Consider the following 139973-nt stretch of genomic DNA (forward strand, 5'->3'; position numbering starts at 1 on the left):
GGGTTGATGAGCCTGGTAGCCTGCGTGGGGCAGGATGTTCCTCTCCAGCATGTGCACAGTGGGTTTCACAGAGACACAGTGTGCGTGTGAGTGTGTGTCCTTGCGTTGCTGCATGAACCGTACGTCCAGTGTGCCTCTCTCCACACTGCAGAAAGCCACCACGAGGCTTAGCTCAACAGTTCTGTCGCCAGATGGACATGAACATTTAACCAGTTACTTGTTTGAATTAAATTGGGATAGAAAAAGTAATTTGATTGCAAGTTAAAGCCCAAAATATCGTCAGAAAAATGTATCAGTTCAGTAAAGTAAAAGAACCAAAAAGTAAAATGAGTCATCAAAGAGGTTTACATATTGCTGTGTACTTCAATCAATAACTATTTAATGCATCTCATAAGCAAAAAAGTATATCCCTTTGAATTATAGTAAAATTAAGAACCACTCAAGTAAAGTATAAGTTTCTTAAACTCATCGGATTTCTGGATCTTAATAAGTTTGAATTGTGAAAGACAACGTGAGAGTCAACACATGACTTGAGTGTTATTGGGGTGAAGAAAACAGGCCAAGTTTATTTTATTTGTTCTGAAACTAAAATTAAAAGATTTATTTTTCCCAGTAATTTAAGAACAACAACAACAACAAATGCATCAGCATTGTCCCACTGATCATTTTAACCATTCTTATAGGGTGTACATTATTTGATCAACTCATGGTGACACAGTCACAGTAACTCAGTTCAATACGAATGCACTTGCTAGCACGTGACTCTAGTGACTTTAAAGCTGCCAATTTAAAATGCATCTGCATTATGTGATTTTACACATGAACCAAATACAGCTTCTCTTCATTCTCAGCAGGTTTCAAAGTGTAACATTAATCCCAAAGGGCATGTTTGTCTTCCTCAAGATCTACCACTTTGTGGACTCAGTGTCATGGGCAACATCAAAAATAAACTTTCTAACCATCCCTCTGCTACTGATCTCTGTGTGCATGGCCGTGTGTGCGTTTGTCTGCGTTTGCACATGCTTATGTGTGCGTTTGTTTGCGTCTGTGTGCCTGTGTGTGCTCTGCAGCAGTGACCTGCTTTCATTTGTCAGCCCACACATTTCAGTACCTCGGTGGGTTTTGCTGACCTAGAACAGGGGGACGGAGGGGGGGGGGGGGGGGCGCTCAGGAAATTCACTAATGCGTTTGAGCGTGTGCATGTGTCGTGTGCGTGTGTGTGTGTGTGTGTGTGTGTTTCCTCGTAACTGTAAATGCAGGCATATGTGCATAAGCTTTTTACAGTCCTTTGAAAGCTGGTAACATAATAGCACACTCCATTTTTCTCCAAAATGTCTTTCTCACTTTCTCTGTCAGCCCTCCCTCGCTCTGCCCCTCTTTCATTTGTCTCTCCCTTTGACAAATAGGGGCGACGTCCATTAGGATGCTTTATGAGGTGATGCTGACACAGGGCACTCCTGACGGCCCCTAACACTGTCTCAACACACACACACACACACACACACACACACACACACACACACACACACACACACACACACACACACACACAACTCTCTCACTGTTCATCCTCGGTGTTCCCCTATAATATCGCAGGTCAATGCTCTTTGTCATCCATTGCAATGCATGCCTGCGCTGTGTCCTTGTGTGTGTGCGTCCGTGCGTGCGTTTTTGTGTGTGTGTGTGTGTGTGTGTGTGTAGCTGAACCCCTCGGCTCTCACTAGTCGAGAACCAGACTCTGCAGACGCTACATGTGTCTGATCTATGATCCAGGGCTGGCTTTTATTCTGAGGGAGACATACAGTGTTTCCTTTGTGGGAGGGGAGTGTGTGCGTATGTGTGTGTGTGTGTGTGTGTGTGCGAGGGGGGTGCCGCTCCTAATGAAGGCCACTCAGGGCGGCCTCTCCCCCGGCCTCTAATGCATCCCAGGCCCCCCGGACTTGCTGGCGGTCTGGATGACTGGTGGGGCTCAGGGGTGCACACCAGCACCGTAGGTGCACTGCACACTGCTGCTCCACTCGGCCCCTCACGCTGGCACCCGTGCACCCGTGCACCCGTGCACCTCAGCCCCCCCCGTGGCGTCAAAGAGCAGCTTGAGGCGGCTCACCGCTGCTGTTTCATACGGAAGCGGCTCCGCAGGGCGAACGCGTTGACAACGGGTCTGGGTCCAATTTACGCTCGAAACGTCACGTTAATAATGAAATGCAGTGCTTGTTCATGGGGGGCATAGTGTACGGATTTATTCCGCTCTGGGTCCAATTCCTCCCTGAAACATTTAGAAATGTTTGGCGTACAGAATAATTGTCATTTGTAAAACACCAGGCATTGTGTGTTACTGTGTTTGTGACCTTCAGAGTGAAGATGTGTGGTCACACCCTCCTGCTAATATCAATATAATATTGTATTGTAAGCAAATACTAACAGTTCATACAATAAAATGAATGCAGTTTTTACTCCCACTTGAGTAACTTTTACTAAAACTGTTTCAAGATTTGCATCTTTGCAAAAGAAGCTCTAAGAATGTTCTCATCTGTGAATATGACCCCATATATTTAATGTTGAAGCTTTGGCTTTAGACTAAATGCAACTTTGTAAGCGACATATATTACAGGAATTTATGTAATACTTCTGCTTCTCTTCTGCAAGTACCACCACACACACACACGCATAGTCACTAAATTAGACCAAATAAATCCTATTTCAATATTTATTTGAATATATAAACATCTGCTCATTCTCTTCTGTATTTAAAATGTATGCATTTCTGTTCATATGCATCTGTATTAAATGAGGAGGTCCAGTCAGGCCCTTCATTTGACTTACTGACTGCAGTGGATTGTTAAATCTGCTCAGGTTTTGCTTGACTGGTGCAGATGAACATGAAAGTAAAAAGGTGGTGAATATCCTCGCCGTTGGTGTGGTTTTAACACCTCGGGTAAAACGCTCACTGCGATAACAAGATTTACAGTGATGCTTTGCTTAAATGGGCAGCGGAATGAATAGTTCCAATCTCAGAGCTTAGTCTTTATTTAGACGGGGGTTTAATAGTCATGATTGACTGTTATTGATCAACTGTGCTGAATAAATAGGAAGCTATAGGTCTACTTTGAAACTTCCGTGCCAGAGGAAGTTCTTAGGAAACGCCCTAATTCTAAAGTATTTTTTTCTTTTTTGCAATTTCATCTTTAGGAGGAACTCTTTGTACTTCCTATCTTTATAAATACCTTAATCTGAAATCCATTTTTTCTGTATCTTGCCATCTCTACCCGCTAGACACTGTGTCTGTGTTTGCCTTCTTCTGCAGACTTCTACGCATACGTTTGTCCTAATAACGGCCTGTCCGTATCTAGGTGTGTGGCACCTTTTGTGAGCTACACACATATACAAATATATATATATATATATGAGTATTGTATTCAATTTGCACTGTGTTTATGTTTACATGTTACATGGAACACATGGGAGCACTCTAGTGCAATCTTTTACTTTTGAAGACAGCACTCGATGTTGTTTCCCACGCTCTAAGCTAGAAATAGGTCTGCAGCGTTACTCTCTAGCACACACACACACATACGCACGCACGCACATACACACACACACACACACAGAGGCACACATGAGACTCCTGTGATCCATGCATGGCTCCACCTATACACATGGTATGGCGAGGCTTTGAAGGAAGCAGGTGCTGTTGGCGTCGCCTTCCTCGTAGGACAACGGGTGCATCTTTTTGGTACTCGAGTGCAGATCCCCTGCATGTGTGTCTGTTGTCTGTCTGAGAGCGTCTGTGCAACCAGGTGCTTGCTGACATACTGGGGCTTTGTGGTTGTGGTTGGTGGCTTGCTTGCTGCGCAGACACAACCGAGAAAAAACGGCCTCTTTTTTTTTTTTTTTTTTTTCCATGTTTCTATCTGCGTGTGTGTGAGAATAAAACGTATATATTAAACTCTCGAACGCTCGCAGACTGACAAGCATTTTGGGACAAGACGATGGGGACTTGGCTTCCGCTCTTGGTGCTATATGGGTGCACATGAGTGTCTACGCGTCGTGCAGACAGGTGCCTGCCTGCCTGTCTGTCTGCCTGCCTGTCTGTCTGTCTGTCTGTCTGTCTGTCTTTTTTTTTTCTTCACACGTGAACCTGAAATCGTCATCTTCTTTTCGAGCCGCGAATGTGTCCCGGCGCCGGACGTCTTCGTCCGTCTTCGTCCGTCATTCTCAAATGGCACCCGTGCTGTAAAAAAAACGAGCGGCGGTGAGACACCAGAGGCTGTAGCGGCGTTGGCTTCATCAAAGGGCCCCCGTTTCAAGCCACATGAGGAGCCTGTCGCTCACTACAAAAGGCAAACACTGGTCGGGGAGTGGGAGTGCACAGCGCTGTGCCATTCCCACAGCCTCGACCCCGGGACCCAGAGGGGGGGGGCGGCTCGGCGTGTCACATGACGCCCCGAGGTGAATATAATTGCGGCCTAAAAGGCTTGAGAGCGGCGTCGCGGGTCTGTGGGCACGTGAGGTGGGCGCGCTACGATAGGGCTCGGCTAACCAGCACTAAATATCTGCTTTAATCATGTGGTAAAATAGTGGAATACTCCTGTTGTGACGTTATGAGTGATTCTGAATGATTTAGAGTCACGCGTGTCCAACGAGTGTTTGAGTGAATTTTCTGGTGTTTCTAGGCTTTCTACCAACGAGAGCTACCCTACCCCCCCCCCCCCCCACCCCCCAGTTACACCCCGTTGTTTTTAATTCAATACAAAGCAGACAAAGACATTGGCCTGGTACGCTCCACGAAGCAGCCACTTGACACATTTGGTTGCACCTTGTATACAGAGAAAGGGACCAGAAAGGAGGCTGACGCTGCCGCAGAACAGGACACATGTTGCCACATTCTCACGGTGTCGGTTAGCCAAACCTCTTTACCCAGAACTCTTGGCTAGGTTCTGCTAAGTTGAGTCATCTCTCTTAAAGGCTCCTTCAGCTTCACACAAACCGCTGCGCACCATCTGAGTCAACGCAGACGAGGCGCCCCATCAACCCGCGCGCAAACGCACAATGGACGCGCACTTGGCCGCGTTGTGATTTGCAGTTGTTGCTTGGTCGCGAAGAAAAAATGTCATTTTTCCTTTTCGGGTTCAGCGGGCGACCCGAGTGAGAGGCAGATATTAGTGTGTAGCGGCGACCCACTCGCGCTGCTCGGTCGTGCCTCACAATTTAGCAAGTGGCTGAAGGCGGTTTCTACACACCCACGCACACTTTTCCACTGCTGCAGCATCGACGCATCTCACAGCGCCCCGATGCTCCGGGGTGAGCTGTCGCTGTTGTGATTCACGCGCCTATAGGAATGACTTGTCCTCCCCCTCCCCCCCCTGTTGCATCACACGTCGTGTGGGAGCTGCGGCCGCAGCAGACACTTAGAGTTAGATGCAATCGTAGCGTATTAAAAAAAAAACCCATTAGCCAATACACATTTTTCATTAATCGCGTTTTTTGCAATGGCCCGTGAGCGCTGAGCTACAGCTCGTTGTTCTTTTGTGTCCTTGTCGGAGGATGCTGCCCCACCAGTGACGTGGTTTAAAAAGTGAGAAAGAATGAAAAATGCAGTGCAGAGATATTCATCACGTGGAACCCGAGCCCTCTGTCAAAATAAGCCATAACATTAAAGTATTCATGATGGAATGCCGCCGACCTTTCATCATTTGGAACTTTTGCTTATAAAGTAATAATATATCGGAGGGTAGGGTTTCCTTGCCGAAATGAATGTGTTTCTGGTTTGTTTGTTACGTGCTCAGTGCAGAGACCTGCTGAGTGAAATCAGAGGCAGGTTGGCATGTGGAAGACTCGCGTTGGCAAGGCTCAGGCCGCAGACGGGTTCCGGTTTTAGCTTGCATCTCTGTGGCTTGACGACTGCTTTGAGAGAGACTTAACCATGTGACAGACACGCTCTGCACTTTCCCACAGCCACTGAGCAGCCAAAGAGCGCGCTTATGGTTGCCTAACATTTACACTTTGCTACTTACTTGGCACCTTAATATTACAGCATGGCTTCCTTTTTTTTCTCCTTCCTCTTATGAGAAGACCACACTTCATGTGCATGTTTATTTGTGATTGTTAATCCTGCAGAAGGCTTTTCACATTAAAAGTTTGAGTCGTTTCCCTCCCTCCATTGAGAGCCTGTGGCCTTTTGATTAGTAAACTAAAATGAAAGACTTTCAGTCATCATTTTGAACAGTTTGGTTTCCTTCAGTGACTCAACGTTTACACGCATGCGAGTTTGTTGAAGCCAGCCATCAACAAACCTGGAGGGATGGAAATGAATCGGCGCATCCATCACCTGCCGCTGTTACATCGTCCCACTCGCCATTTGGATGTTTCCATAATGCTAATTCAAAAAGAAGCCACGCTTTGAAAACCCAAGCCAAGACTCAGCGACGAGCTGCCACGTTCTCAGAGTATATTAGGGTATATTTTTGCACTCCTGTTTTTATTTTTGTCTATTATTGTATTTTTGTCTTGTTGTTGTTGTTGTTGTTTTTTTACCATTTATCTCGTGTGCACTGTCCACTTTGCTGCCCTGTGAATTCCCCCGTTGTGGGACTAACAGCAACACGCATATCTTATCTTATCCTACCCGCCAAAGTCAAAGCATTAGTGTAGTTATCATATTTTTACAATGCATATTCCCTTTCTAAGCTATTCCTGTGACTAAAGGCCTACCACAACATTTTTCCCACATGATCGTTGTATCAGAACTGCAGAGCAAAATGAATCAACGGAAATTACACATCTCACCGGCTGTAACATTTTTTTGAATTTATTTATTTTTCGTTTGCAGATGGTTGAAACATCCAAACATCACGGTGCTGCTGTGTCTGTGCGTCGCTTCAGCCTTCCCCAAATCAAGAAGGCAGAAGTGAGAAACGGTTGTGAAGTACGACAAGCGTCTTCCTGTTACGTGAGTGTTAAACCCCAGACGGCTGTCTAAGTCGCTCGCACGCAAACGCCGGCCCGGGAACCATGGCAACGGCAGGTCTCCACAGGCAGAAGGCGGAAGTGAGCCGGCGCGCTGAGGAAGTTATCGGCTGTTTGATGGCCAGCGGCGTGGTTTCATGAGAAAGACAGTGACACGTCGCCTTGTGCGGAGCGGACGGTCAGCCATCCGGCCCGGCGTGGGAAAGTGTAGTCCTCGCCACGACGATGACAGTTGTGACACCTTGACGGTGTGACCGGACGCCACGGCGTGAACTGTGACAGGAAATGGCAATCACAAATGATCGGTATCGGTTTAAAAAAAAAAAAATACATTTGAAAAATGGTCCTACTCTCCCTGATGCGAGGGGGAGCTGGAATGAAAGCTCTTGCCGTCACTGTGTCCGTCTGCTGTCATGGAAACGATGGCGTGGGTCTCACCTGGCTGCAGATAACCGCAGCGACCTCAACCTGTCTTTACAGTCGAGTCGAGCTGTGACGTCTCTCTCTCTCTCTCTCTCTCTCTGTGTAATTGTGTGTGGGCTGAGGCTGGAAGCGTGAGGCTGATTTACAAGTTATCAACCACATGCATTCAGTAGAATACTGTTTTTTGATAAATTCACAGGAAACAGGCTCATATCGAGGTTTAATACCACCTCTCTGAGTGGTTTGTGTGAGTCATGCAGAAAAGATCGGTTGCGTCCTGACATTTTGTTACTAAGACACTCGGTGAGGTTTTAATGGTAATTTTGTTCCCAAGGTTGCCTGATGACAAATGATCACTATCAGATATTAGGTGAATAAGCTCAAAGTGCGAACTCATTCCTCCGAGTCCTTTTTGGTGTCAAAAAGATATCTCACATGATATGTCATCTTCCTCTCTGCATTTGGCCTAATCTAGATATTAAAGATACCGTGCGTTCCTGTTCAGTTCATATCGATTTATGCAGGGTGTGATTGAAGTGGGTCATAAATCCAACACATTTCATATCAACACTACGTCTTACGTGCTGTTCAGCTGCCTTTTTTATCCCCTATACTTTCAAAAACTCTGCAGCGTTATTGTGAAATAAGCCATATCCAGCCCCATTTCCTTCCTCTTTTTCCGATATGCGCGACAGTGCCTTTGAATTAGTCATCGGGGTTAAACTAATGCGTGTTATAATTTTCTAGTGTGTGGAATACACTATGTTTTTTAATTTAATGTGAGAGATTAATCTGTGCGCCTGCATGCAACAATGAGTCATCTGTAGAGAACAACGTCCCAGCATGCGCTGTTCTTTCTCAAGCACTCATTCACGACTGATCTTTCAACCATGTCAACCGTGCGCAGGACGCATTGCATCTTGCAGCGGCAGCGTGCGGCTCTGCGTGTGGCTCTTTCCTCCCATATCCCATAGCCACACCTGCCACAGCCTGGCTTCTGCCTGGCCTCAAGCCTCCTGTGATCCGCACATGGGTCGACCAAGCATGCCACCAAGCACCCTTTTTGGGGTGGAGGGGGGGGGGGGGGGGGTAGAGCTCCCCTCAGCCAGAACCCCCACAGGCCTCAGCTCTCCGGCAACGAGAGCGAGAGTCACTTTGAGGCGACTGGGGGGAGAAACCACCCTCACCTCGAGCTCTGCTCAGGCGTCGTAGGCTGAAGGCAGAACTGGAAACCGATAGCATGGAAACGAGCACAGGGGGGGGGTTAATGGGCTGCTAAAGGCCAGACTCCCCACAGGTGGGAGCTCCTCTGTCGACCCCATAAAAAAAAGAACCAAAATGGAGCGTCTCTCCAACGGCTCTGTGACTTTACGTCCAACAATGCTGCAGACGGAAGCACAAGTCAGCGATGACCACACATTGGCACTGCTGTAAATGCCATGAGGTTTTATGGTTAGAGGAATAGAGGCTGCTAGGGTCTTCTGGGAAGTTCCCCCCCACCACCACCACCACCACCACCGAGCTTACTGACCTTCACAAGGCGTGCATATATAAATTGAAAATCCCCCTCAAAACTGTCTCTTAGGACAGAAAGTGCAGCATGGATTCAGTGCAGCTTGTGTGCTCATACTGTCACATCTAGAGAGCCAAAAACCGATTACAGTTCTTTCCATTTTCGTCCCGCATTTTACAGATCCTCCATCCACAATGTGGCGGAATCTTTTCGACGATTTTGTGGCGAGGGGGGGGGGCGCGGGTCTCATCGAAGGTCCATTACACTGTCCAGTAAAAGGCCACTCCTGTGCGCCCTGGTTTAAGGGCCCTGGTTAAAAAAAAAAACGCAAAACCAAGCCAGGCTTTTAGCGTCGGTGCAGAGGAAAACCACCACTCCGCGACAATGAATATTTTACCTTGCTACCGGCAGTCCAGCAGCATTTAGTGACCACAGGCGGTGTTAAGTGTTCCTGACCAGAGGCGAAGGGGGCACTTAACAAATGATAATGCCCACTATCTGGCTGCGCTCTGGGCTGCCACTGCTGCCTGAGAGCTCGGTGGTAGCTGCAGCCAGACCACTCTGGGCCCACCGCTGACCCGCCGGCTAACCACACACTCTCCACAGCCTCCAGCACACACACACCTCTACTTCCTGGTGGGAAGAGGGGGCATCGGTCATCACGCCAATGACAACTGCCACTCTGGAGGCTGGCTGACCCTCTGACCCCCCCCCACCGCCCCGGTCATCAGTGGAAAAAAAAAAAAAACACACCGTCGTGACCTCCTTAAGAGGCTTTTTACAACAACAACATCAACAACTGACTGAACCACAATTGCATTCAAGGAAATGGAGAAGGAGACGATTCTGCAAAAATCCCCCGGGTTCCAGTAACATAATAAGAATGAGTAAACACAACCTGCCGCTCACCCCCCAACACCCTTTAATAACTGCTGTGAATTCACCTTGTGTGCACTTCCTATCAATAGAAGTCCGCTTTGCATACAAACAGGATCAGATCCGAGCTCAAATCCAATGTGCTGCACTTCTGTGTTTCAAAGTCATTTGAGGGAACCTCGAATGTGAGGTGGTTATCGACTGGCAGGTCGAGGACGGGGTACGCATTGGTGGGTCTCTGTAAGCTAAAGGTCTAGCGTGTATTTGGGATTTCTTCATAATAAGTTACATATAGCAGCAACAAACATTGTCTGAGTCCGAGGCATGGAACGAATTAAATACAAAAGAAAAGAAGAGAAGGAGAGAAGACACCAAGCCAAAATCTCACTGGCCTCCAACCTTGGCCCATAAGAGCTGCCAAAGAAACAGGAGCGCATGCAAAGGAGGAAGGAGTAGCCCTCTGTGTGGTCCTCCTCGAGAGCGCGTTCTGTTTAACTATCGCCAAAGTGTTTTAAAGTGTTACAAGTGCATTAGTGCCGCGGGTCGTGCCGTTGCTTGGCTAACCTCTGACCCCCGGGCCCTCCTAGCCACCCCGGGGCGGGGAGAGTGAGCTCATGTTGAGGGCTTAGGCCCCACTGTTTGGAGAGGGAGTCGCCCCCAGGGAGGTGAAGGGAGTTAGAGGAGGGGGGAGGGGGGGGGGGGGGGGGGGGGGTCAGCGGCCCGTAATGATCTCCTCATGGATCTTTAATGGCTCCCCTCAGTTAGTGTCAGTGTTTGCACTGGGGGGACACTGAATTATTCATCAGGCTAAAACTGTGATCACACACAGGCACGGTCACAGATATGCAGCCTTACACACACACACACGCACACACACACACACGCACGCACAGAGAGGAGATACAAACAATTAAGCACACTCACGCAGAAACAGACACAGTACATACGTCTCTCACACTGTGAACCATTATCTTTCTTATTTATCACTTCCTCTTGGTGATTACTCGCAGCACCGAAATATCATCTGTGCAGTTCTTTCCGAGAACCGCTGTCACCGTGAGTTTGCTGAATGCGCACGTTACAATCGCACTACTACAGCGATTGAAGACACAACATCCTCCGATGGCTGCACCGTGTTGCTTGTGCAGATACGCCGGGGTGCGTTATCTCCCTGTTGTTGTTCTAATATCTCATTGATCAGCATTCTGTCTTCCCAGAATGCTCTGTAACAGCAGCTTCTGTCTAGATGTTTCTGTACCTCTTGTTATGTTCCAGCTGCTATCACTTCATCAACCCGATATGCATCAAAACCTCTTACTCATCAGGCTGTGACGTTGAACTGCAACTCGCACATAAAACACCTGCGGTTTGTGTCTCTTAGTGGTTTGTGTCTTTTGTGTCTCTAAAGTGACCACTCCATCTAGTGGTACTTCAGCCACAGGTCTTTGTCAGCACGGCGTGTGCTTACACTCGCCCCGTCACAACAAAGCCGCATTCGCTGGAGACGGAGGTAGAAAGGGGCTCTGAGCGGCCCGAGAGGCCCGAGAGGCCCGCCGCTGTGACGAGACTTCTGGTTCTCCTCTTGATCCTCAAGACCGAAGCCTTTTCGACACATGAGAGAAGACCGCCAGGACCCGCAGACCGTAACCACCCTTGTAAAACACGTGTATTCTACGACGCCGCCCCCCCCCCCCCCCCGTCGTTAGGAGCAGTGCAGTGTGAGTCTCGGGGCCCGCCTCGGGCTAATTGGGCGGAGCAGGTTAAGCGCTCTGTCCTGCGCCGGAGGGCCTGACCTTCATTAGTCGCGCTGCAGCGGGTCCTCGGATCCGAATTCTGCCGGCGTCGTAAATTATTGTTATTTTTCTTCAAATATCTCTTTTTTTTGGGCTGCGTGAAATGATCCCGCTGCTCCTCACGACGCTAACCCCCCCACCCCTCCCTCCCCCCTCCCCGCCGTGCCGTCCGGGTAAAAGCGGCGCTCGCTGTCGGCAGCAGCGAGGAAAGTGTGTGTGTGTGTGTGTGTGTTTTTTTCTTTTCTTTGTACAACCCTGTAAGCCCTGATTGAACATGTCACTGATGGCTGATGGGGGGGTCCCTCGGCAATAAATGACCCATCGCCTGCCCCTGGGCGGGCTTCAGCTGTGTCTCTTCCTCTCTCTCTCTCCTGCTTTCCCTTCTGCCCCTTAAGAGGCTCGCTCGCTTGCTTGTAGGATTTTTTTCGCTGTGCACCCAGGGGTCAGATGGAAAACGTACACTCATAAACAGCATCTATTATTCATGCCGCAGAGCTCCACGATCCACTCACAGCACGCGGCGGCTACAGCAGCCGTCCGGCCCTCTCCGGTGTGGTGACAGACGGACGGGACCCCCCTCCCCCCCCCGGACAGTAACGTGCGCCTCCCGTGGGCGTGACCATGGCCGGGCCTCAACCTGCCGCAGCAAATCGCTGTCACTCAGCGGGATAAACACATCTGTGTGGCATCTGCGATCGGAATAAGCGCGTTTTCACAAAGCCGATGACGATCGCTTGTCGGAAATACTCTTGTTTGTGTTTTTTCCTAATCAACTGACTCAAAACATTGGGCACCAAAAAAAGAAGAAAAAAAAAGAGCCATTTGAGTATCATGGAGTCCTCTGCTGATGTCTAACAGGGGCAATTAGGACGTTTCCAGCGCAGTGGTTGTGTCATTTGACGTGTGTGTGTGTGTGTGTGTGTGGGCCCAGCCTGTCTCAGAGCTGACAGCGTGTTAGTGTACTAATCCATTAGGGTCCCTGAAGGCCCCGTGATCACACACACGCTGCTCATTCACACATCGCCGCTTTTCCCTCCACAGACTTTTTCCCGATGGTTTTCGACGGCGGCTCGGGTGGTTTTCTGTGTGTTGGAGGTGGGAGGGGGGTGGGGGGTGGGGGGGGGGGGGGGGGGGGCGGATGGGTACTTGTGCCTGTAGGTGCATTCGGGTCTGGCGCAGGGTAATGCTTTTGTTTAGGTCAGAGGGGAGAGTGATACCCCGTCTCCCCCTCGGGCCGCCCTACAGGCAGGCCCATAAACCCCACCCCCCATCCCTCCATATCCCCCCCCTTTTTCCTCTGGACTCCACCCAAACTACGCTCAACGGTAAAGTGACTCTCGCTAACGACCTCTGATGATTTTAATCGCCCGCAATCAGGTGCAGGAGTCATGAATCTCTGGACGAGAGACAGACAGACAAGACAGAGGGGGGAAGGGGTGGTGGGCGAGGGGGGGGGGGGGCAACAGAAGGGCTGCTCGTATGGAGTGGAGGAGCGTGGCACAATTACCTCCAGAGCTCCACGTGGAACATGACCCCCCCCCCCCCGCCCCGAAATGGGAGCGCCGCTGTGGCTTAAGCGGGGGCTTGATTTGTTGGCCGCCGCGCTGTGAGATCTGTAACCGGAGAGTCCGGGGGAATCCGGAGTCCTCGACGTGTAATTTGAAAGTCGGTTTCCAACTCATCACTGTAAACCGGCGGATGATTTCGGGGGGGGGTTGGGGCTTGGGGGGGTGTCTTGATGATTTAAACTTTTGGTCGTGGTTCATTGACGTTAGGGACGTGCAGAAGGAGGGAGAGCAAAGGGAAGGAGACGGCGACTTGGATCCGTCTCGTCCGTTTTAACTGAAACAAGAAGACATCTTTGCTCGGGTTTAGTTTCGTGCGAACCGTCAGTCACACTTCTTGCCCCTAAAAAAGTATGCAAATATATAAACAGAAATGTATCTGCAGACTAAATATAAGCGGACCCTGCCGACAGACTTTTTAGTTTTTTTTTTTCTTCACTTTTCACTCCACTCAAAAATACAGTACATCCACATCCTCCCTTATGATAAAAATATAACTTGCAACACTGGCTGATTCTCAGTGGAGCCACATTGGAAACACAGCGAGGTTGTTTGCGGCTGCCGAAGGGGAGCCGGAGGGGAGGGGAGGGTCCGGGGGAGGGTGGGCATGCGATTTCGAAGCAGGGCCCTGCCACAGCCGCATGAAGCGGGACCACCCAGGGTGGCGTCAGGGGCTTGGCGGAGGTTCAGGGAGGCTGGTCGCTCGGGGCCCGCGGGCCCGAGGCGGCCGGCGGGGCAGCAGGCACTCAGAGGCGCTGCCAGAGAGGACGGAGATATTCAGCTCAGCCCACAAAGGCCACTTCAGCCTCCCACAGCAGAGCCACAGTGATAGGGAGAGAGTGTGTGTGTGTGTGTGTGTGTGTGTGCGCGTGTGTTTGTGTGTCCGTCCGTGTAGGTCGGGTGGAGTCTGGGGCAAGACGAGACGGATATTTTTAGGGCCTTAAGAGTGGTCCCAGATAGGAGAGACCTCCCGTATGAAAATAAAGCGGTTAGGCCAGAAAATGTTTATTCATGAGAAGTCCATACCTCAGCGTCTAGTTCCGTGTGGCTGCAATGACACGAGGCTAAAAGCTGTTGGCCCCAAAATTGCTCCATTGAAATGAATGTTGTTTTTTTTTAGGGGGGGAAGAGTAACAAAAACACTAAATTCGTCGTCATATTTTAACATAGAAAGATGATTTGAAGCTTCAAACGCAGGAAAAAGTCCGGACTTTATTGAACCAAATCTGCATTTTCCTACTTCCAATGTTTTTCCTTTGATCGCCGTTGAGGTTTTAGGGGGTTTCTGACTCTATAATGAGAGTGATTGATGTCACCCCAGAGTGGAGAGGAGCTTCAAAATCTATTAAGTCAGCATTTCCACAATTCAACAACTCTTTATGCATCATTTTCCGATAAAAAAGTCATCACATTTTGTGCCGATGTCACGTGACTGTGGAGTCCGTCTGACACATTTGGCCCCATCACCCCTCCGTCCTTCCTCCACGCCTCCTCCACCCTTTCTCCCTTCCCTCCGCCTCCTCCGCTTCTACCGCACTCTGATTTCGCGACCTCTGCCGGTCGCTCTCGGCCCTCCGCTGTCGGAACGTTTCGCGCAAAGCGATTTTTTGGGTACGTGTCGCGCTCTGCTAAGCGGCGCGCTGCCATTGGTTCACCGGGCCGAGGCGGCGCCGTCCTTCCTCGCTGCTCACGACCACTAAACAGTACCAATAAATATGAACCCGTTTCCTCTCCGCCGGGCCTCCCAGAGGTCGAGCGCTGCTGCACAAACAGAAGACCCCCCCCCCCTGGTGTTTATCTCTTTCCAATGAGGGCAGTCATTTCATCGCAGCACTTACAGCTTATAAACTCCTTGGCAAATCGCATTAGCATTTAGCTTCTCTCAGCAGTTTACCGCCTTGCTGCCAAAGTATCATTTATCACCCTCTAATTCACTTTGCTAGGTAAATTCACTTTGGCCGCTCTGTCTGCTGCAGAGGATGTCGGAGGAGAGGGGACGCTGGTAGTTTTTGAAAGGATGGTTTTGGAGAAACTGCCCCTCCACGCTGACATTGGGGGGAGAGGAGGAGGAGGAGGAGGAGGAGGAGGAGGGGCACGCCACAGACAGTCAATCACACCTGGAGGAGGACATGCTGATGTTAATAGACCGGGGGAAACCCCTTTTGCAATCTTTTTATTTTATTTTATTAAATAATAATGGGTTTAACAGGCCGAGTCACCTCGACACGCATGTTTTGTCTCGTCTCTTTTTTTTTCTCGCAACAACAGCGTGCGTCACTTTTCATTCCTGACTCATTTAAGGCTGATATAAATTTCTATTATGCAGAATTGTATTCCCTGTTAAACTTTTATTGAGTTATGCCAGTGGAAGAAAAACAACAACCTGAAGAAGGACCCTTATCTACACTCTCAGTTTCTCAGTCAGCAACATTTTCTGCTGCTCAAAGAAATGTTATTCTTCTGATAAACAGCGTCATTCCTCCATATTGATGGATTTTAACAGGGCTGTTTCCTTTTTTCTTCCGTTTTTGGACATTTGGACATTTATAAAGTTAGAAATATAATTTTCAATAATTTACTCTCAGCATACATACCGTCCATCAATCTGACTCCTAGTGACCAGGAAGGTGTGTGTGTGGCTTCTCTGTAGCTCCATATCGAGCTACATTCTCTTTTTAGTGGTTCATTCAACTGTAATTTATAACTCAATTGTTATAGTTAACATTTTACACCACAATCTCAGTTAATTTACCATGGGTTTTTGATAAACCTTCCCACTCATTTGTGGTTCCAATGGACCACAGGGAGCAACACCCTCCCTCCTCCTGCACTTCCTGCACCTTGTTTGAGTTGAGTGCAGATCCCGCAGTGCAGGGCAGGTGTTGCACTGACCCCCCCCCCCCCCCCCCCCCCTCCCCGTGGCCTTCCTCCTCGAGGCACTTCATCACTGTCACCGCCCGAATGCCGCTGTCCTGCCTCCCGCGGCCGCCTCTCTTAAAGATGAACGCACCCGACGGTCCGCACTCTGCACGTCTCTCACCTCGTCCGATCAGCACTTGTGTTTTGTCTTTTTTCCGCCCTCTCGCTGCTACCTTCCCCTGTCCGTCAGCAAAGAAACCCCCCCCCCCCCCTCCACCCCCTGTGTTTTTGCTTTTGCCCTGCACCCCCCCCCCCCCCTGCCCATACATTTGCAATTAATTTCTTTTGCCCTGGTTTCCTTTCCCGGTGCCTCTCCCTCCCCTTGATCCATAGCGCAGGAGTCTGGAAATGATTTTGACGCTTTAGTTGTTGCGTGCAGCTGCCTATTGGGGACATTTTGCACTCCCTGACTTTTTATTACAAAGGAAATACCGTAATAGGTTGCGAGGGAGAGATCGTTTAGTAGAGAATTGCTCACGGATTTCTTTTTTATAACTGTAAAGCTTTTAAGTATTGCAGTTGTAAACATGGCAGTTGTGTGTGTGTGTGTGTGTGTGTGTGGGGGTATGGGTGGAGAGACAAACTATTGCTGTGTTTATTTGTCCTCATGGATGATATAATCTGGAAGTGGGTGAATGTAAAAACAGCCACCGGCGTCTGGTAGAACTGTACATCTTTGCGTCCTTTGTGACGCGGACGCGTTCTGTTTGAGGGAGCTGTGAAGCCGCGAAGCCGTGAGCTCTGAGGTTTTTCTGGTGTTAGAGGCCCGCCGCCCTCTGCTCATCTCCCCGCTGACGGCGCCACTAAAAGCCCCATGAAGGTTGGATGCGGCAACAAAGGTAATTTCCAGTTTTCTGCTGTCAGTACACGTAATTTTCGTTCAACCTTGATCGCAGTTTTCCTCTTTTTGGAGTTTTTTTTTTTTTTTTTAAGTGGCTTCCACCAATCCATTAAATGTTCCTAATTCTAACCTACGTAGAAAGTAGTAACAGTCATTGGTATGATTCCTTTGGGAAAACAGACAATTTGGAAGGAAATGCTCAATAATTCCTGTAGCTGAATCCACAAATACACCTGGGTGCACTTCCCATCAGGGGCTCAAGCCTCAGGCACGGTGACCCCCCCCCCGGGTCGCGTTCGCCCCGCGGACGTCCCACCTGCTCTTTGCCGGTAATGTGTCAAACCAAGCGAAAGCCACAATTGACCTTCGGGGAGACTCCAGGCACGCTGACATCAGGTTTCACCCTCTGGCACGCACCCCGCTGTTCCTGGCTGCCCCCAAAACATTACAGTATGATGGATATTCGAACCCGCTGCGTGATAGAGCAGAGAACAAAGCCATGTGTCTGCACAGTGACCGATGCTGTGTTGCAGGGGGTAGTGGGGGGGGGGGGGGGGAACTCCCTGCAGACGGTGCAAACTCTTCCCGCTTTACGCACAATTATGTGGCCGCTGGTCAAACAGTTGTTTATATCGCCACCACGTTGGTCAATTTGTTAACCCTCCATCCGTATTTCAAGTGTGTGTGTGTGTGTGTGTGTGTGTGTGTGCGTTGTGAGTGTGCATCCCACAGCGTAGTGGTCGTCTGGCGGTTAAAGTGGGGGATCTCTGCCCCGAGTACAAAGTTGGCTAATTGCCCCCCACCGCCGCACAACACACCCACACACACACACACACACACACACACACAGAATCTCCCTGCGTCGTTCTCCGTTGCTTTGCTGCTAAGAGGGAGGAGTGAAGGAGGGGAGGATTAATCCTAATTGCGGTGTGTGGGAGCCTGGAGAGAGGCCAGGATTACTGGGGGCTTTCTCCTTGATCCACAGAGATGCTGATGGTAATGCTGCCCGCCCATCCCCTGCGCCGCGTACGCACACACACGCATCGGACGCACGCCACTCCCACCGCACACACGCAGCGGAGTACAATTTCATGGACGCAGCAGCCCATAAGTATAGGTTCTTAGCCCCGAAGAATCCGGGGTCGGTGATTCACTTTTCCCAGTTGCAACCTTAGCCTCTCTCTCTCTCTCTCTCTCTCTCTCTCTCTCTCTCTCTCTCTCTCTCTCTCTCTCTCTCTCTCTCTCTCTCTCTCTCTCTCTCTCTCCGGGTGTGTGTGAGGCCGCGGCCTTGCGTCAGGGCCGCCGCGCTGCTGTTTATGTCTGCTGTCGTGTGCGCAGGCTGCACCCCCCCCCCACACCGCCCCCCCCGCCCCCGCCCAGCTGACGCACTACCGCCCCAGTGGGTTAAACCCATGGCTACGGCTGGAGACGCATCCAGAGCCTTCCATCTGCTGTCCGCTCACTGTGACTTTGTGGTCATATTTTATTTAACTTATATTAATATAGAATAGTTTGGGAAAGAGAGGGAGTAGAGGGAGGAGACGGTTAGCTTAGCATTAAGCCTTTAAAATGACAAATTTTAGTTTTAAAGCTTTCAAATGTGTTGATTGGTAGATCTTTTTCCCCAATCCAAAATGGCAGCTGAGCTAACGAGTTGGCTATAACTTTGTATTCAATGTACAGACATCAAAAGGCATCAATCTTCTCAACCAACTACAACAACAACCATCCTTTTAATGGCTTTGTGTCTTGCCCCACAGCCTTTCATTTCTGCAGCTATTAAGGGTTTTGCAAATGAAGATTTGCTAAATATATTCAAAACCTAAATCGCTCTCCCACATTTCTAGAAACATCAGCGTTGTCCTGACCTTTTTAAAACCATCACTTCCATCACTTTGAAGGACCGTGTGTAAAAAGCACGGAGCCTCACAGCGAACCCTTTTGGCCCCGTCAGCCCTCTCCACCATCATTCCAGCCGCAGGACTGCCCTCCTCTGTTAACAAAATCAAGTCAAAAAGCAATTAATATCTTAATACCTCCATCAGCGCCGACCACCAAGCCGCCGAAAGGCCCCGCTCTTTGTTTTTTTTTCCGCCCTGGTGTCGGCACCCTCGATGCTCTCGACTGGCCCGTGGTTTTCTCGGTTTCATTTCCCAGTGCCCCCGGTGGTCAGCTGTGGTTTTCCAGGGGGCATGGGGTAGGACTTTTGTGGGCAGGAAGGTCCACCCCGCGCTCTCCCCCCAAGCATTAAGTACTACTCTGCGAGCCTGAGAGCTCCGGTGGCCGCAGGACTGGCCCCCGTCTAATGCAGCGGCCTACGGATGAGACCTGGCCAGAGACACTCATCCACTCTGAAGGCTTTCCGTCCATTAAGGACGGACCGGGGGGGGGTCAGGGTCGACACCTCTGTGGGATCGCTGGGGATGTTCTCTGCGTTGATGTACCGGCTGTTTTTTCTTATTTATCCTTTAACTTTGATTTGTAGACAAGAATTACCTTTGCATTTTTCATCTTCTTTTTTTTTTTTTTTTTTTTTTTAAATAATGTCTCCGAGAGATTACGGCATGTCGAGAAATGATTTACGACGTTGCCTCCTCTGCCCTTTAAGCCACACACGTTGTCTTTGCGTGGCTTACGTGAGCTTATGTTGCACAAGCGCCAGCCAGGTAACATTAAACCACACAAATTCCTCTCATATCGCTGAACACGATTAAAGTACCCCCCCCCCCCCCCACCCCGCCGTCTCACATGCTGTGGACACAATACCTGGTCCCAGTTAGGTGTTTCTTTTATAGCTCGGCTCTTCAAAGGGAGCAAAAACGACTTTGACTTCTGAGCCATGGCTCCACAATATTTGGTTTCTCGACATTTTCATTCATTTCTCTTGGCAGGCGGGTTCCAGCAACTGGTGGAAGGTCTTGGCAGAACATGCGATAAAAGCTCATGATTAAAGGGACTAAAATAAGTACTGTGTATAACTCATGTATCCATTAACCACCAAGAAGAGAAGGAGAAAGAGCAAAAAAAGTTGTTTTTCTTTTCCTCGTCTGGCCAGTAAGTTTATATTATATACGTGTAATACAGTCTCCTGTCTCCTGTTTATCTCTTACACCTCACCACTCAGAGAGCTATATGTATCTTCTCTGGCTGGTGAGTTTTTTTGTGATGCATGTACCGTGCGATACATCCACCCGCTGACTGCCCGGCGGGGTCATCTGAACCCACACAGGCCCACACACCTCGGGCCTGGCTGGGTGGTGGTGCTTTTCGAGCACACTGTGGTGGTTTGGCCCCGGGCCCCTGCCTGGCCCGGCCCGGCCCGGCCCGGCGTCTGTGCTTTGGCCCCTTTTTGGACGGTTTCGCCACACGCTGCTGTCAAGAAGCTGTTCAGCTTCCCTTTACCATCAGACGGCAGCTCCACAGCAGCTGAGCAAACACATATACATTAAACCGGGCCTGTGTTAATGACTTTATGTTGGAGCCTCTCTGCGGCGGCGGTTCTGGTATTCTGAGAACTTGTAGTGGTCGCTGTAGTGGTGGTGGTCCCACACGTAGAAACGCTGATGTCGGGCTGAGTCTTTCAGTGGGCCCCGGCGGTGGGGAGGGATGGTCTCCAGCCAGTGGGCTTTGAAGTGCGTGGCTCCTACTTGGACAGTGTGCAATGTAGGTGGCTATAAACTATTGGGTTGCAAGTGATTCGGCCATAATGAACGCATTGTCTTTTCACGATGACCGCGTCTCGTGATTACAGGGTTCGAAACGCTGCTTCGGCCCCGCGGCCCGTTTCCAGAACTTTGATTCCTTCGTCGAAAAGGGACGAGACAATGGAGCAATTGAGCAGCCCGAGCAGTGATTGTTGATGGTTTAAGACAAAGAGGGGTTGTTACGACCCATCCAGCAGAAGCTCTGAGTGGGGCCCACTGTAGAAAAGATTGATTTACTATTTATCCCTCTGACAGCGCAGATAGGGAAGAGTCATAATTCTGTGCACTGGGGAGATTAAATTCCTGTATCGCTGTCAGCTACATTAACTGACTTCCTGGATCTCAATTCAATTAGTGCAGCAACATTCTCTAGCATTAATAAATCAATAGTGATGGCCTGCTGATAGGCGTGCTGCATGCAGCATATATCGAAGATGTTTTCTGCTCACACGCACACACACACACACACACACACACAGCTCATCTGTTACAGTGTGTGTCTGCACAGTTCATTACTGTTCGTTAATGATTCCCAGCACCGCTTGCATGTTACCTGCTGTTTAACCACACTTGCATATGGCACGATGGTAAAACGATACCTTGATGCGCTCTACTAGGGAGCGCAGCCTTAGAGAACTAATAATCTACTCGATCGTCTTGCTGTAGCTGCTGTTTATCAAAACTAATTAGATGCCGATTGACCCTCAAGGGCCTCAACTTACTCTTCTCTCGCGGCCTCAGCAACGAATCCAGCCAAGTGGGCTTGTGTGCCGACGAAGAGACCCGAGCTATTGTTTTCCAAAGACGTTAAATCTCCACAGCTGTTTGGAAACCTCTGTGACAGCGAGTGGAGAAGCGGAACCAGATCACTGACAGGGAGGAGGAGGAGGAGGGGGGGGGAGACATGCTATCAGAGTTGACCTTTCCGAGCCCTTTTCAGCATAAGAAAACATGTCAGAATAAGTCAAATAAAAACTCGCAGATACGCTCACTTTGCAGCACCTGAGACATTTATTGATTTGTCATGTATTGATTTTATTGGTCTTTTACTGGTCCATGGAAAAGCACTAACACATGGCAGCAGGCTTACAGACGTGATCTAACTATGTGGAGGAGATTTTTTTTTGTCCTACATCACTAGTCAAGATGAAGGGCGCCTCGCTTGACTCTGACCTTTATCGTCATCTTCATCTTCTGTCTCATCCGTTTCTGTCGCTGGCCATTTCTCTAGTTAACTGTTCTGCTCACTGTTTTTCCTTTGATGAATCCTCTTGTTTCATAGATGTTAATTTCTCCTTGATTACACAAACTATGCGTCACTCTGTCAATTTCCAGGGGCCAATTTGGCCGGTCGGGCCTGATGAGACAGTTGATAAGGGCATTGATTGGCTCTCCTTCGGAAAGGAGGGAAGGATTTCATTGGGACAACGATGCGGCGGTAACGCTGCATTCATTTCAGCAATCAGAACCGCTGTCCTCCCTCCTTCCTTTCCTTTCCCCATTTGGCCAAAGTCTTCCCAGAAGTCGTCTTTCAATATGGATTACACTGGATGGTACGCACAGTTGTAATTCAAGGTAAAATAAAACTCTTTTAATCCCATCGAAAAAAAATTGGGAAAGTGTAGAAGGACAGACATCACGTTCGAGGTGATTAGAAGCCTGCGGCCTTTCCTTTGATGCCCATATCTGCCTATTTCTACCTCTGGAAGTTGATTTGGTAGCAACGGTCTAGTGAGCACGTCTTCAGTCTCCTCCTCTTTCTGGATGCGAGCGCTGCTCCAAATAAAAATCATAGGCCTTCATTATCTCCAGTCAGGCAATTTTGGGAACATAATACTGCCTCAGGATTGGAGAGCTTGCCCCCATCGGGGGCTGAGGCCTGATCAAACCACTTGCACCGGGGAAGGGGAGTTAAAGAGAAGCACGCCTGCCAGTCGGCTCATCTCCCTTCAAAGGCATATGGTGCAAATTTGATCAAAAGTGTAGGAGGCGGGGGGGGGGGAGGGGAGGGGGGGTGGGGGGGTTGAGCGGGCATCCGCATCGCTTATGTGAAGAAAAAAAATAAGGCAGGGCTGTAAAAAACCAAATCAAACCCATGGTCTGCTCTCTGGGAGTGATTAGAGCGAAAGAAGAACCAGCTGCCACATCGTCCACCGCATCTCAATCTCCTGGATGCACTGGCAGCCTGTTGGCTGGCGGGGCAGGGTGAGACAAGGGGGGGGGGGGGGGGGGAGGGGGGGGAGAAGACAAGTGCTCATCCCTTCATCTGCCTCAGTGGCTTCTGAGCTCTGACAAACCGCAGAAGGAAGAGACGCGCCGTCAGACGTCGGGGTAAGAGAAAGCAGAATTCGGAGGTGTAGGGTGGAATAAAACGGCGGAGGGATTGCAAAGGAAGGGAGGGGACTGAAGTGCATGAGGGTGGCAGAGGTCAGGGTTAGGAGAAAGTGCAATGGGGCAGTGGGTGAGGATGCTAGGGGGGCCTGCCTCACCCCCTCTGGGAGGCCAAATGGAAGAGTCCCAGTGTGTCCTTAAATATTCATGCGCAGTGTGAGTTGCAGGCCTCTCCTAATGCTTGCTAGTGGCCCTAGGAGACCGGGCCCTCTATGGGTGAGTATACACTTCATTTCAAATTACAGCCCAACACTTAGAGATGGTTGTTTTATAGTCGTGCCAATCCTGTGATGATCAACATTTGCCCGTTACTGTGAAAAGGGGTATCCATTTATTAGTTATTATAAGTATGGTAGGTATGGCTTGTTGCTGATCAGTGTATGACAAGCAAAAAACACTAAATGTATAACTTATTATTTATCTTAATTAATTCAATTGAAAACTTTAGCTTCTTCAGATTTTTCAAATGTGACACATTTTAATGTATGTATCAGTTGCTGGAGAAGCCTCTCCATTCTCCAAAGGTTAAGTGTCACTCGGAGCTACCTCCTCCTCAAAGTCCTTTGCCTTAATGACAGCAGTAATTGAGATGAGATCGAGAGAACTCATCACCCCGTGACTCCGACTGCATCCTCACCAGGGCCCTAAAAGCCCCTTTGTGCTCCACAGGGGAGGCCGCGTGTGAGATGGAGCTGAGAGGGACGGACCAAAGGGACTATCTACTTTGTATTTTACGCCTAGAAGTAGTGAGTGTTTGTCATCACCATGAATCATTCAAAATACTCAACAGAGCCATACAGCATCCATCTCGCCCCCATAACTCAGGGCCATCAATTTGTTTCGTCTATTAGCGATGCTTACAAGCGGCCGTGCCCACACACACACATCCTCGTGCCCAAATAGCAGTAATCAATCCCATTACCAGCAGAGTCACAGGAGTCGCGCCCCCCCTCCATCCTCCGAAGCCACGGTCGGGTCCTAGAGGTGAAGGTCCAGAGTGACCGGCCCAGCTGCAGCTCGACCACAGAGCAGAAGGCTGCACCTGCGAAGGGTCCCCCCCCCTCCTCGTGGCCCCCGGGGGATAAAGACCTCTACTGCTTCCGTGCATGGGTTGGTCAAAGTTGGTAGGGGGGTAGGGGGGGGTCAAGGTGAAGGCTGATGATGTTGATTAGTCATATTACAGCTGGAGATCATGTCAGACCTGTGCAGTTATTGTATCTGCATCTCTTCTGAGACTGAGCAAACGGATGTTGTGGGCTTTAACTTTGTCTGATATTTATTTGCATTCGTCAAACTGGTGACGTTTATTTTGAACCTCGTTCCTTGGTTTTGTGCTCGTTGTTCCTGAGTTAAGGGCCCCTATGATCCACGCTGTCTGTATTATTGCTGTGTCGTCATGGCGGTGTCTGTGTTTGTGCATGGACAAATTCCTGTGAACATAGTAACAATGACTCATGGTGTAAACTTCATACTTACACCACAGGTTTCCTGTGGAGACAAGTACAGTATATTGGTGTATGAATATTTGTATTCTTATGGGGTAATGAAGGATTCACAAAGCTAATGCAAATGTATTGTTAAGCCTGTTAAGTACGTGGTTTGTAGAGGCAAATTACAGTTAAAATGGACTGTGTATTGCATACGTTACATCACCGCGAGGATCCTACACCTATAGGAAAAAAAAGGAAGCCTGCCTTACAACATGTGAAACAGTGTTTGACAATCCCCCCCCCCCATTCTACTATGAGTCGCTCATTTTTCTTTCCCCGCGCTGCGACGTATGGATGTGTTCAATCAGAAGCCACTGAAACATGCTCTTACACAGCGGTAAAGTAAACCTTTATGTAACCGCCAGTCGGGCTGGAAGTTCATTTGATGGAGAGCCGTGCTTTATTTGTTTGTGGCTCCAAAGAGGCTTACGACACGCAAAGCGGCCCCTGTTCTGCTCTGATAAATGGTTCTGGTGAGAGGGAGGTTGGAGAAAAAGCGTGTGTGTGTGAGACCTCGCCAAAGACTTTGGGGTTTTTCACAGCTTAGCTTTATTAAGAGACAATCCCCCGCAGACACACACACCACACACACAATTCAGCTATTAACAATGAATACACACACAAGTTAGTTGAGTCATGTGTGAATGTCTGAACAATTTCACACACACACACACACACACACTACACTGAGGTAGGAAGTTCTTCTGTTTAGGACTTCAAAGTAAAAGTACAGTCGCTTCCTCTCGGTCTCCATCCCCCTGCTGAGTGTGCCGTGTGTTTGCTTAGCAACGAGACGCTCATTCTGTCCCCTCCAGGCCGGGCTTGGAGGGAACATGTAATTGAATGTTACCTGTCGTCCCCCCCCCCCCCCCCCAGCAGGTCCCTGGCAAAAAAACCACTGCCACAGCCGATTAGCTCACATCGTAGCCACGCTAATGGTCCGCGAACACACAGGCGCCCACGTGGAATGTCTCTCCATGACAGTGTGTGTGTGTGCGTGTGTGTGTGTGTGTGTGCGTGTTTGCGTGTGCGTATGAGGCTCCTTTACATCCGCCTGCCTCTGTGTCTCTATGACTGTTATGTGTATTGAGTGAATATTACTATAGCGACCAGCTGCTGACAGGCCACACATAACGGAACACAGTGGTCACGCAGTTGTCCCGGCGACGTCCCCCACCGCCCCTCGCCCCTCTCCCCCCCCCCCCCCCCACCCCCCCTTCCCCTCCCACTTCACTCTCCCCACAACACACACGGCCCTCATGTCAGGACCGGGTAGAGAGTGTGCCACTGGAACACACAGATTTGCTCCGGCTGATGGCAAACCGCAGCAGGGGAGGCTGTGGCAGCCTGCATTTCCTTTAATATCCTGGATAATGTACAGAGAGAAGCCAGGGCCTCTGGAAAGTCACTCGATCCCGGCCAGGCTTCCTAACCTACCCGCCACAAGGGCCTTATGTAATGTTTGGATTACAGCGATGGGCTAGTTTTAGTTAATGGGACTTAAACGTGGACATGGCAGTGTCTTGGCACCCGTAGTCTAATAGTCTGTGATACGGTCAGTTTGGCTCGTACCAAGCTTTTGCTGTGACATTTAAAAAAAAAAAAAAAGTTAAGTTAAGTGGGGGCATTGGCCTAAATATAAGACAACCTCAGACGGCTCCAGTTGGGCAGCGCTAGGCCATTGGAACACTTTTAAACAGTAACTCCTGAAGTCTCCAACTGTTACCTGGCAACAGCGTAAAGCCAAGATACAGTTGAGCATAAATTCAACCCTCCATAAAAGAAGTTCATTCTCCGGTTTTTGAACCGATTAAACAAACAAAGTATAATGTGTTAGACATTGAGCTTGAGACGTGCTCGTAGTCTTTGGTCTGTCTGGGATTGTCCTGAATCCCATAAAATGTGCTTAGGACACCCTAAAAACCCAATTACCAAATTGCCTCGATTTTACCACAATTAAGATTATAACTATAATACTTGGTTTTAGTGCTAGATTTGTATCATTTCCTGCCCCCCCCCCCCCCTCTCTATTACCCAACCCAATGTAAAAACCAAGTGGAAACACTACGCGTCTGATTGAAAAAAGCTGCGTTGTGCAGACGCTGCAAGAGCACGTTTGGCTGATATAAGAGATGATATTAAGACGGCCAGATAGCAAAAACCACGAACACACAAGCGTGTATGTCCGCACGTGCATGAACGTGAGGTTAACGGTTTGTGGGTTTTGAAAAGATCCCCCTATCTTGGACAGATTTGTTATTGTTGGACAGCGGCAGGCTAGCTGTTTCCCACTTATACAGTCTTTATTCTAAGCTAAGCTAACAAACGCCTGCTGGCTCTAGTTTGATAATCACCATGAATATTAGAGAGCGGTATCACTTTTCTCATCTAACTCCAGGCCAATAACCGTCTTCTCCAAAATGTCAAAAGTTTTGCTTTCAGGCTGAAAAGCGAACCATAAATCAAGCCCCTCGATGCAGTGCAACACAGTCACCCAGTTGTAGTGGGAATCAACATGTATACGACCCACACGTTTTAAGATGTAATACTTACTCAGTAAATAAAATGCATAACATATTCGGGAGAGCTCAGTAACATGCAGCATGTTCACCAGTGCGTTGTTTCTAGAGAGGGGACAGAAAAATGAAGGTAAAGCAGAAGCTGAAATCATGGAAAAGACAGCCAACCTTCACAGTGATGATACTAAGAGATGATGCAGAGAATATTTAGAGAGATGTTGGAATGAAGCGGTTGTTGGGGGGCAGGGGGGGGGGGGGGGTGCATTGTAGCCTCGCAAATTAAGCACGGCTTCATGCGCGGCCCATCATTTCAGGATTCACAGCAGCTGGGGAAACCGCATCTCCTCCCATGGAGCGGAGCCAGGCCCCGAATAAGCATCATCTATTTTATACCGCAAAAGAAAAAGAAGGAAAAAGGGATTGAAGGAGAGAGAGAGAGAGAGAGAGAGAGAGAGAGGGAGAAGGAGAGGGGGTGGGGGGCGGTGGGGATCGTTTTAGAGGGCAGCAGTAAAAGGGAGGCTGTCTTCATGGGGGTTTGAGGCCGAGGAGCTGAGGAAGGAAAACCACAAGAGGATTACGAGCGCGCGCGCGGGGGGTGGGGGTGTATGGGGGGGGGGGGGGGCTCTGCGTTTCAGTTAAACTTTTCTTTCAGTTTGGAAACCGTTGTATAGACTTGCTGACCCTCTCTCCCTCAGTTGGAGCTTCCTGCCACTTTCTAACGTGCAGAACCCCCCCCCCCCCCTCCCTCACCCGCTCCGAGCCAAATCACACCTCCCGGGACCCGGGCTGTGGCAGTTTATGAATTACTCCGCAGAGAGGTGTTGCTTCCGCCTTTACAGCTGTGGGGGGGGGCCACCTACTTTCTGCAGCTAGAGCCTTGCGTGGTAAACTTTTCAGGTCGGCCCGTAACCAAATTTGCCGAGTCGGCACACGGCCCGAGGGTCGGCCCCCGTGTGCCGAGAGCGGGACGTAGCATCAGGTGAATGGCGTGGGCGATTTTTAGGGCGTGTTATTTTCCCCCCCCGGTCACGTGACCGTGGGCCGGTTGAGGCCAGTCGGGATCGGGGTCTGGTGGGGATCTGTTTTTCTTTCTTTTTGGGAAGGAGCTGCGCTTGGCCGCGGCTCGCAGGGGTTGGTGTTAACAATGGGTAAATGTTCCGGCTGGTGTCCACACCGTATAATTGCACCCTGTCCAATGGTCCTCCTTGGACCAGAGCTATATGCAGAGAGCGCGTTGACCTTTCCTTTTGGACCCTATACTTTTCTTATTTGACCATCTTTCTGTTTGTTGTTCTTGGTCCGGGTCGGGATGGAAGTAGGTTTTTCTATTGACTCCTTTTCTCTTTTGAATGCGCTGAGCGTTGTGATCGATGGCGTCTCAGCAATAAGCCGGTTCCTGACCACCTTCATTGTGCCGTAGAAGCTCCAGCAGCCACTGCAGCTGCTGTGTGTTTGCTGAAGCCTTTGTAATACAACATAGGAAATAAATGCAATTAACATTGTGTTGGGTAATTTTTGTCATAAGCCTGCAGGTTGTGGTTAGGAATTTTGCCATTTCCATTTACTGTGTACTAATTCTTTGTAGATTTTGAGAGCGCAATGTGTCAAATTAACGGCATGGCAGCAGTCCAAATCTGTCCACTTTCACATTTCTGCTCATCTCCTCAAATCTGGATAACGGTAAGAAGGCAGAGGAGGAACATCTGCAAAGAGCTTCAGTAATTATATCTTAAGATGTGGAGCAACGCAAGAGGGGGAGGGGGTTTAAAGGGATTCAATGAAGGGGTGAAATGGAGGGAGGAGAGTGGGGGGACAGAGAAAAAAAAAAAACCTGACTGTAAAATGACTGCCAGATTTCTATCTGCGCGTCTTGAAAGGCCCGCGCCTCTGCCGCTGCGTACTGGATGTGGGACGAGGGTTCTGGCAAATCAAAGGCGCGGCGGATAAAGATCTCTGGAAGCCCCCGTGCTAGTAAACAGGCCCCGTAAAAGCATCTCGCGGGGGTGCAGCGTCAAAGCACAACTCGAACGGCTGCCCGCCTCCAATTAAAGCCGGAGCTTCTGCAGGCGTGGGTTCCCGGTGCTGCCGGTGGTTTGGACCTTCCTCGTCGTATCACATCCTCTGATTAAGGCCTATCAGTCACACAGAATCCCACCGTGTCTCTTGATGGATTTTCCAACTTTTCCTTTGCTTTTTTTTTTTTTTCTTTCTACGTTTTTGTAACTTTTTTTGGTGCAAACTCTTCTCCAATGTTGGACATTGCCTTTCAACCCTTGTTAAACGCGTTTCCAACACTTTATTTCCACATCCATCCTGTCATTTTCTGCAATTATTAAACCACCAGTTATCTACAATCCGATCCAACCCACTCGATAATTATTTTTCCCGCAAACAAGGCATCTCCTGCTGTACCGCTTTTAGCATTAGTGCTAGCAGTCCGAAGCCCTGAGTCTGCAGGTCTGCAGCTGTCTCAGTTTTTCGCCTCACTTTCCCGCTGCCAACTGTCGTTACACACTGTGCTTATTCTTTTCTTTTTTTTTTTCTTTTTTCCATCACGGATGTAAGTGTTTGTGACATCGTGGCTAGAAGGGGGGGCGGAGGTGTTGAGGCCAAACTATTTCATTTGAAACAACTCAAACCCGGTAGCATTCCAGTGTAGGCAAACCCTCCTGCTGTTTGCTTGAGCACGAGAAAAAAAAATATAGGAAATAAAAAAAATAAAAAATGCAGTACACTGGTCTTCATGCTGTGTGGCATTTGTGCGTTGTTTTTTCTTTTTTTGGGGGGGGGGGCGAGCAAAGTACTTCCCACCACAGAAACACCCTTCAGTTTCAACATTGACAACGACGCCCTTCTGGTGTGAGCGCGTTGAGCTGCCTTCATTATCACCAGTTTCCTGTGTCTACAGTTTTATGTATTTATTAGTTATTTAGATCCGAACACTGTCCTTCAAGAAAGGAGCCTGCGACGATCTGTCATCTGGGACTGACATTTTGAAAACTGACATCCCACGTGACGCAAAACGTGGCAAATTGCTATTATACCCTCACTTAAGCCGCTGTTTAATGGTTCCCAGTGTCCGTGGTGAAGCGTCTCCCAACAAAGAGCGCTCTGTGAAGGCAGACTGTGCAGTGCCCTCCAGTGGTGCAGCGGCTACAAAGGGGGCCCTTCCGAGCCGCTCGGCTTCAACATGCATTCCTGCCCGGTCGTAGTCAAGGGCTCCTGGCTGACAAAGGCACACACAGCGGCCTTAAAAAAAAAAAAAAAAAAAAAAAAGATTCTGTTTCCACCACAGACTGAGGAATGTTTATCAGCGGTGAGCACACTGCCCTGGAAGCATATGGTGCGGTTTCACTGCTCCGGGTGCACAGGAGGTGAACTTAAAGAAAAGTCGTATGATCATCAGAGACCGTACGGATGGTTCAACATGTGAGTTTCTAGTAGTAAACCCGGCTCTGTGTTGTGCACCTATTCATCTGATCAAATCACTGACGAAATAGGGACAGCTTGACTTTGAATCCTCTTTACTTTTGACACCTTCCCTTAAAATGCCTTTAAAACATAAACACACACACACACACACGCGTGTGTGTAAATATGCAGTGTCTTGTGTATTAACCAGTCACTGAGGCATTGGGTCACCACCACCAAACCCAGATCAGCATGACATGCTCCTCATTGAGGGAGACACTTGCGAGAAGAGACCGTGAGCTTAAGTCCATGACCGATCTTGAGGACTGAAACCCTGGTGTTATTTTTATTGAGCACTTTCATTTTTTGTTCATGATGATAGAATCTTGATACATGACAGTTTTGACTCCTGAAAGATATTTGTAAGGGAAATTTGGCTGGATAAATTAGGCAATACTAATAGCCCTCTATATATCTACTGTATTAATGCCGTAAACTCATCATACTCACAGGCTCCTCGTCTCTGTCAGAGCAGGGCCCCCGGGGGCCTCACTTTAATGACCCTCTCCCCAGGAGGCCTCGTTAACTTCTTTTCAGGACAAATTAGGAGGTGTTAGACGTGTCAGAGGTCACTCTGCAGCTCTCATGCAGCTCTCCCAAATTCACAACACATGCTCACGTCATCTGTAACCCCGAAAGGTGTTAACTCAAAGTTCACCACCTCATTTAAATCCCTGGTTACTTGCAGGGCTCGGCCTCGGTGAGTCACTGTCTAAACGTGGGGCGGTTAAATCGGGAATTAACAGACGGGAGGCTGAAGCATCGTGGGCTGAAGCCCCGGCTGTGGGACGAAAAGTACTATTTTTAGCTGCTATAATAATAGTTTACAATAGTAATAATACTTTTATTATTGGTATTATCGACAGTCTTTCTGGGTTTCAACTCTTCTAAAAGGGAAAGCCTTTTTGCTTTTAGATTTGATTGATTTTGCTCACATAGATAAATGCTGCATTAAAATCCGCTAGTTCCAAGATTTTCCAATGTGAATCAAATCAAGCACTCGGTTTTACAGTAAAGATTATTAGTGAAATCAGACCACGCCGGATGGGATTCATATAACATCCACCCCCCCCCCCCCCCCCCCCCCCCCTTGCTCTCTGCTTTGGAACAAATACACTTGTTTATTTCGGTCTGTACCCCGTGATTTCTCGAGTGTTAGTGTAAATTACATGTCGCCGCCATTAAATATTAAACCCAATGGAGCATCAATAATTAACGGCATCGCTTCTTATGCAACAGGGGCCAGAGAGGACCCTTGCATTAGGCTCTCCTTGAGGTTGGAGACTGTGGCCACCGTACCCACCCATTTCTTTTTAGCAGGATGATGGACGATCGCAGGAAGTTCTTAAAAGAAGATCTCCCCCACCAGAACGGCATCGTCTTGGGCAGGGAACGGCCAAGCGCTGAGTGGATGTAAGTGCTTCTTCAACCACAACTAAGTATGTTCTGTGGACCTGAGGACTTTCGAGCTGTGGGCAGGATGGGTATAATGATTGGTTTGGGGGGAGAGAATGGTGTGTGTGTGTGTGTGTGTGTGTGTGCGGATAGAGTGGTACGGCGTGGGTTACCCGCACGCCTTACAAAGCCAGCGCGCTGTTCCCTCTGCCCCCAAAAGTGGTGTGTTCGGGGTGGCTCCGGCATCTCAACGTGCCACCGCTTCAAAAGCGCATTCAATAAATGGACAGCCGTAATTATTGTGACGATAAAAGCTGCAAACCACTGATGGCATTCGATGGTAAATAGGACTTCCCTGACAAGGGCCCAGAGAGAGAGAATAGATAATGGGCTCAAAACAAAGCACCTCAGTAAACCCATTGTTTGCTGTCAAACATCTCGAGCTGCTTTAACAGTCCAGTAGCGTGTATCAGTAAAGTGCAGGGAGCTGTAAAAGTCTCTCCTTTTCAGTTCAACAGTCTCTCTGCAGCACACTCAGCTCCCCCTGGCAGTAATCAATACAGCTTAATAATAACCTATAATCAGTCTCGTCAAGTTGGGAGTGATGGTGACTGATGGGCCTCTGCTGTCCGCCTGGCGCTGCTGCTCACACTAATGCACCGACTGTCTGTGCACAACTGTTTATTACTCAATGAGGACTTTTGGAAATAGTCTGATCAATAATGAATGGTACTCCCTTAACTCTGCCTGAATGCATGGAGGAGGCAGGGAAACAACATGTAAACAACAAAGCACCTCGTCTAACAGCTAGGGTGAAGAATGTCATCAAACTAGTTGTGAAGAAATTTTTTTTTTTTAACTGTGCAATTTTAATGAGATAATTTTCAATCTAATGGAGTCGGTTCAAAATAACTGACAACAAGAACGGGTGAGAGGGCAGGGGCCTCGTTCCACTGCTTCACAAAGCCCTTCAAATGGCTCGATTCATTCAAACACCACCACCGGCGATTTAAGGTAGCGGACATCAGTCATTTTGTGGAGGCCCCCCCCCCCTCTCAATAGAGAGTCAACACGCTTTGAGTCGGGCCACTGAATGCTCCTTTTCAGTTTGACACACTCACTTCCAAACAGTAATGGCGACAGATACATAAAAGCAGCTCTTCAGGCTTCAGAAAATATTTTGGGAAACCAAAATAGCCCGGCACTTATGAGAGGGAGAGACAGAGAGAGAATGACACCCCCCCCCCCCCCCCCCCCCCCCTCCCCGTCCCCGACATAACTGGAACGGAGACTGCCAGTATATTTGCTTGTTGAAATCTCCTTGGAAGGAGAAGATGTTTATTTATTTTTCTCCCTTTCGGCCACAACTTAGAAACCCAAGGAGTCCGCTGTCCTCTGATGCTTCAGGGTGAGCGTCTGCCTCCAGACTCGTTTGTTGGGCCGGGGCTGTTGGCTTGGTTGGAAGTGGGCGGGGGGGGCTAAAAGCGGCTGAGGTTTCCCGAGGGCCCGTTGGAGCATACCGAGTCCATCCCGTGCCCGAGCCCCCGATCGTCCGTGGTGGGACTTGCGGCGCTCCATGTGTGGGCACTGCCCAGGCTGCCCGGCCTGCAACCACACACACTCACTCATCTCACCTTTGCAGGACGAGTGTATGTCCGTCCCTGTCTACACACACACACACACACAGCAACGCCGGAGTCAGACCACCCACGGCAAGTGGGGAACCATGAGAGGGCCACTTTATGCTCCCAGACAGCCCAATCCGACCACAGTGGCGCCCCTCTAACACCCATGCAGCCGCTATTACCCACAGAGCCTGTGTGTGTGTGTGTGTGTGTGTGTGCGCAAGCGCGCCAACGAATGCATCCGTCAGTCGGTCCGCCTGCATTGACAAATGTGTGAGGACGCGTCAGTAACTCTTCTCTCTATGTTCTTCCAGCCGTGGGCTCCAGCGTATTTAGCTTCAATCCGGTGAAACGACTCTCTCTCTGCAGCCTGCACCAGGCGCCTGACGCCATGCCTCCAGTCCTGGCTGACGTGTACGGTGCTGGCGTGCGCGGACAGAAGCAAGCGGAGCGGCGGGCCCGGACTGGTCAAAGTGGCGAACACCCGTCCCGTGTGTGTGTGTGTTGGGTCGGGCCCCCGGCTTTGTTCTATCTCTCTCTCTCTCTCTCTCTCTCTCTCTCTCTGCAGAGCATCACGCGGCCCTGATGCAAGTTGCCAGGGACAAATTAGCCACATGTGTTGAGTAATGGTTACAACAATTGATTGGGCACAGGCGGCCTTGGGGGAGTTTCCATGTGTGTGTGTGTGTGTGTCTGTGATAGAGCATCGCGCCTGTATGAATGATTGTGCCCGTGCGTTGCGTGTGACGCTCACGTTTCAGCGCGCCTCGCCTCGGCACGCCAGCTGGTGTTTGCACGATGCAAATTTAACGTTGGTTCGTTTCAGTGCACCGGGGATCAACATTCGGCCGCTGACATTTCTTTCAGGGTTTGCTGGGATGATGATGATGATGATGATGATGAAGGAGGAGGAGACGTGAGGGAATTGCACCGACAAATCTGGAAAAGGATGAGTCATTTTCTGTGATGCTTTTCCAACGAAGCCTCCCACCGCGCCGCGCATGCCAGCCGCCCCACCTTTGATTAATGGCTTCTGCTGTTGCCGGCCCCTCGCGCCTTGTGATCTTCTAATAAAGTTAGTTTTCGCGCCGATAGGGCTGGTTGGGTCGAGCTGCAGTGACTCATTTCCCGGATGCTGCCCCATCACAAACGGTACGACAGGAAATGCTAAGAAAATGATTCATTTATTCATTATGTTCTGATCTGTGCTAGTTTGTTTCATGTGCATGTGTTGATGAGCTGCCGCAGTCTGTGTTCTGGAGAAGACAGTGATACTTGGATACCTAACTAGTTAAAGGTTTCCAGGTCAGAGGGAGCTTTGCAAAGTTTGGAGCAAGACCTCAATTTAGTCATTTGCTTAATGGGAAATGTAGTTTCCAGGTTTATTGGAGGTTTTAATATTGAGGAAGGAAAAGTCAGGATTTATCTGCCTTTGACGATTCTATTGTCTATTTCTTATGTTTTTAATAAATGTTATCTGTGGGAACTTCATGCCAGTGGAACACTGCATCAGTGGCTTAAACCTTTTAGTGCTTTCATAAGTAAACATTACTTCTACGCACACATTCTTGCAAGTTGGACCAGAAAGTTGAATGCATTTGAAGAGGAATCTTGAATAGCTGGTCGAGGCGTTGAAATGACACAACATTTTAGGTTCCCATGATAGCTATTGCTTTGTTTGGTTGTTTATGCAACACACTGGGATTTTGTTTGAGATTGTTTGCGTGAACCTCTCTCTCCATGTGCTGTGTTTAAAAGTGTGTTCACCGACTGGGAGAGACCAGCAGAGGAAAAAAAAACTCTTCTCAGAAACTCTGTTGCCATTGCACCCGACACGCCGGGCGGATGATGAAACCACCGGGGGTGAGCCGTCCATTCGGAGACAGAGCCACCTATTTATTTTCCTTTCCTGCCTTCTGATTGGCCGGCGGAGGTGTGCGGCCAGTGAGCGGCGAGCTTCCCCTCCAGGGCCCGATGACAGATCCAAAGGATAGTTCCCGATCCTTCTTGTTACAAATAACTTCCTCTGACATGTTTGGGCACGCTGACAATGTTTTGAGTGAAAACAGCTTTCAGGGTTGGATGGGATACAAGCTTTCAACCCCTAGGGTGGGCTACTTCTTAAACTGCTGCTTTATCCCCCTGAAGAGAGAGCGAGAGAGCGGGGAGAGAAAGAAAGAGGGTGAGACGAGACGGGGGATTAAGGACAGCTCAAGACAGAGAAGCACAATAGATATAAAAAAAAGAAGAAAAATGTGTTTTGGCTTTACAGTGACACAGGCCAGTTTTTCTCTGTCAGGGCTTTACAGACAGCAGCAGCAGGAGGGAGGGAGGGAGGGAGGGAGCGGAGGTGTGTCATTGTTGACACAGACAGGGAAGAACGCCTGGACCGTTTTCCTCTGCTGTGACTGGATCCACTTCTGTGGTCGCGCCTGTGTGTTCAGAAGCAGTTCCAGGTCGTTTGCATGTGATCTGTGTCGCTGGCTTTGTGTCTGCTCTCCATCCTCCGGGGTCGAGGAGGAGGGGGGGTGGGGGAGAGGGGGGGGAGGGGGGGTCGCGTTCTGCTGCTCCGTCTGCAGGCGTACATGCATCGTTGTTGCTTTATTCTTTGAAGCGTCAACCACGCTAAACCCCAAAAAAAGCAACTTTCTTGTTATAGTTTAGCATCACGCAGGAATATCAACAAACTGTCATTTTATGGTCAAAAACACAAACACAAAATTCAGTAAACCTTTTGTGCCCCCTCGAAACTTTTATTTGCTCATTTAATTAACTGTCTTCTTTGTTTATTGGTTGCAGATATGAAGCTCCGTATGCTCACCGTGGGTTTTGAATTGGTTCCTGGTTGGGGCTGTTGTTATATTGAATTGGCCGTAGTTTGAGTTGTGGTGGGACTGGAAACTGTCAATCTGATCTGGAAAGAAAAACACATTGGATAGCCCTCATCTCTGATGCTGTAAAATACCCTGTTTGGAAACAGAGTTATGTTTTCATACTAAATACAGGTTTTTCTTCAAATCCACGGATCATCAAATGGCGAGAATGCTGATGCTCTTGGACACGTTGGCTTTCATCTCTCAGCGTCCGTACAGCCACCAAGAGCCTATTTGAGACCAATTTTACAAGATTCTCGGGTTCAAAATGAGTCATATGGAAACATTAAAACAGGCTACACAGCGATCTTCGACCACACTAGCTAAATGTTGGTTGAAAAGCTGATAAAATCATTTCCAATGGTGACGGAGGAGCAGCAGTAACCGAGGGGGTTAACTCTGGCCTTCTTCGTCCCCGTCTCTCCTCCACCTTTTTCCATCTCTTTTTATCAGCAGTCCTTTGGGGCGACTCTCCCTGATCAGGCCCATCGGAACGCCGGTACGTTCTCCTCGATTGCCTAATTAGAGGAGATGGTGAAATCAATGAGGTGGATGGATCCTAACAGGAATCAGAAATGAACACCAGCCCGGAGGATCGATGTCTGTCTCGGCCTCGGGTGCGTTTGTATGTGCGGGTGTGAGGAGCCGAAGAGGTTCGACCTTCGCCAGGACAGCAACGCCTTTAAGCCCGGCCTGCATCGGATCTCTTTTAGGAAATGATAGAAGGTGGAGTAAGGGGAGGACAGAGGGGGGTGGGGAGTTGGGGGGGGGGGGGGGGGGGGGTTTAATTAGAGGTCAAAGTGTTCAGAAGGCGTCGGGCCACCACAAGCCGCTTTACTAAGAATCAGACCACAATTCTTTCAGAGGCCAAATCAATCTCATCAATTGTCCGAAAGGACAGCGGATCCAGCGCGATCGACCGTAGCCACCGGTGATGGAGGTGGGAGTCCAATTGAATGCACATTGATTTAGTCTACGGCAATTGTACTGAAAACCCGAGGCAATAATAAAAAAAAAAAACATTTTCGACGGCGACGGCGGAGGAGGAGCTGACAGATGAAATAAGCAAAAGACCAAAAGTGAAAACCGCACCAATGAAGAGAGGGAGTGGCTCGTCCCCCATCTGGTCCCCATCACCAGCTCCTGTGATGTGACTGTAGAGGGGGGAGAGAGATGGTACCAATTGGAAACCAGACTGAAGACCAAGTCTCTCTCTCGCCGCCAACGCCAATGAGCTCACGCGTCGTTTTTTTCCTAAACAGGTATTTCCAGGTCACCGTCGTGAGTGCTGTTCCATGCACTAAAGTAGCGATCCTGCAGTTGTCGTCAAAAAGGAGGGGTGCGGACCAAATTGCGCGGGGGGGGGGGGGGAATTCGGCTTTGTAGATAATGGCAGACCGGCTTGGGGAAAAGTCCGCCACATTTTTTTAGAGCCCCTCTTTGGTGAGCGAGACGAGCAACACTGGCTCTCTCTCCTCTTATTTCTTTATCAGAACAGGAGACGCCTCGGGGCGCTTTCCCAGAATCTGTCAGGGCCCGGCGAGCGCGGCGCTTCATCCATCACCGGAGCCAGCTCCACAGGCTTTTCATTTTACTGTGGAGGCCCACTTCAGAGGCCAGGCCCATTAAGTTTTCACATTCGTGTCCCAACGCCTGTCGTTTGGCTCGCGTCAGCTCTCTCCCTCTCTCGCTGTCCCTCTCTCTGCTTTCCCCCTCGTCCCATTTATCTTTATTTATCGGCCTCTCGCTCTTTGCCTCGCCACCCCCCCCCGCCCGCCCCCCTCCTCCCCCCACCCCCCCGCGCGCCGTTCCATCACTTTTCTCACCTCTAATGAGGAGTGAACTGGTTTTGAAAATGATGATGTGATCCCGGGGTCAGAGCTGCAAATGAAAGGCACGTTTCGCGGGGCTGACCCACAGCGCGGCAGGAGAGGATTCAGTGCCGGGACTTCCATAAAAAGCGGCTCGGGGTGTGCGCGTGCGAATCGCGGTGTGGGGATTATTTCCCCGCTCTCTGCCCGCATGAACGCAACATCGTGCGGTGATTTCTTCGTTTGACAAAACAACCCGCTTTTGTGCACGCCAAAAACACAGAGCGGGCAGAGCGATTCTGGATCTGCTGAGCGGCTGAACGGACCATCTAAACGCTATCAGATTCCCGCCATTACGCCGTTTCCCCTTCGAAAAAAAAAAAAAAAAGGCATGTCGTGCTGCATGTGTCTTGCTGCATGTGTCGTGCTGGAGGGCCGGATCACAGGCTAACATTGTTGACAGTCAGATTTAGTCTTGGAACAGACCTGATGCCTCAATTGTCCCCCCCCCCCCCCTTGTTCATCTTCTCTGGCCGTTTAAAAGTGGTTCTGCTCTCACTGCCAATCACTCCGCAAACATTTCCCCTAATGGGAATCCGATGGCTCGAGGCGAATTTACCCCTCATTTCGGCGCTGCCTAAAATTGTTGCGAGGCCACAAAAGCTGGCGTGGTGACATTTTGGGTCTGAAAGGAGGCGCGATGGCGTCTCTGAGCGGCCCTTTCTTGTGGGCCGTGTACTGTGGCGACGCGGCGCTGCAGCACCGAGCACCAGAGTGCTCTCTCCCAGCCTGGCGTCTGACGCGTAGGCCGCAGCATGTTCAATGACTTACAGTAAGGAAGCTTCCGCTTCAAAAGGACCACATTTGTTCATTCACGTTAAAAGTCGGAGGCAGTGAGATGCACCACAGCTCGATTCTATGAATGCGTTGGTTTACAGATTGCCTTACTTATTGCCTTTTTATGAGATAAATATGCTTTGTAATGAAGATTATTGGATGAGCCCGAAGACCTGGTGACACAAGATAAAAGTCTCTGTATTGTGAGTATTCTATGCTAAAAGTATTCAAAAACAATAATAAAGATTGTAAAGGTAGCCTCTGTTTACATTTCAGTGTGTGGCATTTGCTTCCTGGCAACACATTTACACATTATAATTGACACCGCCATTGAGTGTCTATGAACAATTTCCCCAATCTCTAACTTCTCATGCATCAATTCAGGTGGTTTGGAAACAATGTAGGTGTAAACTAACTAAAATGCAAGATGAATGTATGTAAACGCTCATGAGTTTTGATAGTCAATGCGTATTCAATGGGTTTTATGATTCTAGTAAGAAATAAAGAATAAATGCTATATACTGTATATTCTCAGCTTGTTTGAAAACGTGTTCCTACTTGCCTCCAGCCCCTTGTTGCAACACACGCCCAACACCTTAGTTAATCCCACGTTTTATTCCTGCACTAGTTGTCCCTGTTGTTAACGTTACACATGAACGAGACGAGGCCCGCGGTCCGCTCGGCCCGTCTCATTTGCGTGATTCCATAGTCGCCCAAACAGCCCTTTTTGTGGCACTCCACATCAGACCGCCAATGAGGCAGCATTTAAACATGCGGAGCATTCCTGTGTGTTGTGATTGTGGTACAGTGCGTTGCCTCACATTTCTGGGCCAGTGTCGGAGGAAGGCACGTAGTGCGCTCCGCGTGTCAACACCCAGCAGTCGGGGTGCAAAGAGAGGGTATTGATTAGGGGTCGGCGGTCTGCAGAGGCGGTTTATTTGCTCGCAATTTGAAGGGAGGAGCCGACGGGCCCCTGGTGAACGGGCGTCTTTGTCGATTGGTGACCTTTTCTCCTCTCTTATCCTTCCGCGCCACTCGAGCCATCCGGGAAGGAAGCAGCCGTTGTGAAACACTCGCCCGGTGTCCTCTGTAAACATCATCCGTCGGCTCCCTGTGAAAAACACAAGTGGTTTTGGACACTGTTCTATCTATCCAGTGGGGTGTGTGTGTGTGTCCAAAGAACCAAACATTTAGTTTGAGGTCTTTTTTTGTGCAGAATTTCAGTGCAAACCCACTTTTATTTAATCTCTGCATTTGGACTGGTGTCTCTCTCTCTCTCTCTCTCTCTCTCAGCTCTTTATGGTGTTTACATAATGAACATATTGAATTTGTTACAGGGCCCAAGTCTTATTTCCACTTCACTGCGGGTAAATAAAGGGATAGACCATGTATTAAAACATATTTTTTAAATTATATGATAATTAAACCAATTAGAAGTTGTTTATGGGCCCGTGCTGGGGTTATGGCCACTTTGGGCATACCATTGAACAATGTGGATCTTGTTTGGCTGACGTTTGAAGCTGTTTGGCTATTTGGAGGGTCTTTTTAAATAGCTCCTTTTTGAAGCACCGTCATGCGCTTCCCACTCGGTCCAATCCGTGAGTTCCTGGAAGCCTGAGGTGCACATTATCAAATTTAATATAGAAAAAACAATTCAATGCAAGCTGCCCCCCGGTACAAAGACATGTGTCCCTTTTCCTACTGGAGTTCTACTGCATTTGAATGATTTTTTGACCTGTTCAGACCTGATCAGAATATATCGAAAATTCCATGGAAAATCTGAACTGTATTTAGTCATTTCTTCACAAGATACTTCATGCATATATTTCTTCACCCACTTTCACATTATTTAACATAAACTTCTTAATTTGATCTGGTCACGACAGCCGCTGTCTTGCAGCTCGCGGTTGAGAAACCGCGCATCAGTGCCTCTCCTCCCGTACATCTCAGAGAAGGCTTTCACAAACCACTGGTAAAAATGTTTGTCTCAAGTTAATGGTCCTCTCCTCACACTCGAGACCAAACAGAACAAACAAAAAGCACTTACGTCAAACAGCATCCTTCATTACATAGGAAAGGGAATGTTTTATTAACTCTAAATAAGCCCCGCACCTATCGTAAACACCTATATTACTGTAATGCTATCAATAAATGAACGAGAAGAAGCCTTTCAGCCTGATAAACAGCAAACGGGTCTCCATTTGCCTCTGACTAAAATGATTTAATGGCCAGATTGAATCAGTGGAATTAAGTTGTTGTTTCAGTTCCGATATATAAGCAGCCAAGGCTGAGCCGCTGGGAACTTGGTGTTCCTCTAAATCCAGGTAAGTTATAGGTAAGAATATTTGCCCTAAACGATAAAATAATGGAAATTGAAAAAGAATTGGAAAGATACTAAGATATTATTTTATAAGTTTAGACTAAATAAGTGCATTTTTAAATGCAGGAAAAGAAAATAATGGGTTTTTTTTTTTAACTCAAAGGCAAATTAGAAATATAATTCCCATGTATTTTCCCATGTATTTTCTTTAATCACTTGTGTGTGAAAAAGTTTACCTCCCTTTAGCTTTGAGGCTCCTCCCCAGACACCGTTTCACGGAGCTCAGGTCTAACCAACACTTTGCCTCTAATCTCGTCTGATGTGGAGAGACTCAGCATCACACCGAACCCTAACCCTAACCCCCCCTAACCCTAACCCTATCCCAAGGCCAAACAACACGTGGAGGACTCCCAGGCTGCACTCATACCTCCGGCCAACCATTGCCTCACGTCAGCTTTAGCATGCTAGGCCGCTAGCACCGCTCGTCCTGCTCGGGGGTATTTTTAACCGTCGGCACTAAATGCCTCATTCAGCCCCAAACGTACCCCCCCCCCCCCCGCCGTAACCTCAGCCAGAATACCTTCACTCCTGTTTACACAGCACCACGGGCAGGCCTGCCAGCTGTTTACACACTCGGACGCGCGCACACCCGCACGCACACAAGTGCACAAAAGCGCGAGCCCAAAGACACGCATATTTAGCATGCTTCCTCTGCTGCAAAAAAAATATACACACACACACACACACACACCCAAAACAGAACGCAACTTTATAAACTCAGCCTCCACGAAGACGTATTCGTGTTTGCAAACAGACCGCTGCACGCTGCGCTGTGTGCACACATCACGTGATCACGTGATCGTGCCCGGGCCCGTCCCGTCCCGTCTGTTGGCGAGTTTGGAGGAACGGAATGTGTAAGAAATCAGTCGCCCACACATGGAGCGGCCGCCCCCCCCCCCCAACGCTCGAGTCCCAACACAGTGGTGGAAGTGTGGAGCGGTGGCGCAGACAAAGAGCTTTTCTTCGTTCACACAATGCCGCCGCAATTTAAAGCGCGCTCCCTCTCACCTTCTCGCCTCGCTGTCTTCAGATCGGGGGAGATGACGGGTGGCACCATGCGGCGTGGAGATGGTTGTCTGTGTAGGGAGAGCCGGCCCGCAGGCCGATCAATCAAATCGGCGTGACGGTTTTATGACTCCTCATGAATGTCTCCCTCGTGACGCAGCCCAAAAGACCCAATTTGTCTTTTTTTTTTCGTTGTCTCCGGGCTGAAATTGTCAAAAAAAAAAATTCTTGGGCCCGGATGAGATCTGAGGGTCGTCTCCATTGTTTTTGTTTTTTCTCACACCTACACAGGTTGGTTTCACCGTTACATCACTGCCCATGGCGCAAATGAATGAAGGAGGGGAGCCTCTGCTGAGCCTCTGTGTATTTTTAGGGCTGTGTGCCTGTGGTCTGTGTGGCCTGTCCCATTCAGAAGAGCCATGGGGGGATATTTTTTTGCCACGGGCTGAGTCCAGGCCCACACAGAATCGCTGACAGACGCAGCCAAGGAGGAAAGAGGGATGTTTTCCTTTTGGGAGGAAACCAGGCGTGATCACGGAGGGAAGAGAGAAACCAAGAGAAAAGGCAGATGACTGTGTTTGTTAGCGTGTGTGTGTGTGCGTGTGTGTGTGTGTACACACCCGTCCTCTCTTTTGAAAGGGTTTTAATTTTCGACATGTAGGTCTAATGACAACAAAAAAGGGCCTCTTTCAGCTTTTCACCGTTAAATCTTCAAATTATCCGGTGACACACACGCTAAAAGTAACCATGCACTGCAGCAGCATGTTCACATGCAAATTAAAGCAAAATAACGATCTCTACAGTTGTTGTTTGCCAGTTTTATATTGTTTTTTCCCTCTGCAGTTGGTTTAGTCCACATTAATGATATTAAGATACACAAAGTCTTATTTATACAGCTCTCCAGATGCTATTTCAGTTGGCTCACTGATTGGAGCGATTTGCATGCTCCATGTAATGTGGATACAGCTCTCAGGCTATAATTCCCCATATTAATATTTAATTGCCATCAAAGTGTGTTTTCAAAGTATAGGGTGACGCTCCGGCCTCTCGGCCCAGTCACGGTGGGGCTGATTCCAGAGCGGGGCGAGGGGCGCGGTGTGGTTCCAAAGAGACGAGCCATCGGTCATCCTATACCTCCCTCCCCGTGCGCTGGCACCTGTAGCGCCTCTCCGGCAACAGTAAATCACGTGACCATTTCCTCGCGGAGACATCTTAACCCTCGCGCCGGGTTCCGCCCCCGGGGCGAGAGCAGCTGCCTCGGGCCCGAAAGACGTGACGGAAACCCGAGGCGACGGCATTAAGAATTAAAAACGCCAGAAAGCGGTCCCTGTGCGCGCCTTGTTTTGTCATCAATGTTCCATTAGTGTCACTTTATTCCGCGCCTCCCCTCCTTCTCCCCCCCCCCCCCTCGCTGTGTTTGAGTCAATATCGGGAAAGCCGGCCCGTTTCTCCCCAAATGGTTACAATATACCTTCTTCACGCCTAGAGAGCTGCCGGAGGATATTAAGCTGACCCGCGGTGTGCGCGGCAGCGGACAGGGCCCAGCCGACGAACCCGAGCTGCTGCAGATAGGTTGTCTCAGAGAGAGAGAAAGTGTGTGTGTGTGGGGGGGGGGAGGGTGGTAGAAGTCCATAAGTTACAATGAAACAGAAAGCTGAACCCATCTTGACATCTGGAGCAAGCCGAACACACACACAGAGAGACGCCCTGTGTGTCATTGTTTCGTCTGCCGTTTAATGTCCTTCGGTTTTCGGAGCGCGGGGCACCGCACTTCCTGGACGGCGTGGCCCTGGTGTTTGGAGGAACGTCCTCCGGCAGGAAGCCTCCCTGGATGTAAGACCTGCGTGCGGCTCAGTGTGGGGATGTGGAGACCCGACGGACGGCCGTTGTTTACGATGCGGCTGGCCCAGGTGGACAGGCCACGGCCACAAGACAACCCGACACCCGAATCCACAGATCTATAGTCCACAACAGAGCGGTTTTTTGGTCTTTTTGGGAGGGGGGCGGGGCGGGGGGAGGGGGGAGATGAGCCAGTCGGCTTCGTCCCAGCGCGTCTCGAGGAAAGTCCTGACTCCTTTCAAGTATTTCCAAAGCAATCCTTATCACACATGCAACACAGGTCTGTCCCGTGTTCAAACCCCTTAATACTGTCAATGGTTGAAATCAAGTCCCTCAAACCATTTTACTGGAGTTTTTTTAAGAATTAACAATATACAAATGTGGTCAGCTTTTATTCATTCTGGACCAGTTACTCACAGTGTTTACAAAAAGAGACGTCACTCTGAGTCGAGTTTATGTCTATATCCTGTTTGTTAAGTATGCATATTAAGACATATGTGTTCGCATTAAGAACATCATTCTTTGTCTCATATCATGCATGAAAATAAGAAAACACCATACATTACTCTGGTTAGATTTCTACTGTATGTAACTAGTCATTATGTATTTCTAATATTGATAATTAAGTAAAGGTGGTGAAGGTCTATTAGTTCATTTAACTTTCTTAGAAAAAGTTCTCTAATTATATAGTTCTTAAAATAAATAAAATAAAAAGGCCCAGTTTGAGATTGAGTTCATGAGATGCTGATAATGTCTTTCAAACAAGTCTTGGAAAAGCTGTCAGGATTTTGTATTAATTATTGCAGACTAAGACGAAGGCAGAGATCCACAGAGGGATCAATTTGAAAATAAGGTTTGTTTAAATGTACATTTCCAGAGCAAGCACCCCGAGATTTTGATAAAACCAGGCAGTTGTTAGAGATATGTCAATGATTGTTATGGTCTTCAGAGGCTGTAATGTCATTGCTTCATTGTTGAATTTGGGCGAATGTGTTTTTTGAAACTTGGAAGAGGGGAAACAGCTGGCATGGCTCTGGATGTAACATGTTAATCAGTGAATTTCTTATCATTTTATTGACAGAACGAGGCTAGCTGTTACCAGGGCTTTGCAAGCTAAGCTAAGCAGCTGCAAGCTGTAACTTAAGTGTTTGTTTTTTCACGTTGACTGAAAATTGGACACAATGCCAAGAAATGCCTTAAGGCGTTACCATTTCCAAATACACATTTCTAAGCAGTTACGGAGAAATTCATGAAATAAAGATGATTATCTGTTTTTTTAGAAAGGCTTTCAACAAAACGTTATTTTAAAAAAAGAATACATGTATATCGTTTTCTCCTCGTGATTTTGTGAAACCATATACGACACGACGGCTAAAACATTGTTGAAGCCCTACGGCTACATGTACAGTGAATGCATTCAGTTGTACTGATATGCATCTACACACAGACACACACACACACAAGGGAAGTAACAGAACTCTCTGCTCTCTGGCCTTGGAGTCATCTCACTGCATCAATAAATACAGCAAAATAACATTAGCAATAACTTCAACGATATGACCAGCCTCTAATATGATAGAATTAGTATCAGTGTTTTAAGGTTTGGCCATTTAGGTGAAATTCTAAGCCGGGCAGGGAGTAATTTGGACACAGGGAAAATTGATTTTGACCATCAGCACTTTCTCATTTTCAAACAGCGCCTGCGGCTAAACGGGTTAGCCTGTTAAGCACATTACACAGGTAGCCTCTCCTTTCCTCCCCAATGATTATGTGTCCGCCTTGAGCAATTGATATTTCTTGCAAATAAGAAAATTATCATATTCCATGACTGGAAAAAGAAATTAGGGCCTGCTGTTATGGAGTGGAGTCACAGGACTGAGAGAGGCAGACCGAGGTACATTTTTCTCTTCTTTTTTCGTTTTTTAAAGGGCGGGGTGTGTGTATCAAATGTCGCACGCTATATTGGAATTGGGGGGCGCTGTCAGGCCTCATCAATAAAAATATAGCGTGATAGGCTGTAAGTGGTGGAGGAGGGACAGTGAGGGTTGGAGGGACGCTGGGAGAGAAGTACTCTCTCTGCTGAGCAGGAAGAGCTGGGAACATAGATGGGTCTGTCATAAGAAAGTGTGCATCGAACTCATTAATCATAACTCTAGCAAATATTCATCTCAGAATTTCTGTTTTGCCGCTGTGTCCATAAAAAAAACAGCATTTCATCCACGTGGGCTCTTTAAGAATATTTCACGGATTTATTGAATCATATTTAAATAAACAACAACAACCATGTTTGCTTTATTCAAACCAAGTAATGGTCAGTGGACAGTGACACATTCAATCACAGGAGAGGCCACAAGGCACCGGTTGCGCCACAATGCGGGTCATTGAGCCGGCTGCACCCCTCCAAACCCGCCGCGCCGCTCCCGCCCTGCAGGCCCGGAGAGGCGGTCTGCAGACTGCAGCTGGAGCCCCTGGCGGCGTAAGTGGAACCACATGGGGCAACCCGATAGTGGCGCTTCGCCCCCCCCCGAGGAGACTTCAACCTGGGCAGTGCGGCTTCCGGGCCCCCTTTTTTGAGATGAGGGCGGCCTCCGGCGGCCCCGGGGGCCTGACCGACGCATGCCCGGCGTCCCCGCTCCCGCGCGTGCGTGCGTGCGCCTCCTGCATCCCTGCAACTCGTCTAATCCACCCTACACCCTCTTAAGGGTTTCTGCGGCTGCGGTGCCTTCAGGAGCGGCCCCCACCGATGAGCGGCGTTTACTGTTGGGCCAGTCAGGTTTGCGAACAACACCAAACACACTAATGGGGAGGAGGGACAAAGCCACAGGCCACAAACAGCCAGTAAACGGAGAACTACAGTCCATGCAGGTACACCCTTCCAAGTCCGCCGGCCTTCTGTGTCTTGCCACTTGCTGTGTTGCCGCGGCAACAGCAGGGACCGACTACGTTTCTGTGCATTCATCAAAGGACCAGCGGCGTTAGGACTGACGCTGTCCTGCGCCTCGGCACCGTGGAGGATCTTTAATTTGGCGGGTCGGTCGATAGGGAACACTGAGCCTCCCCCCCCCTTCGGCAATGTGCTTCCAGTTAAGCTGGCGCTCAGCCCCCGGGGCAGAGGTTAATTGAAACTACCTGCTCCTCTGTGTCTGGCGATTATTTTGCTTTGTCCGCGGCGCTGCCAGATCATAAAACACTCGCGTCCACTTTCCTCCCGCTCTCAAAGTCCCCGAGGTTCATTATGTGTTACGCCTGGACGTGTTGCTGCACAGGGCCGCCCTCTCAGTGTGACACTGTGACAGCCCCGCTGAGGGCTCCACCAACAACACGTACCGCGCGGGGGCCGATATTTTTCGACAGCAAAATGCGCCGCGGGAAAGATCTCGCCCCTGCCTTCGTTTACGCAATGTTGACGATCGCCAGTCTGGAAGTGATGCAGTAAATAATGAAAAATGAGGTTTCTGCAGGCAAATGGGATGAGACATGAAAGCGGACCGGAGCGCTGGCTCTGGTTTCCTGTCTGAATGGCTGTTAATTAATGGAGCAGACGGAGGCCATAATTCTTCACTGGCCTGAGACTGACACACTGTCTCGTGCTTACATTGTTTTAGTGTTGCATATGTTTTCATGTTGAAGAATTTGTGTCTAGGAAACCAAAGCCCTCTCTCGATTTCCATCTTCTTTTTTCTTTCTTTTTTTTTACCCCCCCCCCCCCGCCCTCCCCCACACACACAGTTGCAGAAGGTCCTATCTCTCTTCCCTCCGGAGCGGTACATCGAGCAAAGATCAAACCTCTTTCACCCCCTATCAGTTTGGAAAGCCCGTCCATTCTAAGTGATTTTTCCAAAACCGCAGGTGATTCGTCTCTGTCTTTCCCCTCGACTTCATTTGCAGGATTCTAAGATCAAAAGGGCACGCAGCTCCTCCACGATGAGCTCTAATCGCATGAACTCCAGCGCGGTCATTAAATGCCGAAGTATGGATGTCTCTGCCCCGAGTGCCAGCTGAAACGGCACGCTCTGAACTTCTGCTCTCTTTAGCAGACGCCACTCATGGGGAAACATTGGCGCCTCCCATAGACCGTGATTAAAGTACATGGATGAAATAAGATACAAGGAAATTGAAATGATTAGTTTTCATAGTAACCACGACGACTGGCGGGGGCCCCACCGCTTCGGCACGGGAACGACTGAGCCAGTAAAGCGAGTGCATTCAACTGTAAACGAGGACGGTACCAGAGCGCATAGCAGAGTAAGACCTAAATTACATTGATTGTGTATTCCCGACCGTGGATGCCTCCGTGAAATACGCTCGGCTTTCAAACATGCAACATGAACTTTAATTTCAGAGGTATACACAGAAATCCCCTAAACAACGTCTGGTTTCGATCACTGACCCGCCTGAACGCAACATCAAGTGTTTTCTGCAACGTGCCGTGTTGAAAACCTGCAGCGATGGACGTTTGGCCGCCCGGGGGCGACAAAAAAAAAACCCAACATTCCGCGCAATGACGTCCATTTAAGGCGACAAATAGACAGTGGCATTTTCAGTACACTAAGCTGGTCGCTAATCTTGTCTGTGGGCGGGGCCGGTGGGTTGGAGACGGATCGTGATTCTCTATGAATTGAAATGATGAGATAATGTGTATGGTCTTTTAACAGACTCAATTCATACACATTTTAGTCTAGATTTGCTGTCACTGCTCTTCTTGGCTGTATTTCTTTGCATTTTTACCACGCCCCCCTCCCTCCCTCCCTCCCTCCCTCCCTCTGAGTGTTCTGAGGCGTGGGTTTAAAAGGCCGCTGGGGACAGTTAAGTCCCTCCCCAGTGGAAGCGTTTTAGGCAACAAATGACGAGTGCCATCTCCTTTGCTGCCCACGCGGGCCGGAGCCTGTGCCTGGTTGGTTTGTCCCGTCCTCACCGCCGCCTCTGGGCCCGGGACTCCCCCGCCGGGGGGGGGGGGGGGAACCCACACGCCGGAGCCAGGAAGGGCTTGGATAATGAGGCGCTTCGAGGACATCAAATGCATTTTAGTCACATTGCAAGTGTGCATGTTAAATTCCCAACCGCTTCTACAGAATGCAGAATCGGGTTCTGGGCCGTGACGCCCAGTGACTTGAAACTACGGGCCTTGTTCATATTGAAAAAGTGGTGCAACATACAATATTCTCTGCCAGTACACGTGGAGTGGCAATTTAATACACAGCTGAAACTAAATACTTAATAATAACATTAAGAATTTACTTTCGTTTACGATCTGTTTTCTTTTAGATGTTGCATGTTATTTTGATTCGTATCAGGGAAGTAAAGGAAACAGAGCGTCTAACATTTTAATGGGTCATTAAGGGCCTCGGTAATATTCCAAAACCAGAGCTGAGCAGCCTCACGAACAATATTTGAGGTGGAGGGCGGGGCAGCTGAAGCGAAATGCCCGGATGATTTGTGCAGTAATTTATCACACATGAATTCAAACCTTCCAGTCAATTTGACCGACCCCCACACACACACACTGTTTGATCCCAGGCCTTCGTCCACCCGACAGCCTCCCGCTGCCCTTTTTCATCCTCCCGCCGACCTGGCGAGGGAAGAAAGGCGGCCTCAGAGCGCCCCTGCGGCGTGGGCCGGGCCGAGCGGGCGCGGTGCCATGCGTACATTTGCACATTTCACCTCACTGCCCGTGCCGTCGTTTCCTCTCCGGGAGCCATACATCAGCCCTCCTTACCGCCTTCGCCAACACCACTACAAAGCCACGGGGGGTTGGAAATGACAGGAGTGGAGAACCCGCACACCGTGGAGGGGGGAAAAGAGAAGGTGGGTGTTTAACGTGGAAGCACCGAAACACTCGCCGTCGAATTCAAACGCACGGCTGCATCAGCGAGTGTCTCGCTGTGACACTGAGAGAGGATGTGGGTGTTCGTGGCTCGTGGCCAAGTGAGGAGCTCCGGGGCTTCCCAGTAGGGCACAAATTGTCCCCACGCACCAGCGGCCAAACCCAAACCGCCGTGACCGAGGAGGGTGGAAGTGACATCACCCTCCACGGCTTGGCGGGCGGGGACGATGGCATTATAATAGGGATGCCGTCGCAGCGGAGGAGCGAGCCAAAGACTCGGTTAACCACAGAGGAAAAGATGTGAGGGGTGCATTGAATGACAAGAGAGGGGTGGGGGGAGGGGGTGGGGGTTGCTTTGTTTCTCAGGTGGAGGTCAATTGATCTTGCGCTTCGGGCCACACTTAAACCCTGTGGTATTCTGAAGTGTGCTCAGTGCTAATTAGCGCATGCGAGGACGCTAGCGCCGTAAACAACACACGCGACGAATGTCGGCGTGTTAGCGTGAGCCTGTTAGCATGCGAACATTAGCATTTAGCTACACCAACAACCCCAGTTTGGCCGTAGAATATTCTGTGCATATTTAAATAAATAAGTATTGCATGTACTAGCACAAAAGTTGTTTAATATATTAGTAACGAATACGTTTTATCAGCCCAACAACCCGATGGATGCTGGACGAGGTGCTACAGCCCGACATGTCTGTCCAAATTGCCCATTTTCTCACCCTTTGACCTCCTCTCTTGCAGGTCGCTGTCGGCCCGCTCCTCGGCTGAGCGCTTTCAAACCGAATGTTTCTCCCGAAACATCCCGACTGTGTGTTTATAAACAAGGCTCAATATTATTGTGATGTCTGAGCTGAATTCGATAGATTTCCCCCTCTGTCAGTTGTGCTTCCGCTGCAACACGATACGAAATTACATTCAACAGCAACAGGAGACGGGGCTCGGCTGGGCTCTCTCTCGCGCTCGCTCTCTAACTTCATCACAGGGGGCTCGCGAGGGGCCATGGGAGTCTGAAAACACCCCGGTCCATTACTCAGTGAGAGGCTAACCTGGAGCTAGAGTGTCTTGGCTACCTCCATCAGAGGTCCGTGTCTGGCGAGAAGCGTTCCCTCGGAGGCTTTTGGCTTTAATGGACTCTGCTAAACGCATTCTCTCTGTATATTACCTTTAGGGTCGGCCATATCTGGTTTCTACACTCTGTTTACACATCGCTCGAGCTTGTTCTGCCCAATGCTCTCTTTTTCTTTCCTTCTCTCCGTTTTGCCAAATGTTTTTTTGTGTTGTTTTTTTTTTACTCCTTCACTACATTCACGTGTTTTGTTCATTCTCGGTTCTCATCAGTTCTCCGTCCCACACGGAAAAAAAAGGGAATCTGCGCCGAACATTTTCCCCAGCAATCTGCCGAAGAGGGTGAGATTATAGCCCACATTAAGGGAAACACCTCATCCACTCACACACATAACCCTACATCACTGCAGATAGTCTGACTGAGACAGCTCATTGACTCCATCATTGACTCCATCATTGTGCGTCTGCTTTTAACGACTAAGAGCCGCCATGACTCGATGGACCGAATAGGGCGTACATCACACTAGAAACGCTCTTTTTCAGTCGCTTTTCTCGTTAATTGTATTTGGTCGTCACGGGTTTGGTCGCATGCCATCGCTCGGTCCTCCGGGCTTTCTTCTTCTTTGATTCATCATCTTGTTTTTGCCCCGCTATCCTCTCTGGTCGTCGTGGATCTGACGTTGCTCACCTGCTCGCCGGCTTTCACTGATGTGTTTCCTCACCTTCTAATACAAGGTGACATGTGTATTTGTGCTCAAATGAAGTAATGCTTGAGGCTCGCTGGATCTACAACAGCTGATATGATACAGTAACTTATACAGTGACGTATAAAACGACAAACTCCAAAATATGAAGTACAAACAGGATGCCAACATAGCTGAAAGATCCCGGGGGATCCTTTGACCTTTGTCGTACTCCTTTCTCTCTTCTTGTGTGTCCTGTCTGTCTATATATACTGCTAAAAGGGCTAAAATATAATTCAAAGAAATACAAAAAAGGGGCCGCTCATCAATTGCAATAGTAATGACTTACATTTTACATTGACTTATTTATATGAATTAATTCAGTAACTGTTCTGGACCTTCTAATGTGATCTGCATCATATTTATGAACCTTACCCAGTTTTTTTGTTTTTCCTACCAAATGGTGAGTTTTTTGTGTCGCCAACGTTCAAGAATGAATTTGGACCCTCAAATTGTTTATTATGTTAAAGTTGCCAAATGTGTTCCCAAATGAGAACAAACTACAAATACTTTCGATCTAATCATTTCATTTTCTTACATTGCAAAGCCAACTTTGACCTCATTCCCAGGGGGAAAGAGTAAATTGAAACGTTCCCCTCCCAAAAAATAAGATGAGTTTTTTCATGAATATAAAAGCCCCCTTTAAGGCCGAAAGACTTCAGAAAATAAACCATAGTGACCATAAAGAAAGAGCCCATTTATCACTCGGCAGCTCGGTGGTGGTGTTGTTATTGACACTTGTTTTCGATATTTAGCACTGGTTTTTCTCATCAGATTAGGAATTAGATCCATTGCTGTGAACTAGAGATAAAAGGAGCCACGGCGTTTTTTTGCGCTAAGTAAGTTCTCAGAGCCCAAAATTAGGTGGGAATGGGATTCACTTTGTCTGTGTGCGTGTGTGTGCTTGTGTGTGGCTGGGTGTGCTTGTGCAACATGTGCTCGCCGACCATCCTTTTGACACGTGTGCGTCCGTGTGAGGCTGTTTTATCTGGCAACCGATTTTGCGTGTCAGGTCGGGGATAGATCAGAAGGCCTCCACAGCTGCATGTCCGGAAGCTGTTCGACTGGCCACATCTTATGGCCCTCCACAACGGCGTATTGTTTGGCCAAGTGAGAACTTCACCCTCTCATTAAGGTCACTGGGTAAGAGGATGGGAAACTCGAAGGCAGGAACCCATGATGCTTTTGGGCCTTGCTCGGGGGAGGTGGATGGCACTCGGGTTGAACTTGTCTGAGGGCACCGTGGTGAGGAGATGCTTCGCAGCAGATACGCAGCCCGGCGCTTTCATCTGTGGTGAGAACTCCAGTCTGTTGGTGGCTATGGGTGTGGGTTACAGAAACACAATTGCATAAGTAAGAAATAGACTTGGCAATGTGGCCTTTTCTACTTACTATGCCTACTGGGATTTAATAGGAAGCTAATGTCTGATGAAATATAAGGGAAATGCCTCCCTCTTGTGGTATATGGGACTTCACGGGTCCGTAGGAGAAGGTGCCTTCAGTCAAGCTCATTAGTTCACTTTTGTACTTTGCACAAAAACATCCTCTCTCATGGTCCCACTTGGCCCGTTTTACCGGAATCGCTCAGACTTTTTTTTTTTTTTTTATTGGGTCCTCTGAGTTTATTTTGTTGTTGCACTTTCATTTTGATCAGTAATTACGATCATAAAGTTTGTGGATCAGTCTGAGTTTCTTTGGATGACAACATAGGAGACATCTGTGTGCCCGCAATATACAGGCCGTGGAGCTGCTCTCCTTGTGGTTGCTGCTAGTGGAAAACCCATAATGGCCTTTAATTGGGACCTTAATTGTGTGTGGTGGAGCAAAAGCATTGACAACAAAACTGGTGGTATTTGAGTGCACACATGCATCTTCTGTGTAAGTATATGTGTCGCTCCCCGAATCCTCTTCCTCTCTCGCATTGGCTTCCGTTGGCAATCAGATGAGCTAGTGGTGTGTCAATTCATAAACTTCTGGGTCGCATTAGCCTCATTTTGCCTCCAGGGGAAGATCTATGAGAGCTCCCATGCCCTGGCATTTGTGTTGACACAAAGATGCTTGGTGTCAGACACTTTTACAAGGACTCTCGTCCAAATAGCTCGTTGTTCACTCCATTCATCCGTGCCCTTTGGATATGCCTCGAATCGCCGCGGCAACAAATCAACCCGGGATGCCATTATTGACTGCATAGGATGGAGGGCAATGATGGACTGTGTGAGGAATGCCTCGGCTGGAAATCAACTTGATGACATGTGACCCTGTGAGAGATTGGCATTTCTCTCTCAGAGCACGTACAGCCACAGAAAGTATTTTGGCAACTTTAAAAAATGTCACATCATCTCATATGTTACGCTAACAAGCATTTGAAAGCATGTCGGAGAAGGAAACCAAGGAGAGAATAGACGTAACGGGAGAGTGGTATGAATGGCGTTGAGAATAAGGTGGCAGGGACGGAAAACAAGACGCCATCTTGTGTTTCCGCTCGTGTTTGCGGCGCCTTGGCCTCTGTTCCCCATAGATACACCCACTCCCACACACACACACAAACACACGCCGGCGGAGCGGGGCAGGAGCTTGTGGTTCCAGTCCAGTGACAGCGGCCTGTAGTCAGGGTGGCGTCGCTTCAGGAGCAGCTCTTCGTGGAGGAGAAGCGTGTTTTTGTTGGCCCTGAATTAATAACTTTTCCTTTAGTGCGGAAATGACAGGAATAGTAATTAAGGAAATGGAATGATTTTATTGGCCATGATGTTTATATTAAGTTCCAGATGTGAAGCAGCTGTATGCGCGGCAAGAGAGCCCCCCCCCCCCCCTCCATGTGCTATCTACAGTAACTCTTATTAAGAGCATGATCACAGCGCCAGTTATTCGTCGGTCTGTGTGTACAGAAAACACAGTATCTGGTTCACAGCGTGTGGCAAACTGGACTAATATCATGTCCGGTTTGATTCATGGTTTTAAAACGACCACGAGGTCCGCTGTGTATTTAGAAAACGCGCACCCAAAAAGTGCAATTTATTTGCACATATAATGTTACTCTATTTCAGGCTTGATTTGCCTGAGTGGAAAAGTTAATATCGAGGAGTGACTGTTCAGCGTTTTTGGGTGGCCCCGAGCACATGTGAGATCGTGCCGCACCACAGTTTAGTATCCCTTAAATGGCGGTGGCAGCGCCGCTCAGATCCTCACATCGCCTGTCAGAAGGCCAGTTTCAATTTCGAATTGAATTCAAGCCAATCTCCACTGTGACATGTGCGGGCAAAGGAGTGAACTGAAAGACTCGTGTGCGTTGGTGTTGTCACACAACATGTCCCCCCCCGAACTTAGATGTTCCCGTCTGGTGCGCGTGTTCCGTTCCCGGAGGTTCATTCACGACAGGACCTTTCAACGTGACCCCTACAACCCGCCACGTTGGGTCCGTGCCCACCGGCTCTCCGTTCAAGCCAAGCGCGTCGGAGCTTCGGGGGCAGTGAGCGAATGCGCCCCGAGGTGCCAGTTAACTTCACTTCTGAGAGAACTCGAGGAGTGGTAAGGACGTGTGGGCGACGTCAACAGCTACTGAGGACACGGAGGAGGCCCATAAAACGTTCTGTAAATTCTCCCAATTATTGCGTCTCCGCTCTCTGCCGTTGTAGATTTGAGCTGATTACAGAGGAAGTGCTCATTGGCTTCCTCACCCCGTTACTTTGCTGTTACTCTCTCTCCATCTGAGACTTATTCATCTTGATGTCTTCTCTTTTGTATGGCGATGACGGAGCCCATTACTGAAGCCTATAATGTTTTGGTCTGTTCTGATGTGCTCCCATCTGGTTTCCAGTGAAAATGCATCACTCCATTAACATTGCCTGTGATCTAGAAGATGCTTTAATCTAAGACTCTAAACCCAACTTAATTACATCCTTCAAAATAGCTCTATTAGTAGAATACAATCAAAAGTGTAGCACATCCATTTTGGCAAGTCAAACATGCTTCAGATGGCTCTGAAGATGTTTACTTTCGTCTCCTGTTCATGAATCATATTTGGAGGTTTGAGACCCAAATGTATACTTGTGTTCTTATGTGGGTGAAAATAACATGCATGGTAATACGTATGAGATTCCTTTTCTCCCCCATAACAATTGAGTTTAGGGGAGCATGAAGAGACTCTCTGTGTGGCACACTGATGACTTTGTGCTCGACCTTTCAAGCCTCTCACTGTATAACCTCCAGTCATATTCATAATTACGTTCTCTCTGCATCCTGCCAGTTTTGATTAGTGCAGCAGTATTTTGCAATGAATCGAAACTTCAAAAGGAAAATGAGATGGCCCGGTTCAAAAGGATTTACAAAGACTTTCTGAAGGATTCATGATGCCCGGCAATTACCTTTGCTGCGGTGCCATGATAAAAAGATAATTTAATTACAGCAAATAATTGAAGTTTCTTGTGGTGATATTATAGGTTTAACATATGATAACAAATGATAGCACTTAAATTGTACTTATAATGGCACTTTTCTATAACATGTTTTGTAACTGCTTATTTGATGAAAAATGTACTTTCTTGTTACTTGTTTTCTGAGTTTGTATCTATGTGGAAATGCACTTATTGTACGTCGCTTTGGATAAAAGCGTCAGCTAAATGACATGTAATGTAACATAGATTTTATGTGGCTCTGATGACACTACACTTTACAGGATTGCCAGTTTTCAGATGTAAGCACACAACACTAATAATATATTAATAATAAAAGTATTGTTGTTATTGGGTTGGCACTATTATTATAAAAGTAGTTGATAATAATAATGATGATTATTATTATTATTACAACTTTTATTATAATAATATAATTATTAGTAGCTGGTGTTCACATTATTATAATTAGTATAACTAATATCATGAATTGTTTTTATTTTTGTTTTCATCATTATTTCTCCTAGTGGAAATTCAAATTTGGTTGAAAACAAAATGAGATTGAAAGCATCCACAGAAGAAATGGCCCAATGTAATCTGCTTACAAGTACATTTCATTTTTTATGACAGCCCCCTTTAGACACCCCACTTTCAAATGTTTTATAAAACATAAAATGTCAACTTCTTTAACTGTGCACAATGTAATACAATTATTTTTTTGACTAAATAGTAAAACCTAAAATGTTTATAATGTGCGCAACATCCGGTGTAAACGTCACACTTCCGGTCTCGGCCTCCTTTCAGTGCAACAATGGCGTCCCGTCTTGAGGTTAGTCGTTGCTCTAGTTGTATGTCAAACTACTCAAATAATTAGATATTGCGGCAAGTTAACGTCAAATTATATAATTCCTTCAACGAAGATGTATCGTGTGTCCGTCGGAGAGTGTGTTTCCGTCCCTCACTTGTCGTTTACGTTCTCGCGTCGTTGTGCTAAGCTAACGAGTGCTAAATGACGCTATCCCGTCAACACGGGACGTTCCACTCACTGCACATCTCTGCCCTGACTGCCGCGCTGTGGGTTTCACGGATCTACAGTTGGTCATTAAAAAGTCTCGTTTGGTAACGTATCGTTCATGTGTAACTGTAACGTTAAAAAAAATAACTGTCGGTATTTCCAGGAGTCCGCGACGGCCACAGGAGAGGCGCAACAGACGGATGCCGAGGTCTCTCTGAAGAGGGAAGAGAGACTTCGGAAATTTCGAGAGTTACATTTCAAACGAGTGAGTAGAAAGATTCATTATATCCACGTTACGTGATGGGGGCGAACGCTGAAGTCAGTACATGTTTATTTCCGGTTTATTGCGCTCGTCGTCATTTGTTATTTTCCGTTGCAGAATGAAGCACGTAAGATCAATCACCAGGAGGTTGTGGAGGAGGACAAAAGGCTGAAGCTCCCTACTAACTGGGAGGCTAAGAAAGCCAGACTGGAGTGGGAGCTCGCTGAAGACGGAAAGAAAAAAGTGATTAGGCCTCCAAGCATTCCACATGTTAAAAACACCGCAGATCTGTGCATATTCACAATGACGACATGTAGCTGATCAGACACGTTTGCCAACTTAAGTACTCTAAGCATATATGTGTAAAATATATATTTCTCTAAGTTTACTGATACTTTTCATCACGCTTTAGTACCATAAAATTATAAGGGTTTGTGTAGTTTGCTAAAGTGGAGACAGGTATTTGTATTATGTAAAAAGCACTGGGTAGTATATTTAATTCACATATTACCCTGTATTCAATAAACAGGTAGAGGAACACTACTTGTTTGACTGCTGCAAGTAAGGCAAGATTGCCCTATACTGCATTGTTTTCCCATCATAATGGTAGTTATTCAATTGATTTCCCTCGGAATACTGCTATAAAGTATACCTAGTGCACTTATGAAATCTGAAATCAGTTTGACATATGTGCCATATTAATGGTTTTCCCTCAGGAATGTGCTGAACGTGGGGAGGACTATCACCGAGTGAAGCTGCTTGAAATCACTGCTGAAGATGCAGAGCGGTGGGAGAGGAAGAAGAAGAAGAAGAACCCAGACACTGGATTTGCAGGTTGGTGTTAGGGTCTCCAATGGGGACACACGGGGGTCTCTTGGCGGCAATGTACTCGGTGGAGTGTACATTTGCAGTGTGACTTACTGTAGCCACAAGAAACATGTCCGTCACGTTACATGTTGGTAGCTGCTAGGAGAGTTGAGAGCGCAGCAAAGTGCTCGAGGACTGCAGAAAGAGTCCCTAGTTCAACATGTTCCACCCGGGGGACTTATGTCTTGGAGATGATCCCATTTGTGTAGTTTTGTGTGTGTGTAAAAAAAAAAAAAAATACACTCAAGTCCTGAACTCCAAACTGAATGTCAGAATTGGAAAGGTGATTTAAGCATTTTGAGCGTGGCATGGTTGTTGGTGCCAGACGGGCCGATCTGAGTATTTCACAATCTGCTCAGTTACTGCGATTTTCACGCACAACCATTTCTAGGGTTTACAAAGAATAGTGTGAAAAGGGAAAAACATCCAGTATGCGGCAGTCCTGTGGGCGAAAAGGCCTTGTTGATGCTAGAGGTCAGAGGAGAATGGGCCGACTGATTCAAGCTGATAGAAGAGCATCTTTGACTGAAATAACCACTCATTACAACCGAGGTATGCAGCAAAGCATTTGTGAAGCCACAACACGCACAACCTCGAGGCGGATGGGCTACAACAGCAGAAGACCCCACCGGGTACCACTCATCTCCACTACAAATAGGAAAAAGAGGCTACAATTTGCAAGAACTCACCAAAATTGGACAGTGAAAGACTGGAAAAATGTTGCCTGGTCTGATGAGTCTCGATTTCTGTTGATACCATTCAGATGGTAGAGTCAGAATTTGTCGTAAACAGAATGAGGACATGGATCCATCACACCTTGTTACCACTGTGCAGACTGGTGGTGGTGTAATGGTGTGGGGGATGTTTTCTTGGCACACTTTAGGCCCCTTAGTGCCAATTGGGCATCGTTTAAATGCCACGGCCTACCTGAGCATTGTTTCTGACCATGTCCATCCCTTTATGGCCACCATGTACCATCCTCTGATGGCTACTTCCAGCAGGATAATGCACCATGTCACAAAGCTCCAATCATTTCAAATTGGTTTCTTGAACATGACAATGAGTTCACTGTACTAAAATGGCCCCCACAGTCACCAGATCTCAACCCAATAGAGCATCTTTGGGATGTGGTGGAACGGCAGCTTCGTGCCTTGGATGTTCATCCCACAAACCTCCATCAACTGCAAGATGCTATCCTATCAATATGGGCCAACCTTTCTAAAGCATGCTTTCAGCACCTTGTTGAATCAATGCCACGTAGAATTAAGGCAGTTCTGAAGGCGGAAGGGGGTCAAACACAGTATTAGCATGGTATTCCTAATAATCTTTTAGGTGAGTGTACAATTCAACAGTCTTTAAAATATACGCTTTCCCAAGTGGTTACTCGTTAATTTATAAAATGTGGTATTTAGAAAGGGAAAAACAACCTTTTAATAGTAATTAATGCATTTCTAAATGTGAGATTAGTATAATTATATTGACAGCCCTACTTTGCAACCAACTTTATTTGGTAGAAAGAACCCTAGGGCTGCCTTCTTTCAGTTAATTAAATCATGGGCACACCGACCTTAGATTAACTGAAACAAATAGCTGCCTGGATTAATTCGGGTAAAAAAGAAATCTAAACTAATCACTCAAGAGGACATTTATGTCCCTTTCACACCTAATGGAATGAGGGTTGTCACTTATTCAAGGCGCTAAAGTACTTGTCACTGATTGTATTGGATCAAACCGCTTTATTTTAGGCATGAGACCACAGAACCTCAGTCTACTCATTTCGGTAAATGGTAATTTAATACTCAGGGAAATTAGTAGTTTACCGTGTTCTGCTCTAGCGTGCAATGTGTGACTTTTTCTTAAGAAGTGTTCCCACTTCCAAGCGGAGAAGCGCTGCCACCTAAAACCACATGTAACACTGGTTTAAGTAAGGATCTCTTGGGATGTTAGTCTACTCCAACTGGTTCGAATTGAATCCCCTCAAGAAAGAAAAGACTTGATGCGTCCCATGAATATGGCTGCTATTGATTGCAACCCCAAAACTGTCCGTGGGGTGTTTTGCAAAGCCTCGTGCCTGTTTGCTGTTTGTTCCGGTAATTATTACTTAATATCTGATTTCGCTCCATCTCACACATCGAACCGCAGGTTATGCTGAAGCCCAATTCCGACAGTACCAGAGGCTCACCAGGCAAATCCGACCCGACATGGAAAGCTATGAGAAGCAGAGAGAGGATTGGTGAGTGACTTGATCCCGATCGAAAGACATGGCAACTAATCTAGCGTTACCAGATTTGTGTGCCTTCCCACTAGCCGGGCCATGAGAAGACCAGGCATGAGACGTCTCTAGGGTTATGACCAGAACTGTGACATTGCTAGTCAAGTAAAATTAATCCTCATTTGGCCTGGCATAGTTCTCTCAGAATTCACTCATCACATGTGCACAAAGCATTTTCTATATATTAAGTTTTGTACCCCCTCAATCGCCCCGAGGTCAGTTTTGAAACGCTTCCGATGTAACTCAAAAATATTTTAGTGCATGTGCAGTGCACGGATACTTAAGTTCGAAGAAGAGATGTTTGCCTCCAGGTTATTTGCCCTCAAAAGACTGACGTTCATGCAGAACCGTGAAGGATGCACAAGCACATTTCCCCCCGCGGCCATCTTATCTTTCATTGGGGTGACCACGCTCACAATGATGGAATAGAGGAGTCCGTTTTAAATATGTTCAAATCGGGATTATCTCTGGTTACGCGTGTCTGATTCCTTCCACAGCGGTGTGGACTTCCACCCCACGTCCAACAGCCTGATCCACGGCACCCACGTCCCCTCAAAGGACGGCATTGACCGCATGGTGGAAGATGTTGAGAAACAGTAAGTCGCACCCACAAGGACGCCATGTCCTCTCCTGACCGCTCGCAGTCAATTCATCTCACACTGCCGGCACATAGAGTATCAGTTTGACTCCCGCCACGAAGATAGACCATCCTTCTAACCGACAGGTGCGGCTTTAACGAGAAACGCTCGACCCTGAGTGAGTTTCATCGTGATGGGGGTTAGAGGAATACTTCACATCCAAAAACAACGCATGTGTATCGATCGCGCGGGTCACCTGGAGTTCTTGAGGAAAACCTTTATTTTCCTTGCATGCCTTCAGGGCGAACGGAGAAATCTCTCAATTCTAGTAGAGAAAATGTAAATCTTCGACATGAATTAAAGGTAACAGGGGACGAAAAGTTGCCTGTTTTTTGTGGGTGAAGTTTTCCTCTGAGCAATTTTAACACCCAGAATAAAGGCGCATTTTAGAAAGACAGCGGGGACATTGAGACCCTTTTTCCGGTACTGGTTCACCACAAATGCAGTGTGAGGTTCGGAAATATGTGATTATTTCAGTCATAATAAATTATGTGGGGAAAATTCTGACTTGGTGACCTTTTTGCCAATTTAGGAAACGCTGCTACATCTTTTAATGTGCCTCACATTTAACTGACTGCTTTTAGGTTTTCCATCGCCACATTTTAAATTCTCACCCTCGGCATAATCGCCTGTATCCAATAATTGTTATTGGATATGCCATGGCCCAGTTCATGACGTCCTCCCTAAGCTGCTTTCATTTTGCGATTTGTCAGGATAGAGAAGCGGGCCAAGTACAGCCGACGCAGGGCCTACAACGACGACGCGGACATCGACTACATCAACGAGAGGAACGCCAAGTTCAACAAGAAGGCGGAGCGCTTCTATGGCAAATACACGGCGGAGATCAAACAAAACCTGGAGAGAGGCACAGCTGTCTAGAGGGTGTCAGGGAGGCTTCTTCTGCTCTGTACTTTTTGACTTGTTTTCACCAGAATACATGTAAGCGGTTGTCTAAGTATAAGATGCCGAGGTTGTTGTGGGCTGAAAGAAAATTCAGTCATTTCTAAGACGTGTGGTGTCCTTTTGTACAGTACTATTAGTTAAAAAAGCTGTGGTGGGTTTTTTTTTTTAATCCTTTTTTTTTCTTTTAAATAAACTGCTTGCCGTTATCTCGCACACTTGTTTGTGTCTGTGGGCTCCCTGTGTGTGGTCTCATGACAGGAGAGATGTGAGCGTGAGAACAAGCTACCGCTAAGTACCATCAAACCTTGGGGCCCATTTAGCCGAAGATGCCGGTCAAAAGCATGTATTTAGGTGCACAAGAGAGAAGGACCCAACAATTGAGCAATTCAATTTATTCATTATCATCTCCATCTCAGTCTGGCTAAGTTGCCCCAAGCTGCAACATGAGCAGGAAAGCCATGTGACCGTGGCAACAGATAAAGGACCACAGGTTCCCATGCAAACCCATTACGCAGTGAGCTGGATAAAACATGCCATTGTTTACATATTTATAACAATCTGTTTCTAGTCTGGATGAATCAATTCTTTGGATCCTCACACAACACATTTAAAAGGTCAATGTTCAAAAAGGAGCTATGTTATTATGTCTTGGAGTAGGGAGGGCTTCGGGTGATGCCTTTGATGCCTGACGTAGCTCTAAAGGGAGTGGATTAAATGTTCAAATGCGTGATTGTGACATTCTTATCTGATTAGCCGCTGGGACTTGTAGTGCATAAATTCTCATTGGTGACTGGGAAAGTATGACGCCGTTGATTCAATCAAATGTTCCCCGGCCAAAGGAGCACGCTTTAAGGCCAGTAAAAGAACCGGTTAACACTCATCAAATCACCGGTCTTCCCACTAACGTCAATCAGGTTTGTTGCACCTTTTTATTCAGTGACGTGCAGATGTTACCATGTGGCAATTGGACCATTGAATGCAGTGTGCAAACATTAGTGCAGCTGTGACTGCAAGCGGTTAAGCTATCAATGCCCGTTTGTATGACTTCGCTGGTGCCAATACTGACCTCATGTGGTCATGAGAATGCATCACCTAAACTAATCCTGTCCAGCTCTGATCTATTGCTTAACCTCAGTACCGGTTTATACAAGTGATCAGTTTTGTTGCCTTTAATTGAAGGCTTTTCTTCTGGCAAACGTTTTGACCCAGTTGGAAACGCAGTTACTAAAGCTAAATCCAAAGTGAATTATTTTTCAGTTGCCCATTTGTTTGTATGCCATAGTTTACTGTTTAATATAAGCATACCGTAACTCTGGAAGCTATTAGTCCAGTGTATCCCTTTCTAGACAAACCACAGCATTAGTAACTTCTCAAGAAGGTGGTGAAAAGTTAGAACAGACAAAACATTTTAATCAAATAAATACTTTATTGAAGCACAATATACAACAAAGCAAAAAACCTCCCACCTGATGGAATTCTTCCCTTCTCCTCACATAAGTCTTTCATCTGTAATAAAACTTCAATACCATAAAATGGTAAAACATATGTACAAAAGATTTACAGTATTCACAGCGTCCACGTACTCTGACACACTAGTGTGCCGGTGTGTGTTTGCGTGCCCTGGAGGTGTGGCCTGATTTGACTGGCATCCAATGGCCATACGGCTTCCGGCTTTCATAGCTGTCCATTCTGGAAGTTACCTTAGCCCCTGACGCAGCAGCAGCCGCTGTTGGTTTTAGCACGGAGTTCTGACGGGACGAGACCAGGACAGTAAGACGTTAGAATACATTGATGCACGCTCAAAGGGATTGAAAGCATTGCTTGGATTTATTATTTGCATAAAAGCAAGAAATCATGAATGGTCACTTACATTAATGCTGAAAGAGATCGTTCTCCTTTTCAGGGACATCCCCAAGCTGAACATATCATCAAGCTCCCCCTCATCGCTCTGTTTGAGAAAGACAAAAAAAAGAAACCTAGTGAGATATGTGTGCATCACTGATGGTGTGTTGACAGCTTGTTTACGTTTTAGATGGACTACAGCTCCCACTGCTAATATCGTAAAACTCTTCATTGCATGGTGAATTATTTAAGTGTTAGTTTCAACACTAACAGCCCCCCACCGCCCATCCCACTGCTGTCACACAGTTCAATGTCTCCACCACTTAAAACCATCCTACAGAACACCAAAACAAAACCATAAAATGCAAAAAGAATCATAGTAAAAAAGGATGTCTTCTCTGTCTACAGTGGCAGAATGGTGGTGACGTAGGTTTCCCAGCCCTCGGGACACGGCTGGTGAACCAACTTATCTTTGGCATACGGAGCGGAGTTCTTCGTCTGTTTTTAGCTCTCTTGACAGGGATAGTCACTATAATGCAGTCCACACGCCTTTGCTCCATCAGCGAGTGAAGGATTCTGCTAAATAACAACGACCCATTTCAACTTCAAGCATGAATACATTTGAAAAGTCAAAATTCTATTGCCTATCTATATGAAGTGGTCAGTGTAATACAATGTCTGAATTGATCATTAAGCATCTATGTGTGGAATTAGCATTTGTTTTGGCTGTGTGCACAAAAAAAAAAAAAAATCAAGCATGTGTGTTTGGTTAACTTAAGACTCAACATTACAAGGGTTATCAGGTAAACTTTCACGCAAACACGTATCGTCACCTAAGTCACATGACAGCCCTTTAATCCCAGGTGCCGATGAGTGGAGACCACTGTCATGTTATCTATGAAGACAGGAATAAATACAGAAAGTATGTATTTTCCCTCAGGGGTCCGAAGGTTAACAAGACAGGAAATTGAACACAACATAGTCCTAAAACTAATCAACAGACGCATGTAGACATTGCAACAAAGTCAGTTGAGCAGGCAACGGGTAACTTTGATCAAAATTATTAAATCAATAAAATTCTCAACACACCTTACCTTGTATTAATATGTAGTCCTAGATGGGGGGGAAACTTCTGTGTGTTCAATAAGAACTTGTGAGACAGCTTTATATTTAGTGTGTGATGTGCAGCTGACCATCGATCTAAGACACCCACCTGTGACGGAGTCTTTTCCAGGTCTTGTCTCACCCATGTCTCTCGCAATACTTGTTTGGACTCCACCGCCTGTGCCGACTCGATTGATTCCACGATCTCAGGACTGTAGAGTTTCTCGTCTTCTTGGATTATGGCAGCATCAACAGACATGATTGGTTTTCCTTTACCTTGGGAAAACACAAGATTATCAAGGTGAAATTACTTGTGCAATTCCTTTTTTTTTGCCAGTGTACTGACAATTTACTCTTGAAAAATCAACTCACCATCAATACTCAAGTCAACGGAATTCTCTGAATATTCGGATCCTGAGCTGCTTCTGTGGTTTCTGGGCGGGGACTGGGAGAACCGGCTAACCGCCCTCCCGGACCGGCTGGACGGGGACCTGTTGCGTCGGTGACGGGAGTGCCTGGAGGGGGAGGGGGAGTCGGAGCTTTCCCTGTGGCGGCGCGGCGCGGATCGGCGGCCACCACGCCTGCGATGGTTGTCACAGCGACAGCGGGAGGACGGCCTGTGGCAACGCGGGTGGGAGCGGGAGCGAGAGGACGACCTGCTGCCGGACGAAGACGACGAGCAACGGTGATGGCGGCGGCTGCTGCGCCCCCTGTGGCGACGGGAGCCGCTGGAGCGTCTGCTGGCACTTTTGGATCGTGAACGGGAGCGAGATATGGCGGCGCTGCTCCGGTCGAAGATCACCTTGATGCCGTCATTATGGCGAACGCGGGCAATTTCCGAGCGAGAGTCCTCTCCCTTGGTCATTGTTATAGGTTCTGAAACAAGTTGAAATGAGATACAAGTCTATTTAAAAATAAAATATTTATAGATATACATGAACGGGCTAATCCTATAACAACGTAACGATGTCGTCGGCCATTTAAGAGAAGGGCCGTGATAATTTATCACAGTTCATGCCCGACAATAGGTGCGCATTGCATAACACAGCACACGTAGCGTTAGCACAACGCAGCTACAATGGCTGACCGAAGAGGCCTTGTGGAAATTTCTGCAATGACGCAACCTAAAGATAGCATGACAAGCTTAAGCTAGCATCATTCCGAAAGACAAAGGTCGTTCGCTTATCATTTCAAAACACACTCGTGCGTTTGATCGTTCGTTACATGGCACGACGTGTAAATACAAAACTATAAGAAAACTGGAACGTTAGCTCGTAGTAGCTTGGAAAACAGTTAAGAGTGCGTCATAGGACTTACCAGGCCGCGTGTGGATTGAAAACCTTTGTTCCGTTAGCGTCGATTAAAACGCAAGTAAGCAAACGTCGTATCAAAAGAAACACTTTAACAAGCGTTGTAAGAGAAGGTGACTCACAAATATAGCTCAAATTGTCCCGAAAAGTTTTTGTTTGTAGCTAAATATTATGCGAAAGCGTCGGCGGTTTGTCCGTTGCTTGCCGTTGAATCGAAGGTCTGTGAAGTGAAGAAGTGGCGGCTGGGTGCAGGGAGGAGTCACGAGAGCCTGTGGAAAATTCCAGTCACGTGTTGCAGGCCTTGTTGTTCCTATCAGCAGACATAATGGCGGACAAGATAAGTCCCGCAGAAAGTGCTGGAAGCAGCCCTTCTCTGGATATGGATATGGTTTTAATGTTTGAATTCTGACCTCAAACACATTCAAATGCTTGCTCGTTCTCCATAGCTGATGTTGATATACGTGACAATAATATATGTTCAATACTGTCATAACACTAATGAAGATACAACAGCTTGTAATAACCAACTAACATGAACACTAACAATCCCATATGTTTATTTCTTCCAATGCTTTTAATGCAGGACAATTTAATGAGTAAGTCTGCATTGAAGTAGTGCACCAATTCAATCAATACCAATAAATTACGTGCACATCAGCAAACAGCGAACTTTATGCTTACAATAAAAAAAAAAGAATTATTGCAAGAAAGCGATCTCGCGATACTTGTGTAACCTCGTCTTATTTTCACTACCTTGCGTGACGTCATTTTCTACCACTCCGCTCGGCTACAAAGTATCGGCAGGTCGTCGTCCTCTCAAAACTTTTGAACACGGGAAGACATATCGAGCAGAGATGGATATTTTGACTGTGCTGCCGGCCAACTTCGGCTACGCCATATTTACCTACCTCTACAGCTGGATTATGCTGGGGTACTTGGCAGTGAAAGTCGGGGGTGCAAGGAAGAAGTACGACGTCAAGGTAGTTCGATTTTACTTTAGTGGGCAATCATTTAGATAAGTCACTACACATTGAAATAATAATGCACGCTCATTATTGCATTGTTTTCCCAGGCTTTTTATTCAACCTGTTTTTGCTCTTTTTCGCAGTACCCAACCATGTACAGTGACAAGGATCAGGTATTCAACTGCATCCAAAGAGCGCACCAGAACACGCTGGAGGTGTACTCCCAGTGGCTCGTTTTCCAAACCATTGCAGCTCTTGTCTACCCGGTACGTAACAATTTGTACCACTCATCGATACATAGCCAAGAATGACTTGCAATGCTATTAGGGTCAGTTATTCGCGGCTGCTAGAATTGTAATCTCACGCTGTGTGAAACTAGTGGGAGGGGCCGCGCAATCCTCCTGATCTTTGGTTGAAATGATCCAGATAGCAGAGTCAGAGTGACAAAGCATTTCCCCCCGTTTGTAATACTATTTTTCTTTCTTTATACATTTAGTTATCAGCATCGGTGCTGGGAGCTATTTGGGTGACCAGCAGGTTTTCCTACGCCTGGGGCTACTACACAGGAGGTAAGTGGCACATTAATGACATATGGAAGGCTGAAAAAAACCCTCTTATAATCTGTCTAATGGATTTTCCAAAAATATTTCAGCCTTGACCTAATGCATTGAAAATACAGACCAATAATATTTATTTATAGGCTATAAATGTATGCAATCTTAAAATGGGTCAAACCTATACAGTTTATTGGGAAGCTTAATGATTAAAACACAATATATTACTTTACTGCTAGTAATAACAGTGGTCACAGAGCATTTGTGTTGCCTCTTGCCTAGTTTTGTTTAATCATTGACAAAAGTCAGCATTGAGCAAAAGATAATGAGAACAGACATTCATGGCTGAGGTTCGAAGGTAACAGTCATAGTCACTTATATTATAAACTAAATTTTATTTTGAAATTTGAATGCAAGTTACTCCCTTGTAGACATTTTTGTATTCATAGTTGTTTCATAAAATTCTGCTTTAGGAAAGTTGTCATTGTTCCGTTTTATGTTTTATTCCAGAGCCGGCCAAGAGGATGAATGGTGCCTATGGCTACATTGGATACTTCGGAGTCATCTTTCTGTCCATATCTGTAGCTTTGCAGTTGCTTGGAGTCTTCTAAGACAACTGCCATCTTGTTTACTCATTTATACTGGCTCACATGACATTTTTAAATGTATCAACCTTATAAGCACTGTTCAATTCTTTCTTTACTGATTTCAAAATATGATGCTAAATACCTTTCTACGGACCACTGACTTGCTACTCAATATCTTTTTCTGCCATCTATTTGTTGTCAATGTCCCTCTAATCGTCAATAAAGTAACGTAGATGCTGATTGATGCTACAGCAGGGTCTTTGTCTTTTACTTTGTTCACAGTTGCAAGCATTGCATTTTGTGAATAATGAAAGGATGGGCAGCATGCTTTAAAGGCCCCATGTGACTCACACATGATGTGCGAGGCTTAAGACTTGGATGAGATTATACAGCAAACGGCTGGAAGAACACAGACCGGTTGTTTTGGCAATCAATAACGGAACTAAGCGAATGTTCTGATAATGGCTTTAGGTTATTGTAAAGTGTAAACTTGTATTTCTTACTATAAACTCTTTAATATTTAAGTTACTTGCTATTATATTTAAATATGTATTAACTGATGCTACCCACTCTTATATTATTTTTATTATCGATACATGTGGCGCAGTCTCGTCTACAAAATGCTCGTGCACGGCGCATACTTCAGGAAGTAGAGCTAAAGTCGTATTCAGTAGTTACTGGTGAGTAACGCGTGCGCGGCGATTGTCTTTCGGAATAACAACGAAGTCCGCTTTTATAAGTAACATCGTTTTTTTAATTTATAAGTTAGGGAACGTAATAATATCCCTTCCTACCAAAAAGGCCTACTGCTTTCGGAGTGCTCCTTATCCGGTACTGTTCCACAAATCCCCATTTTGTTCACAACACCCGAATGCAACAGCATCAACAGCCTCTCAGAGGTTCCCTCATCAAACGAGTGCGTTTGAACTGCGCATGTGCAGAACCGAGTGATATCGGAAGCAAAGACGGGCTGATCGAGGGGGTTCACATAAAAACAAGAACGAAAAGAAAAGGTAGGGCAATCCTTTCAATAGTGACATTACCGCTACCACCCAGTGATTCTGATGAGGTGTGTGATTTACCTTTGTACTGAAGATGTCTTTTGAGTTCGGCTGTTATATTTAGCAACTTCGTGGCTAACGTTAAAATAAACCGTCAGGGAAATGTTTGCTAACGTTAATGCCCGAGCGATGAACAAAAGAGCCCAACGTGTCGACACAGCCCTGCTTTTATCTACTGTAAAGCTATGTCACGTTACGTTTCTTCAAATGTTAACGTCGAGGTCCTTGTTGTCTAATGGCGTAACGCCATCATCAGTAGTTATCGAGCAATTTGTGTGTAAATAAATCGGCGCTTTGCGAAAAAGCCCACGTGACCTAAATTGAGCATCGTCCATACGGTGCAGACGCACAACGTGAGCCCACTTGTTTAGATTGCTGCTCTCAGATAGAAGGGGAAATCACATTTCGTCTGTAGCCAACATGTGTGGTATTGAGATGAGCTTTTGATGTTGAACATCTTTCACAGTCATGTCAGGTTTCCTGGACGGGATCCGGTGCGGAGACTGCGAGTGCAATGTGGACTGGGGAGAGAGAAGAAACACAATTGCATCCGTGGCTGCTGGAGTTCTGGTAATTCCCTAAAATGTGTTGATTAAATGCTGATACACATCACAACAGAAGAGGGTGATCAGACACGCTGCACGGATAGGGCTTCCTGGTCTGACTGTAGCTGCTCATTATTACTGCTTGCAGGACTGTGTGTTCCTGATTTAAATGACCAGGGTGCAGATTTATCAGACCGTTGTCGACTGTGATGTTCCAGCCTGTCATCCGTGGCCCTCGGGCTAACTGTGGGTCTTGTCGCAGTTCTTCACAGGTTGGTGGATCATCATTGATGCTGCGGTGAAATATCCCGACGATGGCCAGTTTCATCATGCCTATCACACCTGCGGTGTCATCGCTACAGTGGCCTTTCTCATGTGAGACAGACTCTTGCACACATTGTTTCTGTCACAGGACCTCTTTGATTCACCAGTTTCATCACACGTTTACATTATTTGCTGTTTTTTAAGCGTTATGCCACCATCTCCAGCTGCTCATTTGTCACAAGAGCATCTCTGTTGTTGCCGTCATGTGACCTACGTGTTGAGTCGCATGAGAACTGGTGGCTGTTCATGGAGGGGGGGGTAAACGGTTGGTACCCATGCCTCAGATCAAGAATGGGCTCTTCGGTCGGATGTGGCTGGCCTTCTTAATTTTTTTTTTCAACTTAACTGTCTCCATGACAACAGAGCAACCTAAAGGTGATGTTATGAGGCTGGAACACCAAGCTAGTGGACCAGGTTACTAACACACTAGTTGACTGGTCAGTTTGAGAGTTAAGCCCTTCAAAGCGCCTACAGACTAGCGGTCATACTTATCGTATCATGTTATTTACCTTTGGGTCTGTTTTTGTAAGCAATCAGGGAAAAGTAACGTTGGGTATGTTTGTGATTATTTTTTTATGATCTCATCCAGGATAAATGCGGTTTCAAATGGCCAAGTGAGGGGAGACAGCTACAGCGAAGGCTGCATTGGACAGACAGGTGTGTATGATGGGATATGTTGAACCCCTCTGTACTCCTGTATAGACACTTTCCCACATTACAACTGTAGAATCGGCCACTTCAAAGTGGGTGCAATAACGCGTGCAGTAACGCGCCCTTTCTTATCTCCGGTCTGCAGGCGCTCGAGTGTGGCTCTTCATCGGCTTCATGCTGGCTTTCGGGTCCCTCATCGCCTCTATGTGGATTCTGTTTGGGGGATTTGTGGTGCCTCGTAAGTCATGTTTTTCACAAGAGACGCCAGTATTATGCGCTAACTTCCTTTACCTTTGCCGGTTGGACAATCGAAAGGTTGTTGAGTCTAATCAAGCTACTCGGTCAAATTACAAATGCAAAGTCGTTTTTTAAAGCTGTGAATGTGTTGTCTCTTGCAGAGAAGCCTGTCGTGTACCCCGGCATTGCTGTTTTCTTCCAAAATGCGTTCATTTTCTTTGGGTAAGTTGGTGGTCCTTAGCAGCGTATCACATTCAATGCATGCTTACACCTCATCAAAGATGCCATGCGGAAATATTTTTCTTTTTCTCTTCCAATTAGGGGTTTGGTCTTCAAGTTCGGACGTACAGAGGATCTGTGGCAGTAGCGGTCTTTGTGTGTGTGTGTGTTGGTGTCCTTTATACACTCTGCTTTCTATACACTAGTAAATGGTTATTCGTGGTTATTCACTTTATACAAACACCTTTTTAGCTTTCCAATTAACATTTTGAATTTGTATTGTTTGCTCTATAATGGCTACATTATAACTAAGCACAAGTTTTCATAGTTTATTTTCAAAGGTGTCATGACATATTTAATTGTGTCTATTCACACAGACTGTAAATCCTTGGTAGTATGATGGTTTACAACTTATATATAACGAAACGTATTTGGGGAGCTCTGAATTGTCTACTTTTCCTTTGGGTATTATTTACAGCATCCATTATATTTGAACAGTCTTAAGTGGAAAAAAGCATAAATTATTATGGAATAAAACAATTTAGGGCAATATTTCATAAAATTATACACACTTACTGAATGTAACCATATCAGGGTTGTTTGTTTCCTGAAATAACATTCTATCGGCTCTGACATGGTTAACTAGCTCGCACTGCTGACATGATGTCAACAAAGGTTTGAAATCTGTTTGTCGTTATGTGTGTACAGGAGGTTTTTATCTGACTGCAAAACTTACCATCTGCTTGTGTACCATCCAAACCACGAGGTCGTCTTCTGACGACCACGGCAGCATTAAACAAACGTAACGGGCAGAAAACGAGTCTTGCATTCATGCTTCTGCATTTGCAGTTAGATTTTGATTTAATTTGTCTTTTTCACCAATCAAATATTTAACATCTACTTTTTAAGAAAGTAAGAAACTGTATAAAATATGTACATTGATATGTGTTCCTCCAATATTCTACTTGGTTCACTTCTTGCTCCGTTTTCTTACTTTCTTACGGCAAGATGGGGAAACTGCAAAACATGAAAAGATTTGGACAATGCTATTTTAATCGTAACTGCAATCCTCTCCATTACTGTTTAGTATCATTCCTGATAACGATACCATTGAAACATTGGATATAAAATCATATTCTGCTCGGTATTGGTTTTAAAAAAGGATAAAAGCAATGAGTGCCTACCTCCCAGAAAGCCTGGTCATCAAAACATTTCTTGTCTTGAGGAGGTCTCCAGAAGTTCCATTTGAGTAGGAATCCTTTATACATTGACATAAAAATAATCAGGAAAAGCTTACAAATGGCAAACCTAAAGTGGGACATCTGTCACTGATGGCATTCTGTTGCGACTGAATAATTAAGAATGGACCTTCTGTCTTCTAGTTTGATTGTGCCCGACCGTTAATTACGCAAACCCTACCAGAAAGAAGACTCACCTGTAAGGACTCCCATGGACAGACTCACAGTGATGGTGATGAAGAGAGTACAAATGTGAAACACAGCAAACGTGATGGCCCTACAAAACAAGAAGGATCAATTACCCAGAGTGTGGCACCTTTTGTGTGCGCTGCGACAACAGCAGCGTTCTTACGTAGCGTGATCATCGCAGGCCTTTATCTGCAGCAGGAGATGCGCCAGCCATCCCAGCAGACCGGGGAGTCCGTGTGTGCTCAGGACAGCGCAGGTGTCGTGGCACTCGAACGCAAGCAGCATGTGCGTCTGGGGGGGAGAAGAAAAAAAAAGCTCTTGTGATGAGCCGCGATGAGCAGATGATTTAAGTGGTTGCTTCGGGGGGGGGGGTCGTCACCTTGAGATGCCGCCATCCAGCGGTGGATACGATGGCGGCAGCGAAGCCGATGGTCATGGCTTCCCACGGCTGACGAACCGCTGACATGGAAACCCCAACAGCAACGCCACCCGCGAGGATGCAAGACTGCATACAGATCTGAGAGAAAGAGATAAACGCCCCATTGTAGAGGAGATCTTTTTGGTAAAAGGCCCATTGATGGATTAGAATTGATTAAGTCCTGTGGTCGTTAAACAGATAAACGCTCGCTTCTGCCGTCAGTGACTCTGTAGATGGAAGAGAACAATGTTGTGTTTGCATATAAAGTTTTAGGCAATACCAGGTTGAGCTTTCCCTTGGGGCTGCAGAGCACAGACATAGCGGCTGCTGTCACGGCGCTGACAGCCAGGGCCAGGTAGGTGCTGCACACGGCCCACAGCCTCCTCTGTGAGTGATTGTCCACGAGGACCGAATTAAAACTGGGCCAAAACATCCAGAGAAACAGAGAGCCTGGAGGACAGAGAGCATTAGATTCTGACAAGGTGTGTTGTTACCAATTATTTGGACATAAATCTCCAGTTGAACAATTCTACTTGCTGCCCTGGTTGAAAAAACATGGCAGACGCCTTACCCAACATGGAGAATAATCCTGTTTGGCGGTCAAACTTCTCCTTTTCAAAAGGCTGGAGGGAGCCTTTCCGAAACAGGATCCAGGTCAGCGTGAGCCCAAAGAAGGCCCCGAAGACGTGAAGCAGCATGATGCTGTTATCCGCCGGCGCCTGGATTCAGAAAACACCCTCATCGGTACATTTCTATACTGCATTGTGTACAAAGGGAACTTCCGTTACCGATTCAAAGGTGACACACGGGAACAAAAGTCGCTCACCTTCAGCAGAACCTGGAGGAGCCACTCGTTCAGGATGAACCCTGACACCTCCAGCAGGCCGATGAGGACCAGGTGGACAGGGTTGGTCTTCCCAAGCACAGCTCCAATTGAGATGAGTGCAGAGGCCGCGCACATCTCAGCAACCACCAGGCTACATACAAATATTTACCTTCAACTTATGAAATCTTGATGTTAAATTAACAGTATTTTGTCAATTTCATCAATGTTGGATACATCTCTGTTCAGTTACAGGTGACATTTCATTTTGCCATGCAAGCTGTAGTGGTGATTTTAAAATGACGGTGACATGCCTTCTCAAATCTGCCCTGATCTTCCCTGTGTAATACCAGGACTCCATTCCTCTGAGTATGATGGCCCATTGGCTGGCCATGATAGCCACGAGGAGGTTGAATCCAGTGGCACTGTAACTATACCGCACTAGAAAAGTGCACATGAAGCCAAAGCCTAGAATCACCATCACGTTCACATCCTGGAACTCTGAAAAAAACAAAAGGAAATGAATGGCGTAGGTTTTGAAAAATAGAAAAGACTCAGGAACTTAAGCCACAATACAGTTTTGAAAATAGTGACTTTTGCTTTGGAAATAACCCAAAGAAGCAGCAGCTGCTTGATTTGATAAGTGCCTAATAACTGCCACCCCTCCCCAAACTCATAGATCCTAGAAAGGTTTGGCTTTTTTAATAAACCACACACCTTCAAAATGTTTCGTTGAGCGATTACCTTTCGACCCCCATCATCTCACGTACCTGACCCCCCCCCCCCACATCCAAACTCACTGCTCAGGCCTACCTGGGTAAAAGCTGCTGAAGGTAGTCCCGTCTGCTTCTATATCGCCTCCGATCTCAACGTAGAAGGCAAATATGACCACGAAGCCTGTCTGCAGGAAAAGCAGCAACGGTGCCAGACAGGACCGCAGACTCGGTGCGTACTGAGGAGCCATCGGGGACGTTCCCTGCGCGCTTCTCCCCCAAACTGCTGCAAGGAGAGCCGCGGGCACTTTGAGCAGGGCGCCACCCTTTATCAGCTGCTTTGCACCGACTCTTTCCTGAGTGACAAGCTCGTGCCTGATATCAAGCATAATCGCCTGGTTCAAGAGTGATATTTTGGTCAATTATAGCCAGTTTGACGGAGTCCGTTGAAAGAAATTATTCGAGTTCATGAAAAATAGCTGAAAGTTTAATTGCAGTCATTTTTTGTAGCAACTTTTCAAATGGTTTCCGTCCAGATCTGACGCATAATAAAATACAGCATTAACTATATAAAATTATATGTAGACAACATCCAGAAAAATAGTATTAATTGGCTGATCTACACCCCAATAAAATGCACAACAGGAAGTGCGATGACAGACGCTCAAAAAAAAATTGTCAACTATATTTGTATTTTTGTGACAACCACTATTTAAGGTCAATTCCGTTTTGGGCATATTATATCTTATAAATAAATAAGTTTTTTTGTGTGTGTTTGCCACCTACAAATATAGTTTTGTCCCAAAGACTGCAATTTTTTTTAATACATATAATAAATCATAGACAAGACCCTCCTGGAAAACAACCCGCCTCCGTGATCATCTCATTGGACAATCAGCGATGCCCGTTTGGTCCGCGCGAATGTGATTGGTTCAAAGGGGAGGCTTTCCAATCCCCTGCATCGCTGCTCACAGCCTCCCGTGTTGTGGGTGAGAAATACTGAGCGACCAGCCGCGGTGCGACGCCAATGGCTCGTCTCTGTATCCGTCAAAGAGACAGCCCTCGGCGGATAGAAGTGATTGGACATACCAGCCGTCAGACAACTGGACGTGCGTAAAACACAGCGCGGTCTGGGCATATCGAGTCTGCGCTAACAGCAAAAGAGGAGGTTCCCGAATTGAGTCCTTTATTTATTTCTTTGTTTCCAGTGGGGGGGCAAATAATAACAGCGACATATACCACAGGCACTTCATTTATTATATTTGTCCGTATACACAAGAAAACTGGATAAGATTACAGTGGTTACTCGAAGGCCAAAGCCAAGGGGAGGAGGATGAAGCGGCGCAATGCGGACTGCAGCAAACTCCGACGGCCGTTAAAACGGAACCGAATCACTGAGGGTATTTACGGCAGGTAACTTCTAATGATCCGGACGGAGGGCTCCTCCTCGCGACAATGACGGGGCCAATGAATGGGAATGCTCGCCGCTTGATAGCCGCGCAATGTGAAGCTTCCTAACGTTACTACCGACACCAATTGGACTGCCGACCCCGGCTAACGTTAGCGCATTAGCCATGCTAGCTTCTGGTGGTAGCATAGAGTATGCTAGCGGTATGTTTTCGTTGTACATAGGCAGTTAACTGTAGCTGTTGAGCTAGTCGTAGCGCTAGGCCCCAAAACAGCCTGTTCTGGTCCATGTCGCAAGGTGTCTTTCACTGGCAATGTTCCCCGTTTAGAAATAAGGTGTTTCTTTGACTTCTTAAACAACCCCGGCTATCTCCCGTTTGCCCACGTCACCTGTCATCTGCTAGCATTGTCAAAATTAGCACGTTCCCTGTCGGCTAACTAGGGTCACTTGTGTTAGCTAGCGCGCAACACCAGCTTGGTCTTATTGAATCTGACTTAACCTCACCTCCTGCACTTTACTTATCCAGTAAGTAGAGCGTGATATATATGCTCACGTCAAGTGTCAGCATGCGTTGAACTGCAGGCAATTTGTCTGACTTTATGAAGAAGTCGTGTTTCACTATTCAGACAACTTGGGAGTTGCTTAGTTGTCCTTTTACAGCCACAAGCTGACAGGTTACGAACATGTTAGCACTAAGGGGCTTCCTTGGTATCCGACAGGCCAAACTTTAAAGTCACCTAAATTCAATGGACGTGATTGGGGCAGTTCTTGAGTTATTGAGAAGCAGCCAGGTTATGCTTTGACATCACAGAACACCACTACCGTGTACAGCAAGAAATGATAACTGTGATAAGATGTGTGCATTATATCAAATCTTAATTGTAACAATAGAAAATAACCAGCAATAAATCTACCCATCCTGTGAATAGATTAATACCCATAGCTCGTGAGAAAAGTGAATGCTTGTAATCAGCATGGCACAGTTGCCAAATGTTCAAAGCATCATCAGAGAAGAGCACCTCAAATAATGGACCTCTTCCAGAACGTCTCTTAAATTTGTACGCACTTGTTCTGTGTATATGCAGTTAGATTTGAAAACATCAGCCACTCATAATAAGTGCAATGCACTCCGGCGTGTCATCTGTCGAACAGCAGCAACAGGTGCAAGACATGGAACCCTCACTTGACCCCCGCCCCCACACACACACACACACACACATACACACACATACACACTTAAAATAAAGCAGACTGATGTATTTATCGTTGATTTGCCACATATTGACTGTTACATTGGCTAAATATGACAAATAGGATTTTTGTGAACACAAACAGCCACACGAGTAAAAAGTACACCCTTCAACGTTGTAGTGTATTTGTGTTCCTAATAAGTTTGTGTCATGCAATGTGTTTTTTTTTTTTACATTTTCAGTACCTTCCTGTACCTGAAGTTCCTGGTAGTGTGGGCACTGGTGCTACTGGCAGACTTTGTTCTGGAGTTCAGGTTTGAGTACTTGTGGCCATTCTGGCTCTTCATCCGGAGTGTATACGACTCCTTCAGATACCAGGGGCTGGTGAGTGGCTTTGTCCGTATATTTATAATGATTTCATATAGGCGAAGAAACCTCATAACCACTTTTTCGTGTTCTTTCTAAGTTAACCTCTCAACTTTTAGATGTGGCACTAAATCAAGTTAGTATGCCATAATTGAGGACTTAAATGCTTGGCACCATAGTGCTGACAACACAGTCACTGCATTATATGGGAAGTTAAGAATCCAAGTCATTGTTGCAGTTGTAGCAGTGTAATAAGATCTGAACTTCAAGCTTAACCCAAAAGGGAAGTCTAGCCACTTGTGGTCAATTGCCACAAATATATATATATATATATATATTTTTTAAATGCAGACACACAAACCAGAAATGTATCTCTAACACTACACAATTTGTTTCAGTGCATTATTTGTAAAAAAAACTTCGACCTAAATGTAAATATTGTATTACTGTAGCATTATGGATCAGTAATTACCTTGACACATGTGAAAATGGGATTTCTTACCCAATTAAACAAAATAATCCTGCATGTATCAGGCTTGCAGGTTATTGGCAATCCTGTTATCTACATTTTGTATGCTAATGTTATCTATCAAATCTATCTATCATAGTTTACCTTTGCCGTGGATCCATTATTGATGCTGTACAACTTGTTCTCATTGAAATGCATTGTGTACGTGTGTGTTTGTTGGTCTGTATCTCACAGTAAGGCTGAAAGGGACAAAAACAAATGTAATATTCACATTACCTTTCATGGTGTTATAATTCTACGATGGGTTTATTCATCACTCCTATTATAATGTATTACAACTTGGTAGCCAAATAACATATTAAGGCTTGTTAGCCTGGAAACATTTCCTTTTCTATGACTGCAGTGTTTTAGTTTTCAAGCATGAACTATTAAAGGGTACAAGCAACAACCGGCATGTTTCCATATTTTGCTGTTTTATCGTTACTATAACCTCGTCTCATCTCTCCCACAGGCTTTCTCAGTATTCTTTGTGTGTGTGGCGTTTACGTCGGACATCATTTGCCTCCTATTCATCCCAGTGCAATGGCTGTTCTTTGCTGCCAGTACTTATGTATGGGTGCAGTATGTTTGGCACACAGGTAAGGCCCTCTAATGCATGGTGTCTTGTTATTTATCATTATGAACACGTGCTGTGTAACATTTATTTGTACATTAGTTCTGCTTAATAATAGTGAAAGAAGAAGCCGTCTGTGTATTTACAAGAGAAGCTTTCAAGTCACAGAGCACACACATTCTTAGAACTCGCTCGCTTTGGTTTTGGTCTTCCCCATAGTTCTCTGGTGGGAAAAGAGTTATGCTTTTTACCATGCACATTGTGATGTTATTTACAAATGGCATCGTCACTTGGAATTTTGCACGGTGTGTAAGTGAGCTGCACTCTGCGGATTAGTTGTCAGTTTGATTTAGCGGTATCCCCCGCGTTGACCGAAGGCCGGTTGTCAGATGGAAATCCTCGTGCCAGTTGGGGGAGGGAGCAACACAGAGCGCCTTCTGATCACTTTCTGAGCTTCCAACTTTACTCGTGAGCTTTAACGGTTTAGAACAAAGCAATAATCTTCTAACACTCGTCTCGCCAAGTACAATCTTTGTTTTACTGTAGCATATGTGGATACATTTTCTGCAGTGCCCATAATTATGAATTTATTTATTTGTGTTGTTATAATACAGACAGATATTAAATAACTTTTCCTGAATATAAAAATAAATAAAAATGTAAGCAACATCTTATGAAAGAATAACTAAACCGTTTTTGGTGCACATTCCAGCGCACATGAGTCAGGTACTACTCAAAGTGATGCTCAATGCCAAATTATAACTTCTTTGTCCTCTACTTGTCTTTCAGAGAGAGGTGTCTGTCTCCCCACCGTGTCCCTGTGGATACTCTTTGTGTACATAGAGGCGGCCATCCGATTCAAAGACCTGAAGAATTTCCACGTGGACTTGTGTCGTCCTTTTGCTGCACACTGGTGAGCCGCCGTTCTGCTTTAACTCGTTGGAACGCTGCCTTCTCAGCGGAGTGGAGAGGAATAATGTGTCGACCAACTTTCATGATTGGTTTTGTGGTGGGCCTAATGCTTCTCCTTTTCCCCCATTTGGTCCTTTTCACAATACATTAAGGGAGATCGGTTTCTATACATGTTTTGAAGAATAAATACACTTAAATATTTGTTTATGAACAAGTTGAAACTTTGGGATGTGTGACTTTGACAAACACACTTTTGCTGTGCCGTGGCCTGGCTGCAACCACCTGTGGACTCGGCCTGCGTTTTGTTTTCAACTACACACCTGTAAAGTTCTGAGACTGCATTTTGCTCAGTTGTGACGTATTGCTGTGATAACAGAAAGGTAAACACCTGGTGACACACTCCAGAGGGCTGTGGTCCTTCCTGCTTAAGTGTCTCAAAGACCTGAAATTATCAGGATGACACAGACACACAAAGTGAAAAGAAAAGATGAGACCAGCGTTCTCGGCTGGTGAAGAAGAATTCAAAATGATTAACTTAAGTCAATTTTGTGTATGTGTTGATAGAATCTGTATTTCTTTGGATCTGTGAACAGACTATAAAGTGTACTTATTGTGTCCCTCTGCAGCATTGGCTACCCAGTGGTCACGCTGGGCTTCGGCTTCAAGAGCTACGTGAGCTATAAGATGCGCCTTCGGAAGCAGAAGGAGGTCCAGAAGGAAAATGAGTTTTACATGCAGCTTCTGCAGCAGGCCCTGCCTCCAGAGCAGCAGAGGCAAGAGCGAGAAGCAGAAGACGGTGAGATACATGCGCATGCATGTGTGCATGTCAGGATTTATGAGACACCATCTGCATTGACTGAACAAATCAAATCCCATCATTTGTTTAATTATACATTTTCACAGTAGGCATATAGTGTTATCTTGTCACCTCACTGTTTCTCATTCGCTGTATTCTGTAAGATATGAGTCATTTAGTGGATTTTCATGTAACATGAATTCTTGAAATGGTATTATCCTTTTTAAATCACAACCAGGCTTTCAATCGAGTGCGAGGTTGTTTCGTGACATTGGCAGCATTTCACTCCCTAGCCAAAGTTGGTGGTTGAAGGTGTTCCTGGCTGACAGTTTAAGCAAACACACCGTGCACATAATGATAAAGAGGCTCTGCTCATTGGGTGGGATGACTCAAAGATTTGAATGTAGCTTGCAGAGCAACAAGCAGGAGAAGATTAGTCAAAATTGCAGCCGGCAAAAGAAATAGAAACACAAAAACAGTACCTGGGAATGCAACGTAACCATGTTTTTTTTTTTGTGTCGTTTCACACAAGTAGCACTTCACCAACTCAAGATTCATGAATAAAATATATCCCCTTCACTTCCCCCCTTTATTCATACAGCAGCAGCAGCAGCAGCAGCTAAAGGAATATCTGAAGTAGACACCCCTCCTGTGTCACAGAATGGCGCCCCAGCCAATAAAAAGACATCGGCATCACTGCCGGAGTTGGAGTATAGGGAAAAAGGGAAAGAGGGAAAGGGAGGCGGCGGGGAGGCAAAAAAGCAGCACAATAGCAACAGCATCCTGCCATCATCGGTGGACTCTAAACTCCAAGAGATGGAGTACATGGAGAACCATATAAACAACAAGAGACTGACCACAGAGCTGGGCAGCACAGAGAACCTGTTGCTTAAAGAGGACAACAATTCCTCTTGCTCCTCCTCCTCCTCGTCCTCCTCAAAAAACTACAAAAACGGCAGCAGCAACGCCGCGGCGCCCAACTCCTCGCCGCGCGGCCACAGCGCCACCAACGGCAGCGTGCCCTCCGCCTCCTCCTCCTCCTCCGCGACGTCCTCTTCCTCGGGGAAGAACGAGAAGAAGCACAAGCTGGCGGCGGGTAAAGGGACGACGGGCGGCCCCCACCGGGATCCCACGGACAACTGCATCCCCAACAACCAGCTGAGCAAGCCGGAAGCACTTGTCAGGTAAGACGCTCTCGCTCATCCGTCACTAGACTATGGCTCGGGGGGGACCCACCCCTCGTGTGCTGCAGCAGCGGTTTGCGCACTTCAAGCAAAGCATAATTTAATTTCGTAAAGTGACACAAATTTCACAACTGAGGAGCACCGCATCAGGAAAGTACTGCCTGCATCGCAGCTGACCTTTTCCATGGTTGCTTGTGGTGTTTCGTAGTGTCCTAAACCCCTGTGGTATTGAGTACAATATCTCTGGTCCACAGAGGAGCGTCACTCTGGCTCTTATCTGAACTGGGTTTTGAAAACCTCATCTCCAGCGCAAAGGGGAATACTAAAGTTCAAAGTCTTTCATCTCGTAGCAGTCATTTTGTGGCTAGTTTGTTTGTTTTTCCACCGCTAGCTGCTTTGCTCTGGCTGAAACTGTTCAGTCGCCTTTGTTTTTGAAGTATTGTTGAGTTCATTCCTCACTCACAGAACTTGGTAAATCCTGCTGTTTTATGGAGTGTAGCAGCTTGCCTCGCATTAATTAATCCTTCAAAAAGGTTTCTTGAATCTTCACCCATTCTGAATTACAACGTGGATTTAATAACGCATCATGTTCAAGGAATGATGACATTCTGTCTTCTGAGTAGGACATCGAAATGAAGCTTCCTTTACCCATTTTGCAACATTTAAAAGCATAAAGTGAATGTGTAGTGTTGATGGTTATTTCATTTGTCTATATAGATTGAATATGACCACATGTGTATAACCCACGGTTGGACTTTTAGGCCCCAATATCTGGATGTATGGATCCACAGCCCCCTACATGCGTATTAAACAAAACATCAAATCATCCGTTCATTCTTCCACCACCTTGGGACAGATTGGAGCAGGATGTTAAAAAGTTGAAGGCCGACCTGCAGGCCAGCCGGCAGGTCGAACAGGACCTGCGCAGTCAGATCGGCTCGCTGGGCAGCGCCGAGCGCACCGTCCGCACGGAGCTGGGCCAACTGCGGCAGGAGAACGAGCTGCTGCAGAACAAGTGAGTCACGGCATTGTTCCCTTTTTGACTTTGGATCACTCATAACTGAGCGTGAATGGAGAGGGAGGGAGGGAGGGAGGTTAAAATGTTGCATTGAAATACCTTCACAAACGAGTTAAGGCAATAGCAGTTTAATAAGTACAAACAATAAACAACCTGTATGGGCGTGTTGAATAAATACTGAACCTCTTTGTTCCGTGCACTTGCAGGCTCCATAATGCTGTGCAGGCAAAGCAAAAGGACAAACAGGCGGTGGGCCAGCTGGAGAAGAGGCTCAAAGCGGAGCAGGAGGCTCGAGGCACCGCCGAGAAACAGCTCGCAGACGAGAAGAAGAGAAAGAAGCTCGAGGAGGCCACGGCCGCCAGAGCAGTAGCACTAGCAGCAGCATCCAGGTGGGCGCTCATCCGACACGCTTTTTAACCTCTGGCGTGACAAGTTATGATCTGTTATTATAACGGATCCATGGTTTTGTTTTTTTTAGAGGGGAGTGCACAGACACGCTGCGGCGGCGAATCAGCGAATTAGAAACGGAGTGTAAGAAGTTAACTTTGGACATCAAGCTAAAGGAGGACCAGATCAGAGAGCTTGAACTGAAAGTTCAGGTAAGGTGTAAGAAACATTCATTCGAAGCTGTTTTGAGGAATGATATTTTACTAAAGCATCCAATCAGAGAGCGTCCCCTCCTGTCATGGCCCTAACTGTATCCGTTCTCCTTCACCTCTCAGGAGCTTCATAAATACAAGGAGAATGAAAAAGACACAGAGGTGCTGATGTCGGCGCTGTCAGCCATGCAGGACAAGACGCAGCACCTGGAGAACAGTCTGAGTGCAGAGACCAGGATCAAACTGGACCTCTTCTCTGCGCTGGGAGACGCCAAGAGGCAGCTCGAGATTGCACAAGGTACTCGGGTGCTCTGAGAACGCGGCCTGATCCCGAGAGTGAACCCTCACCCACCTTGTCGCTGTCCATTTTTTTTGCTGCAGGTCAGACCCTGCAGAAGGACCAGGAGATAAAAGATCTGAAGCAGAAGATAGCAGAAGTGATGGCCGTCATGCCCAGCATCTCCTACACGGCCGACAGCAGCAGCATGGGCCCCGTGGCCCCCCACTACTCCTCCAAGTTCATGGACACCAATCCCTCCGGCCTGGACCCCAACGCCTCCGTTTACCAGCCGCTCAAAAAGTGAGCGCTTTGTCCCTCCATCCTCCAATCCTCTTTTATCCCCCCCCCCCCCCCACCAGCAGGGCCGCTCGGCACTGCAGGCCTGCAGCTGAGAGCGTTGTTTTTTTTCCCTCCCCCCTCGACAGGTCAGAAGGATGTTGTATTCTGTGACTGTATTTGTTGTAGTTAAAACAAAAGACAAAAAAAACTTTGAACGGACATCACATGTCGACTAAGAAGCCGCAGCTTTTTTTTTTTTTTTTCCTTCTCTTAAGTGTCTAGTGAAACCTCACAGAACCGGCTATGTATCTTCATCTCAAGGACGTTTGCTGTCCCTTTCCCCTCCACCGATGCATCCGCCTGCCACCAGTTACCCGCCCTTTGTTCCTGGGGAATAGATTCATCCCTCCTTTTTTTTAATTTATTTTTTTAGGTTAAGTCTCGCCTCCTCAACCTTTTGGAAAACAGAGTTCTCCTTAAAATCACACAGTCGCACGGCCTGACTTGTGTCGCCACTTCTTTGACCGATGGTCTTCTCCCCAGATAGTCTGGCAGCATCTGCACAACCTGAGGAATGTAGTGCAAAGTTGGCACAGACTCTCCCTGTTCTGTTGCCGTTTATCTTCTAAGGCACCGAATGAACCCCGCTCCCCACTGCTTCGGAGAACAGGACGTAAATACCTTATTTGTAGGTGCATTGTGTGGTTCTATTTGTTCACTCTTTAAAATTCAAGTGTTGTTTTAACAGGCTGGAAGTGTTGAATGCAACAAGTTGGAAAATATATTGTGTTATAAGAAACATAGGCCCTAAAATCATTTGAACCGCCAAGCAGCCCCCAAAGTCAGGCCTGAAGTGAGGTTTTGAGTGCGGTAACAGAAAAGGGTGTGTGTGTGTGTGTGTGTGTGTGTGTGTACACGGGTGGACCAGCTTCTCAGCACTCTACATCATCTTTCATCGGTGTCCATGATCACAGTGCCTTGAGTTAAGGACACGTGAGTAATGAGGTACGGCCCGACCCTTGTGAACTACTGGCGAAACATCTGGCTGAGCTGTAGAGGCAGAGAATTTGGCTCCGCCCAGTGAGGTGGGACAAAGTTGCCTTCGGTGTTCCCTCCTAACTTCCAGACTGGTGGTGAGGGCGATCCATGGTGTTTAAGGGACCCTTTCGCCCTTTAAGTAAGTCACATTGACGGAAACAGTAGATGGCACCTAATTAATTGTACTTCTATTTGCCTGTTCAGTATGGTGACCTGATGTTTGCCCACCACAGAGTCTACTGTTTACATGTCCACCCCGCAGAAGCTCATCTCGACGCCTGTTGAACCTCAAATCCCATCGGTCAGGCTTCCACCCCCCCCCCCCCCCCCTCCCTCCCCCGCCTCTTATTTGTTTTGATCTCCCCATTAAAAGTTGCACTGTAGAAAACACTTGCAGTCCGAAAGGTAAACATGTAAAGACGGACTGTGCAATGTAAACTAGGCTTCGCAAATGCCAATTTTGAAAAAAAATTAAAATAAACTTAATTTAATCCTCCACTTCAGTTTGTGTGCCAACACTGGGAAAGCTCATTTCTCTGGAAAAAGTGTTCAAGAATGTACCGCAAACACATTGGGTGAGGAGTTTGTCAAGTAACCACTTGGTTATCACTCCATGAGAGTTTCTGTTCGGCGGGTAGTTAAAGCGGTCCCCTGTTTGTAGTAGACTGTAGTTAAAAGTAAGGGACTAAAAAGTCACATTTCTTTTTGTGAATGTTACAGTATTTGCAACTGTCGGGGGAAGCGGCTGTTTTCCAAAGCAGCGTTTCCTTACTCCTGTTTCTGGTGTTGTTATTTTCCTGCAGGGAGAAAATTGCTAAAGTCTGACGTGGTTTTATCATTCTCCGAGATGGTCATTGTTTTTGTGTGTGGTTTTCACAGACTGTAAATGGAGACGCTTTATTTTCCTCGCTCAGAAGGCTGTCCTTGGTTCCTGGGGTTAAGAAAATGTTGTGAAACTTACGGTTTAGTCAGTTGTTTGCTCAACTGGTCGTTGGCAGTATAGAGAAGTGTTTTGTTGTTTTTTTTTGTTTTCACTGCTCTGTTTCTCCCCAGGTCTGACTTTGGCTGTGCTCTCGCTCTGTGAGGTTTACAAGGAATAAACATTTTTTCTTGCAAATGGACTTTTCTCTGCTTGCTGCTGCTGTTTTTGTTTTGACACATTAAGTTCAAATCATTTGCTTTGATTGGTGTACATTTAAAAAGATGCAATTGAGTTGCATTATGGAAAGTGCTACTTTTTGGAGCTTAACCCCTATCCAGGCTTCAGTTGCTGTAATCGTCACCATTTTTGTATTAACTCTACTAAATTAAGTGCCTAAACTGAATCAAAGCTCCACGCTAAAATACTGAAATACCTGAAGTCATAATGCATGTTACTCAATCACTCAAAGCCCACCATTTCCGTTGGTCAAAAATACAATTACAAATACAATTGCAATTCCACTGTTTTTTAATTTTTTTTATTGAGTGGATTATCTTTAATAAACGCAACATTATTGGTAATTGGATGCACTATTGTTGCAGCCACCAGGAGGCGCTGTTCATTCATTATAATGTGGGTCGAGAGAGATAATCTCTGTCCACACACTGATTTTTAATTCTGTCAAGAACCACTAAATCCCTCTTTTCAGGACTAAAAAATCCAATTTATCTGAGACATATGAGTTTAGGAACAATTTGTTCTTGCTAAGCACTAAGCACTAAACACGGTGACTGGTGGGATCGCCCACTAATCCTTACGCCAGCACTGGGTTGGTAGATGGAGTCAGAAACGTGCCCCACGTAAATAATATTTAATAATTGCTCGGTGGCGGGCTGACCTCTGGGCTTTGGGTTTCACTCGGGGGTTGAACCGTAGAACGCGAGCGCCCCTCAGGCCCGCCAAGCGTTTTGATTTGGAACCATAATTCATTCATCTAATGCGCTCGGGGAAATTTTTGGAGGCAGATGAAGAATCCCTGTGCCAAGGACAGTCACATCCAATGCATGAAGAAAAGCCCTCTCCTCAGCATTCTGTCACATGCCCGGCATCGCCGAACGCACTCGATTAACCTGTGCGGCGAGACCGAAGCGCCTCGCTCATTTTCCCCTGCATCAAGCCGGGGCCTAGCTCGGCCATAAATTTACTTTACACTCAAACCTCGGTAGTTTTATCGCTCTCCTCGTCTCAATTTGGCACCGCTCTGTTTGGCAGAGTCCAGCATGTGGAATTAACAGATTATAATATGTATTTTCTAGCATTTGGCCCAGATGTACCAACCGTTTGCAATGCCATTAGACCTCATTAATGTAAAGTAAAATCCAGCTGTTTGTAGGGAAAAAGCCATTAAATGCGAAGTTCCAGGTGTAGCCATCATGTTTTTCGGTAAACATAGACCTACCGCGTAGGTCAATAGATGCATGTATAGTTAAACTAACCTGTCCTTGTCACTGTGTATAACTAAATATGATTCTTTTTTGCCATTCACAAGAATAATCTCTGTTGAATATTACAGGTGGATGTGCAGTTGCACCCCTGCTCACTCCTCTGGCAGATGTTCCTACCCAAACACACGCTGCTGTGCCTGTTACTGGTAATTTGTTGGCGTAAAAGCCAGGGTTTGTCTTGCGTGCTTCACAAACAGCAGGAGGCTACGCTCTGTCTCCAGCCTCCCAGTGAGGCACGGCTGCAGCAGCTAACAAAGAAGCAGTGATTTGAAAGGAATGCACCTGCAGGAGTGCAGAGAAGGTGGCTTCGCTCACGCTGCTACGCTGATGAGGCGTTGTTCCGATGCAGAATAAACTCAATGCTATGTGTAATTGCTGGCTGAGCTGATGTTTTTACTGATTCGTCCTTGGGGGAGGTGCTCGACTGTTGCACTCTTGTATCCGAGTTTGTCATTTCTTACGAATCTTGAACTGCAAGACTCATTCAGGACGTGATGATGGAAGCTTTGTGTCATTTTGAATGTGTTAACAATGTACCCAATACAAGAAGATTTTGGATGGTCGTCTAAAGGCAATAATAACGATTATTATCATCAGCTATATTATTATTAACTATTATATAAATTCAGATGTTATCACATTATCAATACATAAGACTACAATTACTGAATCAAAAGCTCTGGAGAAAGTGGGGCTATAAAAGGTCACAAAGGGTCATTTTGATTTCTGTCAAATTTCCACCTTCAGAACCGATGTTAGTAGACCGTGTTTGGTTCTTATGGCCATTCAGCGTGGGTTTTAAATCATTCAAAAGAAAAGATCGATTGGACATGAATTGCTCCTGGATGTCTCGCGGGGTTTCCGCTTCAAGACTGAGAAATGTGAAATGGAGCATCTTCGTCCACAGGTCTCAGTCTCCCTGACCTCATGTTTCTTTTATCAGGAACCCCCCTTTCCTCCACATGCCCAGCGGGGACTCCTTGGCTTTCATTTTGGAAAGAAAATGACAGTGTGTCTTTTCCAAGAAAGGACCCTCACAGCATCTCCTCCCAATGCAGCTATTGTCTCATGTGCTGTCAGAGCACTCTGAGGGACCCAGGAAATGATATATTTATATATAGTGATTATTTAATCATACGAGAGCGTCTTGCATACAATACAAATGGTTGTTGAGAGTGACATCGTAACAAAATCATTACTGATTATAATAATAATAATAATAACGCATTACATTCAGCTGCTATAGCAACCTAAAAAGGTGAAGCAACCTGAGCTGACGTGTTAACACCCTTTAACCCTTTTTTTATCACGGCATTTTCCCGCTGACACTCGCCATGTGGCTGAATTAAACATTAGCGCTTTAAACCCACCCCTACAACCCACAGCTGCCAACCCCACGCCGGTTGTGGGAGTGACGCGGCACCGTGTTTTTTTTTTTTTAACGGGAACGATAACACCGCCCGCGCGGGGTGCGAGCTGCGGCAACCAACGCCACCTCACTCACTCACTCGCTCGCGTGACTCTGCAACCGGGCGTCACGCACGTTATCCGGTTAATTTACATACAAAACGCCGCCCAGGGGGACGAACATGATAATCCACCATCGACTGAAAGCTATCCGCGCAGGAGGGGAGAGGAAAAAAAAAAAACAGCCGAAAAAAAAGTTTGAACGTGAGCGGGCTGTTTTATAAAAAAAAAAAAAGAAGCAGGAGAAGTGTTTCCACACTCGAAACCAGCCTCGTCGGGCTCTTCGCCCTCACTTTTTGGATCGCGATATGGACGCTTTGAAATCCGCCGGAAGGGCAATTATACGGAGCCCGAGTATCGCCAAACAGTCGTGGACCGCGAGCAGACATAAAAGTGAGTACTCGGTTCGATACGACGTTACCACCGGGGCGTTAGCCGGTACTAATTGGGGCTAAATTTAGAAGCTATCTTGGCTAAACCAAACCAAGCCAAGCTAGCCTTCGGTAGGAGAGAGAAGGGAGAGAGGAGGGGGTTGGGGGGGTTACAACCTGTTTGTTGACTTAACGGCACTTTACCCCCGCCCCCCCCCCCCGGGTTTCTTGGTCCCGGGGTATCTGTCGGTATGGCTCGGGTCGAAGCAAGAATACTTTCGCGAGCGAGCTAGTATTTTTTTTTTATTCCTCTCATAAATTGGTTTGTTATGGTTTTTCAACTTGACACCTAAACTGACAGCAGCGCCACGCAGCCCGTAAACTGACTCCTGTTGACGGCTCCGTTTTTATTTTTTCTGTTTATTTTTTAACATGTTCAGCTCCAACTGCGCACCTCCGACGGGTCTCGTATTTGTTTTTTTCTGTCCTTTTACTCGCACTAAAAAGCGGGCAGTGCCGTGGTAAAAGTTTGAAAACCTCTGCCACGTCACTCCGCGGGGGACCGTCTCACTGGGGGGGGGGGGGGCTTCATAATAAGGGCTCAAAATACTTTTAACGTGCTCTGTAGAGCGACTTGTTGAAAAAGTGAAGGATTGTAAATGCCCAAAAAGGAGAGTGCTCGTCTTCCCTGCAAAGGCTGTAACGTTGCAATCCTAGCAACGCACTGTTGCTAGGCGATATACTGTGTTGAAAAAAAAAATACAAGAGGCTGCACAAGGAGTGGTGGCAGGGACTAAATAACATGTTAGAGGGGAGCCTCGATCATAGTGCAAAGCTAAGCAATAACGTTTTTAATGATCGTGATGATGTGTACACTCATCAGCCGGCGCTCGATCCACTGGCTGTCAAAAGCAAGGCTGTCACATGCAGGCCGAGCTGCGTGTTTGTGTTACACTACCCCCCCCCCCTCCCTTCTTTTTTTTCATAGACAATAGAGCAGTTGGCAGCAAGATGTTACACGTGCACTGTGCAATCAATGCTTTGTTTTGGTCCTCTCTGGTGTGTGTGTGTGTGTGTGTGTGTGGGGGGGGGTCAAAACAGGAAAGAGTGCACAATCTGCATGGCCCAATCACGGGCAATCAATTCCCTGTTGCGGGTGAGCTGTGCCATGCCTCTACATCCAATATCTGCTGCTTAAACATACGGTCAGATTCAGGTCGCGTGACTGAAAGCCGGCGGGATATTCGTCGTATCATTTCTTCACCCACATTGTTTATTCATTTGAGCTTCCTGTTTTGTCTGTGTACTGTCCATCTTCCTCTTTTTCTTTTTCATTCTTCTTTTTTTTTTCAATCTGCTGAGATGATCACACGCTTAGCTGTGTGACAGTTGGCACCTGTGAACTGCAGAGTCACAAACAAACTCTTTTTTGTTTCATCTTGTAGTGTTCAGTGTTTTATGTATGAGACTAATCCAAATACAGTACAAATCGTATTCATTCCTCTCTTATTGTGTGACTTCTGGCTTTGGCGGTATGTAGATTTTGTCAGGGTCATCAATTTAAGAAAACATAGGTTGTCTTTCCTTTCCTCCACTATAGGCTTCTTTTTGGCATCTCTCTGCATTGCATTCCTGTTCTCCCGCAGTCAGTGTTGGATTGGATGGGTTGTAATCTGTTCATATCACTGCACGTCAAAATTCAAAGTAGGCAAACTTTAGTCCCTTGTCTTAGAGTTTTTTGTTGTCTTGTTCCTGAGTCTGCACAGGCAAGAATGTGTCCGCTATGTCATTTCCTCATTTCCTACTGTCTCTCTGGCAGTTTGCTGAGCTGCAGAAAAATGATACCGTGTGCTGCTCTCTCTGCTACATCTGAATAATTCCCCTATATGTAACCATATTTTTAGGTCATGTAGGCTTGTTTCCACTCTGCTTGAAACGTGTAGGAGGCAGAAAATCCCTGTCTGCCTTGAAGTGAGACGGTTCCCTCCCACGTCCCCTGTCTCCTGTTGGGTTATCAATATTGTGGCAGCTACATTTGACGATGTCAGTCCGCCCATGCATTAGATTTTTTTTTCCGAAGGAGCTTCTTAGTAGTATCTTTTCATTTGTTTTAATTAATTTATGTATTGTTTATTTCCCACTGCACTTCTGACTAGTGACTTGTGCTCTACCGCCTAAAAGGGCCCTGTAGGGCCCTAATGTAGATTGCTTGCTGCAGTATTCCTTTATGGAGTTGTAAAGCCCCCTCTGATTTATGCCCCGGTTTGGGATCATCTGTATCTGTAAGCTTCCGTGTGTGCGTGTGTGTGTGTGTGGAGTCACGTGTGGACGGGACTGCACGATAATGCCATGTCACTGTTCCTCCTAGCGGACCTTTTTCAAATCCTGCAGGAAAATTGATTGTTTGCCATTCTCTTGTTTCAGCTGATCAAGCAGGGGAAAAAAAAATCCTTTTAAACATCAAAATTGTTATCACAACACACCAGTTAACTGGGTTAAGTTGGGCGGTAAATTGCAGTATGACTAATTTGTGCAATCTATTTTCATCTCTTATTTGCTGGGCTATGTTGCATTCATTATCCTGTGATGAGCGCAATGCACATCTATTCCCGAGTGTTGTTATTTTAGAGGAAACCCTCTTTCTTTCAGTCATGAGTGCACAGATTGCTCCAAAAGACGAACTATAATTAATAATACACATTCATGGCCCGCCAATTAGAAAACCAACTTTGCCAAACAACTTTTTGTTTTCTTATTCAAGGAAATACACATTAAATTTAATATTTTATTTGACCCACTTTTTCACATTTGGGACAACTTTAAAAGATGATAGCACTCTGTGAAGCCAGAGGGCTAGTCAGTGGCTCGCCACTTCGCCTTCCTGTGAAGAAATCATTGATGTGATCCCCTTCAGCCATATGTGTAGACATATGGTCAGTGTGCTAGTTCAGTTCTTCAGCTTTATCGCCCGAAAGAACAAATCCCTCAAATTCCAATTAAGTATACTTAGAAAGCTATCTGAGTCTGCAAATGTTCCGTTGTTGGTAATTCAGTGTCCCCAGCAATTCCAAATCCATTTGGGTTTTAATCCTTTTTTCAAATGGAAACCGTAGCCAAAATAAGGACCAATACTGCCGCCATACGGTCCACAATTTTTAATTATTAGTTTAGATCACTTGTGGTAGCAATATGGTTCATGATCAGCCAGGCACAAAACCATAAACAACTCTTCAAGTCTTCATGAATACTCTAGTTTACCTATTCCCCAAATCAACCAAAGAATATACAGGCAGCTTACCTACCCACCAAAAAACAGGAGGAAAGGAGATGAACAAAATAGGCGCCTCACCCCTGCAACTACCCAGACAGCCTTGAGGCCACAGTTTACGCATGGCCAGTCCGATCCGTTAGTCTAGCTGTGGAAGTTTTTGGTGCTCTTTCGGGTGTATGTGAACGAAAGTGGCTTGTGAAACTTCTTCTCCCCCAACACTGGTGGAGCGATGTAATTCAGGTAAGACTTGCTCTTTTTTTTTTTTTTAAAGCTCCAAGGCTTCCAAACACTCCACTTGTGTCCTGTGAGGTTTTGCAAGATTTCACAACCTCGGACAAGACACGCCCTAACCTCAGCCTGAGGATGAAATCCCTTGGGGAGGGTTGTTATTTTTATGAATAGAGGATTCCATTACCGCTCATGACTCAAGACATTACCATCTTTCTCCCCCTCCACCTGTGTGTGTGTGTGCCACCGCTGCCTAAATACTTTTTTACAAAGTTGAAACCAAGAAGCACATGGAAAAAATCTTGGCGGTGATTTGCACATCTCCAAAATTCCCAGGAGCCCAATCTCGTAAATCTGTGGACCCGCATGTCAAACCGGTTCTACAAGCGCTGTACTCCTCAGCCGGTTAACATGTGAAGAATCAAACTGTCCAGGCAAGTGACTGCTTTACTTAGTTTTATACTGAATTCTTTGTGCTCATTTAGTGTAGCAGTCCTAGCGAGTCCTCTCCGTTTTGGACCGTGTGGCCACTAAAACCCGCTCTTGATGGAGGAGGAGCTTGCGGCTACGCCCGTCTACCCGAAGAAAACCAAAAACGTGCATCTGCCCGACCAAATGCAGGTATTGAGCAAGCGGTGGTTTGATAATGTTGCACAAAACGACATGCAAGCAGGAACACAGCAGAGGTACAGAGCTAATGCTTTAATCCACGTATATGGGACTAATTTGCATGGACTGGAAGCATGCCAGCCCATCTGGATGTTTATTTGCCACCAGAACATGCTCTGCAACCAACTGCTCCTGCGGGTGAGCGTGCCTGTGCATTCAGTGCTTTTCAGGATCAGTTTCGTAACCCTGCCTCCTGTTGCGAGTACATTCTGGCCTCAGCTGGGCATCAGCTGTAATCCCTGACTGGCAGGACAACTCGATTCCCTCTCCCTCTCCTCACTTTCCCTCTATCCGTGGATTTAGCCAATACCGAAAGACACGTGTGGCAATGTTGGGAGACTTAAACCCACGACTGCCATCCACTGCAAATCCTTTCCATCACCCAACTGGAGTTTTGGCTGGTTGTCAAAATACAAATCGCTAGCTTGTGCTATTGGGAGTCCTTTAACAACATGGATATTTAAGAATATCATGGGCCTGCTGGTGTATGACAGAGGTGCCCAAGGTCGGGGAGAAAAGAGGTCACAGGCGGCTGGGCATAACGGATCCTCGCTTCATCTTCATCTTACTTACTTTGTATTGATTTCTCCTTGAGCGAACCGGCCCGTGGTTTTATGTCTCAGTGCTCGCCTGTATCGATCGCTTTTTTTGTGTATCTCACGCAGAAAGGCTCTGACCCCGGTGCTCCGAGGTTATGTAAAGCAGCTGACACAAAGAAGGTGGAATAATGGAACGGGATCAGCCTTTTGGACGGACCCGTGGCAATCTCCCCATGCCTACACCCACTTTCTCACTTTGACTCGCACACACGGCCTCGCTCCCTCTCAACAAGGCTCCATCTTAGCCTTCTTACCATAATGGTGATGACAGTGCACATCTCAGACCCGCACTGACCACAGCAGCCTGGTTGGCACACAGCGGTTACACGAGACTCCGCCACGGAACAAAGTCTGCAGAGGAAATGTAGGACTAAACTTTTTAGGGCCCTAGTTATAGGTTGTCCATGGCTCTCTCCTAACCAGCTTTGTACTGCGTCTCTGTGTCTCCCTGCAGGCGTCTTTTCCTCATCTGAGTCTGCAGTTTCTAAATTAGCACAAAGTGTCCTGATTACGATCTAATAATGCTGCAATAGGTTTTTTTTTTTTTTCTCAATCTTTTTGCTCATGTCATTCTGTGAGATAAGATGGGTCATTACTGACCCATCGTTCATCTGAGGCCTTAGATGAGCACATTCAGCTTTGGTGAATAATATCATACTGGGAACTAGTGATATTTTAGACGCTACTTTTGTTTACCAAGTTTGTTTGAGATCTCGAGTCTCTGGAGCACAGATGATGTTCCCCCTCTGTTCTTCATTAAACACGGATCCTCTGAGAGGACCACGTCAGGCTCAGCCGCTGTACACACCTTTCCCCCAACATTCCATAGTGACTCACATCTCCAACCACAGCAAGGGTTGACGCCCTGTTATTTTGACATTGGGGAGGAGGGGCTCGTGTTTTGGGATAACTGAAGCCCCACAGCTGATTCATAAGTCAAACTAGGGGAAAGTATGCAGGTGGGCAGCGGGGCGATCGCGAATGTGCGCCGGGATTCACTCGCCTCACTGACGACAATGCAACAACGGCACAAAGAGCTCTCCATGCTCAGAGGCTCCTTTCAGACCTCCACAAAGGGGGGGATTGTTGATGCAGCAGGCTCGACTCGTGGGGGGCCCGCTGCCCGAGCCGTGGTGCAGAGAGGGCTTTGACTGTTAACCTCCATAGGTCTTTATTTGTGTCTGTTAGTTAAACCGAGCTGGGACCATGCTGCTAGTCCCCGCCCCCCCCCCCCCCCCGTTCCCTAGAATCTGAAAATGAGACCTTTATGAATATGTGGCTTACTCATGTAGCTGTGATCACAGCCTCGCTGACATCATCTGCTATCACGTGTTGATTGATGTCTATAGATCCTGCGTGAAAGTTAATCACTGCGTGGGTCTGGAGTCACACTCGCATCAGCTGCTCACTGAGAGCAGGGAGGAGTGGGCTGGTTTCAGCGGCAGAAGCGTTTTTTTTTTTTTTTAGCGTTTTTGAGCAGAGAAAATGTCCTTAATATTGCCCAGAAGCAATCTAGTCGGATAGATCAAGGTTGTCAGGATGTTTCCGTGGTGATATTTTTTTATATACAGCAATATTGCTATATATTCTCTCCACTATCACCTCATTTCCTATTTCTACTTTCCTTTTTAAGTTGGCCTTTTCCCCTCATTTGTGTACCCCCTGCAGCTTTTACCCCCCCCTCCCCCAAATGTGTGTCCGTTTGCTTCTTGAAGCAGAGGCATGGCCTCATTAGTCGCCGTCGCGTGCTGTTGACCGGGAGAGCAATGGCAAATCCTCTCCGTCACCCCAAACCGCTTCATCTCCTCTTGTGTCGTCTTCGACCAAAACAGCCGACGACCTTTCCACCGGCGCCGCACAGGCTCATCCCTCAAATCTCCTTTTTGATTCCCGAGACCTCTGTGCCTTTCCAGATCTGTCGTTGCAATCAAAAGGGCGCGACACCCTTTGTAGCTTTTAGCTTCATTAAAACTTTATGGAACATCTGCACAGACTCGAATGATTGAATTTTAAAGGAAGAGGCAGATACTTTTACCAGGCGTGGTCTTCCACAGCAGTTTGATGAAGGAGGCCACGTAGTTCATTCAAAGGATTTCTGCTCACAGGTTGAGCCCCACAGCGGTGATGAGCTGCCTGCGTTTTGGTGACATGGCTCTTAAGTGCTACGTTTGAAGTCTTCTGTTGGTGTATTAAACTGGTCTGCATGCGTTCAGACGTTCTCTGTTGATAGCTTATGTGTTCATGAATATTGATCATATTTTTTTTTTTCCCCCCGGTACTAAAGCCCAAAAAAAGACATTTGTTCGAGTTTAGTCTCTGGGGCTTTTATGTAATAAACTATTTTATTTAGACCAGTGTTCCCCTGGTAAGATTTGTGTCATCTGGGACTTAATCCAAGGTTGACAGATGCCTGGAGTGGTGATTTATTTTTATTTTTTTCAATCCCCCATCACTCTGCAGTCAACCGGCAGATAGTAGTTTTCTTCCCGTTCAGTCTCCATCCATCTCATACTTCTACTTACTTACTTATATCTCTGATGTAGCGTGGTGGATATTGATGACGAACACGTGGCCCCGTGAAGACTTGAGCGAGCCGGAAAGAACCGCGCCGCCTCATTAGTTGCTTACTTAATATTTTAGCGATTTATTGGATAAACAAACCCCTTCCACAAGCCCGGCTCTCTTACCGGGCCGCGGGAGTCTTTTGAAGTTTGCTTTATTCACCGACGCAGATGCAGAGAGCTGCCGTGGGGGGGTGGGGGGTGGAGTTGTGTGAATGCAAACGTGACCAATGTGAAAATGGATTACAGTGTTTCCCCTAGGTTTACAACTTCAACCTCAGGGGGGGGGGGGGGGGGCGACAATGGATTATTATCTTCCATACATTAGCACTCTGGGCATTTGCACCGGAAATAGCTTCGTTTTAGATCTTTAACAGATTTAACTGTTTAATTTCCCACTAACTTTTTTGTTTTGTTATTTGGGTGGGGTGTAGGAGTAATCTCCTCTTGTGTACGTTAGGCAGGATAAATATATCCCTTTGTTTGCGTTGTCTGGACCTACATTGGCTTCCTCAGGACCTCTCAGGAAGGGCGATTCCTGAGACTCTGCAGTCGGGGGTTAACTGCTGGTCTTCCCCAGAGACGCCCCCCCCCTACCCCCCCTGCCTCGGCCCCCTACAAGTGATAGTTTGGACAGTGGAAGTACACAGGCTTGCTTCTGCTATCTCCGCTAAGCCTCGGATTGCTCGTTTTCGATGCACTTTCTTACGTGTCCTTGACACGATCCTCTGAAGACTCTTCAGGCTCGGTTAGATTAGCTGCGTTGGAGCCCGAATGGTACCCCATCATGTTGGGTCCTAAGTGGCTCCCCCTCATAATGGACTCTCGCTGCTCGGTAAGTTGATTTAGGTGGCCAGTAGAAGCTGATGATTCCACACAGCAGGTTATGTTACAGCGAGGGGGGGGGCTACTTATCTAATGTAACCACGGGATCAGATGTGTTCCCCCCCCCACTCAGGAGCTCAAAGACAGTGACCTTTTTAGAGCGGGTGTTCACTGCAGACTCGCCCATTACTTAAGTATGGGTTTGGATAGAGCTGCATTTAGACTATATTATGAGTCTCCAGAACCACTCCCGGGTGGCTTGGTTTGGCTGGCGAAGGAAAGCAATATTATAGGTTAACCTTTTCCATGGTTTCCCAAGTGGTTCCCTCAACGACATAGCCTCCCAAGCCAATTAATAGTGCTCAGATTATACATGAATTAATATAAAACATTTGACTCACTAACTTCTGGTAAGTTCATAAACTTTTTTTTTTTATTGGTTTATCGATTTTATATAATTATCCATAATTTCTCAGTGATCAAGTTTACTTATTTAAAGGTCTTGTTTGATTTTTCCAATAAGTTTAAACACCAGTCTATTCTAATTCTTCCTATAACGTAAGACTAAGAAAACCAGTAAATATTAAGACTCTTCTTTGCATAAAAAATGACCATCACATACATTTTTAGCCAGTTTTCTGCTTCTTCCAGCAACTTGGGTACAAGTGTATGCATGAAACAAAGCCAAACTATAGCTCCTCAGGGAGACAACCACAGAGGAGAGGATTCTACTCTGATTACCCTGAAGATGCTGGACCAGACCATGTCCAATGTGTTTTCTCAGAGAAGACAAATGGACCCCCCCCCCCCAACACTTCCCTATTTACACACACACACACACACGTCACAGCGGCAGGTCTGTAAACCTTTTATGAGCTGGGTGAGAAGTAGTCGGCCCTTTTTTATTGTCCGAGCGAGTGGCTGAATACTCGAGAGGCTTTTCGTTGTGTGAACATTTCATAAATCCTCAGCGATTTGAATCCCGCCGTCTTGCCGAGTTCCTGTTGTGGAGAGTCAGCAGAACCGCAGCCCCTGTTGACGTGTCGTGTTGAAGGCAGGTTCACACAAGTTGATCTTCTTCTTCTTCTTCTTCTTCTCTCTCACTTCTCGGACTGTGTGGCTGGGCTTCCCCCGGCTTTCTTTCTACTGGTAGAACACAACGAGAAGCGCGTCGCCTCCAGCAGCTTGCAGAGCAGTTTCCTCTGATAAAAGAACTGAAAAACCACAGCCGCAGAGATTCCTTCCAAAGGCAAAATGTACAATATTGAGTCCTGAATCAGTGTCATCGTCTCGTACGCTGGAGGCGATCATCTTTTATGAATGGCTTTGCCGGCAGGGTTCTGTCAGACAGTCACGAGGCACCCTTTGTATATCGATATATATCTTGAGCCTGTATTTGTCGAGAGAAAATGTCTTTGTTCTAAATGCCGTCGGCCCCTTCATCTTATGTGGTGATTGAAGTCTGTAATTGTTGTAACTTTAATTGCACACAAGCACTTGCGTCCCTTCAGCTAACCGGGTCCCCCGCCTAAAGCTTTGGAACCACTGTGTGGGACAAGCCTTTGAATTTTTAAATTACAGCACAGTATGGTCAGTCATTATAGCGCAACTCTTCACCTAAACACTCCTTCCCTGCTTTACAATAATTCCTGTCAATACTTTAATTGTGATTCAGCCGCATCACACAAGTGTCGTGTACTTATGTCCAGAGTCCTCAAAGACTTCTGCTCATTTGGATTATAGAGTTTTAGTTTGCTGCTAGATTGAAGTGTTTGAAGTCTGTTGCCAGATCAAATCAAAGGTGGGAACCAGAAGTAACGCATTACAAACCATAACAGACTCAGGTTATAGTTGATATCTAATTTATTTTTTGACATTTGGTCGTCTCTCTCGTTCCGCAGAGCTTCCGGAGAACTGGACGGACACCAGGGAGACCCTCCTGGAGGGCATGGTGTTCCAGCTCAAGTACCTGGGGGTCACGATGGTTGAGCAGCCCAAGGGAGAGGAGCTGTCTGCGGCCGCCGTCAAGAGGATCGTGGCCACGGTGAGAGACGACCTGAATGGCACCTTGGTGAAAAGTCACGTGGTGGCTGCCATCTCTCTGGCCCCGAGGCCCCCGGGCTGACGTTTAGAGGGCGACGCCATTAGTCTGGACACTGTTCCTCGGCCAGCTTCATCACGGTGGAACGGGCTTAATGTTATTGGAGCCGGCAGCTCGGCGGACAATGAAGTTAGCGGCGGCAGAGCGGTGGGCCTTGAGACACGGCCGATGTACGCAGAGCCTCCGATTGGGTCTGTTGGCTGCCCTTGGTGTCCCTGTAAAAAGGATCTTATCATGAACGGGATCATGAACCATGTCGTAGACTTGCATACATATTACGTAGCGGGTGCACTTGGTGGGAAGTTAAGCATAAGCCGTAGCTGTAAACGATTTCCTCCGGATGGGATGTGTCTTTCTCATTCACACACAGTTAAATAAATACAAGGTTGACACTTTGCTATACTGTTTTCCTTTATCTCACTCACAAAGCCTCTTTCCTCTGTGGCCTCCACGTTTCCTTTCTCCCTCTCCTCTTTCTTCCAGGCCAAAGCCAGCGGAAAGAAGCTCCAGAAAGTCACATTAACGGTCTCCCCCCGAGGAATCATCCTTTACGACAGTGCCTCCAACCAGCTGATGGAAAACATCTCCATCTACAGGTCGGTCTTCACACATCCACAAACATGTTCCTCATCCTAAGCTTGTCCTCATCATCCACAATAAAGTTGTTATTTGCTCCAATCAATCGTGTGTGTGTGTGTGTGTGTGTGTGTGCGCTTTTATTGAGGCCTCTTCACGATCAACAGTGGGTCTCATCAATCTTAACTCACTTGGGAGCACTAGAACAGCTGTATGTCTGATATTGACTCACACACCTACACACCTACACACACACACACACGTTCTCCCTAGTAAACGCCTACACTTCTCACTTGCCTGCACGTTTAAAGCTGCATAACCTCCACTGGCCCAGAGCTTATGTTTTTTTCTAAAGTTCCACATTCATGAGTCTTCGTATGAAGGAGAAATGGGACTTTACATCATCTCCCCAAACATGAATAGGCTTATGTAGAGTAATTTGGGTTCCTGGTTGTGCGTCTTTGAACAATCAGGAAGGAGTTAATTTCTCAGGCATACAGGATAGCTCTGATAGCCCCTCATAGATCCAATTGATGGATTTTACTTTTAATAGTTGTTGAGTTAAACTGCTACTTCCTATTTTTCAAATGGCAGGAGACCAAGAATATTTGGCATTTTCAACTTGGATTATTAGATAATTGTTAAACTGCTGATAGATTTTTAGTCCATTGATTAATCGACATCTGACAATGGTCCCACAGTGAGTTAGCACCAATGCCGAATTATACATTTACATTTCCCGTTTACCCGTTACGCATGAATGTGCAGACCATTTTCACTGAATTAGTTCATTCTGAGGAAAGCTTGAAAACCTGATGATTGTTTCTCAGATTTGAGTGAGTTATGCCTCTGAGGCAGAAAGTACCGAAAGTACCCTAATGGCCTCCGAGGACTGTTTGTCACGCCCGTCGCCGCCGCCGCCGCCGCTGCTGCAGCCACAGCTACGCACCTGGATTTTTCGCCTCACTTCATTGATTTACACTGAAACATATTAATGGGTTCTTCCAGCTGGAGAATATGAGGAAAAGACTCCGTGAGCCGGGTCCAGCTGTGGAGACATGGAGCAGCAGGTTGTCTCTCTCGCATCTTGCTGGAGATCTTCTCCCTGAGCAATCTGCTCAGAAGATGGATGGCCAATGACATAAATGGATTAGCCGGGACACCTTATTTCCCCGACGCGCTCCCTGCTAAACATTTGCCCGTAAATCTTGTCCTGCGATTCATGAACCTCTCCAAACTATTTCCTCCACTTTTGAATTTTTTTTTTATTCATCTATTATAACCGCAACTTCTATTCCTAAGTCGTTAGTGAAGTGTGTGGCTCTCCCGCTTGTGCGGTTTAAGATTAAGAACAGATGGCAGACATTCATTACCACCTTCCTCCCATCGCTTTGGGTCTGGCTCGGCTCACCCGTCCCTTTGGTACCGGGGGAAATAACAGGATGAGCAGATAGTAGAGAAAAGGCATTCAAGGAGCATTACGGCCTGATTCCAATCTCCAGTCTGCACCTGAGACGAACAAGCATCACTGATGCCTTCCTCACATGGAGGAACCACCTTAGTGATTTAAGGCCGTGTGCCTGTGTGGACGCAGAGGGGGTGTGATGGAATAACTTGTTGGAAGGAGGCAGAAAGCAGACAGCACACGTGTTCAGATCCATCGATGAGCTTTGTACCTGCACACAGCGGGGCTGGTCAGCGCTGCCGCCGGCTTTGAGAACAGAAGGGATTTGTTTTTTTTGGGTTCTTTTCTGTAGCAGTTTAGAAAAATTGGACTGGAATTTTGTTCTGATTGCTGGTGTAGCTCAACAGCGTAGAGCCGATAACGTTGCTCGATCTGTGATGTTTCTAAGCCGCGTTTACTTGTGTTTCATTCTTTTTTTCCTTATTTTTTTTTTCTCCAGAATATCCTATTGCACAGCGGACAAGATGCACGACAAAGTGTTTGCCTACATCGTCCAGAGCCAGCACAACGAGACCCTGGAGTGTCACGCCTTCCTCTGCACCAAGAGGAAAATGGTACGTAAACGAGGACGCGCAAGCGCGTGCTGCAAAGCCCTGCAGTGACTCGAGTTTCACGTCCTGTAAGTGGGCACGATGTGGCGTCAAAGTAAATCTGCAAATGAAAGTCATTATGGCTCGTTATTGTTCATTCAGAGAGTTTCCGGCCTGGCCAGGAAATATTCCTGCATACATAGCCTTCATTAAAACGTCAACTTGTTATTAGATTTCACTTTTTGTGGAAGTAATTCTATCGCTGCTAAACTTGGCTTCACGTGGACATAAAGTGTTTTTCATATTTTCAACTAATGTGGCCAAAATCTAGATCTATTCCTTTTACATTCACGTAGTGAGTGAAATAAATGTTCCTCATGGCGCAGCACACAGGTATTCCATTTGGCTGTGGAAAGCGCAGATACAGTATGTATGCAAATGTCCAAGTAATAAAGTGAAGGAGAAAGACGAGGAGCGAGAACGTTCAGGGCGGGGAGGCCGTCGCCCCCTCTCTGGCATTCTCTCCATCCCCCGGAGGTTTCCAGCCACTCCCTTCCTTTTCCTTCCCCTCACTAATTTAGTCCTGGCCAAAAGGCCACGTATCCTCCCCGTTACACAAACACCTCGTCACGGCGTTTCTGAAGGAGCCCCTTCTGTCACTTCCTGTTGTTTTAATCACGGTTTTTGTGCCAGTGTCACTCCATTCTTTTCTCCCCTCTTCCCCCAACAGGCCCAGGCGGTCACCCTGACAGTGGCGCAGGCGTTCAGAGTGGCGTTTGAATTCTGGCAGGCCGCCAAGGAAGGTACGCATGGTCGCCCACGACGAGCCGCTTGCGACCCCCCCTGCCCCCCCCCCCCCCCCCGTGGTGTTATCCTATCCATCTACTGCACCCTTTGTCTTCCCTCTCGATGGCCCTGTATACAATGCTGAGGTTTTGTGAAATGCGTTTGTTTGGCATCTTCCTGGTCATGGCCAGTGACTGATGTCCTCCTCACGCACACACACACACACACACTCATACACTAGAGGAATGTCCTTATTGATCGATTGAACCAGTTAAATCATCAGCTATAAATCAGAGAGGCCTTTTTTTGTTTGTTTAGTGAACCCTCTTTATTACAGACAACTCAATCACGGTTAAAGACTCATCAGGTTAGGGACACAGGGTCGGGGGGGTGGGGGGAGGAGGGTTAACGCACGCACGCAGCAGGCAATCAGGCGTCAGCGGCTTGTATGCATGTAATTTACTGCACGTATGACTCCAGAGTAAATGAGCGGTTCTTGCCACATAGTGTTGGTTTCTGCCCCCCACAGCCCCCCCCCCTACAATCTTCTCCTTGTAGTCCCTGCTTGAATTTGAATAATTATCCTTTTGTTGCTGTCTTGTTTTGCACCTGGCAGCTTGACCCCCCCCCCCCGACCCCACCCCACCCCACCCTGTGAAGTTATTTTCTTTTCCCTCTTTTCCTTCCTCGCATCGCGGCACTTGCTTCTGCATATGATATGGAAGGGAGACGGCTGAAAGAGGAGGAGAAGAAGTGGGGGATGGAGGATGAGGAGAAGGGGCACAAGGGCATGAAAGGCGGGGCGGGGAGGAGGGTTGGGGTGGCGACTGTAAGAGAGAATGGAAAATGATTGTGCGCCAGTGGGAGCTGAAGCCCCTGACGGATTCGGTGTGAGAGACATTTATCGAGGCAGGCTTATTTGTTCAGCCCAGAGAAACACACACACACACTGTATATGAAAATATCTGGCTGCCTCTTTTTTTACATTTTTTTTTTATTCATGCCATGCCCCCCCCCCCCTCCAACATCAAGGATACAGGCTCCTTTTGCCGCTTGGATGTTCTTAGCTTTTAATGTGAATATCAAATTGGCTGCCTCCTCACTCTTTCACCTCATTCTCCATAAGCTGTTTAATTTGCCGAGCTAGTTCTTCTCGGGTGGTGTCGCTGATGGAGTAATGGTGCCGAGGTAGTCGGAGGTTATGGAGGGAAAGTTGATATATATTTTAAAGAAAGTGTTGGTGCTCTTATGTAGCTGCGAAGAACAAAGGGAGATGGGAGAAAGCGCAGAAAACTAATCCTTTTTGAGTCTTTCACTAACGTTAAAAGTTACGAGTCCCTGGGGGTTGGGGCCCCGCAGAGAGCGCGGGGGGGGGGGGGGGGTCCACTGTATGTCTAGTGTGCTGCTTCTGCTTCCTGCAAACTCTCCTCCACCATCCGCAGTGGCTCTGCACAGCCCACCACACATTCCTGACCCACATTCCTCCGCAAATCACCGCTCCCGTTCCCAGGTCTTCCTTCCCTGCAAACACTACAGCTGGCTTTGAACTTGCAGATCTTCATAAAGTTGCCCATGGGGAGGATTTGTACCACCGTCATCGCTAAGCTACCTGGGCTCATGGGAAATGGGATATAATATGGGATGATCATGAAACCTCCTTGCAGTTAGTGTTGTTAAACAGAAATGGACAGAGTTCCAGTGACTCATCGTCTTGGAGTTCACACTTTTTCTGAGAGTTTGCTTAACCGTCACATTCTGGGCAGTGACGCCGCTTTAGAAGTGTTTAAAGCAGGACATCACATCTCGGGGTGAGGTTTCTTTTCGATTAGGTTTAACTTGGTGAATCGCTCGTATCTCTTCTCCGTCAGAAGTTGCCTTTCAGTAACATTTGAGGATGACTGTTGCACTGGAACAAGACGAACTGCCATGTCCTCACAACGTTGCGCTTTATTGTGAAGGAGAAAAGCACAGCGGCACAACAGTGATGATTGTGTCTGAGCCGAGTATAGCGTGAGTATAATTGGAAGTAATGAATCAACCTCTGATGGCAATTATGTGCCTCACAATGAGTGATGAGGGAGGCTCCGCAGTGAGAGGACGTAACTTAATTACAACATTCAAAATATTTTTATAGGGCCTTGTTTCATTTCTTAACTTACCGACCGAGCCCAAGCGAGCAGCGGATTCTTTTAGCTGTTGTTGGTTTCCCGCGGTGATCTGCACCGTGTGGAAAAGCTTCCTCTCTGCAGGTGAGAAGGTGTGGAGGGAGCAAAACCCGTTATCCATGTGACCCAGATGTCAGGCCCACCATTCAAATGCAGCAGCAACTGTATTAACTGCTGAATGAAGTATTTGCGCTTCAATCTTGTTTTTTTATAGTAACTAATCTGCTGATTTGTTCCGCTCATTATATGCGCGTCACCCCATGGCTCCGCAAGCTCCTGAATCACAGTTGACCCCCCCCCCCCCCCCCCCCCCGCCCCCCCTTCTTTCACTCCCCCCACAGAGAAAGAGAAGCGAGCGAAGTCTGGTTCAGACGGAGAAGGAGCCAGCAGCTCTCAGTCGGACAGCTCGGCCAGCCTGGGCAGCCTGAAAGCAGGAGGTGAGTCATGTCACCCACCATCACGTCCCCCCCCCCTCCCCCCCTCCTCCTCTGTCTCACAGACATCGTAGCCTCAGGGGTGACGGCCGGGGATGAGTATTCAGCCGCTTGTCAAAGGTTGGCTCACAGACAGGCTGACCACCCACTATTTGTCTCTCTTGCAGATGAGCCTATTAGGCGACGGTGTGTGATGACCGTGACTATTTTGATGTTTTGTGTTATGAAAGTGCCGTCTATGGACAAACACTCGGGCTCTTTCTGGAAGCACAATTCCAGTCCTGTTCGTACAAAGAGCAAACCCCCCCCCACCCACTATTGTTCAATCACATTTCCTAGGATTCCAGGACTCGGGGACGTGGGTCACGGCCTCTGAACATGCTGTCGACTTCCAGTGAGCCAAACCACCTTTAGGCATTATTAGCGCGGCGTATTGTCCACAGCCAGGACGCAATGAGACGAGGAGCCTCTCGTCGCCAGTGGCATTATGCCTGTACGCGTATCCCTCACCATGCTCAGTACTCTTTGTTAGTCTGTGCCCAGCGCGCCTTTTTCCTGTCACACTGTGAACATCAGCTGCACTCTGATCCATTTGCAGCTAGACGTTTCTGTTTGAGACTGAAGCCCTTTTTTTCATTTCAATTTTTTTTGGAGGAAACTCTGAAAGCATCAGCTTTGTACCAACCCTCCCCCCCCCCAGTACCCAACCAGAGAGAGATCTCTCTAAATCCGTTCTGACACTTAATTTGAACATGTAGCATTTAATGGCCGACACGGCTTTTAAGGATGATCCTTGGTGAAAACGGTCAACTGAGATTCTGGCAACAGAACGACTCTGTTTCTGGGGCCGAATGAATCCCGCTCATCTGGCCGCTAGCGTGCTGTATTTTCTTTTTCCCCCCCCCAAAGCAAATTGGCGTAATTGGGGCGGCTTTTTGAAACAGGCCGAGAATATTCTTTAAGGAAATGGTTTCAGCATAGAAGAACTTTCAATGTTCTCTAGGGATAAACATAAGTATTTAGACGAGACACAAATTTGCGCATTATTGGCAGACATTAATCATCAGGAAAGGCCATTAGGAGCCAATCCCATTACAGATCAGTGGTGTCGCCGTGGTTAGGCGGGGGGGTTTAGTTCACTCCATCCTCACTCATCATGCGTGACAATCTACAGATTGCTGCGTCGGTGGGATACATTAGAGGCTTAATAAGAAAAAGTTACCTGGACTCATAGCGATGTGTGAACGCTGCATGGAAGTGTGAGAACTACAGGATGCTATCGAGTGGGTGCAGGCAGAATCCATTTGGTTTCCCGACACCTGAAGTGCACACATGTGGATTTAGAGGAGTCCTTATTTTATGCTTTTTACCTTTCTATTTATGTTTTTTTTTTTTGACCACTGTCTCTTTTCAAAGCTTCCTATCGGTTCTTAGAAACGTCCCAGACACGGTTAGATGGGAAAAGTATTCTCAGAGGACAGAGTCTTGAACTCGTTTTCAGGAAAATCCTACTCTATCTGCCCCTAAATCTATCCAACGTGTTTTTATGTTGCAGAAGTAGCCACGGGAAGGCTTCTGGATTTGGCTGAGGGAGCCAACGCGGCGCTGGTCCACTCGGCAACGAAGCAGACGGAGTCGGACCTCTTTATGGTGCATAATCACGCAACCGAGAACAACAATACTGTATGGGTAAGACAAGAGTCTGAGCCGCTCGGGCTCGATGGGATGCGAGGAGATGATTAATTAGCCATAGGGCCTGGTGGTGTACTCTTGTACTACCTGTGGTATTCAAGTCGCAGAGCCGCACAATGGCCTATTGAACAGAGCCGGCCTTATGAACCCGTCACATAGCTGGAGAGGGTGTGGGCTGCAGGGAGCCTAAATAAACCTCCTCGCACCATGAGTGGTTGTACCGTTAACGATTTAACATTTCCTGCACACGCCCACTCTCACCGACCATCTCTTGAGACGTGACCGTTGTCTTCATCTAATGGCTGTGTGTGTGTGTGTGTGTGTTGTGTGTGTGGCAGGAGCTGGAGGACGGTCTGGACGAGGCTTTCTCAAGGTGAGAACCGCTGTGGATTGTCGTGCGTTTCTCCCCCTTAAACTCTCTGCAACGACCCAACAGGAAAATAACCAGCTGCGGTTTGCGCCGCTCTAGTGGAAAAACGCAGCCTCTCCCACGGGCGGGGGGGGGGGGGGGGAGTGGGGGGGCGCTGAGTTTACAAGCGACTGACGTAGGTGAGCAACACCCACCCTGAGTCACGCTGTCAGCCTCCGTCTCCGGCCCAGGCAGGTCAGCCTCATGTGAGCTACAAAAGCCAGTGGTTACAAATGAGTGCAGCGCAGGGACGCACTGCACCGTATTTATATCACAAACCCACAGGGAAGTGACTTCTTCTGCCGTGCTGTACTCCTTTTGAGTGTCACAGTTAAATAAAAAGCACCAGTGGAGCTACTCGAGCAGGAGGCGGGGCCAGATCATTTGAATTCTTTAAACTCTGTCTTTGTTTACTTCGGCCCTGCCTTTTCATCTGGGCTGCTAATTGGACAGTGGGCTTCTTAATCTGCCGTTTTCGTTTAGTGAAAGGGAGGGCGGTCTTCAAAGTCTGTAATCAGGCTCCAAGAGGCCATTTCAGGCGCGTTATCAGATGATTATTTGTCTGCACGCAGTGTAATTACACCCTGACCCGTTAATCTCCCACTCTGCTGCTAACGAGGATGCTCCCAGCACAGACGCAGACACGTCCTTGAAGGAGGGGAGGCCCGACGTCCTTGTGGACATCTGTGTCCACCATGAGAGCCTGATTGCACTGGTGATGTTGGGGGAGAAAAGTTATGGGCAACACAAAAACCAATTTTAAATTCTCTTTTGTCCACTTGACTTTTGGCAATGGGCTGCAGATGGTTCATGGTTGAGAGGGTTTGGCTGTTTGAGGGACTGCGCTGCCCTCTGCTGGACGCATGCCGTTAAAACCTGTTGATCATAGTGAGGAAAAGGCCGGTTTGCTTGTGCTTATATCATCTATCTGGCAGAGATGTGAGGCTATCAGGGGGCGGTTTTCTAATTGTGCTTAATGCCCAATGTTAATGTCTATGTTAAAATCTTGGCACTAAATCCCCCCGCGGCCACATAAATGTACTTCCCTCCCTTTATTGTCAGGCTGTTCAGCATAGTTCAATTGTTGCCTGACTTGTGATGTTTCCTTTGCACCCCCCCCCCCCCCTCCACCCCCCCAGCCGCAGTCTGGATAGCTTTGAATCCTACTCAGGTAACGACGTCATTCACTGGATCCAGTGACTTCCACCTCATTCTCCCCATAGTCAACTGTCATCCGTCCGAGTATCCGATTTTAGACTCATCTAGTTTTCACTCTTTCTTTTTGAGGCCACATACCATCGACAAGGAAAGGAAATAAAAAAATAAAAAAAACATTAAACTCCTCACTGTCATCCCCGAGCTTCATAGGACCACACAACCTGATGGTCCGGTGTGTCCTCATCACGAGTGTCTTTGTGTGTCTCCGCCTCACATCCATCGGCTTTGCACATGAGAGATGACCGGATGAATGAAAGCGTCATGTGTTCACGTGTTGGTCCGACACGGCACTTTGCATGTTGGGTCGTATTAGGGCGCGAGGTCACTGCCATACGTGGTTTTGTTTTGACTTTTTCTGCTTAATTGGATTCTTCATAATAAATGGATGCCACTGCGTTTTGTAAGTCCGTACTGAGCGCACACACTGCACTTACGCTCACAAACTTTTTGAATATAATGGGTCGCATTATAAATAACAGTGATCACTACTCCGATTTTTGTCATTGCAGAAGCTAATAAAATGTCTTTTTTTTTTTGCCCCCTCTGCTCCTCCAGACTCGCTGAGTCTCGCACTAACCCCCAGGTCCTGGACATTGGGGTAAACCCTCAGGACTTCAACAGTGAAGAGTGCCTGTCCCCAGGCAGATGGGACCCAGAGGACACAGACTTCACCACGCATAAGGACGCGTTCTGAAGGAGCCTAAGGGAAGGGGACACATGCGTGGGGCAACTGGTGGACAAACAGACATTGTTTGGGACATCGGTCTGAGGCCTCCCAGCTTCCCCCCTTGCCGGCGTGCGTCTCGGCGGTCCGGTCCGGTCCGGTCCGGTGGCTTCCTGGTGCTTCTGCATCTTGTGGACCAGAGAAGGGCAAAAAGAGCAGGCTGCTTACAGAACAGGCCAAAGCAATACAAAAAACAATATATCCCTTTTCTATGAAAAACAAAACATGCAGTCATTTAATGTTTGTTACGGTCAGTGTGTTACTTCCATTTTGTGTCAAGCATTTATTGTTAGGAATGTGTTTGTGGAATGTGCTTGTGTACATGGCATTGCATAGAATGTGTGTACATTAAATGTACACAGTGAGCGGAGAGACGTATGATGCGTTGAGGTTGTATCGGGTCATAAAGGGTGCCGTCTCATATTTTATTTACCTAGAGTTATAACTAATTAGATTAATAATAATAATTAGAGGGAAAGGCCACCAAGGCTCCAATTCCAGTATCGGATGAGACGGTTACCACCAACTTACTTTAAGGAGTCAGCCTTTGTTTTGGGGGGAAAAAAAGCTTTAGAAAAAATAAAGAGATGGTGTCAAAGATTGTTTGTGTGGGGAAAAAGAAAATGGATATGAACAATATGACAACTTTTTAAAGACCATATTTAAACCCATTACCCAGGCCTATATATACGGTGCCTCCATTCACTCTTTTCATGTCCTCTTGATTTTAACTTTGACTCACAGTGGATCCATTTTGTTTTTCCCCAGAAATTGTTGGAGACGACAAAACCTCAACTAGTCCTAATTCAAAACATGGCTGAGAGAGGGGATGCCACTCTGAGTGGTTTTGTTTTACACGGTTTAGTCTTTCTTTTGACCACGTCAGAAAATGCATTCATCACCTGTGACTCACAGTTAAAAAAAAAAAACATGAAGTCCAAGGGTTGAAAGGTGCTCTATTGCCACTCTACCACTGTATGTTAAATTATGTCGTTGCATTGACTTTTATTTTTAATTTTTATCAGAAAGTGTTCCCAGTGTTATTTTTTTGGCTATTTGTTTATGTATGAATGTTATTCATTCATTTACATACCATTCAATAAAAGTAATACTGTTCACATGTGATATTTATTAATGCATCTCTGTTGTGCGAGCTTCGTCAACACAAAATGTTCTGGTCCCGGCCGTGATGGAAATGTCACTGAAGACGGATCATTTCATTCAAGGTGGGAAATACAAAGTGTAGTTTTCAATAGTAGTTTCTTCTCATACATACATTTTTAGTCTTTGCCACATCTGCCATTGACAAGCCCTCAAATCCAGCATTCTTACATAGATGTTTGAATCGGGTGGCGACGATTCCAGAGTTTAGGATTTGTTATTATCATGTCACGTGAATGAAGAAAATGTTGGATGAATCTGCCACCTGCTGGCAGTGGGCCTGTAATGCACCGCATGTAACGGAATCTTATTTTCTTATCGTCTAATCTCTGCTCCCTCGGGCCGGCCTCGGATGTGAGAGCATGTCCACGATGGGGGACGTTAGTTATATGAGGACGGGTGAGGTAATGGACATATTTGATGGACTGTGAAGAAAAACGACACCGTTCGAACAAGCAGTAATCTGGAAATGACAACATGTCGAATCGGGGCCTCAATATTCTCAAGCGACGTTTAACACCCTGCGAAGTAAAACCGCGTCTCCATCAACATGGTCGTCCAGAAAGGGACGTGCCATGTTCGTCTTTAAAGTAACCAAGATGCTATTTGGTTCATATGTGTAAACTGCGCTAAAATAGCCCTGCTGGAGAGTAATTGAATGAATGGCTGCTGTCAGAGGGAGGAGCCTGTGAAAGAAACTCCAGGTTTATTGAAGAAAACCATCTCAGGGTTAACAAACTCGGAGTTATGTATTGTTTGCCGCCATTCTTGGGTAATAACTATTCAATCTCCACCACACTAGTGCTCCGAAGCAACAACCTTCCACAAGCGTTTACCCGCTCGCTGGCTCTTTATTTGTTCACGTGTGCGCGCGTAAAGAAGGACCGCCTACTGGGCTGACGTCATCAAGTCAGCCGCTGTTCCAGGATATCTGTTGATGACGCTCAGCCGTCGCTCAGCAACCGTTGCTGTGACGTCATAGGCGAAGCCAAACGTTGGCGTTGATCTTTGTTGACTAGTCTCATATCAGGCCATTGTTCATTTGTAAGTGTTTAAAGACAGCCATGGATGTGTTTAAGTCTTACTTTCCAAGTGTGTTCGCCCTTAAATATGAAGACCACTCAAAAAGGGATTTAAAACGGAGCATGTTATCACAGATCGAGGACTTTTTCTACAGAATCAAAGAGAATCAGTGGAACAACTTAGAGAAACGCATCCCCGATGTCTCCATTGATATTATGTTGGTAAAACTTCTTATGGATTTAATAATCAAGCTATCCAAAGAATGCCACGATTGTTTAGTGAGTACTGGCTATTTTAATCCATTCATTGAATTGCCATTTCTAAATGAGATGTTGACTCAAAGTTTTAAAGACATTCTCCAAGTAACAGACAAAGTTGAGTGTAGAAGCTCAAACTACTTGAATGACATGATACGTACAGAGGTGATTCATAATGCCTCTTTTAACAATTCGACACAGTTTAGTCTACGGCATGTCATTCCCCCTAAAAAACTCAAAACAATGGTTAATCATGCCTCAATAATGTTGTGGGACTTTACTGCAAAGATGAACCCAAAGTGCAAATGTCAAGTACAAAGAAGGAAAATGGCTTGGGACATTGAGGAATCAGAATTCCCATCAGACAGCCAGATTGAGTTAGAAAGGGAAGATACGGATGCAATAATTCTGAGGCTGGTGAACACTACTATGGATTCCTTGTTGGATGACACGCCAAAAAGATATTTCCAAAGCTCCTTCAGAACACAGGGCATTTGTGAAAATCTATTTCAACTTTTGTCAACAGACACATTTGATCAAGCCAATCTCAATATGTTTTATACAGGGTGCTTTATTGAAACATGGTTGAATTGCATACAGGATCAAATTCTGGAAAAAAACAAGAACAACGCAAAATACCGCCCCTTATTGATGAAAGAAATAGAAAACATTGTGCCAGACCTGGTGAATTGGGCTGACAAAATACCAAAATCTTATGCTAATAAGCTCTATCTTTCGATGACCTTAGCAGCCGCAACAAGTGTGACGGATTTCCTCTTGAAACACATTCGGAAACGCCGGGATGTCAACTGTAAAGCAATCAGGAAAGAGGATATTTTGGACGAAGTATATATCTTCATGAACATTTTACATTTCTTTAACACTTGTGAGGTTCACAGGATGGTTGAAAATCTTGTACAAGCTTTAGAGAAGGTAGGGAAAAAGGAACAGAGTTTAGCGCAGGAAAGAGAGGCTTTTGTTAGGTCGGTCATAGAGAAGCTGGTTCAGAGGTTATCAGGCAGGTTAAGAAATGGCAGTTACTTCAATAAACCCAAGGTCATTCGGCATCTCGTTAGAATCGTTTTGGCCGGAGTCAAGGACCTGGACTTTGATGCCAAACTAAAACCCTCCAATGACTTGGACGAGAAGATTTTCAACAAGCTCTTAAAAATGAGGGGAAGTTCAGAAGTTATTCTGCTCTGCTTAATTGAAGTGGACTTGGAAGTTGAAGATATCATCATCTCCACTTTCAGGTATGACTTGACATATACAAAGGTGAAAACCTTTATCAACAAGTCCTTCAGCAGGGTGGGCCAAGCCTTTACAATCTGTAGGAAAAGAAGACAGGTCAGACCCACATAAGTAAATTGTAGACAGTGTGTCAGACAGTCGGTTGGACAGTCTGCGAGACGTGTGTGAGACACTGAGAAAAGGTGTGAGACAGTCTGTGAGACACTGTGTGAAACGTTGTGAGATAGTCTGTGACAGTCTGCGAAACATTGTGTAAAATGGTGTGAGACAGTTGGTGAGACAGTGTGTGAAACGGTGTGAGACAGTCGGTGAGACAGTCTGTGAAACATTGTGTAAAATGGTGTGAGACAGTTGGTGAGACAGTCTGTGGAACAGTCTGTGGAACAGTGTGTGAAACGATGTGAGACAGACTGTGACAGTCTGTGGAACACTGTGAAATGGTGTGAGACAGTCGGTGGGACACTGTGTGAAACGTTGTGAGACAGGCTGTGACAGTCTGTGGAACACTGTGAAACGGTGTGAGACAGTCGGTGGAACAGTGTGAGACAGTCGGTGGAACAGTCTGTGAAACATTGTGTAAAATGGTGTGAGACAGTCGGTGAGACAGTCTGTGGAACAGTGTGTGAAACGATGTGAGACTGTGTGAGACAGGCTGTGACAGTCTGTGGAACACTGTGAAATGGTGTGAGACAGTCGGTGAGACAGTCTGTGGAACAGTGTGTGAAACGATGTGAGACAGGCTGTGACAGTTTGTGGAACACTGTGAAATGGTGTGAGACAGTCGGTGAGACAGTCGGTGAAACATTGTGTAAAATGGTGTGAGACAGTCGGTGAGACAGTCGGTGGAACAGTCTGTGAAACATTGTGTAAAATGGTGTGAGACAGTCGGTGAGACAGTCTGTGGAACAGTGTGTGAAACGATGTGAGACGATGTGAGACAGGCTGTGACAGTTTGTGGAACACTGTGAAATGGTGTGAGACAGTCGGTGAGACAGTCTGTGAAACATTGTGTAAAATGGTGTGAGACAGTCGGTGAGACAGTCTGTGGAACAGTGTGTGAAACGATGTGAGACGGTGTGAGACAGGCTGTGACAGTCTGTGGAACACTGTGAAATGGTGTGAGACAGTCGGTGAGACAGTCGGTGAGACAGTCTGTGGAACAGTGTGTAAAACGTGTGAGACAGTCTGTGAAACATTGTGTGAAACGGTGTGAGACAGTCGGTGAGACAGTCTGTGAAACATTGTGTAAAATGGTGTGAGACAGTCGGTGAGACAGTCTGTGGAACTGTGTGAAACGATGTGAGACGGTGTGAGACAGGCTGTGACAGTCTGTGGAACACTGTGAAATGGTGTGAGACAGTCGGTGAGACAGTCGGTGAGACAGTCGGTGAGACAGTCGGTGAGACAGTCTGTGGAACAGTGTGTAAAACGTGTGAGACAGTCTGTGAAACATTGTGTGAAACGGTGTGAGACAGTCGGTGAGACAGTCTGTGAAACATTGTGTAAAATGGTGTGAGACAGTCGGTGAGACAGTCTGTGGAACAGTGTGTGAAACGATGTGAGACGGTGTGAGACAGGCTGTGACAGTCTGTGGAACACTGTGAAATGGTGTGAGACAGTCGGTGAGACAGTCGGTGAGACAGTCGGTGAGACAGTCTGTGGAACAGTGTGTAAAACGTGTGAGACAGTCTGTGAAACATTGTGTGAAACGGTGTGAGACAGTCGGTGAGACAGTCTGTGGAACACTGTGAGAAATGGTGTGAGACGTTGGTGAGTTTCAACGCCCCCCAGTCCCAGGGTTACACCCCTTTCCCTTAAAGGGGCCCTGTGAATTCGGTCCTCATGCCCCCTACACCTGCTTCTAAAAACTGTTTGCGTCCCATCCACACCTGTGCTCATTAGCAGTCACCCACTTAAATGAGTTTTCATGTTACTGTTCCATCCTGTGGTCAAATACAAGAACGGCACGTCCCAATTTCCCCAGTGTTTCCCTCAAACTAAACAAAAGCCCCAAAACCTGCACTACGGCTCCAACACTTGAAATGACAACTCAGGGAAATGTGGCTCAAAACAGACCTTTTCCCCCATGAGAGACTAAGACGAGACGAAAAACGTATCTTAAAAAACAAAAACTATGACTAAATCTATGCTAACTTTCGTTCATTGATCCTGCACGATGCCCAGCGGACGCTCGCAGACCACATTTCTGTATTTCTACATTTATTTATTTCTAAATTTCCGTATTTCTGCATTTACGTATTTCTACATTTCCGAATTTCTACATTTCCGAATTTCTACATTTCCAAATTTCTACATTTCCGAATTTCTACATTTCCGTATTTCTACACTTATTTATTTCTACATTTCAGTATTTCTATATTTCTGCATTTCTACATTTCTGCATTTCTACATTTCTGAATTTCCGAATTTCTACATTTCCGTATTTCTACATTTCCGTATTTCTACACTTATTTATTTCTACATTTCAGTATTTGTACATTTCTGCATTTCTACATTTCTGCATTTCCACATTTCCATATTTCGACATTTGTTTATTTCGACACTTAATTTGAATCTGGAATCGATTGCTCCCGAATGTTGTGGTTGAACTAAACATAAAAATTATAATAAAATAAAACATTCAGCCGCAAAAGAAATGAAGGTTACAATATTCAACCCAAAAAATTCAGCCGTGGCACACCAACATCCGGGACACTAAGGTAGAGCAATCGATTCTAGATTCAAGATCAGGAGCGTGCGGCCCTGCCTGCATACGATGGTGCTACCTCGTAAGAGCCCGTCGACGCCACGTCCGCGGGGCCGCTCGAGGGCAGCCCCGGCTGTCGTTAAGCTCGCACCATCTGGCGCAGCAGGAGAGCGTTGCGTGCACCCCCTCGTCGAGGCTGGGCCATAGCGCGACACGCTCAGGCGGGGCCCTCTCGCGGCTGGACTGGTCTGACGACGGCCGCCGCAAAGAAGGCTTCGTCCAATAGGCCCTGACGCCTTAAGGGTCCTGCGGACAATGGACGAAGGCTACGCCACCCAGCTCAGGTGGCGGCCGCCTCGATTTCGCGGGGTACTACCCACTTTGGTAGACCCCCAGCAGGCTCGGATATCGGAGCGAGAAGTACAGACCCTGCTGCTGATGGGAGCCTCAGAACGAGTTCTCCCTCTAGACAGAGAGTCGGGCTACTACAGCCGCTACTTCACCGTTCCAAAGGGAGGATACACTCCAGCCCGTTACACTTGAGACCGTTACAGTGGTGGCTCAGGGCCAAAGGGTTCTCCCCGAGGGGAAACCAGCGCCGTCTGATCAAGGTCACTTGGCGTTGCCTGCGGGCTCTGGCCATATGGGGGGCAGACGCCCTGTCGAGACAGGGGCCGAGGCCCGGGGACTGCTGGAGCTGGCCGCCCTCCTCCACGCAACCTACGACCCCCACGTCCTGGACCTCTGCTCTGGGTCGAAGCAACGCCGCCCACGACACCGTCCAAGACGCCCGTCCCAGCCCGAGTGGGCCCCCAGACGCCTGTCCCAGCCCGAATTCCAGACGGTCCTAAAGGGGAGCAGAACCGGAGAAAATCAGACAAGGGGAGGGAGGGAACGATCCTGGGCCGCACAGGGAACTGGCGGCCATGTGTCGGGTCCTTCGGGGGGCCGGCCGGAACAGCGGCCGAGCCTCAGGGTCTCGGGGGGTCTGCCGGTGCGGCGCCCGGGCCTCAGGGTCTCGGGGGGTCTGCCGAGGAGGCGCGTGGCGTTGGGCGCCGGGCTCTGCGGTGCCGGCTGTGTGGCGTTGGACGCCGGGCTCTGCGGTGCCGGCTGCGTGGCGGGGGGTGCCGGGCTCTGCGGCGGCATGGAGGGGGGCGCCGAGCTGTGCGGCTCCGGCGCCGTGGCGGGGGGCGCCGGGCTCTGTGGCGGCGTCATGGCGGGGGGCGCCGAGCTCTGCGGCGGCGTCGTGGCGGGGGGCGCCGAGCTCTGCGGCGGCGTCGTGGCGGGGGGCGCCGGGCTGTGCGGCTCCGGCGTCGTGGCGGGCGGAGACTGGCGTCTGGGGGCCGGGTCGGGCGGAGACTGGCATCTGGGGGTCCACTCGAGCTGGGACGGGCGTCTGGAGGCCCACTCGGGCTGGGACGGGCGTCTTGGACGGTGTCGTGGGCGGCGTTGCTGTGACCCAGAGCGGAGGTCCAGGACGTGGGGATCGTAGGTTGCGTGGAGGAGGGCGGCCAGCTCCAGCACCTGCTCCCCACGTGCGCTGAGGACTGGAGGCTGGGTGCTGGCCTCCGACTGCGAGTCCCAAGCGGAGTCTGGAGAGCGGCGAGGGCGGTGACCAGAACGCCGCCCGGAGCCTGCTGGCGAGCCGGGGTTGGCGTTACGCCTGGCAGCCAGCTGCACGCTGTGGGGGCCCCCAAAAGCAAGACGAGTTCCCCAAAAAGGATTGTCAAAATCCAACCCTGCTGAGTCCCTTTTTGGTCGCGTCATTCTGTCAGAGAGCGTAGCTGGTGCGGAGGAAGGCAGGACTCAAAAGCAGGATTTCCAGAAGGTTTCCAAAGGTGCTCTTTATTCACCCACAAAACAGGACAACGTGCACCAACGACGAGTGACAATAGACAATGACGCGACCAGGGACAACAGGCACACAGGGCTTAAATATGCTAGGGAGGTGCAGGTGATTGGACACAGGTGGAAACAATCAGGCAATCACAGGACAAGGCAGGAAGTGAAGTTACCCAGGGACACAAGAGACATGAAACTGCAAAATAAAACAGGAAGGAGAACCAAACCGTGACACCTGATAGGGAACGTCTCTCGGTCACGTATGTAACCTTCGTTACTTTCTGCCATACTCTCGGCCTGCCCGTGGCATTTGATTCGGCATTTCAGAGATGAATGGTCCTGCCCTTCGGGTCCCTTTATAGTGCCCTGGTCCCGGCGTCGCCCGCCTATGATGTACCAGCTCGCCATTGGTTAGATTTCACACGTGCTTCATGACGCGGTCACGCAGAGGCGTTCCCACAGCGTTTTTACGCAGCGTCTAGTTCCCTTCAGGGAACGAAGGTTACATACGTAACCGAGAGACGTTAATGTTTTACTGTTTCCTGAGTACGGTTGGTATGGGAGTAAATCTGTGCCATCGGGGGTTGAAATAAAAAGGTGATTGAATTTCTAGCACTGAATATTTATGCATTGAAATTATATACCTGAATGTTTTTTAACATTAAAACACCGCAGAAAAATTCAACCTAAAAAAAAAATGTTGAAATATTCAGCCACAATGGAGGTTACAATATTCAACCCAAAAAATTTCAGCCTTGACACACCAACATCCGGAGGTTACAATATTCAACCCAAAAAATGTCAACCTTGACACACCAACATCCGGGACACTAAGGAAGAGAAATCGATTCTAGATTCAAGATCAGGAGCGTGCGTCAAGCTAAAGGAGCGAGCACCCAAAACACCTTCGGCTTCGGATTGTAGCCATGTCCAATAATAACGGGGCTTTAACTCTTCTTCATGCCACCAGTGTGGCAACGTATGAAGAAATACATAAAAGAATATATAATGTTCACCCTGAACCAAAACGTTTGCTTGCCACTGACGATATACAACTCTATTACAACTATACAAATCAGCTTAACTTCCTATGAGGTCGGTTGGCTGAGTGTGTAGTGCAGCTGCCTTGTGGCAAATCATTATTTTGTGCGACACGGTTCGAATCCCGGTTGTGGGATGCATTTTTGAACATTTTCAGCACAATATGTTTGCAAATGTGTGACGACTCAAGTGACGGAGGCAGACAACACCTGCCTGCCGGGGGAAAACAAACACGCACCCGTAGCCAAACCAGTAGTTCAAAAACCAGTAGGCACGTAACACCGTCACTGAAAAATGGGTTCTCGTTTCAGACTTTATGAGCAAATACAGGATCCCTTTGAGATAAATTCTAAAGCCTCGCATTAAGACGTACATCCCTTTATGTAAGACTCTGCGCTACTTGCAGGTCGCTGTGTTGTGCCAGATCCTCAATAAAGTTTACCCATGGTCATGAAGACTCATTTAATGTTACGTGGACTTTGAATGCCGCTTAAAACCCAACTGAGATCGGCATGTGCCGCTCAGAAAAAGGATCCTTCCACCTATGGGGCGCCGTTTGTAAAATGTTGCACGTTCTAAAATCCTGCGCAGTTTTCGTACATTTAGCGTTATCATATGAATAAAAAAAGCAGGACAATATTCACTGTCACTTTTTCAAACATTTAGAGACAAAATCATGTAAATACATGCAACAACTTTTCCAAGTACAATGTTTGGCAGTAACACAAAGTTGTTAAATAATAAATGTTAAATGTAAATGTTAAATGTTATATATAAATGTTAAATCTAAATCTCAATGCTAAATCTAAATGTAAATGTTAAATATAAATCTAAATGTTAAATGTTATATATAAATGTTAAATCTAAATGTAAATGTTAAATCTAAATGTAAATGTTAAATATAAATGTAAATGTTAAATGTAAATGTAAATGTTAAATATACATTTAAATGTTAAATGTTATATATAAATGTTAAATCTAAATGTACATTTTAAATGTAAATCTAAATGTTAAATCTAAATGTAAATGTTAAATCTAAATGTAAATCTAAATGTTGAGTTTAAAAGTCAGACATGACGACTGACAATTACAATACTTACGGTAATTCATGCAGCAAGCCAAGATGGCAAGTCCGTATGAATTAGCTCTTGCTATAGAGCAGGGGTACCGCGCACCGCGGCCATTTCCCACCCCGTCGATGGGACCATCTCGAACGGCCGCAGATGGTCCAATCGACGGGGGCTGGACCGTCCGTTAAACGGGGCGGGGGGAACGATCGCGGCCGCGTTTGGTGGACGCGGATGCTCGGCGATGGTCCGTTCGACGGGGCGGGGGGAACGATCGCGGATGGTCCCGTAGACGAGGGTAGAGCGAGAGACGTATGATGTGTTGAGGTTGTATCGGGTTATAAAGGGTGCCGTCTCATATTCTATTTACCTAGAGTTATAACTGGATTAGAGGGAAAGGCCACCAAGGCTCCAATTCCAGTATCGGATGAGACGGTTACCACCAACTTACTTTAAGGAGTCAGCCTTTGTTTTGGGAAAAAAAAAGCTTTAGAAAAAATAAAGAGATGGTGTCAAAGATTGTTTGTGTGGAGGAAAAAGAAAATGGATATGAACAATATGACAACTTTTAAAAGACCACATTTAAACCCATTATCCAGGCCTATATACGGTGCCTCTATTCACTCTTTTCATGTCCTCTTGATTTTAACTTTGACTCACAGTGGATCCATTTTGTTTTTCCCCAGAAATTGTTGGAGACGACAAAACCTCAACTAGTCCTAATTCACTCTCCGGCTCACGGAGAGAACATGGCTGAGAGAGGGGATGCAACTCTGAGTGGTTTTGTTTTACACGGTTTAGTCTTTCTTTTGACCATGTCAGAAAATGCATTCATCACCTGTGACTCACAGTTAAAAAAAAACATGAAGTCCAAGGGTTGAAAGGTGCTCTATTGCCACTCTACCACTGTATGTTAAATTATGTCGTTGCATTGACTTTTATTTTTAATTTTTATCAGAAAGTGTTTCCAGTGTTATTTTTTGGCTATTTGTTTATGTATGAATGTTATTCATTCATTTACATACCATTCAATAAAAGTAATACTGTTCACATGTGATATTTATTAATGCATCTCTGTTGTGCGAGCTTCGTCAACACAAAATGTTCTGGTCCCGGCCGTGATGGAAATGTCACTGAAGACGGATCATTTCATTCAAGGTGGGAAATACAAAGTGTAGTTTTCAATAGTAGTTTCTTCTCATACATACATTTTTAGTCTTTGCCACATCTGCCATTGACAAGCCCTCAAATCCAGCATTCTTACATAGATGTTTGAATCGGGTGGCGACGATTCCAGAGTTTAGGATTTGTTATCATGTCACGTGAATGAAGAAAATGGGTACGTGCTTAAAAAGTTGCATTCTTTTATGCCCTTTTTGTTTATACACCATTCTTATAGCCCATTTGACCTCTCGGAGGAATACTTGGTTTGAAGTTGTGACTTGTCCTTTTTGGGTCATTCACCTCCATTGTATTGGGGCAGAAGATACCAGACCACAGTGAAAAAAGACTACAAGGAATAGACCGGTGATGTTAAGTGTGAGTATTTTATTTTGTATTTGATGTGAAGATCAGTTTATTGGCACATTAAATGTTGGATGAATCTGCCACCTGCTGGCAGTGGGCCTGTAATGCACCGCATGTAACGGAATCTTATTTTCTTATCGTCTAATCTCTGCTCCCTCGGGCCGGCCTCGGATGTGAGAGCATGTCCACGATGAGGGACGTTAGTTATATGAGGACGGGTGAGGTAATGGACATATTTGATGGACTGTGAAGAAAAACGACACCGTTCGAACAAGCAGGAATCTGGAAATGACAACATGTCGAATCGGGGCCTCAATATTCTCAAGCGACGTTTAACACCCTGCGAAGTAAAACCGCGTCTCCATCAACATGGTCGTCCAGAAAGGGACGTGCCATGTTCGTCTTTAAAGTAACCAAGATGCTATTTTGTTCATATGTGTAAACTGCGCTAAAATAGCCCTGCTGGAGAGTAATTGAATGAATGGCTGCTGTCAGAGGGAGGAGCCTGTGAAAGAAACTCCAGGTTTATTGAAGAAAACCATCTCAGGGTTAACAAACTCAGTTTCCACTAATCCCGCTTCTTGAAACGGACCCCTGATCAGCGACGCTGTTTGAACCTTGTAACGCGGTGCTGGTGTTTTTTTTTGTTGGAGTGAGCACTCTGCCGGACTCCACATGAACTAAAACGCAAGTGTCTACTGAGGTCAACGCAGTATTTTCATTGACTGTCACCGAGGCCACCGAAAATTCTACAATAACCGGTCACATGCCGTTGCTGTAATGTATTTGATACGGCATCTGACCAGCATTTAGTTATGTATTGTTTGCCGCCATTCTTGCGTAATAACTATTCAATCTCCACCACACTGGTGCAATCTCCGAAGCAACAACCTTCCACAAACGTTTACCCGCTCGCTGGCTCTTTATTTCTTCACGTGTGCGCGCGTAAAGAAGGACCGCCTACTGGGCTGACGTCATCAAGTCAGCTTAGTGGCTTAGCAACCGTTGCTGTGACGTCAAACGCGAAGCCAAACGTTGGCGTTGATCTTTGGTGGCTAGTCTCATATCAGGCCATTGCTCATTTGTAAGTGTTTGAAGACAGCCATGGATGTGTTTAAGCGTTACTTTCCAAATGTGTTCGTCCTGTTGGGATTTTCAATCCCCCCGAGTTGGTTGATGAGAAGAATCCGGCACGTCAAGTTAAAAAGTTAACATTCATCTAGAAGAGAAATAGATACATTGAGCAATTCCCCGCAGGTGCACCTGGAGACTACATACGTATCACAAAGCGATCCATCCAAGAGTCTGCCTGTTGTCCGACTCTGGCCCTTTTTATAATCTCCTCACGTCCTTGATGACTAGTTTGAGCTGGTTCTGGTCTCAAACGGCTACTGTGTCAGATAGGGATTTATCTTCAAGCTTTCTGTACTCCTTCATCCCTCAGTTCCCTTGTGTGCCTTATATGGTCATAGCGTTATTTACTGCATTGTCACAACATGTGCTCTATAGAAAAAACTACCTGTGCAGTTGTGTAGTGTACGTGTTGATCAAGGTGCACGTGTAGCGGGGAGCAGGTAAACTTTGAAGGCTCCTAATCTTTGTTACACATTGAGGTTTCATAATTAAAGATGTTTTCAAACGATGCCCGAAAGTCGAAATAAATGTTTCATGTAACGAAAACCTCCGACGAGGATGGGATTCGAACCCACGCGTGCAGAGCACAATGGATTAGCAGTCCATCGCCTTAACCACTCGGCCACCTCGTCTGTCACAGAGAAGTTGTAATGCTGATTTTGTAGTCGCACCTCATGCGGATACAAGTTAGGCCACATCTACTAGATCTAATCCACTAACGTCTGAAAGGACTTCTTGCTGTAGATCATGCGGGGAAGAAGGCTGAACTGGGGAGCGAGAGACCAGCTGTTGGAATGCGGATTTTAAAGCACGGGTCATGAAATGGCTTACCTGAAGTCTTCTTACTCCAGATGTGAAACACATTTAATAATTTATTGATTATGTAAAAAGAAATGTGTGGTCACAAACACGATCGACTATTTGGATAAAAATGTAAGTAGTGTATTAAAATTACGCAATGAGATGTGTGCATTATGGGCTGAAAGGATAATCTGGAGTATAACTAAAGGTTAGAAATTGCTATGCAAATGCTATATTTACAGGACAGCATTTGTGCAGGTGTTTACAGGCTTATTATGTGCAGAGCACCAGCCTGGTATGACGCAGCGTGGTGCAACATCGAATGTGTTCACGTCCACTAATGCTTCTTTAAGCATTAACAGTTAATTCCTTCCTTGCATAAATTCGGATATTTAATGCATTTAAAACTAGATATCTGCTCTCATGAGAATGAATCATCCCACTCCAGCAAAGTGCTTTTCAGTCAGCATTTTTCAGTACAATGTAACTCCATCACAGTGACTACTAACGTAGAGCCCCATTTATAGAAATGGTTTGTTAGTACCAAACACTGTCAACACTAGAATAAAACTGCACTTCAGTCTGGGTTCAATCATCCCTCGTTTTATTTGCTTAGTGCGAGTTGACTTTAAGAGCCTCCGTGTTGCACATTACTGCTTAATGTAGCGTCTGCATTGTCAATCAATACTGTACAACTATCTCCGTAGGTTATTTTTATAAAACTTTGCGACTACCTATGAACATTTGCCATTTTGGCTACCCTGGTGCATGTATATCTTTTAATGTGCACTTAACTGAATGTTTGCATATGCATGAGGCTGGAAGAACTGACGCGTTGTCGTCTTCCGATGTGAATCAAAAGGCAAAACACAGACAGAGGGGATCGAACATTTATTTACCCTTATTAAAAGTTACAATAAAACCATTAACATCCTCAAACAATAGCAAAATAAAGAGAACCAAAAATATTGGCCAAAACATATTTACAGAGACAGTTTTGCAGATAAAAAGCTCACATTTTGTACACAACCTTTGCATCATAAACTCTGAAATGTGAACGCTGCAATACTCATGAAGCTTGAATGTCGTTGAAGCCAAGAAAAAAAAAAAATTGAAACGCATGAACAAAGACATTGCTCATTTTCCACCTCCCCTCCTCGATTTTTCACTTTTCTATACATGACAAAATACTTGAAATTTGGGGGGGGGGGGGGAATGTAGGAATGTAGAATTCTAAAATGTCCATATAACAGTCATTTTGAGTGAAGGGGGATGCTCTGCCCCGCACCGGTCACAACTTTTAGATCCCAAAAAAAAAAAAAGAAAAAAAGAAAAAAGAAGGACGAGAAATAAAAAACAAAATAAAAATGTTATAGGGTTGCCACGCTGTTTAAAAAAGAAGGATGCTTCTCCGTGAACTGGGAAAATAAGTCAGTATTCCTGATTCGTTCCACATCCGATGCATTTACCTTTCGCCACACACGCCGGCGCCCCCGCGTGTACCACGAGGGGGCGACACACATGCCGACGCTTTGATCACGAGGGGGCTCGGGGAGGTTCCGTCTGTCGACAAAAAAAACTAATAAAAAAAGGCAGTGAACTGGTGGTTGAATCAGCAGACGTGATATATCCGTTGTCTTCTTTCCTAGTTGTGTTTATAACTTTTAACTTTTTAAGAACGTGGCACGCGTCTCTCATATATATATCTATATACTTTAATCTTGGAAAATCAGTTCAGGTGCCACGGCGGGAGGCAGGAAGGGGGAGGGGCGCGGAGGGGGGAGGGGGGAGGAAAGGTGGGTGAGGTCACTCCGCCTTGGCCTCGCCCTCGGCGGCCGCGGGTGTCGTATCCTCGACGGGGGCGGCGGCGGCGGCTGGTGCCGCTTCCTCGGCGGGCGCGGCGGCCTCTGTCGGCGGAGTCGCGTCCTCCGTGGCCTCTGCTTCGGGTGCGGCCTCGGCGGCGGCGGGGGCGGCAGCCTCTTCCACTTTGGCCTCGGCGGCCGGCGTCTCCTCTTTGGTCTCCTTGGCCGCGTGGCCGTTCTCCTCGGGCTTGTCCTCGGCCGTCGGGGAGGCCGCCTCCTCCTTGGCCTCCTCGCCGCCCTTCTTGTTGTTGTTCTTCTTCAGCGAGATGCCCTTGAACTTGAAGGAGTTCTTCAGGGAGAACTTCTTCTTCTTCTTGCCCTCCTTGGCGCCCTCGGGCTTGGCGCCCTCACCCTCGGCCGCGGGGGCTGGCTCGATGGCGTCGCCCGTGCCGTTCTCGCCCTCCTTGGCCGGCTCGGCCGTCCCGTTCCCATCGGCGGCGGCCTCCCCGTCGGGCTTGGCAGACACGTCGCCGTTGGTCTTGACGTGGCCGTTTTCCTGCAGAGAAGAAGAGAACTCGTTAGTCGTCAATGTAACCACTCAAACCATAGAGGGGGGGGGGAGAGACGAACTGCAGACGAAAATGTTTTCAAAATACATCTAGAGGGATCTGACTGATTAGCATTAGCCGATTTACTCCCAATAGTTAAGCCATGTTTGACTTGAGCGAGGCGGCGTGTGCGCGTGGGGTGGTGGTGGGAGGGGGCGGTGGTGGTGGTGAACAGCTGTTTGCAATACTACCAAGTAGACACACGGGGGCAGTAGTGCTGCATTGAAAACGTCAACACCGCCGGCAAGTTGGGGAACAAAGGAATCCAGTCTACCAGCGCTCTCCGCTCCGAGAACAGCCGGCCAAAAGATTTAGATTCGAATAATCGACTACAACCACAATATGGACCCACGCCTCCTTTCGGCCACCATCAGCGCCCCGACTTCATTGACGCGCTTGAGCATTTTATTGGATAATGCACCTTCTGATCTGCGTGCAATAATCTCAACTGTATCGATAGTAGTCGAACAACCAGACAACACGGTGTATGCATTGTACGAGTTTCTGGTGCAACACTCTCGCTTTGGTTTGGAAATAAACACATTTTAAAAAGCCTGCGCCTCCGGCAGAGCGCATTTGCATCCTTTGCGGCTTCTCGTGTTTTGTTCGACGTGGAGCGCGATCGCGGACAACTCATGAGAGAGAACACGGTCAGAACACAGTCCGTCGGGTTTATGCGTCGAATTGTGCGGGTAACTTGCCGCCAACACACACACACACACGGTGCGGAATTAACAGAAAAGGGCGGTTGTGGTGCGCGCCGAGCGGGGACGCGCATTGCCTCTCACCCGCTATTTTTAAGACTACTTGCACTATTATTCATTCATTCATTCATTGTGTAGCAGCCACGCGGTATCACGTACGAATGTGGGGCGGTGGGGGGTGTTTTAAGGAGAGGGGGTGGGGGGTGTTCTGCTCTGTGCGCGCAGCTTGGTGGAGCAACAGCTGGGGCTCACCTCGCCGTGGCACCCAAACGCGCGCCGGGTGCCATGTGGCTCGCCGCCGAGTCGAAGCGCGCCGCAGGGCCGTGGTTGTGACTCACCTGGCCGTTGGCTTTGGCGGCGGCGGGGTCCGCGGCGACGTCGGCGTCTGCTGCTGCCGCTTTCCCCTCAACAGCTACTCCTCCCTTGGACAACGGGGCTCCCATTCTCTTCTAGGTTGCCGGCAACACACACACACACAAAAAGAAAATCGAAAAAGAAAAACCTCGAGGTGTAGGGGGTGGGGGGTTAAAAATCCAGCGCCGGGATGGGGAAGGTGCCCAAAGAAGTGAAAAAAAAAATCCGCCCGGGTGTCCTTCTGTCCCTTGCTTGGTTCTGGAAATGAGAAGATCCCCCTTTTTCGGTGAGTGCGGACCCCACGGTGGCTGAGCTCAAATTAAAGGAGGTCGGCGATGAGGCTGTGAGTATTTCTACCGCGACTCCGACTCGACCGGAGTCTCCTCCTGTGGGCGTGGCCGTCGGCTTTCGTCCAATCCGCTGGCGGAAGACGGGCCTCCCTCTCCGCCCCCCCCCCACGCCCTCTCCCTCTATCACTGCAACAGCCTGCTGTTCCACTGTCCCTCATGTCTGTCAACTTTAAAAAAAAAAAAAAAAAAAAAACTTTGTTCATCAGCCCTGAGATCAGACAACGGCTCACTGATGACATGTCGGATCGCACGATGGACAGAAGGACACCAAATGGCATGAACCATGTGATTCATGCTCTGAATGTGCTGGTGAGGAAAAACTACTGTATCATCCGACTCCACTGAAAACCTGCAGATGATCTCGACTTCGCTCTGAAAAGCACAGAAGAATCCACCGATGGCCTCCGCCCTGGATTTCTGAGTGACGGGCCCGCTCTTTTCCGACAGTGAACTGGTTGCATAACGCCGTGCACTCGGCGGAGGGACCCTGAGATGGCACCGGGCCTGCTTTGTCACACAGACAGGGAGACATTGAATCGGCCTGTCAGCCCGTAATGAAGTCCCTCGGCCAGACGAGCGAATCACCACAATTGCAGAAATGACACAGCGTTTTTCTTCTTCTTCTTCTTTCTTTCTTTCTTTCTTTATTAGGGGCCCAAAGCTGACTGCTTTGCTCCTGCAACCCCGGAGAGGTCAGGGGGTCGCTGTGTTTTAGGCTGGTGAAATAAGAGCTATTTGACTGTCTCCATTAACCGGCAAACACGGCGTTTTTATTAATTGTGGCGCCTTTAACCAAGTTATCCCTTTTTTCCCATCGACAAGACCCTCATTCATACCCCGGACGAACCCAGCTCGACAAAATGTCTCTCTGTCTGCTTGTCATCTTTATGGGACATCTTTAAAGGAACTTATGATTTCCTCCTATGAAAGTCCTGTCTTCTTTTGAGGCATCCCTTTATAGCTCCATCTCTCTCTCTCTCTCTGTCTACATTCTCTCTAACTATTTCCACCGATCCGACCTCGTCCTGCCCCCCCCCCCCCTGAGAACGGGCTCCATCCGGCCGAGCTTCCCCACAGTGGAAGACACCATCAGGCATCAAGTTTTGTATTTTGTGAACTCAGCACTTCTACCAAACCAACCAACACCACTCCTCCATTTGACATCGGACAAAACCGAGATAAGGAAAACCTCCCTCAGCTCGCCATCCAGGGCTCCATCATGGCTCTGGAATTCCCCGCTGCCCTCTGATGTGGGCCCTCCTCGTTCTGATGAGGTCTATATATCGAGGTTGTCCGATTTCAAAGGGATGATCCTGGTTTGAACATCACAAGAAAGAGATTTTTTTCACAGCAGGGCCACCAACCCCCCATGGAGAGGTTTTTACCTCATTTCGTCAGTCCTTCATTGTGACACTTAAGTGATATCTTCATAAATGTCGATACATTTTAGATGAGATTGGATTTGCATTTGTATTTCAGACAACCAAAATGTATTTAAATATATTCTTTGAAAATAAACACAATATTGGTCTTGCATTGACGTTTTTACTTGTGTAAAACATCTCTGACTCATTTGGTTTGTACTCAGTGGAGGCAATTCTTGTTTGTCCAAGTTTTGATGTTTATTGTTCTTTAAATGTGAATGTGAAAAGGTTCAGCAAATATCCCTCCACTACTGTTTTTTAACTTAAATTGTTAGGTCGACGTCTTGCGTAATACGAAGATTATCATTTCTATCGAGATTTTGATGAGAGGATTTTTACGCTAAATGTGAAGCTAGAACCAGCGGCCGACTAGCTTAGTTTATCATGCAGACTGGATATAGCGAGATGATACACCTTTATTGTCAAGTGTATTTGTTGCCCTTAGACGGAAAGCTATCAAACTTTTTCATCCATTCTTTGTGCTAAGCTAAGCTAAGATAACCGGCATCTCACCATCAAAGCTACATATCTAGCGTACAGAGATGAGATTGGTGTGAATCTTCTCATTTGGCTTATGTCAAACTTTTTGACATTTTTTTCACAGACTTATTCAATGCTCACACACACACACACACACACACACACACACACACACACACACACACACACACACACACACACACACACACACACACACACACACACACACACACGTGTTGCACATCCCGAGGTGATGACAAGGCCTAATTTCATTGAGAAGAATTGTGGCTGGAGGACTTTCTCTCTTCTTGACCTGCCTACTTTTTTCTCTCACTTTTAATGACATGGCATTTCTTCTCCTCAACTTCAGCACCCCCCCGCCCCCCTCTCCAAGCTGGTCAATGCTCCTGTCTGTGTGATTGGCCACTTTTCCTGCCCCGACACAGGATGAGCTCTCAAATCCTGCTAAAAGCCTTCATTGTTTCTCTCTTTCTGTCCCTGCAAGAAAACTGATGAGCATCACAAGTACAAAGAGGGGGGAAAAAACAGGGAGAGCGAGGAGGAGAGGAGCAAGGGAGAACAATCCGAAAAATATCTCTCTAAGGGTCCAATTCCTTGAGGGAGGAGAAAAGTTATCTTAAGAGTAACAGTCACCTTGAACACATTACGTCTGCATACGAGCAGGATGAATATTTCCCTGGGTGCTCCAGTTAGTCAGTTATTCGTACATATGCAATCCCCCCCAAAAAGAGTGCAGATGTCCCTCATGTCTTCTATAGGGAGACACTGATTGTTGACAGTCAAGCCACGCTAACAGTCCCCAAAAATCACAATGCATTATGCTATGCCATTTACGGTAAGAATTATCGCTAGAAATGATCACTATTGTACGTAGTCCAGTTTCAAAACATGTGAATACATGGCAAGTGAGGCATCGAAGTGAACGTGTACATTTGGTTTTATAAGTCTGAATTAGTCTGTTATGAACAGAACATTTGCAATGCCAAGCACCTAATTACAAGGAGAATCAGGTGCAGAGCCCTCTTCACTCGTGGATAAGGGTGCGTAGACCTAAAGGAAAGCTCTTTGTAATGCTAATTAATTCAATCAACTGGCATATTGACTGCTAAAAAGGCCCTCACCAGCAGGCAAACAGAGCGCTAGACATGGTTTCTGCAGGAGCAGTCTGTCCGCCGGGCTTTGGTAATGGCTCCGACAACGAGGAAGAGGGGGAGGGAGCAGAAGAGATGGTGGAAATGTTGTGCCGAGCTTGCATGTTGGACTCATTGGTAAAATAGTCGTTTGAAGCGTGCAAACGAGGGCTCTAAAAACAGCCATCATTTTGATGGTAGTAGATTCACCCCCCCCCCCCCCCCCTCTTACCGTGCCTAAGGTAGCAGACATGACGCGACACACTCCCTCCCTACATATCTGCGTGCGCGCAGACATGCCACAGAGCCGGTCGCCATGGCAACTGCTGCTTCCAGCCAACGTCTCTGGCTGAGGCGGCTTTGGTTGGAGCCCGATGGAAGAGGATCCGGCTTCGCCGTTGTTTTTGTTTGCCTTATCGTGTCTGGCTTGTGAGGACTTTAACTCCCAGTTTTCTTTGCAGCCAAGGCCCCTCAAACTCTGTGACTGCAGAGAGATAAAGGGTGGTTTTCCCTTTTCACCTTTCGCCATCTCCCAGACAGACTCCATTTTCTCCCTTCCTCAGCATAAATTATTTCATTTTCCACCCGGTGTTGCCTCTCCACGTGCGCCTCCTTGGCATCGGAGCGTGAGCGTTTACAAGCAAACTCACCCGGCGGTGCTGTTGTTTTCTTCACTGTTCGTGCCCTGCCGGCCGGCTAGGAAGGCAACGAGGGATGGAAACAGATGGCAAGACGAGCAAAAGGAGATTGTGAGGGGGTTCGCAGTCACAGAGGCCGGGCAGAGCGTGTGTACAGTAGTAAGGAGGCTCATCCCCACTGCCGGCAGCACTGCGGCGTTACTAGGTCAGTGTGCCATCATATCATTCATCATTATCACAGCCAGGCTCTTGCTCTGGCTATTCTGCTCTCTTCCTCCCACATCGGGAGACACGCTGAGCTTTGGGGCCCCCGAAAAGGGAAAGTAAAGGCACAGAGATGCAAAGGACCTGCAGGGGGAATATGCAAAATCCTTCCTTCCTCGCATGAGCAGACAATCCGTGCGCTAAATGACGCTGGTACCCGGGAGCGGTTAGCTTGGCTCGTAAAAAAAAAAAAGGACAAAAAACTAGCTGGGAAGCTGGTGATTTGGTTTGGTTTCAACAGCAGAAACCAAATGCAAAAGAAGACATTTTGTGGGTTTCTACGGGTAATTGGGCTGTTCAGGGTCCGAGTAGTGGCACAGATCCGCTCAACGGCTGAACTCATCCCAAACACGTCTGTCAAAAGATAAAATCACAGAATGTCAGATAGCCCCGCGAGGGTCAAAAAAAAAAAATCAATCACCCCCGGGGAATTCAGTTAAATTTAGCACGACACACTCCAGACAGACAGGGCATAATGGGCCGTAATTCGTGACAGCTTCGCATTCCTGCATATTAGAGAGATCTCCCCTGCTGCTCGGAATAGCTGGCAGCACAAGTGGCGTTTGTTTGGTACACACAAAGACACATATACGACAACAAACACTTGCGTGCAGCCACATGCAAATTATTTTCTCCCCACCACTGCTGCTACACACACACACACACACACACACACAGAGACTCATTAACTCAGTTCTGGATTGTCTGCTTGCTGAGGCTTTCGTTTGGCCAATCTGTGAGATCATCACTCTCTCTCTGAGCCCCCGTCAGTTTCTGCCTCCCCCCACCCCCCCCCCCTCCTCCCCGGCTCCTCGTGCCCCCTCCCCCTACTCCTCCACCATACCACCTTCATTGTAATGCAGATTCAAGGGTGGGTTTGGGGGGATGGGAGCAGAGCAAAAGAGGGGAGAGGCTGCGGCTGGTGTTAAGTATGACCTGGCAGCCCCGCTGTGGCTCAGCAGGGGGGGGGGGCGGCGTGGGCCGCGGTGGGGGCAGGGTCCCGAGACAGAGAAAGAGAAAGAGAGAGCTCCGAGGGTTATCCGAAAAGCCCGTACACATGACTCAGACATCAGATCGCAACATATCCCGACCCTTTTGGAATAAAAGATGGCACCATAATCTTATCCAGGAGTGAGAAGAAGAGGATGTTCAACTCCGTCTAGACGTAATGGGCTTAATGTCAGTAGAGGTCCCGTTGTCGTTCCCCCCCCCTCCGTCATACGCCTATGCCACATCAAACTAACCGGGAAATTAATAGAGATCATAATTTGCAAATGGCAGTGCATCCATCTGGGTATTCTCCTGTGTGAAGGGAGTGAAGCCATTACCCAAACGTCACCGATTTGACCACACAGACCGTTCAGCTGTTGTTTTGGGGTTTGTTTTTTGGCCTCTCGCTGCGTGTCTGTCTGGTTCTTAAGACTACAGCTTAAGCGACGGCCACGCTCGTCCCAGCTGTCAGAGAAGTTGAACGCTGACTTATTTACAGAGGCCTTGCCCTCATGAGACAATGCACTCCCTCCCCCCTCCTCCCCCCTTGCAAAGACACACATGCAAACACACAAGAGAATGGAGGGCAGAGATGGTGGAGAGCACAGTCGATACTGCGCCATTGTGTTTTAATGAGCCCTGTGTGGGATGGATTCATTGACTCTGCACCTCCTTTTGTGTTAATAAAAGTAGCGTGTTGTTGACTCCTCATCCCACCGTATTAGATTACACTAAATTGCCTTTCGAACACAAATGACGTGCCTTTTTTAAACAAGGTTGGACTTTTATTGTAATGAACACAATCATGTGATCATTTGTAATTTCCTGGCGTGTGCTGCACGTGGATCTGAGAGAAGATTCAATGGCAGGAGCGCGGAGTCAAGGGTGCAGAAGATAAGTGGGTGTTTGCCAAAGGTCCTCCCGCTGAGGCATGCCCTTGCCTCTCTTGCCTCTCAGTCAGTTTTGCGTGGTTTGCACGGCTTTCGCGCGGCCCATTCATCGGTTGTCGCTTTGCTCCCGTCTTCCTGTCTCCCTCCTCTCTCAGCACGGAGCGTCACTGCAGCCCGTTGCGCTTGTTGGTGAGTGACCGATTTGTATTTTGCTTGCCTCTGATTCCCTCTCTTGTCCTTCTCCAGTCTATCAAAAAAAAACGACGCTCCTACTTGATGCAACGCTGGGTTGTTGCTCATCTCTCGTCTAATTAAATAATTCAGGAGGGTGAGGTGTTGAGTCTGCGTTATTGAGAGATATTCTTAACTCAAAAGGGGCATAACAGAGACTTGGGCGCCACGTGTTTGTTTGAAATGTTGAAAGTCACCTTTAAACTGAAGCTTAAGCTTTTTTGTCCTCCATGATCTGATGTACTGTATGTTGGAGTGAAATCTGTACTGTTCGATCAGTGGAGATTAGAAAGCGCTGCTCCAGCTACGATTATCGCTCTGCTGGCTGCAGAGGCCAACAAATGGTCGAGTGCAACTTAATGAGCGATGTCGGAATCAGTTGTTGTCCCAATTCGCCATTTGATATTGTACACATTTGTGTGTAAGCTCATGTTCTATAAAGAGAGTAGAAAAATGATCGGTGAACCAGTGATGCTTCCCTCCGTTTGATTTGCGATTGAATAGATCCTGAATTGACCGACTGTGTTTGCAGGGCAGCACTGACCTCATCTTCACCGGTCTGCTGAGACAGCTCCCAGATTCCAGCTCGACCAGCCTGCCCAGTTGAGTCTCAGTTGAGTCTGCGTTAATCTCCCGCCAGCCCACCGGTTCGCCCTTGTTAGCCACTATGCAACGACCCAAAAGGGATCGCAAGTGATTGAGTGGGGATTGATTGGTTGACACAGGGGGATAGGGAGGGAGGCGCACTGAGGAACGGATGTTGGTGACACGGGGCAGTTATCTCCGCCTTGCGTCCCATCAGCAAGCCGAGATTTACTGTTACTGGCCGTATTATTCGCTGTAAACATTCACTCGCTGTCGGCGCATGAGATACTGTCCTGACAGGGAGATACATTAAAACGAAAACGGGACGCATCCATCTCCCGCCGACAGAAGCAATATGAAAGACACCTGCTACGACGAGGGGAGAAAAAAAAGCCATTTGTCAGGTGCCGAGGGAGACGCTTCCGTCGCGTGACTTCCCCCCCTCGGGGCTTACAAACAAGGTCATCATGGGTCAGTGATGAGCTGGGGACCGGAGGGTAGTGGTTAGGAGACCCTCAGCATCCGCGCACGATGTGGCTCACACCATCAGAGAGGGACGGTGCGTTGGTGGCTCAAGGGCGTCCCCGTGGCGTAGGTCATCGGGTCCGGCACCCATACAATCAGGTGTTTTCCGCGGGGTCTTGCACAGGAGCCGCAAATAGCCAACGTGTAAGCCGATCACGCCCCATTCAGGCCTGCGTGGGACCTAATCTGCTTTAACCCAACGACAATGGCTTTGACATATATAGGAGGCCGCAATTTGATGAGTTTTTAAAATATTTTTATTGATGTACCTGAGGAGCTAAGCCCACGGATGTGAAACATAAGCACATTACCTGTGCGGCGGGGAGTGGACCCGGAGCGACGCGGCGCACACACACACACAGCGGGTCCACCGTGGCCTGATTTCTGTCGCCCGCTGGTGAGGCGCGCCCTCGAGGGGGCCGTGGAGAGTGCTGTCGGTGGATGTGGCCGGTTACGGAGCAGCTCCATTTTTTCCCAAAAAGGGACTCATTGCCGAAACATTCCAGCGGTGTCCGATTTTCTCTCAGTATTTGCATGGAGAGAAACCAGACCGAAAATACCTACCGCACTCCAAGAGTTTGGGGAAAAAGTAGAGGTTCAGAGGAACTGCCAGAATATTTGACAACCTCAAACTATTAGGATTAAATATACGGGCACCTAATAAACTGGGCATTTAAAGGGCTGTCTGTTTTTTTTTTTTTTTTACGCTCTCTGCGGAACATTCGGAGGATTCTTTAAGGGAGATTTATGTGACTGTCATGGGAAAGTATGCCGGGCGCAGGAACGCAGTCCTCCTAATGGGCCGAGTGACCTCAGTCTCCTCAAGGAAAGGGTTATCCGAGGTAATTAACGGGCAGTCGCTCTGACTGTCTTGATGACGGCTTATCATCAAACACCTCAAACGTTCAAAGGGTCCTCCTCACCTCGGAGTCGACTCAACAATCCTCCCGCCTGACTCTCTGTGTGTGTGTGTGTGTTCAGGCACGCGCGCACACTCACTCAAGGTTGTCCAAGGACGCAGTCTCGGGCTTGATCGATGAGCATGTCACACACACACACACACACACACACACAAGAGGTGAGGTGAATGCCTCTGCAGTCACGGCAGAACATAAACTCGCGCGTGTCTTTTACGTCCCGACCTATAGACCCATCACCTTCCTTCCGTGCCCGACCACTCACTCTACCGCCTTATACAGGGGCGAGAGAGTTCGGTGGGGGCAGAGCGAGAGAACTGTGGCTCCTGATGTATGGCCTTGTAATTCCAAATGGAGAAGAAGGGAAATGGCGGATTTTTCTATATCTGCTTAGAGTCCACGATGAGCAATACGACTGTCAAACCGAGCAGCTGTTCACCAAGCTTCTGGCAGGTGGAGAAGATCAACGGCAAGAGACGCCCACCTTCAGGAATGCATAAAGGATGAGACAGAGAGAGAGAGCGAGAGGGGCGGGGAAAGGTACCCGTCTTTTGCTTTGGCTCGGGCCTCTCCATCAAGGCAGTAATGGCCCGGCGTGGTGTTGAAAGCCAGAGCGAGTGACGTCGGCTTTTCAGAACAGGCTGCACGTCTGACCGCCAATATCTGTGGTGCTGTGAGTGTTTGCAAACGGGACGCTTTCCTCGCGATGCCCTTCGTCAATCCAGCGTCAGAGGCAAAAATCGCTCCCAGAATGGAATCAGCCGGAGCGAAGCGTCCTCCATTTGTCTTTTCCTCCTCTCCTTATAGGCTCAGATGCATCCTCGGAGAGGTTAAGTCAGCTCTCCACGCTGACGTGAGGCACATTCCTTCTCTTAACCCCCTTAGCATTCTTTCGGGCAGCTTACATCATTACATGTCTCATCTCATCCACTGCTTCGTTACAGATGTGGGGATTTGTGTTTTGCGGTTGGTAAGATCAGGATCCTTGACTTTTTATTGTCACGCGGTGACAATGAGGCAGTGTTAGAGATACGGTGAAGTCTCTGTTAAATTACAGAAAATTACACGTCACAACTCTTTCTCCCCCTCTTTCCCCTTTCTCCCTCTCCATGTTTGTCCCTGTGGTGTTTCCTCTCTTCCCTCTGCTGCCTTGCAAATGGATTAATCTTGTAGCTCCAAGTCTGAGGGGAAGGTAGAGTGGTGCGCTTTTGTCAGGGCTCAGTGAAATATGCATGTGCATGAATCCACGTTTTTTTTTTCATGTGTGTATGAGAGAGTGAAACAAAAACAAGACCGAAAGAAGAAACTGAGGAAGAGGGATACAGTGATTAAGGCTGGCAGAGAAAGAGTGAGGGACATGTAACACAAACTTTATATATAGATATAACTAATGATGTATATATGTATGTACATATGTGATTTTTCTCTGCATATTTTTTACAGCCGTGACAAGGATGACAGCATGGTAAAGCCATGAAAAGATCAAGTGCGATCGGCAGATATATTTTGCTGCAAACGTTCCCCACGTCGAGTCCTAAAATAGAGTCATATCCATTAATAAACCATGTACCTGCTGTGCATCTCGTAGCCCTGCAGCCGGGAGCGAAGAGGGGACAGAGCTGGATCTGTGTAAAGCCCTCAGTCACTGCTAACACGCAGCTGCTCTACATGATTAAAAAAAAAAAAAACGGTTCAATGGTGAAATCGCATCAAACATTGACTCTCGCCTTGTCATTCACTGTAACTCCTTATTTGCGGCTCCACATCTTCCCCTTGCGGCCACCTGCTGCCCTAATATTGCTTTCCTCTCACCCTCCCTGTTGACTGAGCAGCGGCACCATTGACCGGGATCTAAGTGGATGCCATGACAATGCCATGGCAACAGTGATAGAATCAATTTGGCGTGGCGGGCATCAGATGAATGGACAAGTTTGAGCCTGAGGAACCAGACATCTGGTCTGTAGACGGCGAGAAAATAACCGCAGATGACGAAATTAAAAGCTGAGAGACGGAGTGAAGGCGTCATCAAACCTTGGGCAGTTCAAACAATGATCCAAAAACGGTGTGGCAGAACATGAGATATCGCCTTTTTTATTGCACACATTTCTGTCCCGGTTGACACCTGGTGACTGAGTTACCCAGAATGCAACTCGACAGTAACTACACCACCTTTTATCAGTTTAACCTAAGTGTCTCAAGGACAACTCTGTCCTCACGCACGTTCCATTAAACATTCTCTTTCTCTCCCTGTCTCGATCAAAATCTACCCGAGCTGAAAATTTATCAGAGCAGAATTATTCAGTTTCTGTTGACATCAGGTCGATTCGAGGCTCCACCAGTACGTGTTTGCTCTTGGCAGCTCCGCTTCTGGAGGCTCCCCGCTGGCCATATCCTCCCTCGCGGCCTTCAGTGGCCCCCGAGCCGCCTCTCACAGCCCGACCATCTGACTCATTCAAAAGCACTGTCAAATGTACGCTGTAAAAAACCTGCACCCAGAATAGACTCCGCACACACGTGTTTGCTTTTAAAAAAAAAAACGTTATTTGTTTGCAATACCAGCGAAGAGGACAAGGACGTTTTTAAATGGCATGGCAACCAAAGCTACAGTGTCACTCAGTGGTTATTGCTTTACCTCCACGTCACTCTCAGAATTTGCAACATCAGCGAGAATTGTTTGCGTTTTCCACGGAAAATAAGAATGAGAATAACTTAAGACTGAATAACAGACTGACACTCAAAATTAGGCAAATTTGATTTCAGTCCAAACACTTGGTTATAGTTGGAGAAAGATTATTTCAACTGAACATAAATTCTGAGGGACGTTGACTCTGGACGAAATTCTCAGGGTTTGTCGAGGTTCAAAAATGGAAAAAGGATTTGAGCACCTGACGCAAAGGGATATGATACATGAACAGCTCTGGCGTGTCCTTTTGGACACTGTCCAGACTGCATAGCACTCACCACTCGCCTCTCTCCACGGAGCCTGCAGCAGATGAGGAATCATGGGAGGTCAGGGTGGGCGGGAGCTGCGATATGACATCACATCCATCATGGCTGCCACAGGCTCCCAGCTGCCACCAGCTGCTGTACATTAAGCAAAGTGCAGCAGGCGGATTTGGCTGAGCCAGTTATGGGATAACTCAATAACATTACTCTGTTAGGGTCTCGCCTTGAGCTCTTTATTTCATAATGCATCGCGGTTTTACCACCCGACCCTCTATCCAGCCCCTCGTGAGCTGTGGAGAACTTGTAAGCTGATTATCGCTTATGGCTCGTTGCGATTGGCCTCTTGCGCATCAGTCAAGTCTTATCGCACCTTGTCGTCTCTATCGAAGAGACGGGTGTTTGTTGCCTGTTTGTCGTCGAGCAGATGGAAGCGCTGAGTTTCATCAAGCGAGGACGTCCAAAATCGAAACGCTCCAGGTCTCGCCTGCTTAATGCTTTCATGGCGCTGCGTTAAGTGGCATGTGCCGACACAGCGACCACACGGAGACTCTGAGCCATGCCACCGCCACAAGTCCCACACAAGAGAGCTCCCTGGTGAGTTCACACAAACTCTGGAAAACCAGAGAGGACGAAAAGCTGTGAGAGAAACGCTCGCCGCCCTCCAACGTGTTTTGAATGTGTTCGATGTGTGACTGAGAGGAGCAGAAAAAGAGGTAGAAAGTGTGTGCAATGTGTAGCGGGGGCCTTTTGACACTAATTGTTCGGGATGGAGGTGGCAGCTGGGGGAGCACTCGGGGGGGGGCAGAAAGGTGATAGTTTGACCCCTCCGGCGCACCCTCTGGGCTCCATCAAGCCGTGTCCACGCTAATGGAGACCCGTTCAAAACACCATCTTCTTCTCTCCATTTTAACCTCACTACGCACTCAATTTAAAAACAGAGCTGATCAATGGGGAGCATACAACAAATGAGCTGTGCAGACCAGGAAGATCGCGGTGGAGTTTGTCTGCTTAAGTGAAGTGAAACAGCAGATCTCACACTGATCACATTAAACCAGCTAATTAAAAAAAGAGCCTTTTTGCGATCATCCTCCAGTGGCAGGACAGGTATTCTGCTGTAATCACCTATCAATGAATGATGCCGTCCGGTCTAAATTGTTGAATGTTGCGAAGGCACAGACATCTTATTTTGCACTTTGTCAGTGTGTTGGTCTTGTTGCAATTATTCTGTCATTCCGATTATTCAACACAAAAACATTTTTCCACCAGTAATTCCCTCTTAAGAAATTTGCTATATCTCGCGGCCAACCCGCGGCCCTAACGGTGGTTTTCTTCATGCAGTATTTTGTCCATAAAGCACAAAGGCTTGTCCTTAACCAAAGACTTGATCCGGGCAAAGTAGTTAAGCAGTGCCAATAAAACAAACCATAATTCTCATTAAATGTATGATAAAGATTTTTTTTATAGGGCTCTGGGTTGTTTGCCGAGTCCCGGTCCTCATTATTCTACTCAAGACAAAATCCCCCCCCCCCCACCATGTTAAATATCACCCCCTCCCTCCAGACTGCGTCAGACAGGCATCGCCTGCTCTTTGCTGCTAGCGCCTGGTACACGGTGTCTGGCTTTGGCTCGGCTCAC

At 47.2% G+C, this 139973-nt stretch overlaps 8 protein-coding genes, 1 long non-coding RNA gene and 1 other non-coding gene across 17 annotated transcripts; 5 read left to right on the forward strand and 5 right to left on the reverse strand.

Moving 5' to 3' along the window:
• Positions 1–33208: 33208 nt before the first annotated feature.
• On the reverse strand, positions 33209–42805 carry LOC119227160 (uncharacterized). The gene is made up of 4 exons (XR_005121322.2): positions 42401–42805; positions 39834–40123; positions 36313–36405; positions 33209–35633 (listed from the first exon to the last, which is right to left on the reverse strand). It is a non-coding gene; the product is annotated as an uncharacterized LOC119227160 (long non-coding RNA).
• Positions 42806–56999: 14194 nt separating this feature from the next.
• On the forward strand, positions 57000–62424 carry syf2 (SYF2 pre-mRNA-splicing factor). The gene is made up of 7 exons (XM_037485672.2): positions 57000–57090; positions 57440–57541; positions 57656–57781; positions 58255–58372; positions 60548–60638; positions 61175–61273; positions 62029–62424. Exons 1-7 carry the CDS (start codon positions 57073–57075, stop codon positions 62192–62194), a joined length of 720 nt encoding a protein of 239 aa, XP_037341569.2. The 5' UTR covers positions 57000–57072; the 3' UTR covers positions 62195–62424.
• A 1187-nt stretch (positions 62425–63611) lies between these two features.
• On the reverse strand, positions 63612–66722 carry rsrp1 (arginine/serine-rich protein 1). Of its 2 annotated transcripts, XM_037485671.2 has the most exons (5): positions 66482–66722; positions 65537–66040; positions 65274–65440; positions 64089–64166; positions 63612–63966 (listed from the first exon to the last, which is right to left on the reverse strand). In XM_037485671.2, the coding sequence occupies exons 2-5, from the start codon at positions 66027–66029 to the stop codon at positions 63811–63813; spliced, it is 894 nt and encodes a 297-aa protein (XP_037341568.2). In that variant the 5' UTR covers positions 66030–66040; positions 66482–66722; the 3' UTR covers positions 63612–63810. The 2 variants fall into 2 exon arrangements, with proteins under 2 accessions (XP_037341568.2, XP_062413428.1); XM_062557444.1 differs by lacking the exons at positions 63612–63966; positions 64089–64166 and adding an exon at positions 64220–64955 and having other exon boundaries at positions 65155–65440.
• A 460-nt stretch (positions 66723–67182) lies between these two features.
• mgst3b (microsomal glutathione S-transferase 3b) lies at positions 67183–68829 on the forward strand. The gene is made up of 4 exons (XM_037485673.2): positions 67183–67454; positions 67583–67705; positions 67936–68008; positions 68504–68829. Exons 1-4 carry the CDS (start codon positions 67329–67331, stop codon positions 68602–68604), a joined length of 423 nt encoding a protein of 140 aa, XP_037341570.1. The 5' UTR covers positions 67183–67328; the 3' UTR covers positions 68605–68829.
• A 580-nt stretch (positions 68830–69409) lies between these two features.
• On the forward strand, positions 69410–72442 carry tmem50a (transmembrane protein 50A). Its single transcript, XM_037485674.2, has 7 exons — positions 69410–69593; positions 70108–70211; positions 70449–70561; positions 71100–71167; positions 71307–71399; positions 71560–71620; positions 71720–72442. The coding sequence occupies exons 1-7, from the start codon at positions 69452–69454 to the stop codon at positions 71763–71765; spliced, it is 627 nt and encodes a 208-aa protein (XP_037341571.1). The 5' UTR covers positions 69410–69451; the 3' UTR covers positions 71766–72442.
• Positions 72443–72495: 53 nt separating this feature from the next.
• Positions 72496–75366, reverse strand: rhd (Rh blood group, D antigen). The gene is made up of 10 exons (XM_037485670.2): positions 75099–75366; positions 74600–74786; positions 74289–74439; positions 74034–74181; positions 73743–73912; positions 73424–73561; positions 73208–73335; positions 73053–73132; positions 72802–72875; positions 72496–72634 (listed from the first exon to the last, which is right to left on the reverse strand). The coding sequence occupies exons 1-10, from the start codon at positions 75247–75249 to the stop codon at positions 72608–72610; spliced, it is 1254 nt and encodes a 417-aa protein (XP_037341567.2). The 5' UTR covers positions 75250–75366; the 3' UTR covers positions 72496–72607.
• A 691-nt stretch (positions 75367–76057) lies between these two features.
• On the forward strand, positions 76058–84539 carry maco1b (macoilin 1b). 4 transcript variants are annotated; one of them, XM_062557307.1, is made up of 11 exons: positions 76058–76411; positions 77839–77980; positions 78943–79069; positions 79834–79957; positions 80583–80752; positions 81351–81936; positions 82793–82951; positions 83161–83343; positions 83433–83553; positions 83677–83851; positions 83935–84539. In XM_062557307.1, the coding sequence occupies exons 1-11, from the start codon at positions 76332–76334 to the stop codon at positions 84135–84137; spliced, it is 2070 nt and encodes a 689-aa protein (XP_062413291.1). In that variant the 5' UTR covers positions 76058–76331; the 3' UTR covers positions 84138–84539. The 4 variants fall into 4 exon arrangements, with proteins under 4 accessions (XP_062413291.1, XP_037342812.2, XP_037342814.2 ...); XM_037486915.2 differs by having other exon boundaries at positions 81357–81936; XM_037486917.2 differs by having other exon boundaries at positions 81360–81936.
• Positions 84540–89039: 4500 nt separating this feature from the next.
• On the forward strand, positions 89040–110786 carry ldlrap1b (low density lipoprotein receptor adaptor protein 1b). 4 transcript variants are annotated; one of them, XM_037487060.2, is made up of 10 exons: positions 89040–89437; positions 99470–99612; positions 100153–100265; positions 102150–102264; positions 102971–103043; positions 105533–105628; positions 107181–107314; positions 107656–107690; positions 108866–108897; positions 109500–110786. In XM_037487060.2, exons 1-10 carry the CDS (start codon positions 89353–89355, stop codon positions 109544–109546), a joined length of 873 nt encoding a protein of 290 aa, XP_037342957.1. In that variant the 5' UTR covers positions 89040–89352; the 3' UTR covers positions 109547–110786. The 4 variants fall into 4 exon arrangements, with proteins under 4 accessions (XP_037342957.1, XP_037342958.1, XP_037342955.1 ...); XM_037487061.2 differs by having other exon boundaries at positions 107181–107275; XM_037487058.2 differs by lacking the exon at positions 108866–108897.
• Positions 110787–123228: 12442 nt separating this feature from the next.
• Positions 123229–123310, reverse strand: trnas-gcu (transfer RNA serine (anticodon GCU)). Its single transcript has one exon. It is a non-coding gene; the product is annotated as a tRNA-Ser (tRNA).
• A 1045-nt stretch (positions 123311–124355) lies between these two features.
• On the reverse strand, positions 124356–127312 carry marcksl1a (MARCKS-like 1a). Its single transcript, XM_037487232.2, has 2 exons — positions 126932–127312; positions 124356–125837 (listed from the first exon to the last, which is right to left on the reverse strand). Exons 1-2 carry the CDS (start codon positions 127034–127036, stop codon positions 125286–125288), a joined length of 657 nt encoding a protein of 218 aa, XP_037343129.2. The 5' UTR covers positions 127037–127312; the 3' UTR covers positions 124356–125285.
• Positions 127313–139973: the final 12661 nt, after the last annotated feature.

Source organism: Pungitius pungitius, chromosome 14 (genome assembly GCF_949316345.1).
Source record: "Pungitius pungitius chromosome 14, fPunPun2.1, whole genome shotgun sequence".
Lineage (NCBI taxonomy): Eukaryota > Metazoa > Chordata > Actinopteri > Perciformes > Gasterosteidae > Pungitius > Pungitius pungitius.

What these genes read in the sequence shown, in the direction of transcription:
- syf2 (XM_037485672.2), top strand. An exon ending in CTGAAGACGGAAAGAAAAAA is followed by an intron (nt 57,782 to 58,254) that starts GTGATTAGGCCT and finishes GTTTTCCCTCAG; the next exon opens with GAATGTGCTGAACGTGGGGA. An exon ending in GTGGAAGATGTTGAGAAACA is followed by an intron (nt 61,274 to 62,028) that starts GTAAGTCGCACC and finishes GCGATTTGTCAG; the next exon opens with GATAGAGAAGCGGGCCAAGT.
- rsrp1 (XM_037485671.2), bottom strand. Translation starts at nt 66,029, where the DNA reads ATGACCAAGGGAGAGGACTCTCGCTCGGAAATTGCCCGCGTTCGCCAT. An exon ending in CGTTGACTTGAGTATTGATG is followed by an intron (nt 65,441 to 65,536) that starts GTGAGTTGATTT and finishes TGTTTTCCCAAG; the next exon opens with GTAAAGGAAAACCAATCATG. An exon ending in CGATCTCTTTCAGCATTAAT is followed by an intron (nt 63,967 to 64,088) that starts GTAAGTGACCAT and finishes TCGTCCCGTCAG; the next exon opens with AACTCCGTGCTAAAACCAAC.
- mgst3b (XM_037485673.2), top strand. Translation starts at nt 67,329, where the DNA reads ATGGATATTTTGACTGTGCTGCCGGCCAACTTCGGCTACGCCATATTT. An exon ending in GGAAGAAGTACGACGTCAAG is followed by an intron (nt 67,455 to 67,582) that starts GTAGTTCGATTT and finishes TCTTTTTCGCAG; the next exon opens with TACCCAACCATGTACAGTGA. An exon ending in CTGGGGCTACTACACAGGAG is followed by an intron (nt 68,009 to 68,503) that starts GTAAGTGGCACA and finishes GTTTTATTCCAG; the next exon opens with AGCCGGCCAAGAGGATGAAT.
- tmem50a (XM_037485674.2), top strand. Translation starts at nt 69,452, where the DNA reads ATGCAACAGCATCAACAGCCTCTCAGAGGTTCCCTCATCAAACGAGTG. An exon ending in GCTACAGTGGCCTTTCTCAT is followed by an intron (nt 70,562 to 71,099) that starts GTGAGACAGACT and finishes GATCTCATCCAG; the next exon opens with GATAAATGCGGTTTCAAATG. An exon ending in AGGCTGCATTGGACAGACAG is followed by an intron (nt 71,168 to 71,306) that starts GTGTGTATGATG and finishes TCCGGTCTGCAG; the next exon opens with GCGCTCGAGTGTGGCTCTTC.
- rhd (XM_037485670.2), bottom strand. Translation starts at nt 75,249, where the DNA reads ATGGCTCCTCAGTACGCACCGAGTCTGCGGTCCTGTCTGGCACCGTTG. An exon ending in CTTCAGCAGCTTTTACCCAG is followed by an intron (nt 74,787 to 75,098) that starts GTAGGCCTGAGC and finishes TGTTTTTTTCAG; the next exon opens with AGTTCCAGGATGTGAACGTG. An exon ending in ATGACCAGGCTTTCTGGGAG is followed by an intron (nt 72,635 to 72,801) that starts GTAGGCACTCAT and finishes CATGTTTTGCAG; the next exon opens with TTTCCCCATCTTGCCGTAAG.
- maco1b (XM_062557307.1), top strand. Translation starts at nt 76,332, where the DNA reads ATGAAGCGGCGCAATGCGGACTGCAGCAAACTCCGACGGCCGTTAAAA. An exon ending in ACTGAGGGTATTTACGGCAG is followed by an intron (nt 76,412 to 77,838) that starts GTAACTTCTAAT and finishes TTACATTTTCAG; the next exon opens with TACCTTCCTGTACCTGAAGT. An exon ending in GCAGTATGTTTGGCACACAG is followed by an intron (nt 79,070 to 79,833) that starts GTAAGGCCCTCT and finishes CTTGTCTTTCAG; the next exon opens with AGAGAGGTGTCTGTCTCCCC.
- ldlrap1b (XM_037487058.2), top strand. Translation starts at nt 89,353, where the DNA reads ATGGACGCTTTGAAATCCGCCGGAAGGGCAATTATACGGAGCCCGAGT. An exon ending in TCAAGAGGATCGTGGCCACG is followed by an intron (nt 99,613 to 100,152) that starts GTGAGAGACGAC and finishes TCTTTCTTCCAG; the next exon opens with GCCAAAGCCAGCGGAAAGAA. An exon ending in CTGGACGAGGCTTTCTCAAG is followed by an intron (nt 107,691 to 109,499) that starts GTGAGAACCGCT and finishes CTGCTCCTCCAG; the next exon opens with ACTCGCTGAGTCTCGCACTA.
- marcksl1a (XM_037487232.2), bottom strand. Translation starts at nt 127,036, where the DNA reads ATGGGAGCCCCGTTGTCCAAGGGAGGAGTAGCTGTTGAGGGGAAAGCG. An exon ending in CCGCCAAAGCCAACGGCCAG is followed by an intron (nt 125,838 to 126,931) that starts GTGAGTCACAAC and finishes TCTTCTCTGCAG; the next exon opens with GAAAACGGCCACGTCAAGAC.